Genomic DNA, 144,179 nt, shown 5'->3' on the forward strand with positions numbered 1-144,179 from the left:
ACATGCTGTGCCCCGGCCGCGCAGCCCCTCGGCGGGGCCGGGGCACGCAGCCTCCCCTCCCGCCGGAGGCGGCCCCGCGCCGCCCCCGCTGACCCGCGCCTGCGGCGGGAGGGGACAGCCTGCGCTCCGTCGCGGCGCAGCCCGGCCGCGGGCACCGAGCTCCGGGGCCATGCAGCGCCGCGGCCCCGGCGCATCACCGTTCCGGCCGGGCGGGGAGGAGGCAGGGCCGGCAGTGGGGGATTCCTGGCCCCCCAAAGGAGGTGGGGGAGGCGGGGGAGGGGAGGCGCGGGGGAGGGGAGGCTGAGCTCTCGGAGAAGGAGACGATCGCTCGCACAAAATCCTGCGTCTTCAAGCCGGCCCCGGCGGGCAGGGTACGTATTTGGGAGGCCCACCGGTCCCGCTGCCTCCGCAGGGATGGGGGTCGGGGCTGGGGTCTGGGCGGCTGCCCCGGCGGGAGAATCGCGCGCTGGGCCCGTTCCCGATGCGGGATCGGTGGAAGGCGGTGCGGTTCGACCGCCTTCCCCGGCTGGGGACCGAGGAGACGGGGTGGATGGGTCCGCCTGTGTTGCCGTGCGAGGGTCTGAAACCCACCTCAGCCGCACCCCCCACCTACCCACCCCCAAGAGCGTCAGGGTTTTGCTTCTCCCAACCATGGTTCCTCTTGGCTTCTTAAAAAAAAATAATTAAAAAAAACACACACACAGACACACACACACACACATATATATATATATATATATATATATATATATACACATAATATCTATGCCCCAAAGCTAGAGAGAGTGAGGCGGGCCCGGGGGGGGGGGGGGAGCGAGGGGGGGGGAAGGGCTTTTCTGAGGATCGGGAGAGAGGCGGAGGGAGAGGCGCCGGGAGCCTCGCAGCATCCCGTGCCCTGGCCCCGCGGCGCTGCTGCCGCCGGCCGTGCGGAGCGGGCTACGGAGCAAGGTAAGGGCTGGCACCGCGCTCCGGGGAGCCTCCCTGCCCCTCGGGGGCTGCTCTCCCCGGCCGTGCGAGCGCTCGCTGGAGAGGGCAGAGCGGCCGCTGCCTCGCCGTGCCCCGCCGCCGCCCAGCCGCGAAGTTACTTTGTTCGCAGAGTTGCCGCGGAGGCCGGGCTGGTACCCCCGGGCGCCCCGGCCGCTCGTCTCTCGCATTCCCCCCGCCGTGCTCAGCGTCACCGGCCAACACCGCGAAGGAAGCCCCCGTGGAAAAGCTGTGCGCGCCTTCCTCGATAGCTTCCCCTCGCACAGCCGGGGGAAGGGGTGATAGAAGAGGAAGAACTTCCCTTTGTCGTAGGAGAGGACTGAGTGACCTCCAAAGTTTTGTTCCGGGAGGAAACTGCTCGAATAAGTTTGGTAGGATTCATGCCGATTTGCATGTGATTTATTGCGCTGTTATTTGGTATCCAGCACGCTCAAAGCAGCATAGCAGACCAAAAAAAAAAAAAAACCAAAAAACAAAACAAAACAAAACAAAACAAAAAAAACCCACCAAAAACAAACCAGAAAAACTAAAAACTCCCCAAAAACCCCAAACAAACAAAAAAAGTCCACAAAAAAGAGGACGTTCAGATAGATATTTCAGTTCTTTTCATTTCTTTCTTGGGATTAGTGGTTTCTGTCTCGCACTTTCAGATCGGTAGTGTGGAATACATTGTTAAATGGGTGTGCTTGTCCGTGGGTAGCAAAGAGGGTATGGATGGGAAATGTGAAGAAACTGGGCAGATTTTAAACGTTCCATTCTTGTTGGCAGAAGATCAATAGCTCAAGATTCTTGCTTGCACAGTCTGTACCTTGACAATATTATCATTAAGAGATCTGCTGATAATATCCATATATTATCAGCAGATCTTTGATATATTGATAGCCATTTCAGCCTCAGTTTAATGAATTTTGTGGTTAGTTTAGACTAGTGTAAAGGAACTCCGGATATTCTGGATAAATTGATAACTAATGATTACTAAACTTTGCGATTAGCTTGTGATGAACTCTCAGTTTTTCTTAGGTAGATATTTAAAATGCAAGGCTACATTTTAAAAGTGTATGTCTGAAATTTGACTACCAAAAAATCATGCATCTTTTGAGAAGACCAGTTATGGAGTAATTGTAAAATGGCAATCTGTGTTGCACCTCTTCATAATAAACAGTTTTGTGATGCCAGACACTGTAAATTGTCTGGTAGTGTACTACAAAAATAAGGGGAGGACTGATTTCTATTTGTATATAGATTTTTTTGAAATGATTAAATGTAGTAGTTTTCCTGTGAATGATATGTATATGAACTGATTAATATCAGTTCCTACCCATAAAATTTCAATGGCACGTTTAAACAGTCTTAGCTTGGCTCTCGGGGTTTGTTTCATTGTCTCAAGCTATCCGAGACATAACAAATCTTTAAAATTTCTTGCTTGTACATTATCCTGTCTATCTCCTTTCTTCTCTTCCTGATCTCCTGTGGTATAATTCAAAGCAGAGTAGCTGCAGAGAATACCTGTGTATGTTCGTGTGAAATAAAACACCCATTTTAAAGATATACAAATGTTCTTGGTGGACAGTAGCCATGCCCTCATGCCCTGTATGAAAACCTTCTGGGCTGCTATTAACAAGAGACTTGCTGTGGTATTAGTTTGTGATGCCAAACAACAAACATTAGAGAATGCAAAGATAAAGCTGGTGCTCTGATCTTTGTTTAAACAGGTCATGGTTTTTATTTAATGCTGCATGCTCATTATGGGAACTGTCAGCAGGAATGTAAAGCAGACAGGAGTTCTGATCTGGCATATATTCATAGATGAATCTGACATTGATGTTTCTGCTTCTTCAGTTAATGGTTCATAGAATATACTGTAGTTTGTGATCATATTTATTTAATTGAATGTACTATATGAAATCAGAAAAAAAAACCTCTAGATTAATGTCCTGTTAAGAACCAAACATGTTCAGATCTGCTGCCTCAGGTGCAGTCCTCTTGACCTGAAGAGTTACACGGAAGTGGACTTTCCTATTTAATAGAACGAGTAGAAGTGTATAAAGGGATCATTGGTTTTTAAGTCATCTAGAGTTCTGACACTGAATTACAAAGAAAGAGACTCAAATCCCCTGAAACCAGGTAACTGCTCAGTCAATTACCCAGTCAGTTTCTTTTTTTCAGACATATGGAAACAATATCAAATAGTAATTAGAAAGTGCATTCATAATTGAGAATTTTAAAGCTTTTCATCCATGAGAACAGTTTTCATCTCAGTTGGTTAATAAACATAATAAAAATAATTCAGTGCAGTCCATTTGATCCTTGCTGAATCTTGTTTTGAAGAATTCATATGGGATGTGCAAAGTAAGCTGAAGGAAGAGCCTTTTCACATGTTCAGTTTCATGAAGGAATATTAGAATATTGCAACACACAGTAGGAGCTTTCAAAATAAGACTCAGTATAGCACTGGAAACTTTAATTTGGGTGTTCTGGATCATACATCGGTTTGGGTTCTGTGATCATTTTCCATAGGTCAATTTCATCTGTCTGAGAGCAAAGCTTCTAATTATTATTTCTAACTTAAATCCTTTGTTTTAAATCCTGGCTATTCTAGGTTATGTTTCAAAATATAAGCAAAATTGGTAATGTAAGAGAGTTCTTTAAGGTCGCTGGATTGTTATCCTTTAACTTCGTATTAGAAAATAATCTTTTCAGTCAATGTAATTACAAATAAAATAACGTGAGAATGTGATGCTCAGGCAAGGTTGCAGAGTGACAGTCCCTGATGAGATCCATTGCAAAAAGTGGCAGAGCTGTTGCAGTAGTGGTTGTTGCCCTGCTTCTGCAGCAACCACCTCTGGAGGTAAAACATTTAATTCTGGGGTGCTGCTCGTTGCTTGACCTCGCTGTTGAAACTGTCAGCAAGTGTGGCAGTTTTGCCATGTTTTGACAAGGCAGTGGGAATTGTATTAGGATCAACAATTAGCCATCATGGTATATATGAGACAACTTGCAGTCATAACTGATTTGAGATTCATTATAGTAACCTAAACACAAAATGCTTAGCATCTTCCATTCAGTCACAATTTAAAATACTATGATTTACTACAGGAGTAAAGGTTGAATTCATCATATTATTTAAATATGCTGTATTCTGTGTCAGACTAATGTCAATGTAGTAAGGGCTCAGCTTTACTGATTGAGAGGTGCAATGCAGAAATACATTTCAACTGCAAGCATTAGCCCTCACTTGTTACATGTGTCTAATTTGTACATTTCTGCTAAACCAGGAGTGTATCACTTTTCTTTGCAAGCTTACTGTTTATGTGGTGTGTCCTTTTCATCTTTTAAATTGAATTCCTCTGCCATGCAGTCAGCCTAGCTTCCCTTATGGCATCAAGGGTCTTGTCACTGAACCAAAGACTGAAGCCAGCAGGGCAGCTGCAAAAGTGGCATATGAAGGAGGCTGATGGTGACTGATATTTTGGATTGTTTTTCCCATGTTTTCCTAATTGGCTGTTTTGCACAAGCCTCCTTTTTTGCCTGCTCTCGGAATTGCATTGCTGCACTTGATGCGCTGTGGAACTCCAGCACCCCGCATGCCCATTGATTCCTTATCACCTTTTCCCTCCTCTCACCGACTCTTATCAGATCCCATCTTCTTCCCACTTCTGTCTTTTGTGATGCTAATCTTGCATTATTTTTTCCTTCTCCGTAAAAGAAAATGGGAGGAACACAGTGTGCTGCCTTTGCACTGATAATTCCTGTGCTAAATTGTTTTCCTCCTATATCCATTGTTGAGTTTCTGGAGGCTGTAACCTGGGGCAGAGACTGCTTTACTGTAGGGCTGTGCAATGTCCAGCATAATTTGCTGCTGGATTTCACCTGGTCTGTGGACACTCATAATGTATAATAATAAAAGGATTATTTTGGCTTTGTGAGATAGCCTTTCTTCTGGTTCTTTGGTAGAAAAGCAAAAAAATTCTACTTGGAGGTTTTCTCTGCTGTATTGCTGTTCTGAGTTTTGTCCCTCAACAGTGTTGAGAGGATTTTGGTAAAAGTTCAAGACACCTTGCCTAATGTAGTGGGGACGGGGTAGATTAGATTATATTAGATTAGATAGATTTAGCTACTGACAGAGGTTAACTGTCTTGTACCTTCAACAAGAACAACAATAAATGTCAATTTCAACACAAATTAATGGAAACCTCAGGTTTGTCAACATCAAAAAAATGCTCAGATTTCACCGTGTTGATCAAATAAAACAGAAAGGAAAACAAACAAACAAAAAAAATGTTCAGTGAGTTTGTTTCAGAACTTGGTTATTTTCCTCCCAGATATTCTTACATTTTGATCTCTGTTTACTTTCCACCTCTAAACTGTGTATTTTTATTTTAGCTTTTTTTTTTTTTTTGTGTCCCATGAAAATCTTTTCACCAGTGCAAATAAAATTTTTCAAGTGAGTATTTCAAGCAGCAAGTGAATCAGCTGATGGACAGTGCACAGTTCAGGGGCAACCTTTATTTATCTCACATGGACTATGTAGGGGGGCTCTTTGTGGACATAACTTCAGGGTAGGAGGAGTGGCTGTTGACTGTTTTTTCCTTACATCCTGGAGGCAATACCTGGAAAAATAAAGGTAACAAACCCAGTGACTCCCTCCCTGGACATGAATCAGATGACAGGAAGGGTTTCAATGGGATAGATGCAGCTAAATGAGGGAGAAGTGGAAACAGCAGAAGTAATATGACAGCATAGTTAATTTTCAAAGTTATGTGTGTGAGAGAAAAAAATGTAGCTGTGAAGGATTTGCTTGTTTAATTTTATAATTTATCTCCAGACCTTAGTAGAAAAAGAGACACTGATGTCAGAAGCAGTATCACTATACATATATTTACATGTGAGCTGTGTTCAACATCCCACCTTTGACATATGTGCTGGTACTTTGGCATTTCATTCATCTTGAACTACAGGGATGGATAAGCCACTTCTCTTTTGTGCTCTTGTCCTTTCAAGAGTTGTTAGCATCAGATTTCTTTCTGAAATCAGATGAGAATATTGGCAGTAGAAATGAATCCACAGCCGAGCAGTGCTGCTGCACAAAAAGGGAAGACCCTGTCAATTTATTACACACAAATTCCACTGAAATCAATTAGGACAAAGTGAGTGTCACAGGCAAGTGGCTTACACCCAGCAGGACTTGTACTAGGCTAGGAAATGAGGATGTGGCCAGTTGTCACAAAAGAGTAAAGAAAAAGAACATTCTTCAATTTAAAATTAAACCAAACTGTGTCTTAAGTATGTTTCAGTAGTTACATAGTCTTCTTCTCAGTAAGTAATATTTTGAAAGATTCAGGAGTTTAACCAGATGACATGCCCAAATTGCAAACTGAAATGTAGATTCAAACCCCCTCAACCCTAATTTATTCCTGTTGGAATGTCAATTTTTTTAATTTCCCCACATAACTTGTATTTTTGGCTATTTTCCTTTAGAATGAGTATTCTCATTTGGGGACTTCTAATTTTCCCTATATGAACATATACACATGGTTTACAGTAACATAGCAGATTATGTATTACTGCCAGAGACTAAGGCAAATTTTTTAGAGTGAGGAATGATTTTTGTGGCTCTTAGATTTTATTCCTTCCCTAGAGGTAATTACTTACATAGATTAGCTACCTCTGCAGGTATTTTTAGATAACTAAAGGTAGGTAGTATTGAGTGAAAATAGTATATTTTTCAGGAAAAAGATTTGGTTTTACTTAAAAAAAGTATCAATTTAAATATTTCATTGAAATATTACAATGTTTTTATATATTCAGGCACTATTGTATGTAGGATTACAATAATATGTTTAGCCTTGACAAATATTCAGTCTATTTGTAAATCTTAGAGCACTCCAGTATCTAAAATATACTGGATATATGGTAAAGCAGAATTTTAAGGTTGAAACAAAGCAATATTATTAGGTTTTGTTGATTTTTCAAATTGAATAAATGAACAGTTTATTTGTACAGATGAGAAATTAATTCAGAAAATGATACTGCTAAAGAGCCAAAATAAAACTAAATTTTTATAAATAGAATATTCATTTACTGTAAAGTTTTGGGAACCAAGGAAGGAAATGAGAAAAAGTAATTTGAAAATCATACAATCATTCAAAATAAGACCAAACAAGAAGATTTCTAAGTTGTAGCTGCTTTAAATAAATACAGAATTGGATTTCTTAGGTAAATATGCCATTTTTGTATTTTCTGAACTCAGTCTGTATCCTTTCCTGGATGCCTTGTCAGAACTTTGGTGTGCCATAGGTACAGTATATTTTTGGATGAAACTTCATAGAAGGGGATGTTACCACATAGTCCCAAAACCCAGATAATTTATCTCATTTCCTACTTGCTGTGTCCATATAATCTTTTTTTTTTTTTTTCAGTTAAAGGTCGCAAGTATGTTAGTGTTCTTTATAAAGAAAATAATGATAGAAATGTGCAATATTTATGTTTGAAAGCAAAGGAAGTAAGTAATTTGAAGGAAAAAAAATTCAGTCAGGAATTTTTTCATACTGTCTGTGACAGGTCATTATAACCTGCAATAGAGAGCAATGATGTCTGTTTTAGAATGGTGAGAAATAACTTGGGGGATTTTGTTGCCTTTTTTTATTTTCCTAATGTAGGTTAAGGTGATTTGAATTACAGAGAAATAAGAGGTTTTATTTAAGGCACTGGGTTTTTTTTTTTTCCATGTTAGAAACCAGATTGCTCAGTGCCCCACAGATCTGCAGTTAACAAATATGTGAGATATATGATGAGGCACTGAAGTATTAATTGATATGTGAAATACGAGATTCTAAAGAGAAGAGGACAAAAAGAGTAGGGTTTTGAGGCTTACAGGTAATTCAGAATTATATTCCATGGTTTTGCTTATATGGGTGGAAATAGCTATGACTTCCAGGGAAAAGATACACTCACAGAACTGAGTATTATTTGACTGATAACAGTTATCAAATTTAGATTTGCTGGCACAGAAAACCACCTCAGATATTTTCTAAAAAGGCTTAGAAGTGCATATTCAGTTTTATTTTTTTAAATGCAATGGGAAATGTTTCAATCTCTGACAAATCCTATTAATTTAGGAAGCCTAATGATTCCATCAGAAGTGTGCATGATCAAACTTAAAATCCTCAAGTGTCTCCATGACATTTGACTGTGCTGCCTTCCCTTTAAAGCCCTCATTTGTCAGGTGAGCACATGAGGCTCCCAAGAGGAGGCTTGGTGGTTTTGCTTTCCCAGGACCTGCATTCTTTTTCAGAAGGTGAAGAGGAGGAAGAGGAGAGTGTATCTGTCTGGAAAGATTTTAACAGCAGTGTGATGATTTCCCTGGCTTATCCTTTCCCACAGAATAATTCCCTCTTAGGATTATTTCAATATTCATTTTCTGGTGGCAGAACTGAAGATATCAGACTGATTCCATTGATTGGCCTCTATCTGAACTGTCTGAAATGGGTATTTTAGCAAAAACCCTTAATATTTTCAGCCTATTTCTCAGAGTAAGTGGTTGCTTTTCTAGTCTCAGCAAGTTCACTTACTGGTGATCAGTTTGTAACAGGCATTTTTCAGGAGGTTAAAGTAAAAGCAGGAATTTGTGGTAGTGAAGGTGGTGGTTGTAAAAATGTTACTGGGACGATTTGGACCATTGATGCAGAGTACTCTGTAGTGATTTTTGGGGGTTTAAATAAAAGGTCTACTTCCCCATGTAAGGGATGATCTGACAGTTTATGAGGGGCACTGTAGTCTAGGGAAGACCTGTGCCCTTGTAGAAGCTCTTGAAAGAGTTTCTGGTTAGCAGTGTCCAAGAGTTGCATGAGAAACAAGTATGTCACTGTGTAGTCTATCAAAAACTCTCATGCTCCTCTTTAAAGTGCTTTACAGCTTTGATGTTTTATAGCTGCATGGAAATGTCTTTTTTGTTGTTGTTTTTGTTTTTTTGTTTGTTTGTTTGTTTTTTTGTTTTTTGGGGGGTTTTTTTGGGGGTTTTTTTTTGATACTGCATTTTGTTCTTTCATTGCCTCCCCAAACCTCAGCTTGTCAGGCTGGCTGAGCAAAATGAACATGTTTTCTGTAGCTGCCTCTTTGCCCCTGACCTTGGTACTGCCTAGAGTCCCACAATTCTCTTCTTTCTTTGTCTCAGTGGTGGTGGAAAATCTGGCAACTACCCCTGTTCAGCTTCTTGCTGTGATGTGCTACAGTCACATTGTGCTTCCTGACCTTCAGATGTTTGCAACTCAGCAGAGTTCATTCCTCAACAGAGGACATCTTTATAGTTTTCTCCCAATTACTGACTTCTTAAAATTATTATTATAATTATCAGCATCAATATTTTATCTTGCTTTCTAATTATTATTTCAGTGACATCTGCATGAGCCATGTTGCTTCAAGTCTGGATTCATATTGTGTGCTGCTGGAATTATTTTCAAGAAGTGTCAGTGGTGTTTTTAGATTTGAGACAAAGGGTGGATGACGGAGACAACAGTGGGGTCAGTGGAGTGAGATGGGGGAGAGATGGTGGACATGAGAGTGAACCTAGAATAAAGCAAAATCTGTGAGTGGAGAAGTGGGATCAAAATAAAACATTGGCTTGAAATGAAAAAAAGAAAGATAAATAGGATGCATAAAAAGGCTGGGAAGTTTAAGTAGATGGGGAAATATTTATGCTGGTGAGATATAACACCAAAATTTCAGGCTGAAAAAGTAAAAAAAAACCCAAAAACCCCAAAAAACCAAACTTAATACAAAGATTTATTTGAGGACCTCAAAAAGTACTTAAATCTATCTGGGTACTCCTACCTGCCTAGTCCAGTAATTCTTTAGGAGAGGTGTTTCAGTCCTCACAGTTTATGGTCTCATGTGAAGCCTTCTGAAGGCTGGAGCAGTGTCCATTGCACACAGTGGAATTTGGGGCCCATTTGAACACATGCTGGAGAAAACAGCAGGAAATTAATGTACAGAGAACATTCCTGCCTTCTGTGAGAAGATGGCTTAGTTGATTTAATAGCTTTTTCTCAGTCTGTGATTCCAACAGCCAGGTTTGTGATATTTATTTTAGTATTCATGTTCTTGCAGTCCTTTTTACATTTCTCTGTTTTTCCCTGGCAGACATCCCGCAGCTCCATAAGCCTGGGGGAAGAGGATGGTTAGCATGTTGTTGCTGTGGGGATTTGAGTCTTAACTCTCTGTGTTGGTAATGCTGGGCATATAATTTTAAAACTTGCATGCTGCAGAAACAGATCATTATTTCCCTGCTGCATTTTATACTGTGGTTTGGGAAAGCAATATCTCCATTCCAGAATTCCAGAATATTAAAAGAAACATTCCAGAATATTAAAAGAAACGAAAAGTTACGATTTGGGGAACTATTGGAAATAGAAACAGAAAGAGGGGAGTAATGGGTGTCAGTCTGGTTATCAGTCAAGCTGGAAGGAGACAGCTTGTTCTGTCAAACACCAAGAATGTCAGTAGTCAGCCAATCACTTATGCAGGATGAAAACCATAGACTGAAAGGTAAGGTTCAAAGACATCTGTTTATGTTTCTGAAATGAGCTTGAAATCAGCTTGCTATTGACTTATGCTTACTGATCCTGTGTGTTACATATATTTCTGTTTAGCACAGCACATTTCTATGACTGCTGTTTTTTGTGGATTTTTTTTTGGTTTTTTTTTTTTTTTTTTGGCAGGATCTGTCTTCCCTTCCCTTCCCTTCCCTTCCCTTCCCTTCCCTTCCCTTCCCTTCCCTTCCCTTCCCTTCCCTTCCCTTCCCTTCCCTTCCCTTCCCTTCCCTTCCCTTCCCTTCCCTTCCCTTCCCTTCCCTTCCCTTCCCTTCCCTTCCCTTCCCTTCCCTTCCCTTCCCTTCCCTTCCCTTCCCTTCCCTTCCCTTCCCTTCCCTTCCCTTCCCTTCCCTTCCCTTCCCTTCCCTTCCCTTCCCTTCCCTTCCCTTCCCTTCCCTTCCCTTCCCTTCCCTTCCCTTCCCTTCCCTTCCCTTCCCTTCCCTTCCCTTCCCTTTATGGTTTTTATGTGTCCAGGGTTGGCAGTGAGTGACTGTCACTGAGCAGAAGGCTCAATATGCTGTTGCATATTTTTTCCCCTTCCTTTTTTTTTTTTTAACATCAAAGGAAATAGGTTGTCTTTTCATTTTTCACCTGTATATAGGGTGAACTTTTTGCTGGGTGTTTTCTGGCATTCTCTCAGGCTGCCTAATGGTGTGGTTCACTCACTTTCCCGAGTGCAAGGGTTGCTTCCCTGCCTGAAAGAGCTCTTCAGCACTAAAGGGTGTGTCAAGTGGTGTACTGGATGTATTTCTGTTCCTAAACAAGTTTGTCTTTTGAGTTAGATTGTGTTGGTAAGTGCTATTCCACTAACACAGAAAGAGGAAGAGAGCCAAAGGGTGGATATTGGGGTACATGCACATTTATTTGCTGTTTCTGAAGCAGATTTGACATCTGATTTGTGATAAGTTGTAAAGGACAGAACCCAAAGAGGAGACTGACAGAAGCTGTTTCCTCGGCTACTGTGAGCTCCTAAGAGCTTCCCAAGGCTAAAGAGAGATTCTAGTCCCTAAGGCAGTGCCTTTACTCCTTTGAAATCCCAGTTCAGTTGTGTGTAAAGTGGGCACAATCCCCAAATTGTAAAAAAAGGCCGTTTTTCAGGTAGTTTGAAGTCCTTATGTAGAGGTGTGGAATCATAAATTATTTATCTTACTAGAGAATATTTCTAGAGGTCACCAGTTCTAATAGTTTCTTTCAAACAGAAGTAGGTTCACTTAGAACAGTTTGCCCCTTATAAAATCTCTGACCTTGACTATTCAGACTTCTTTACAAATGCATCATTTATTAGAGGAAGCTCCTTAGGGAAGGTTCTTCACATCTGCTGTCATAATTTCTTATTTCTTAAATGCAGCAATTTATACTTGATTATTCTTACAAGGATTGTGTCTCCCTTCCCTCCCCCTGCTCTGGCACATTCCTTTGTGCTGCTGCTACTTCTGTAGCCTGAACTCAGCATCTAAGAGTGTTTGAAATCCCAAATTTTCTTTGTTGTTATTCTAGCATTTCCTTACCACTCCTTTCTAGGGGAGGGCATGTAGGAATCTGCTCCTTTATTCCGAGGCTGTTTTGCTGTGGCTTGTTAGTGACAGCAAGTTGTCATCATCTCACAGCCATTCAGCCAGTGACAAAAACCAAGCTGAGTCTTTCATTTCAGCTTCCTGAGATCAAGATTTCCCCAAACAAAAATACTCTGCCACTTCTTGGAGCGCTTAACAACTGTGGTAGTTAAGCAGAGGGCTGCAGCCCAGATTTTTAAAGATGCTTAAGTGCTTGACTGCCACTAAACTGAATTGGACCAAAGTACTTGTAAATAGCTTAAAAATCTGAGTGGCTGGAAAGTCTCCCTCATCCATCACTCTCAGTAGTGGTCCCTTCAGAATGGCAGAAGGGCACATCAGCAGGGTCACAGAAAATACTTCTAGTCCTGCTGTCCAAAACTCTGCATATTAAGTGAATTGTTGCATTCTAGCATGGGTTTTTATGAAATACATCTTTGAATCAGATTGCTTGTATTCCCTAGAAGAGCCCCTGCTTGCATGAAAGTCAATATTTAAGTCAGACAACTTTTAAAAAGGATGCAAAGTTATACTGTAAAATTATCCACCTTTATATCTTATAATCCATTTTTTTATTAAAACTGGGAAATAAGAGTAAAATTCACATTTAAATTACTTTCTGCTGTTTCTAGGGGATGCTCTTTGCATTCCAGTTGGTCTCATGTTCTTCCCCTACCCATTTTCGGTACTGCATAACCTTCGGGGAAAAATTTATTCCCAAACATAAAACCTGTATGGATTTTACATTTTTTTAATATTTAGTAACATTTAACTGTGTTGCCTTGGAATCCGTCTGTTTTCCTGTGAACCCAGAATGCTGGGGTAGTACTGACTGAAAAGTGTTTGAAGTGGGGAGCCCTTCATATTTATGTCCTTCACTCAAAGAATTGTGAGTTCCTTCAGTGATTCTGTAGAACCAGGATCGAGTGCACGGAAAGCCATTCACTCCTCTGCTGATGTAAGGAACAGGCACTTGCAATACTGCTCCATAGTAAAATTCACAGAGTTTGGGAAAATTTAGTTAAATTAGTTCTTGTTCAATTAACTTGCATTTAAGTTGTGCATAGTAATGTATTCCATTACAGGTTTGGTGGGGGTTTTCTGAGGGAGGATGGGGAATAAAACTTCATCAGTTCTATGAAAAAAAAAAAAAAAAGAAAGTAAATGATTGTGCTGGAAAAACATTGTGATTTTATGTGGCTTTCTGAGTGACGGTCTTGTCTTTTGGGTTTGGATTGAAAGTCTGAAGTACTTGAGCTATGTTCTGTAGCAAGTTTACTTTCACTCTGTGCTTCCCACCCCTAATTAAAGCATGTTCATCACGTTGCTGAGCTGAAAAAGTTCATGTACTTTGAGCAGTCTGTTTTCATCCCTCTGCCTTCACCTCACGTTCCATAAAGCAAATTGTGAGCCGAGGAGGTGTCCGAGAGTCACGCTGCGTGTCTCCCCTGTGCTGCAGGTGTTTGGAAGGGGAGCGTGCTGGCCAGGCCGGGGGCTGTCATGGTGCTGGCCCCCGCAGCAGGGAGATAGCAGAGATGGTGGCCTGAGGGCGCTGGCCTCACACGCAGACATGGCCTTCGCCCAGTCCCACATCATGGCAGCCAGGAGGCACCAGCACAGCCGGCTCATCATCGAGGTGGATGAGTACAGCTCCAACCCCACACAGGCTTTCACGTTCTACAACATTAACCAGGGACGCTTCCAGCCCCCACATGTGCAAATGTAAGTATTACAGTGCTGTTATTGCTCCGGCACAGCCTTTGGAATAGTTATTGCCTTGTCAATGTGGTATTTGATGGATCAGTCAAAAAGAATTCAAGGAACACTATTCTGCTGCCTTTCTAATAATATTTACTATAATGACAAGAAATCAGTCCATTTGAAAAGTACTTTGTTAAAAGATGGGAGATAGATTCCCTCATTGATGTAAGGGTAATACATAGTACTTAGGTATTAAAAAGAGAAATAAAAAACAAGTGGTGGCAATAAAACACGAGATGCTACAAGGATGATACTTTCTGCAATCTTAATAACATTTGTTTGCTTTTTGCTCTTGCATATTGATGTACATGGCTTCTGAAAATACCAAGCCGGGATGTGTGTAGCACACATTCTGTTTGGTTGGTTATATTACAGCTGCATACAAGGGAAAAATCTTATCAATGCATAAAATACTGTGGGCACCCACCCGAAAACTTACTTTCCAAAAGTGCCAAGTGCTTAAAGAGTAATTAAAATAATGTGTTTGTTTCTGACTTTTTATATAACAACAACATCAGTAAAATTGACTGCTCTAGATGATTTACTTGTAACGTAAACTGGAGAATTATAATTACGAAATTAAACCTTAAAGTTTAACCATAAAGTTTAAAGCCAGAAGGAAGAGCAAAACAGTAAAGCTATTACAAATAAATTAAGTATAAAATTCTACTGTAAAATATTTTTATAGGGAATAAAAATGTCTGCACCATTTTATTGTGTTTATTAAAGAGAGAAGCAGCCTTATCTTTAGATCAGATGGCTGGTTTTCATTGTTTAAAGAGAACCCTTTTCCTTTAGGAAGACTGAACAAATAGTCACTTAGTTTACATTTTTGGTATTTAATATGATTTGATAACTTAAAAACATAGGTCATTATTTCTGCAGTTAAAAACCTCAGCACTTGTGACTGGTTGAATGCTGTGTATCTATTTAGTGAATGCTTCTTTGGCATAAATCAGATTATATTAAAAAATCTGATGACTAACGTGTATATCAAGATGGTGAGCAAATACTCGGTTTTTGGGGGCAGTATATTATGGTCTGTGTTGGGGTTTTTTAGATCCTACTGAAATGCAAACAGTAAAGTGAGTTGAGTGTTAGTACTGGGAAACATCTTTTGTTTATAGAGCTGGTAAATGGTAGAAAAAATACAAAAAAACAAATGTGGGTTCAGAAATACTTTTACAAATGAAAATGCCAAATGCAGGTTGCCTGATTTGTTGAGGCTTAGCTATTCTTTCTGAATTTTCAGACAGCTCCTGGGCACTCAGGAATTTGTTTCCTGATCTTAAAAACTAAATGTTTTTACTGGGCTGAAAATAAGTTATTTAGTAGTATTTACTTGGTTCTCAACAATATACTGCTTAAACTTCTAACCAGTAAGAAATTGTAGTACTGGAATCTTAGGCAGTCAACTACATGATTGAAACCCAGCACCCAAGCAAGGAGTTGAAAATAAGATATCCTTAGAAAACAGTTCCTCAGAAGAGTTCAGTAATCTCTCATGAATGATTAATACTATTGAAGAAGCTTGTGCATATAGAAAAAACAGGCCAAATCAATTGAAACATATACCACAATCTGACCTATGCTTTTTCTTTGTACAGAAATAGTAAATAATGTTTCTGAATACCAGTAGGATTGCTTTTTCTTCCTACCAGTGAATAGAATAGTAACAAAGAAGGGAGAAGTAGACATTAAAAGGGTGACAAAAGCACCTTTTATTCACATGATTGTTGTGGGTGAAATCCTAGCCCTGCTTCTGTGCATGTAAGTTTTGTCCTTAACTCCAGGCTTTGTGCATGGTTCAAAATACCTCCATTAGTGATGTTGCAGGCAATCATAAACATTTCACACAGTCCTGTTAACATCTGAACTCTCAGTAAACTACTTTCACCACAGGGTAGGAGGAGGGTTGTATGCTCCTTTTCTTCTGGATTCAGTCTTGTTGCAGCTCTTCCTTGGTCCTCTGTGCAGGTTTGGATTACTTATTTGATGTTTTAGCTCCCAGAACATGCTGACAGCCCTTTCTAGACCTGTCGTAGTCTGGCATCCCTGTGCTTGTGAGATGACTGGGTCGCCTCTGACAAGGAGGATGGTAAATTTTGCCTGTGTTTTCAAGTCCATCAGTCATTTCTGGAAAGTGCCTGTCTCACTCCTTCCTAAAGTAGTACTGAAATCTAGTGTATAAACTAACCTCTGGAAGTTTTTGCTCTGAGATGTTCCAACTTCGCTTTTCAGTTTCTCTGCAAGTTTTCCTACTGATGTAAAGAAAAACAAAAGCATTTGCACAGAAATAATCAACAGATTTGTATTCCTCTGCTCATGCTGCAAGATGTGTATTGGGTGTTGGTGTGACAGCTGCTGTGGGAACGCATTACACAAGAATATGGGGATTGAGCCTTCAGAAATTATTTCCAGTAATACAACTTAGATGAGCTTGTGAAACCTGACATATGCTTTTATCTATATATGGTCTCAGTGCGTGCATATCACTTCAACATGAGAAATCTGCATCTCATTTATTTGGGTGGGTTTTTTGTATTGATGCCTTTTTCCCATGAAAATTCTCTGGCTTATTGCAGAGAATTTAAAAGTTACACATACCTCAGCAACCAGGAAAATGCTGTCCCCATCCCCATCCAAAGCTTGTGCATTATGTGCTGCATGGGGTTGCCATGGTAAGTCTGCTGTTCTTTCCACACAGCTTCCTATGTGAAACGTACACTGCTCCCTAACACCCACCTCACTGCTTTGCTGGGCTTTAAAAGACTTCTGAAGGAGAAGCTGTACCTGCTTTAAAGGCTACCCTACCTTGAAAAGTCAAAAAGTGGTGTTTTAGACAAGTCCATATTCTTAGGTTTGCCAAGGCATTATCCATGATTTAAAGCTGGCTCAGTAATGCCATCTGTAACTAGCTTTGGGAAGTGTTGGGCAGGGAGAGCAATAATTCAGTTTACTGGACTGATGTTTAATTCTTTTAGCTTGAACAGCTACAGTGATAGCTAAGGTCAGCCCCTCATCATTTTTATCCAACCATCCCAGTTCATTTTGTGAAATGACTGCATCTTCCTTCATACGGCTCCCACCTGGGGGCAAATCCTTACCCCCCCAGTCTGAGCCCCACCATTCACCACCCACATTCCTCTGCACCCCTGCTGCCTACCCTGGATCTTGCCCTGTGTAGCTTTCTCCTCCTCCAAAACAGAGGCATTTTTAGCATCTCAATCCTTCTCCTTCATCTGCCCTTCCCCACATGTCCTACACGAGCTGTTTCCAGCTGCTTGGAGTCCAAGCACTGCACTCTTTGCCACCCAAATTTTGGAGTTCCCACTACATCCCTGCTTACATATGCCCCTGGCATGTAGTTCATCAGGTAGGATTTGATCACAGCTGGGTTTACCCCTCAGCTCATATTTAGCTACTTTCTGCTCAAAACCTGGAACTTCAGAAAGACAACCCTAAGGTGTTTGTATTAAAAGGCTGCTCCTCCAGTTTTGCTGTAAAAAACCCAATATTTCTTCTTTCGATATGGCAAAGATGGATACAAAATAATTGGTTCATACTCTGGTTTTGTAGTTACATTGTAGAAATTGCTAAGACCTTTTTCTTTATTTAACAATATTTCAATGTTTTAGATTTGTTCCTCACCCTCTCACTAATCCTGTAAAGTTGTCAAAACCACCTCAGTTATCTGCCTATAAATTTCATATAATTTTTTTGACACAGAGAAAAGGTTGAGTGATTAAAGATTATTATCTTATGCCTTTTAAGCAGTAAAATGCTTTTTGAAAATATACCTAGTAAACAGAAGTAGTATTATTAAAAGCAAAGATCTTTATGATTTTTTTTTCCCCTGAGTTTGTCTATGTACAAGTAAGCTCCGGAATTGAAGCACAACCAGCAAAGGATAGAAATATGTACTGTATACTGCAACAGTGAGCAAAACAAATTTTATTTGCCCTTTCAAAAGAAATGTTGAAAAAGTAAAATAGTTCATAACAATTCTGTATATCTCTCTGGTTTCTAGTGACACTAACATAACTCTTGCATCTCATGCTTTTTGATTTTTTTCCATGAGAATTCTCTAACTGGAGTAGCAGATACAGTATAGCTGCATATACATAGATTTGCTTCTATGTATTCAAACAAAATATGAATTGAGGTTAAAAAGATTGATTTGAAAACAAGTATTCCTTCCATAGCAGAGACGTGTTCTCTGATTTCCTCTTGTAAATTATAAGTGAGTCTAATCAAACTGGGTCAGATCTTTTTGTTTCTTCAGTTTTGAATGTAGAGATTGTCTTCTGAACAATGCAGCCTCACCCCTCACAGCATCTGATTTCATTTAGTGTAATTAGTCCCAGAAAGTCATCACTTTGTCCTGACAACAGTCAGGCTTTAACATATATTTACAGCTGTTAGGAGAGTTTTAATGTTGCTTTGCATTAACACACTGAAATGTATCTCCAGAACGCGTCAATTAAATTTGCTCAGATTGAGTAACTTGCAGAAAAGAAGTTATAATTAGAAATAAAAAAAGCATCTAAATGTATTTATATATCTAAAATAAATCTTTTCCCTGTGTACAGTGTAATCATATTTAAACAATGGAATGAGATAGTACTTTTCCTTTGAAAATGGGAATGCCTTTGATTTATTTGTAAGTATTTGTGTCAGAGTTAGTGCCATAGTCCAATCTCTTTTCCTTAATCTCTTTAAATTAATCTATCTACCCAACAAATACTGAAAATGTTGTGATGTGAACATCAAGAATTTTTACACCTCCCATTAGTGTTAGGTTTGTTTTAATAAATCCTTCCATCAGGCAGATTTAGAAGTCTGTGCAATCTTTTGTAAAGGTAAAATAGTAGTGCCAGAATTGCAAAGCAGACACTAAGGAGTACGTAAATACTTTATAACCTTGTTATGATGCATTTCCTCCAGGGTTGATCCGGTGCCCCATGATGCTCCGAAGCCTCCAGGATATACAAGATTTGTCTGTATTTCTGATACTCACTCAAGAACTGATCCCATCCAAATGCCATATGGAGATGTGTTAATACATGCTGGTGATTTTACTGAGCTGGGACTTCCTAGTGAAGTAAAAAAATTCAACGAGTGGCTAGGTAGGTATTGAATTCTGTGTGGATTCGACAGTAAATTTGTTTACTTGTTGTATCTGCCCCTTCTGCCTCCCAGTTAAAAACCATCATGCACTCAAAAATAATGAATATTAATTTGACTTTTAAGTTTGAATGGCAGTGAGTGGGAATCAGATTTTTTTTTTTTCCTTAGATTCGACAAATATTTTTGCATTTTTCCAGCTGAGCAAATAGGATTTGTGAGACTATTCATCTGTTCTGCCTTCACACTCTCAAGTGTACATTAAGTAACTTCTTGGTGTTAGCAACAATTGAAGTCAGGAGGACTTTAATGATTTACATAAAACCTCTTGTATACATTGTTACAGCTTTGCTGCCTCCCTCAAAAGGTTGTTGTGACTGAAAACATTTTTCTGTTTAACCCCAGAGGGCTCATAGGTGTGGGGTTTTTTTATATCTGAGGCTCAGCTGCGCCACAGAGATGAATTCTGAACAAAGCAAACCCTGTGTGCATGTGGTTGCTGCCTTGGATGTAGCAGACCAGATGTAGATAGATGCCTTCTGCAGGCAACTTTTGGCATTGCTAACTGAAATTCTGTTCCACTGGGCAAGAGTGTGATGATTTACATGTGCTTCTGCAATGTTTTGTATATGCTAAAAAAAAAAAAGACAGTGAAAATTGGAAAGCATGCACTGTATCCAGTCAAAAACCCTCATCAGTGCTGTTCTTGCAGCATTGCAGATACCTTAATTTAGAATAAAAGTGGCTTCTGGATTCTGAGACTTCATTAATTAAAAAAAGGTGAGAGGGAATGAAGGAGTTGGGGAGAGAAAGGACCCAGTTTAAGGGTAACGGATTTCAAGGTTTTGTGTTAATTTTCTTTCTTGTAGTTAATATATTTGCATTTTTTTGCTGTGGTTTTTTTTTTTTTTTTTGGAATTTAGAAAGGAAAGTCAGGACTTCACAATTTAAACAAATATTTACTAGAAAATAATTATCAGCAAGGGTGATAAATATTTATTTGAGCTCAGGAACCCAGTAATATGCCCCACACAGAACAATTGTTTTTTTTCTGTGACTATGAAGGTAGGAACAGCATGTGGAATAATTGATATAGAGCCATCAACTCTCTGCACCCAAATGGAACAGGTTGGTTATAAAACAGCAAGTTTTAACCCTATTCTGTAGGTCTCTACCAAGTATTATAGTAATGTGCTGAAAATAGCATTTACAAATTATTCAAACCATATGGTTATCCCTTCTAAGTAATCCTGATTTTATTTATCTGCTGGTGTGGGAAGGGAAGTGCTTTGGGATATTGCTGGTGAGCAAGGATGGGGCTGTGCACATTGCTTGCTGCACAGCTTTTGTCTCCAGTTCTCCATCTGCCTCCCTGCTGGTCACAGCTGTACGGTGTTCTGAAGATGTCTGTAAGCTGAAATCCTCTCAAAATGGTAGGGAGATTTCCAAAGGCATTTCTGTGATGTTCTCTTCACCATTTTTATTCCAAAAAACAGGCTTAATTTTCTGACTTTTCAGGCATGCTTCCAATTTCATGGTAGTGTGCGCATGGGAAAAGGTGATCTTGCTGGTTGGAGTTCTATTTTTGCAAGAGCAAAAGATTTGAGATACAGGAAGTTAGCAAGTTAAAAGGATTTTGTTTAGTTTCGTGGCAATTTAAAATAAAGATTTAAATTTTTAATAAAGTTTTTATTTGGTTGTTTTAAATGAGCAGTTTAATTCAACTCTTGAATATACTGAGCGTTCACAAAATCTGCAATAAATGGCAGAGTGGTTAAAAGCATCCCCATTGAGAAGGAATTTCAGAAGGTTTTGCTGGTTGTCCATTTTTTTGTGAAGGCATCAGTCTCCAACAGCTTTGATTTTTCTAGATAGCTGCTTCCAGTACCTTCCATAATTTTGCAGCTCCACAGCCAACCCAACCTTCTCCTTCCTTAATATTTTACTGGTTTCTTGAGAAAGTAACTGACAGACTCTGGCACCAACTTTTCCTCCACTGACATTCTTCCTTGCTGCTGCCAGATCTCCCTGTTTATTCCTCATGCACAGGGCTCACTTTCCCACTTATTTTGTTCTTTGTCTAATCCATGTCTCCTGCTGTCCTTAGATTATGACTTTGTTTTGCCTTGTAATAAACACTAGGTTTGGTACACCTTCCCTTGATCTCAGCTTCCCCTCAAGCACAAGATACAAACCCTCCTCCTGCTCTTGCTCCAAGTCTTTATGTGCAGCATTGATTCCCACCTTTCATTTTTCAGTTTTGCCATGCCCTCTTGGGTCTGTGCCACTCTGGTCTCTGTTTCATCTTTCCAGATGAACTCACCCTTCAGCAATTTCAGATTTTATCTTTGCACTTTACACAAAACTCCTGCGCCTGTCTGATGGAAAATTTATTTTACATTACCATCATTAACTTCCATGGGCCTTATGGTTCTTTCAAGCACATGCTCAAGTGTTGTGCTAATAGAGGCACATCGGCTGGATGAGTCATCCCCTAAAATCTGTTCTCTTTTTATGTCTTTCCCTGGTACCCCGGAGGGCCACCAGCTCGGCTAATGGCACTTACGATCCCAGTATGGTCCCTAGCTGGGGCTGGTAGCTCAGGTGCTCTGTTTTGGCTGCCCTTTAGTCACCAAGTTTTATACTTCTGACCCCTAAAGCCCTCTAGTTCATTTCAGTTTGTTCTTTCTGGTGATTAATTGCTTTCTGTCATGTGTCTTTTTCTCTAAGCCCTTTCTCAGGGAGAGAGTTGAGGTTTCGCTAGGGCTGGCTTGGTGTCTAACTCTGTGGAAGAAATAAAATGTTGGTGATCACTGGATATGCTTATTTTCTTAGCCTTCTATGGTAGGCAGTCCAGCATTACTTTTAATTTAATATATAGATTTTTCTTCTCTGAGTTTTTAAATTGCCTTTTGGATCTATGCAAAGTTTGAGCACAGACACAGTTTTGCAACAGAGTTCCATAATATGACAGGAATGGTGAGATGAACTGTGCTTATTCTGAACCTGTCACCTACTAGCTTCATTTGGTAATTCCTAATACTGGAAGAGGCCAATGAAAAATTTATCACTTTTTATTCTGCTTAAGAATTTTTAGGCTCTTTCTGTATCTGCCCTTAAGATATTTTTCTGGCTAAAGATTGTTCAGAAGTCTTTAAATGCCTTTGATCATCTGTGTCACTCTTTGTACCTCTTTGTTCCACATCCTTCTAAAAAGAGTGAGAACAGTTCTGAGAACATGTTCTGAGAACACTACAGATTTATTCCCTGGCACAATGAAATTTCCTCGTTCTCTTTTCCTTTCTGGTGTTGTGGATTATTCTGTTTTTAATAGAACAATGAGATGGCATTGTCATAAAATTTCCTAATACAATTCCATGAAGTCTTTCCTGAATGGTAATAGCTAGTTCAGAACCCATCACTGCATCTATAGTTTGTGTATTTTTGTCCAAATTTTTAAAATTATTCTGCATAAATTTATGTTCAGTTTCATCTGTCGTCTTATTGCCCAGTCATGAAATATCATGATGCACTTTTGCAAGTGAGATTACTATTTTGCTGATGTTTTTCAGGGTAACTTAGAAAATGAAGGAATGAATAGTCAGTTTACAAAGCATACAAACAGTGCCAACCTGCTCACTGCCCTCCCTTCTTTTTTTTTTCTGAACTGACCCTTCTCCTGTTATCATATCTCAATGTTTTCCTTTTTTCATCTGTGTTTGTTCTCTGTGTTTGTTTCATCTAGTTTGTTCTCTTACTGTATTTTTCTTCCAAATTAAAAAATTCAGTTTTGAAGAATCAGAAGAAGATTAAGTACACAAGGTATGTTTTATGGTAGGACTGAACAGAAGGCAAAAAATCCAGGGAAACTTTCTGATAATTTATAAGAATGCATGGCATGACTTCAAACGTGTGCTAATTTTCCAGTATGATGAGGAGATTTTAATGATAACACTTCAAACAGACAAAAATAATCTGCAGCTATTTCATTATTTTGGATTTTGTTATTCATTCCCTTCTTCCCTACCTGCATGTCAATCAAATGTGTTGTAGGACAAATACAAAGATATATGTCCTGCCTTAGTACACTCATCAAATACTGACTCCAAAACCTCTATTTTTTATCTCCCATATTGTTGGCACTGGAAATTGCCTGCTTGGCTCAGTTGCTCATGTAATTCCCTTTGCTCAAGCCTGTAATATCATTTCCAAATTGTGTATGCTCCAAGACCTGCTGTCACTTTGAGCTTGTGGGTTACTTTCCTGGAAATTTAACTAAATAGATGATCTGTGGTATAAGCTGTAAAACATCCATCTTTTCTCTGAGAATTCTCTTCTGTGCATGGATTGGGAAGATTACTTAAACTAACACATTTTGTAATATATATTGTTTCATTGTGTTTCCTTGAGATTTTCCAGTTTCTAAGACAGACTTTCTACTTGAAATTCAAGTTCAAGGTAAATTGCAAATAAAAAAATAGAAGGTGGCTTGGAGTTATGGAAAACAATAATTAGCTCTTCAGAATATTTTCCTGAAAATACTATTACAAGCATGTTGTACACACACAAACACAAACAAAAAAAGTATTACATTATTTGACATGTATTTCAGAAGTTGACCTAGGCAAATTCAGCACAAAGGATAAGATTTTTATTTCAGACTAAAAAGTATTTTAGAGGGAAGATGTCTACAAACTGTAGTAACTAGCACTACTAGAAATACCTGTTTCTAGAATTAGATTGTATTTTATCTAATCCTGTAATATTAGATTCTGTAGACAGACTCAGAGATTTTTTCAATGGACATCATCTCTACTTTTTCAAGTTCTTGATAAAAGATCTTCAGAAAAACTTGTGGTCACTAGGCTTAGCTTTACTTTTGCTTTACTGGTCAGCTTTGCAAAATGATAGTAATTATTTTTCTTCCTCTCTTAACAGGTATATTTTTAAGTTCAGTAATACTCACATTTACACCAGATTAAAATCATGTTGAAGATGAAAAAAAACAGCTTCAGAGCAGCAAAAGGAATTAGAATTTATATATTGTAGCCATGCCATTTTGACCATCAGTAATTACACTACTTTTATGTTCATGTAGAAACCCCTTGAAAGAAGTATTTAAGCATTAATTATCTATTTACAAAAGAGTGGCTTTGGAAATGCAGTGAAAAACATTGAGCTGTGTAGGGATTTAGAACAGATGTCAATTTTAAATGACTGGGCATACTAAAAAAAGTGTTGTTTTTTACTGCTGTTCTTAAATGTATGGTGGCTTGATGCATTTATACATCCAAGGCTCAGACACAGAAAATTGCACTGCAACACACTCTCCCAGTATTTCTCCAGTTCTCGGGAATTAGGATGTCCTAGGAACTTCAGAATATTTAACTGGCTTCTGTGAGGAATTTTTAAGTTGCATCCCTGTATTGAGAAGATGATCCAAAGTAACTATTTCCCAGGTACACCTCCTGTGCCAGTGGTGAGAAGCTGTAGAGGTGATGGATGCTAAAGTGTTGTTCCTTCATTTCCTTCTTCCAAACCCATGAGCTTCTGGGGGATTTCTTGAACTTTGTACTAATTCTGTGCTTGCCTCTTTCCACTAATGCATTGCAAAGTAGCCAAACTCCAGGATTCTGAGTCAGAGGTTTCATAAATACTGAGATCCCTGACCCTTCAAAGGAGCAAGTGAATAAAAATACCCAGTCTTATTCCAGACTAGCAGACAATGGTAGCTTTAGGAAGGCAGTGTGGCCCAGAAGTGAAGAGAACAACCACAGAACTGGAAAGGTGTGGGATGTGAGTCTGTGAACTGTCATTGCCTCTGGCAGAGATATTTGAAAGAGCCTGAGGAAGACAGGCAACCAAATTCTAGTTAGTCATCTTCAGATTTGACAGCCTCTTTATTGTTCCCTCTTGTGAAATTGTGAAAATGATGCTTGATCCACCTACCACATGAATGTGTTGGAGGACTAATTATTCTCAGTACAGCACTTTGAACACCTATTGTACAGCACTGTACACAAACATTAAACATGGTTATTAGTGCTGTGCACCTTGTACGCTGACATGACACACGGCTCTTTGCAGTCTTCTCTTCCAGAAGGTGACAAGTGGGAGATGCTGAAAGCACCTCCGTGGTGCTTAGCCGTGGGATCTGAAGATCTGAATACAAATCTGTATCAGTGTGCACAGAGATCCATGTAGGAAGTGTAAGATGTTTTTTAATTGTTACTTTTTAACTCAGTTTTCCCAGCTCTTTTCCTTTTGTGGTCCCCAGATACAAATTGTAACCAAAACTAGAATATTTCTGGGGGCAGAAAAGACGTGGTAGGAATTATAACATCTCTTACAGACCACAGGTGAACAGAAGGTGCAGATCCATGTAACCTTTTGTCTTGATTCAGTGCAGCTACTCTAATGGCCTAGTTATGCATTGGGCTAGTTCTGCATAATTGCAGGGTAATTAAATAAACGGGGCTAAAAGGAAGCCACTTTTCCCTTAGAAGTAATTTTGACCAATTATTATATGTATGTGGGTGGGTATAAAGCACAGTATATCAAAGAGCCTAAGTTGGATTATTATCAGGTGTTTTTTTAGTTTGATTTGCCTTCGTCTATTTTAAGGAATCCTGTTTTATCAATGTGAGCAGTGTTTTATGTGTTTGCTGTTTTAGTGTTTGCTATAATTACTGGCTTTTTCAATGCAAGAATGGCTAGAGCTGGAAGGTTACAGATGACTTGGGAGGGAGTGTTAATTTACAGTATTATTCCAGATTACACACCATACAAAAAGTATGTTAATGTGAATTTCCCAGACATCAGCCCCAGTGTTTAAACACAGAACTGTCAAAAAGCAATGCTAAAATGCTAAAAAGCAATCTGAGACAGTTATGCAGTCTTTCCACTGTATCACTCACTGCTGTATTCTAAAAGGTTGAAATGAGAGGGAAGACACACTTAGTGGGCACTTACACTAAGTCTGCTTTTAATGAATATTAAAATTTCTGCTCAGTACAAAATACCAGGAAAGAAGCAAAACACATCTGCCTGTCCAGGTTTGCATTTAGCTTGGCAAAGTTGGGAGCTGATAACAACTGTGAGCTTCAGAGGAGGTCCAAAGTTGATAAAGATGCCTCACTTGGTACAAGGGGAGCCTGAAGTATGGACACCATGAGTTTGCACTTGGATTATTTGCAGTGTTGATCTGGTTTACTGGGTTGCTGATAGAACAGGATGAACCCTTAAACACACAGAATTCTGCTTTGAACAAGCTCAGCTGCAGAGAAATAGCAAACAGTGTTTCTCAGCAGGCTGCATTATGCAGCCTGTAGTCCAAATAATGGCTCCCCAGCAGTTCAAGTTATTTTGTATAAATTATGTTTGCCATAAAAAGAACCTACTGGAGTTTGGAAGTTAAAAATTACTCCAATAATTCTGTAATTGGTGCATAAACATGCAAAAATTAGACGTTTGGTTGATTTTCTTAATTAGTAATCTGCAGTAATGAAAGGAATAAACAAAGATAATCCTAGCTAAAAAAATATATATGTTCCTATACATATTCTATTACCAGAACTGCTGTCACATTCTTATCCTGAACAAATGAAAAAGCTAAGAAACTTTCTGAGGAAGGTTTGCTGTAAACTGGCAAAAACTCCATGGATGAAGTGAAGAAGTCTGTAAGACGATAACACAGCTGACTATATATGAGTTAAATATAATAACCTGAGCTTGCTGATAGTAAAATAATCTCAAATTATAAGAAATTATATCAATGGAGGAAATTTAGGGCCTATTTTTTGTGTGATGAGTTGGTCTGGGAGCAGAGCCACTGCTGCCTGACTTCTTGGATCCTGTCTTGTAGATCCGCTGTGGGTTCCAAGTTACCTCATTCCTTTGAAACCTCTCCTTCAGACTGGGAATTATTTACCTTAGACATTTTCAGGAAATTCAAGGGAACATAATTACCTCTGAGGTCTTTATATAGTAAATGGCTTTTCAAACTGCTGGGCAGTTTCAGACAGATATGGAGTGACAAGCAGACAGACATCTAAAGCATTGTACTTCTACAAGTTCTTTGTTTTCCCTAAGAAAAAAGGTATCTTTTGCTAAAAGTGCTAAATTAAGGACAAGATAATGTGTCTCCATCGTTTTACTGCATATAAGGGGCGATTACAAAATGGAAAGGGGAAAATATGGCAGGAGAGATAAAGAGTCATGTGGCTGAGAAGAAGGAAAAGGATGGGAGAAATCTCTTATCCCACATTAAGACAGAGGCTGACAGAGTGGATGGTGGCTTGGACCCCCATTCCAAATTGGCAGAAGGCAAAAGTTGAATGTGGCCTGAAAGAGAAAGCTCAGAAGCCCAGGGCTGAATCTGAGCCAGTGTGCTTCTGATAGGATTTTGATTTGTAAATGTTTCGTTCCAAATCCAAATAGGATGAAGTGGATAGAGGTTGATTTTGGAGGAAAATAATTTTAGTTTCTTGCAAATTAAACATGAGAGGAGAAAAACCCAGCACTTACTTTAGGAAAAAAAAAAAAATTGCCTATAAATGAAATTTTTATTCACCCCAAAATATTTTAAATGGACATTTTGCTTCATTTTTTTTTTCCTTGGTAATGTCAAAAAGACTATGTGAATTTCCAAATATAACCCATTCCATCCAAGTGGCATTTTAATACAGAAAAATATTTAGGTAAATTTTTTCCATCCAATTTTAGTTGCAGTTTATGTCCAGATTAGAGGCATATTTTAGCAGAATCTTCTCAGGTGCCAAGAACAGAAGGATCCCTGGACTTTGGACAAAAACACTTGGCTTGTTTTGGCTGCTCAAAAGAAGAGATCAGACAAAAAAAATGTAACTTCCCCCAAATTCATAATTTTTCTTCTTTTTTTTCTTTGTTTGAAATTACATCTTTGACTCCCATAGCATATGTTCTTGTATGTGTTTCTTGGCACTCCTGAAGGGCAGATCTGTTTCTTACATGCTTCCTGCATTACTTTTTTTCTGGGGAATTAATTTTGTCCTGGATATGTGTGCAGAATTCCTGTGATAGCCATAATTTTTCTTTAATATCATTGTATACACAGAGCTTCTGTATTAATACTGAGTTTGCTACCTGCCCACCAGCAAAGCCATATACTAGAATCAAATGTTAATTGGTTATCAGTTGGGGATTTAGTCCTACTTATCTGCTAGATGGATAGTATTAGAAACTTCCACCAGAGTCAATGGAACATACTCTCCAGTCCTGTTAAATTGCCTGTCTACCATAGATTTGTTCCATTACAATCACAACACAAAATGAGGTTTGGATTTGTTTTAGCATTGCAGGCTCTTCAAAATTCTGGTTTGTTTTCCAGTGTGGATTGACAGGAATCTAGAGAATCATGGAGGATGGAGGGGACCTCTGGAAGACATTGAGTCCAGCCTCCTCCTCAAAGTAGGTGTGGTTAGAGACAGGACCTTGGCCCACTGAACTCTGAGTGCCTTTGAGGGAGATTTCCCAGTTGCTCAGGGCACCTGTTTCACTTTTTTACCATCCTCATGGTAAAATTCTTTCCTTGTAGCATGTTCTTGCTTGTGCCTGTTGCTGCTTGTTGTGCACCTCTGAGAAGGACTTGCTCTTGCGTTTTCCTGGGCTCAGGTGGTGGCAGACCAGCAGCAGGGTCTGCCTTTCATCTTCTCTGGTTCTGAACAGCCTCAGATCTCAGTCTCTCCCCTCATCCCAACCATCTTGGCAGCTCTCTGATGGACGTGCCTCAGTTTCTTAGAAGTTTTAATGCCACTGAAGAGCCCAGGATGGGACCCCACACTCCAGAGGAGGTCTCACAAGTGCTACATGGAGAAGATCACTTTCTTTGTTCAGCTGGTTTCGCTGGTGATTAACACAGCCAGGGTGCCATGGCCACAAAGACTCCCTGCAGAGTCTTTTTGAATGAAGTTACTCCATCCTGGGTGCAGCTCTGGGAATAACTAATGAATCTGGAAGCGTTTTAATTATCTGTGATCAAGAGCTGTTGGGATAAAAAATGGGAAGGTGTTTGTTCTAGGGCTGTGCATAGGAACATAGCCATACAACAGTTCCTAGATTATGTACCCTTGGGGATGTCCTGTTCCTAACCAAGGAAGCTGGGGCTACAAATTGTACAGGAATCTCTTCCTTACACATAACTTCACAACAGCAGTGCCTAGTAGGGAACAACATTTCAAAGATTTATACCTAAGTCTGTATTTCAAGAGCACTCAGAGTAAAAAGCAAAGCATGTTCTAAAGTCTTCCAAGGAACAAAGTTTGAACAAAATATTGCTAAATCTATGAACAAGCAGTAGAAAATACCCTGTTAGTAAAAAAAATTAAGATTTAAAGGGTAAAAAGTATAGTTAAAGAGACAAAGAAAAGGAAATAGTTTTATCAAAGCCTGGTGTGGAACGAAAGAATAAAACAAACAACTGAGATGCATACTCATGAAAAACACAGTTGTTAATTGAAAAGCTGACAGACCTGTAACTACAGCAGTGCCTCTGGCCGCCACTATAATAAATGTAACTGTGCATTTAGAGTAATTTGCTAATTTGCCTAAGTAACACCCACAGACAGCGACATGACATAAATACATTAGTGGAAGCAACAACTATAACCAGCTCATACAGTTTCTTGGCTGCTAGATGGATGGATCAGATGAGCTGGAAAAGATTTACCAAACAGAACAGAAATGGAGCTGGTAACAACATTGTGGGATACAGGATTTCTTTACTCCTTTAAGCTTTCTTTATTCCTAATGCCCATACATACTGCAGCATGTAAATAACATTTTTAACTTGTGTGTGTATGTGTGCACACACCTGGAAAACTTGTACAGGTGGAGTACGCATCTGCTAAATGCTAAGTGTTTCAGAAGCAAAAAGGAGAAGCCTTTCAGGTAAATTATTGACTCTTGAACATTTAACATGTAATTACAAATATCTGAAAAGAGTTTTTGTTAAATATTCTAAAGGTACATATGTATTTGGTCCATAGGAAAGACTGGAACCTGTACCATCAGATTTCCTAATACAGGTGTTCCAAGTGTCTGAAATTTGTACTTCAGAATCACCTACATCTTCATTTGGCAAAGTTCACCCCTGTGTCACCTCTTAGGCTAGCACTGTTCTGTCTTTTGTTTCCATAACTCTGAATCACACTGTTGCATTTCATTCTGAAGTCCTACTCATGCCAACTTTTGCCATTGCATATTAACTGGTTTTTTATATTCTCTAAATAGCCTGCCTCCAGGTAAAGGTTGGGCCATCGCTATGGATTTTTATGTTATCAACAGTGCATTTCTAAAATTAAACCCCACAAAATTGCTGTTATGCAAGGTGGGTTTAATTTTCAATAAAATATTTCTTTCTGGTCCCAATCCCCTCTTCTGACAGTCTTCATCCTGATACAAATTAACAGTGCAGAAACAAAGCTAACGAATGCAGCTTTGCACAGTTTCCATCTTTGTTTCCTCCCAGATGTGCTTAGGAGGTTTGTGCTGAGCTGTTTGAGACAGGCATTGCCAGCTCTCAGGAGCTGAATCCAGTGAATAACCAAATATGGAGAGTCAGGTGAAAAGTTTCTGTTTCAGTGCTGCTCTCAGGAAGAGCCCATGTGTGTGGGCATATATATTCTTGCCTTCATCAGGAGGTTGTTCTAAGGTTTTTCACTAAATACGGGTTGTAAAATATTCTTGAACATGAGCCACTTTAAATTATAGTCCACGGAGCTAAGGGAGTCACTGAGAAAATGGAGCAGGAAAAAAAAACCATGGGATAGAGGCAAAGAGTGAGATTTCACTGTGGGATGTGGATTTTTGACAGCCTAACTGAATCCATGCCTTGCTTGAAGGCTTCATATTAATGTCAGGGCAAAGACCCCTCTGGCTGACCCAAGTTCTGAGTGTCAGTACAGGCTGACAAAGACCTCAGCTCTGGGAGAAGAGAGCTGACATGATTTTATGAAGCATTACAGCTGATCTTCTTTGAACCCTAATTTCTGTCAAAGAGTTATCATCACTGTCACAGTAAATGATACTTGCAGCACAAATGGCAATTAACTAGAAGTAAATAGTAGAGCAGAAGTCTGCAGACTGGTTTTTAAGGTTGATGAGTTGAAAGTAATTTCAACACATTAATGCTAAGCATGCTAAATCATAGTGTGTCATGAAAAAGACAGTAATGTCATTTACCTGAAATCAGCAGGAGTTACAACAACATGTATTAGGGGTAGGCTTGATTGTTTCAAATATGTGAGCATAATACAGGAACCAATAACACTTTGTCTATCTGTTTGCTTTTATCAGATTTTTCATGAAACAAGTAATTTGTTTGTTTTTTACTGTTTTAGGTAGCCTGCCCTATGAATACAAGATTGTGATAGCAGGAAATCATGAATTGACCTTTGACCAGGAATTCATGGCTGACTTAATCAAGCAGGACTTTTACTATTTCCCCTCTGTTTCTAAGCTGAAGCCAGAGAGCTATGAAAATGTACAGTCTCTTCTAACAAACTGCATCTATCTTCAAGACTCTGAAGTGACAGTGAGGGGATTCAGAATATATGGCTCCCCTTGGTAAGCAGGTTTTTAAGCATACATAAAAAAAATATTGTTGATTGCTATCACATCAGCCATTTTGTCTGCATCAGCTGTATTTGGATTGCTGTGCTAGGAAGAAAAGTAACACTCACTTTGATAAAGTTTTTATATTTTCTTGCAATGAATCATTCCTGTGACAAAATAATGTACTGTACTGTGGGTATGGTTAACCAAATAATGATGGGGAAAAAGATGGCATGCTCTTCAAACTCTCAGCCAGGAGCAGTTGCTTAACAGTCCATGCAGGGGACTTTTGTGTCATAAAATATGTTTTCTATCCTTGGTGAGTTTATTTATTTACAGGTTAATCTTATTGCAAGGGTACATTCTTTTGAGAATTTCCATCCTGCAGATAATATTGGAAGTTCATTAGTGTATACAGTAGTCATTTAACTCAGTGAGCTTATTTCAGCAACTCTGAGGGTCTTTTATTGCATATCCCTCAGAATCTTACTTTCTTTTTTAAAGTAATAGCTTTCCTCAAGGTCTAGCTGAGCTTCTAAAGTCAACAACTCAGTGGCAGCTTAATATTTGAAGAATTTTGTTCTACTGCATAGTGAACACTTAGAATCCTTGACAGTATCGGGGCAGATGGACTTTAGTTCCCAACTTCCTTGTATGTGCTGCTTCTGTGTCTCTTACTTATGTCCCATTGCTGTTTATTATTTCTGCTGATACGCCTGTAAATTGGATCTTTTGTGAGCATTTGGTACATGTTTAAAAAAAGAAAAAATGTATTTTAAAAGGCAGGGTTTTAAGGGAATATATTATTCTTCCTTTTAACATCACATCTGGCTGAAATGTAGCAAACAAGTTGTCAAACCTGATGCATATACCCAGACGTGAATTTTCAGTGTGAATAAACTGTGAAATCTCTTGGATTTTTTTCTTTTTTAATGAAAATTGGCTTTTTCCCATTTGGTTACTTGAGATGGTTGTTAATTTTGTCTAAGCTTATTATTCTACATTTGTCTAGATTAGTTTTTCCCTCTTAAATGCACCCTTCTCTTTCTCCCTCTCAGACTTCCAGATCTTTCTGGGTTTTTTTCAACCTACCAACATGCTGTGTTGTAGTTCATCTTCCTCTTGTGTGTACAATATATGCAGTCAATGTGCAGTTTACTTAATTTTCCAAATTATTTGGGAAGATGTTAGATGGCATCAGTCCCAATATTAACTTCTGAGAAATGCCACTTGGCATCTTTTCCATTTTGATGTTCAACTGTAAATACTGTAATTATGTTCTGTTTACAATATGTCTGGCAACCTCATATCTTCATTGCCATGTTCATAACCAGGCACCATATTTCCAGTGTCAGTAATAATTTTCCAGGCAGTGAAGTACCAAAAGTCTCATGGAAGTCTAGAGAAATTAAATTAAACAAAACACTATCTATAAAGTAGCACTATGTACAGGCCAAAGAGAACCACTTGAACTTCCTGTGTGTGATTAGATCTGCAAAAACCTGTTGAGAAAACCTTTTGTCTAGCCACTAACCCATAAATAATGTTTCTGTAAAATCAGCTCTACCACATTCCCTTTGTTCACAAATCATGTCACTCTGTACAAGTTGCCTGAGCTATCTGCCATGATCTATCCTTCAAGTAAAAAGAATGTTTTCCATCTTTTCTGCAACTCCAGGTCACAGCTACACTTCCACACTCCATCTTTTACAATGCTGCTAAATCATCTCCCACCCCATTATGGTCCAGGAAGTTGAGTGTTGCGAGGTTTCCTGAAGATATTTGCTTTCTCCATCTGGGAGAGAGTCTTGATGAGAGTCTTCCAGCCAAACTGAGTTTTTTTGCTCGCTATTCAGCAATGCTGAATGAAGTTTCCATGCCAATTGATGACATGTCCAGTGGAAACATCAACAGTAGCACTTAGAGCCCTTCATCAATCTATCAGGGCAGCAGATGCAGAGTCCCATCAGCCAGGCCACCAGTCAGAAAGCTTGGGAAGACAAACAGCTCTTGTGTGGGGGTATGACTAGCTGCTGCTGGATTTCAGGCTGTGGTACACTCCTGTGCCTAATGAGCACCACTCCTCTTTGATATTTCTGCTGCTATACTTTGTTTGCCCTAAAAGGACAGGTTTGTCGTAGCCTCTCTGGGAAATCAATCTCAGTTTCTTTCTTCATCATAGTAATGTAATCTCTAAAAAGATACAGAAATTTGTTGAACTTTACATGGTGAATATTTTTTTTGACCTAGCATTAAAAAGCTAGTCCACTAGAAAATATTTATGAACATAGTCAAGACTTCAAAATTTAAAGTTCTTTAAGGTCTCAGAACTCCATAAGAAACTCAAATTTCATGCAGTTGCTTGTCTAATATCCTAAAATAATTTTCTTTTTCTGTTTTGAAAATATGCACTTAAACTTGCCATTTCTAATTGCAGCGCTGACCTTCTGACTTACATCACCTTTTGTAGAAATAATTAGAAGCTAGAAAGATCCCTCATTCATAAAATGTGTTGATCAGTAGTTGCAAAGTGCTTTGAGAACACTGGAGTAAGGTCTGAGGGAAAGCCAAGCGGCATTAACTTAGTGTCTTTTACCTGTAGCCATCTGCATTTTTATATGTAACCTGCACACATTGGATTTTACTTATATTTGAAATGTTTTAGTTGCAAATTAAACCATGAGAGCTTGATTAGTGTGTATAACATGCCAGCCTCTAAGGTCTTTTAAATATATACCACTTGTGTGTGGGTAAATACTTTTAATAGCACTTGGTATTTTGTCCTCTATTATTATCTAAAACCAAGTGGTTATTTTTAATCACACAGAAGAAATGGGACAGTGTTTTGTCTCAGAAACCAATGCTCTAACTCTCCTGGGCTCCAAGGGCAAGAATTCAAGTGCCAGATCGAGCCTCTACTCACTAACGAAAATTTAACTGTCTTAATTGTTAATTACACAAGTATTATCATTGAGCAGGGAGCAGCCATTTTGAAATGCCACTTGCAATGCACAAAAGCAGCTACTTAGGAATTAGTACTTGCAAAAGCCATATCTTGGACCATGGATTATCAGGATAGATGATAAGGAGAAGTGTGAAAACATTAGAAGTTTCATGAGAAACTCAAGAATACCAAGATTTTAAATGTGTCCAGAGCAATGCTGAATGCAATGGGTAGCTGTTAGGCCTAGGGGCATGATGCTTTTCACAGTGCATATGGGGCTGGCTGCCAGATCTGGATGAGCAGGGCACCAGTAGGAATGCAATGTGCTTCACAGAATCCCAGGATAGCTCAGGCTGGAAGGGACCACAGTGGGGCAGCTGGTCTCACCTCCCTGCTCCAGCAGGGCCATCCCAGAGCACAGAGCACAGGACTGTGCCCAGATGGTTCTGGAATATCTCCAGTGAGGAGACCCCACACCCACTCTGGACAATCTGTTCAGTGCTTGGTCACTGCCCAGGGAAGAAGTTCTGTCTCCTGCCCAGGTGGAACCTCCTGGGATCAGTCCCTGCCTGTTCCTCTGGTGCCATTGCTGGGCCCCCAGGGCAGAGCCTGGGCCCTACTTGGAGCCCTCTCTGCAGACAGGGACACTCAGGGATGCGGGCCCCTCTCAGCTGAGGCTCCTCTTGAGGCTGGACAGCCCCAGCTCCCTCAGCCTTTCCCTGCCAGAGATGATCCAGGCCCTAAATCGTCTCTGTATCCTCTGCTGGCCCCAGTCCAGGAGCTCCCTGTCCCTCCTGTGCTGAGGAGCCCAGAGCTGGACACAGCTCTGCAGATGCGCCTCACAGGGCTGGGCAGAGGGGCAGGATCACTATCTGACCTGTTGGCACTGCTCTTAATGCACTTCCTTCAGTACAGCCCAGATGCTGGGAAGTGTTGGGTCTTCTTCAGCATAAAGGCTGGACACCCTGATATTTTTTTTTTTTTGCAAAAACTAGTCACAGGAAAATGCACTCTGGTTTCATCCCAGCAAAAACCAGGGCATGGTTTATGCCATGGGCATGGCCAGAACATATTCACAGACTTGGGAACAATCTTGTGCAGACAGCAGCCGTAGTTGCTGTGAATGTAAAAGAGAAGACTTTAGTTCCTCAATAACATTTACTGTAAAATGGAAAGCTTCTAGTTGAAAAGTACTTTTAAACTCCCCTTTTGTTCTGAACTGTTAGGAAGCTAGACAAACTGTCAGATAGAATAACTCAAATGATTCTGTGTAATAATTCCATATAATGTACTTGGGACTGCTAAGAATTCCCAAGGATGAAGCCATTTTCTAGAGGGTTTTAATTTATTTTTCAGTAACAAAAAAAAAAATCATGTAATAGAAGAAAAAATATAGTAAGCGGGAACACCAGCTAGGTGGCAGAGAAAACACCCTTAGGTGTTTCCAAGACTTGGCTAGACAGTCATGGCTGACCAGATCTAGTGGTAGTGAGAGGTAGTGAGTGGTAGGTTGGACAGGAGATCTCCAGAAGTCCTTTTTGAGCCATCTTTTTTTGATTCTGTCAGTCCCACTATGGAGCTAGAACTGTGTGTGAGCAGACACCTGAAATGGGCAGGTATCAACAAAGGCCTTGCAACAGGGAGTTTGCTGTTGTTATCACACTCACTACAAGCAGTAGATGGTCCCAACAGGTGGTTCAGAAGTCAGGAAACTGAGATAACAAAGGAAGTTTGAATTTGGATTTGAAGCAGAAAGTCTTTGTCATCAGACAGTATTCTGTGTTATCAGACAAGGTATTAACTCTATGATGACATCATTCATGGAAAAATACTAATAATTTATTAGTATTTGAGTTACAGATTTTCAGCTTTCTGTTGTAGTTCGTCACCCCCCCCCAGTACTATTTTGCAGGTAAGAGTTTTAGTACTAGCCACAGCTTGAAGATAAACTATACCATCCACTCTTGTTTCTGTAATTGCCAAAGATTTTAATTGCACAATTGCACGCTGTATTTGCACAAAAAGACCTGATGCATTCAGTGCTGTGCTTGCTGAATGAGTCCACTGTATATTAATCCTTTTGCAGTTGTTATTCAGAAATGCCCTGGAAAAACAAATGCCTATAAATTTGCTTGTGAATTTATGTATCGACATGAGAACAGGTCTCTGAGGTTTGTAGAAAAGATGTGCATCTGCTAAAGGACAAGTATTCTGTGTGTATACTCTGATCTGGTGGAAAATAACAAGTGGCCTTTCTATTAATAAGTGGATGATTGTGCATTAGTGACAGGATACGAGTACGCATTTTATTTGATAGTGCAAAAGAAATTCAAGTAGCAGAAGGAGATCTTTTTCCTAGCTTTCCATAATAGTTGTAAGCAGATGCACACAGCTGCAGGAGAAACTTTGGTCCTCCTGCTTTCAAACAGGCATGGAAGGTGGCGGAGAGCATTTTATCTCTTTCAGCACTTTTTTCCATTTTCCACCATGTGGGAAAGGAAGGGACAATCACAACTCTCTTGCAAACATATGACAGTTTCATTATTCTAAATGACATATTGGTCTGGATAACTTAAAGAAGCCCTTTTGGATGAGATTGCCTCCAGACTCATTATCTAGAGTGGATTTTTACTTGGCTTCAATTTTCTGGAGGCATCTATTCCTGTGAAACAGAACCTCATTTTTCTTTTTGCAGAAGTAAATATTTTTTCTGGTGTCTATGTATTCTCATTTCCTCCTTCATTCTTTCTTAAAGGCCTTCTGAACTCCAGAAACTCTTAATTTCCCAGTCAGAGAAGATGTGAGAGCAAATATTAATGTCAGTCTAGAAAGGTATTTGTGATAGAAAGGTATTTGTGACCATTTGTCCTGCAGTGACAGATGCCTGGGCTGGACTCCTGGGGTTTTTTAGCTTCCCTCCAATGGAGCATTGATTAGATTTGGCCTGGCATGTTTACACATGGACCAACAGCTTTGGTGCCACAATATTTTTCCAAAATTGGGAACTGAGGGAAGAAAGTTAAAGTATGTGGGGAGCAGTTTCTTTCTGTTCAAACCTTGTTTTTATTGAGTTTAGCAAACTGGGTGAGGCCCATCCTGTGAGCTCTGGCTTCGTCAGAGAAGACGGATGAATTCCTTCCAGTCTAAAGGACATCAACATGTAGGTTGCATTAGTGAGTATCAGTCCAAAGCAGCCTCGACAGGGGCCTTATTCTCCAAATCATCATTCCCCTTTGGCTGGAGAGCTGGAAATTGGTGCCAACCTGTTGTCCCTTTCTTGGTCCACTGCAGTTGTCTGGACTATTCCAGCCAAGTGTCTTTACTTAAGTTGTGCATCCAGTGTGGTCATGCTTAGCCATAGGTGTGTAACTCTTGTCTCAGTTGTTATCTTCTTGTCTGATTTGTGTTTTACCACAGAGTAGGTGACTTTGTTATTTGACTCCTTGTCAAATGTTCTCTTCCTTCTGTGTGTGTGTGCACGTATGCATGTGCACTTTGCATAGAAAGGCTGGTAACTTCCATGTGTAATCAAAACTGTTTCAAAAAGCATTCAAAGAGCCAAACTGAGGCAACCTTATTTTGGTTCCATGCAGACTCCAGGCCTAGGTCTCCATTTCAGTGCCTTCTTCCTCCATCTTTTCAAGAACAGCTCTTTCATTCCTCACTGAACTCAGTTTCCATCAGCGAAGATTTATAGATTCATTTCATGAGAGGTACACACTTTCATTTTGCCAGTGATGAATCACCTAATGTTTACTTTCTGGGACCTTGTACAAATTTTTAGTCATTGAGGTGAATATCAATTAAAATGAAACTGTATTAAAATAAAATATTGACTTCATTTAACATAATAAACCTCCCAAGCTGGGAGTGTGGCTTCCATATAGAACAGCAGCAGCAGCTCAAGGTGTTGCACTGTGGGTTTCACGCCCCAGAATTCACAGAGAGTAAGAACTTCTGCCTCAAAGTGACCATTCCAATTCTTAGTTCTTATGTCCCCTTTCAAATCAAAAAACCTATTTAGCATCCTCCACATTACAAAAATATATAGGGAATAAAATTTCTTATTACTGGACAAAACCATACTAGATGTTTTTCTTAGTAAAATACCTGATCCTTTTATGTTCTTTTCATGCTGCACCCTCACTTGGTCAAAAGATGAAAATACACATAACTGAAATGCACTTGCTTCTGTACTGTTTCTTGAGGAAAATTCCCTCTGAAACTCTTCCAAACTTCAGATTAAGTAGATTTCTGAGCAGGTGGCTTGTTTGCATGTCTGTGCTACAGTTTTGTTTGGACAGATGCAGAAATCCTGGATGTGGATGAATTATAGACTGCTGGGTTTTGCCTGCTCAGAAATATGTTTTAGAAGTGGTAGATGTTTCCTGATTGTTAAAATTGGGAACTATTTGGAGTTGTTTTAGTGACTTTGAGGCAGGCAACAGAAGTGAGTAATTTAGGTAAACCTGACGTGGTTCTTGAAAAAAATGAATGTAGTCAGTGGGAATAGTAGACTCTACTCACTATTTAGAAATGAGGCATCTCAGGTTTCAGAAATTTTTGAGAGAAGTTTGGCATCTAAGCCTACCTGATGTGGCTGTTTTACTGTGGTGAGATTGCTGAAGATATTTTATTTCAGGCATTCAGTATAAGCTAGGTAAGACATGACAGATGTGTAAGAAATAGCAACATGTTCAGAAGAGAGAAAGAAAAGTTCATCATCCTGTTAAAATATATTATCAATCTGAGACACATAGATATAGGTTTAATTGTATTTTAACAGAATGCTGGAGGGATATATTTTTTTCCTCTTTCATACTTACAAGAAGCCATTTTTCATTTTGGAAGTGGTGCTTCTAAAACTACTTAAAGCCACAATGCATTTGTAGTTTAGTCTGCAGCATATGGAAGATCATAAGCATGGTTTTTCCTGAAAAAATATTTTGATCTGTTAAGCTCAGCTGTTCAGGGAAGGTGGTGTGGAGAACTGAACGATACTGAACTTCTGGAGTGTGAAAGGTCTTCCAGTGGCAGAAAGTGAGATTTAACATTCTGGCTGTTTTAGCATCAGGAATGAATCACTAGATTATTTTTCTCCTTATTTTTCCTTTTGTTAAAAAAAAAAAAAAAAAAAAAAAAGCACTTAAATTGGTGCATTTGATGTGATAAATTTGTCTTGGAAAGCATATCATTTTCTGCATGACTTGAAAATATAGGAGATGTGAATGTCATTCAGCAGGCTCTGAGTGTACAAGTGCTATTGCTTGTGTGAGCAATCATACTGAATTCAGGAGAGGTCTTTTTAATGAATGCTTCCATATAAATTAAGTGACTGAAATGAATTAGCAAGAATTGTTAACATTTCTCAAAAAAGTGCATGGAAGAAAATTAAAATTTGCTAACTCCAAGTGAATTTTCTATATCATGTTGAACGAGCATAGTTGTTATTAACTATATAAACTCTGCAATAGGTATGTGAACAAATGAAAATGTAGACTGAACTACACTTATTGTAGTCCATTAATACCATCACAGTCAAACCAATGCAATAAATTTTAGTTATTAGGTATTCCTGAGTCACAGCAGTTAAGAATATAGCTTTTTTTTTTTTATTTTCTTGTTGATGAACATTCCAGAAAATATTTTCTCTCAAATAAAATTTCTTCTCAGCATTGCCTGGGGCTGAGGAGTCTGGAACAGTTCAATCCCAGAGCATCACAACAGAGGAAAATCAGTACTTTAGACACCTCTTGCATGTTGTGTATTAGGGATATGGATCAGTTCCTTAACAAATTTCACTGTGACCTCTTGCAGGGGGAGTTTAAGCAGTTAATGAAGCCAAAAGTGCTTTGCATGCACTTTGCAGTAGAGCTCTTCCACCTTGTCTGTACAAGTGTGCAGGACACACACGTGCATATATGCTGAATATAGACCAGAAATTGTGTTGATTTCAACATAACAATATTGGGCAAATCCTATTTCTTGTAATGTCTGAATACTTTGTGTGGCTTTGGATTTCTTCATGTGAGTGGAGATTTGCACTTGCATTTCGATGTTCCTCACTTTAGTTAAATTTGAGAGCAGTTGAAAAATATATTGCTTTAGTTTAATTAGCTTGGTAGGAAAAAGTCCTTTCTTGGGCAGTAATTATTAGTTGTATATTATTAAAAGGAAGTAATTCACATTCAGTTACTTAGCAGAAATAATTGAATCTTCTGATCCAGTAAACTAGCTCACTTTGGATTCAGCTGGTTTTTAATTTAAGACCTGTAGATGAGGAGACCTGTAATCTCACTGTGGGGAATTGGCTTCACTTTCCCGCAGTTCATAAACCACAAGACTGAAATTGCTATCCCCTACAGCAGTTTTCTCTTTATTTTTCACATTTGCTTGAAAGTTTAATTTTATGAGACGGAGCTGATTTTAAAGTGCCTTTTTTGGTGGTTGTTTTGCTGCTTCCCCCCCCCCCCCCCCCTTTTTTTTTTTCTCCTTGAACAAAAGGACTACCAGCTCTATCTGTAGTCTGAGCTGTAGTCCCAGACAGCAGCAATTTCAGGATGTTTCAAAGATGTAAACACAGTTGGGCACTGTGATGAGGCCTTTGGCAATATTCCAAGAGAAACACAAATAGCCAGCTAGTTTGGAGTGGGTCTGTGTGGAGCTGATTCTCAGCTGGAGTAGCTGGCAGTGCTCCACCAGCTTTTGAGCCATTTACACCTGGTGAGAATCAGCCTCCCTACTCTGTTGTAGCTGGTATGTGTGCATTTTTGCCAGGTTTTGACACAGTAAAGGTGTTACTACTTCAAGAAGGGAATGGTGGCTCTACATGAAGAACTGTAAATAGAGCCACTGGCACAGGAATGAATTGTAAACAAAGCTGTCTGAGTTCTTTCTTTTTTCCCTGACAGAATTTTAAGGGGAAAAGTAATTTACCACTTGTGAAATTGCTTTAACATCAGAACACTTCCTTTGGAATTGCTGTTCATAAATTATTTCATTTAATAAATTAGCATTGTTCAAAATGAATTAAAATGAGGATTGTTCTTCACCTCTAAGAAAGTAGAGAAAATTGGAAGCAATCATAGAATTGTTGAGGTTGGGAAAGGCCTCTAAGATCAAGTCCAAACATAAAACAAGCACTGCCAGGGCCAACACTAAACACTGTCCCTAAGATCCCAGAAGATCTCATCTTCTGACCCTCCAGGGCTGGTGACTCAACCACCTCCCTAGGCAGCCCCTCTCCAATGCCTGAGCACCCTTTCCATGACAAAATTCCTCCTGATGTCCAACCTGACCCTCCCCTGGCACAGCTTAAGTCCATTTCCTCTTGTCCTGTCCCTGTTCCCTGGGGGCAGAGCCCAACCCCCCCCCCCCCCCCCCCCCAACTGTCCTGTCCCCTTCTGTCAGGAAGTTGTGCAGAGACAGAAGATCCCCCGTGAGCCTCCTTTTCTCAAGGCTGAGCCCCCCCCCCCAGCTCCCTCAGCCCCTCCTGGTGCTCCAGCCCCTTCCCCAGCTCCATTCCCTTCTCTGGACACGCTCCAGCCCCTACATGTCTTTCTTGTCCTGAGGTTCCCAGAAGTGCCCCAGGATCTGAGGTGTGGCCCCAGCAGTGCCAGCACAGGGGACAGTCACTGCCCTGGTCCTGCTGCCACATCATGGCTGGCACAGCCCAGGTGCCATTGGCCTCCTGCCCTGCTGGGCACACCTGGCTCCTGTCCAGCTGCTGTCCCCAGCGCCCCCAGGGCCTTTCCCAGCTTTCCAGCCCCTCTGCCCAGCCTGGAGCTGCAGGGGGTTGGTGTGAGCTAAGGCAGGACTGGGCCCTAGGCCATGTTGACCCTCAGAGCGCTGGCCTGGGCCCATGGATCCAGCCTGTCCAGATCCCTCTGCAGAGCCTTCCTGCCCTCCAGCAGATCCACAGTCCCACCCGCTGGGTGCTGTCCATGAACTGACTGGGTGTGCCCTCAATCCCCTTGTCCAGATCATCAATAAAGACATGAAACAGGACTGGCCCCAGTGCTCAGCCCTGGTGACCCCACTGATGCCGGCCCCACCTGGCTGTGGCTCCATTCCCCAGCAGCCCAGTTTTACAGCCAGTGAAGCAGGGCCCACCCAGGTTGTCAGCAGCTGGTGTCCCCAGAAGAAGTGTGGGACACAGTGTCAAAGGCTTTCTAAAGACCAGGGAAACACATCCACGGTCTTTCCTTCACCGGCTGAGGGGGCCACCCTGTCACAGATGGAGCTCGAGTGGGGCAAGCAGGAGCTGCCTGCCTCAAACCTGCCTTGGCTGGGGCTGGTTGTCCTGCATGTGAAGACACTCAGCTCTTGGGTGGATCCCATCCATCCCTGCTGACTTGGGTGTGTCTCAGTGCTGAAGCAGTCACTGACTCTTTCCCCCTGGATTATGGGGTTCCATTCTGCTCCCTGTCCCTGTCTTCCAGCTCAGGGGCTCGGTACAATGGGAACAACCAGTCTGGCTGTTAAAGAGTGAGGCAGAGAAAGTACTGAGTACCTCAGGCTTTTCCTCAATTCTTGTCACCATGTTTCCCCCTGCATCCAATAAAAGATGGAGATTCTCCTTGGCCATCCTTTTGTTGCTGATTTTTTTTTTGTTTGTTTGTTTTGTTTTTTTTTTTTTTTTTTTTACTGTCTTTTACATCAATAGGCATATTAGGCTCTATCTGGGAATTGGCCTTTCTCTTTTTTCCCTGCATAACCCACAACATCCTTGTAGTCCTCTTGAGTTTCTTGTCCTTCTTCAGGAGGTCCTAAATTCCTTTTTTTTTTTTCCCTGAGTTCAGACAAATCTCTCTGAATATTACAACACAGGGTTGCACCTGTGCATGTCAAATATTTCTAATTGTGTAAGCTACATCAGATAAGTACATTTTAAGGTGTCTCAGATTCCTAGATAGCTGAAGGATAGCTGTTAAACATGTTCATTTTGGTATAGAAAGCTATATTGCAGCAGTTTGTTTCTACCACTGCACTGTGGAGTGAATTTAGGACTGTGGAAAAATGTAAACATGCAATTTAGGATTGCTTGGATTTTATTTACTTCAAGTAGACACATGGCATATGAAGTATGAGTATGTGCTTTTTTAAACAAGAAGTAAGTTCATCTGTTGCTAGATTGGAAACATTAATAATAATGCACTTCATGCATATATGCACACGTTGCATTAATTTATTCGTTTTGGAAGAGTTTTCATGCTTGTTTAAATCAAAATTTGAATTTTCTAAGTAAAAGAAGATAAAAAAAATAAAAAGGGAGGGAAATCAGAGAAGAACTGGCAGATAGTCCATATGGCGTGATCACTCCTGGTGTTTTGAGACAAGAATGTAAACGTGGTGAATTACTAAATGGAGTAACTCTTGGGCCCAACTGTAACTGGGGGGCTCAGCAATTCAGTGGCTACTGTGAGAGCCTTTTTTATTGTTTCTCAAGGCACCTATTACATATCCTACATATTTTACTCATGTTTCATCTGGGAGAGCCCCTAAAAGGGGCATTCCCTCTCCTCAGGTGGCCAACACCTGCAGTGTCTTAGGGGACTACAACAAACACCAGCTAGCTGGAAGTGTGGAAGAACATTATTTTTCTTAACTGTATGGGCATCTGACAGTGAATAACCATAAAGATGTCATGCATAGATGGGCCTCAAATTTTTTTTCCTTCTGGGCTGGCCCCTTCTTGGTAGATTTTACATTTAAATGAGATGGTGACTGTACTAATAACAGAGGGGCTGCTGACTCCTCTCCTAACCCTTCTTTCTGTTACTGCCAGCTATCAGTATCTCAAATATGGGCTGGATAACCTGGCTGTATCTGTAGCTTTACATCCTGAGAATTCAAGAGACTGGAGGAACAGGCTCTGAGACATCAGGAATTCAAGAACTTATCTCTGCATTAAATCCCTAAGACTGTTCTGAAAATCTGTAGAGTTCTACATCTGCACTTTCAGCATTGAATCTTTTGACTATTCCGAATTAGCTTCTACCTTTGTTTGCTTTATTATTTTTAAAAAATATCAGATGGCGTATAATTATTTGCCTTCCAGAAGAATGAGATAAACTATCTGCATTTGGTACTGGCATATTTTAAATTCAGTCTTTCATTAATTTCCCTCCTTACCTGTTACCTTCTTGTTTTCTTATTATGAAGATAAAGTAGATTTAATTTTATTTTTCAATGTTTTATAACAGATTAATATTTAGAAATGATCAGTTCCTATTAGTCATAGCTCATTCTTTTTTGCAGTCAGAGCTGTATGAAATCCTTTACTAAACAAAAGATGAATGATTTCATGTGTAACTCGAATTGCAAGAGAAATAATTACTGACAAAGGACCATACTCAGATTTTTATCCTTCTTTCCTTTTGTGAAAACAATAATTTAATTTGATTCAGAGTTTCAAGAATGACAACCTTGGATGCAAAGCAAGTAAGGCAAACTTCCCCATGGAAGCAGAGTTGTGTGTTATGGCCAGTAGAAGATCTGAGTTGCATCATTTCCATTTATTAGTTATAAGTACTAGGCCTTACCTTTCATTAAAAAATATCTGGCTTCAATATTAAGAATGAAAAAAATTAAATTTCTTTTTTGCATAGTTTAATTCTTTTTGCACACTGCTGTTCTCTAAAAATCACACCACCCTTGCATCTCTTACATGGAAGTTACTCATAATATAAATCTTCTCATGCTCCTGAAGATTTCTGAAACATGTTTTTCCTTAGATCTCAGTTATGTTTGGCTCAGATGCCCAGGTGCTGAATGAAATTTCAAAGCCTATAAACAAACAGTGCCCTGCCAGTCATTCTTAGCACCAATGACCTGATAGCTGCTTTTGTCCTTTCCCTTCCTGCTTTGGATGGCCCTTTTGCATGCAAGGAAGAAAAGATAAAAAGGTCTGTGTTATTTCATAACTACTTTAGACGAAATGGCCAATACCAAAAAAACCCAAAAATAAGAACTTTTGCGAATGCTTACTTGGAGAGAAAGTAGAGTTAAAAATAATATAAATGCTCAGTAACATAGTTAATTACTTACTGAGGAAAGGCTAAAAAGACAAATGCAGTGATTGGTTAAATTCAGCTTATGCAGTGGTGGGGAATGTAAAAATATTAACACCTGAAGAACTTGCATACCAGGTAAGGTAAGCAGTGTGTATAGTGCTGTACACCCATGTTCACAGGACTGTAGCTAGTTATGATAGTAAGAGGATATCAAGACCAGGAAAAATTAGACTTAAATGTCCAACAGGGAGTTTTCTTGGGCTGGGAATCAGGATGTGTTGATGTTTTGCTTGTGTTTGCCACTGTGGAATCTGCTTTTCATACTCCGTGGCCTTTAACCAGTCACTTGTGCCAATATGGCTTTCAGTCCAGTCTTAGAAATATGGAATATTTGCTTCTTTCAGGAAGAGGAGCAGGATTGAGAAAGGTGATTTGGTCCATTCTTTTCCCACTGAGCTTCTTGACAGTCACCAACCAATATCTGTTTATTTTCCTGTAGGAGAAAAATGACAACTGTTGTGGAGAAAAGACTGGAGCAAGTTGCATGTGTTTGTGAACCTTTGAAATTTATTTGGTAAGCAAAGGAATTCTAGTGAGAGAACTTGCCTTTCAGCTGCAGAAAAATAAAATATTTTTATAGGAAAAAATAGAAATTAGGAGGTACAACGTGTTTCAGTTCTGCACTTTTTGCTACCACGGTGTTTGCAAGATGCTGCCACCAATCCCATTGAAACACCACTGCTGTTCAGTCAAACCACCCATAGCTCCCTGTGGCTCCTGGGCTTTCCCATTGAAGTCAAAGAGGGTAATTGGTGCCTACTGGTGGCAAGATTTGTGTTACTCAGCTGGGCAGCCTAAAGGCAGCTGCTGCAGTAAATCTTGCAGCTCTTGTGCTAAGCTGACACCTCCCAGCCCTGCAGGCAGTGCCAAGGGGGGGATGTTTCTGAGAGTGCCACTGGTTTCCTGCCCTGTTTATTTGCAGGGTTGTCCAGGTACTGTGAGGAGTCCCCTTGAGCTGGAAAGGAAGGAAGCCATTCTTTGAGTTAAAAGGTTTAAATTGAATCAAGGAAAAGAAGAATCAAATTTCAGTCTTTCATTGCTTGTAATAGAAAAATCCATGTGCATTGATAGTTCTCCCCAGTCAAGTGTCCCTTGTTTGTAGGGCTGCCTGTCAGATTCAGATGGTCACTACTGGTTTGAAAATGAAAAACCTTTAGTTTTCACATAAAGGGCAGGTCAGATATGTGTGGTGCGTCCCCACCTTTTGCAGTAGATCACATGTAAAACTAAGTAAAGCTCCATTTAAATGACAAAAGAATTCTTGGACTGCATGTTAGTGCTTTCCCGTAGTAGCAGAATAAAAGAAAAAAAAACCTAATAAATAATTAGGGTGGTAATATGTTTGACCATTATTTTTTTAGTATGACTTTTTTCTGTTACTATTATAACAGAAATGATCCTTTCAAAGACAACTAAAGTGCTAATGATAACTAAGAAGGTCATTTCTAGGAGGTTAAACTGGTTTAATTAGAATTTATGAGAAGGTTACTATGGGAGTGCAGAAAGATGTTAAGGGGTTAACCTATAAGAGATTACATTGTAGTCAGTGTTCTGTTAAAGTTTGAATTAATTTTTCCCATGGGTTTTTCACATTCTAATTTTCAACTAAATGAGACATCTGTTTCAGAAAAGGAAAATTTGCTATGGTTGTCATAGCAACTATCATTCTGTAAGAAAATTATTCCAATGGTTACTTTAGAACAGAAAGACAGAAATTCAGTACATGAAGCAACATCCGATTCTAGCACAAACTCTGATAATTCAGCCCTTTTTGTGTGGCAGATTATTTGGCCTGCAAAACTTGTTCAAATGTTTTAAACATAAGGTTAATTTTGCTGTAAACAAATTCATCTCTGATATATTTTCCCCCTTGAATCTTACATGTAGACAATCATTATTCTTATCAAAATAATAAACCAGTTGAATTTCAGTAGAGTGCTGGAGACAGTCAAACTGTTCGCTTGGAAAAGGTAAGACCTAAATCAAAGTACATTTCTACAGATGAGTGCTTCACTTCAAAGGTGAAATACATTAATGATGTATGTCTTTAATTGCCAAATAAATTTTTCTTGGGTTGGTTTCTTTTTTTTTCTGGTGATAGTAGATTTTTCTCTTGTAGAACATACATGACAATATCTTCCTTGTCAAATGTAATATTATTGAAAAATACATTATAAAAATAATTACACTTTTCCTGAGTAAGCACTAACTGGGAATACAGAAACTCAGTACTCGATATAAAGGATTTAACTTTGTTTTCAGGTTCTATCATAAATGCAAATTTTAGACAAATTTGCCTTTGCATGATATCCAGGTCTTGTTAGTGAGTGTTAGAGAAGTAGGCTTTTTTCCTACTCAGAAACTTTGATAGCTGTTTTGTAAAAAATTTTCAGAAGAAGGGGCTTGGGGATTTATAAAATCCCTATATGCTTATAAAGATAGTTTTTGCTTTGGGGGTGGGGGGACTGAAGTGTGTGATTTGTCTTTCTTCTCTCCAATGAAAAGCATGCCAACATTCTCTGCTGAATCCTTTCTTGGACCTAGGATATTTTTTTCTTTTTTTTTTTTTTTTTTTTTTTTTCCAGAAATATTCCAGACATTTCCTTCCATCTCAGGATTGTCAAAAAAGACAGCATAATGGCAAATCACACAAGTTCTAACATCTCCCCTTCACAAAAGAACAGCTCCAGCATGCATAACTTACCAGCCTTGCTACAGTCACCACAAAGGGAGCGAGGGAGGGAGGGAGGAAGGAGGGACGGGGGAAAGTGCTTCTTGTCTTAATAAGCAGGTCATGCCTATTCATAAGGGGAAATGGGATATTTTAGAAAGTGGCCATGTGTAGTCCAGCCCTGGTAGAGGCAGGCAGAGGCTCTCACAGCTGCCTATGTGGTTTGTGGCTGTCTGGATTTCAGCAGGATTGAGCTGACTTCTGGTGAGACCTATGGCAGTCGTGATTATTTCTCTTGAAAAATGCTTCATTATAGTCTTGAAATAATTATTCTGTGAGTTTTTGACCTGTGCTTTTTGGGCAAACACTGGTCTTCCCCCTTAGTTTCTTTTCTGTGTCTGGCACACCTGTGGGATGGTGCCTCCCCTCGCTTCCCATCAGGGACCCGGGCACAGTCTTGTCCCTGTCTACCCCAGGCATATCCATTGAAACTGTCAGTGACTTAAAACACATAAGTTACTGTGGTGACACTTCTTTGCCACCTATTTGCCCTTGCAAATATTTTGACAGTGAGATCTTGCTTCTGGAAAATGTGCCCTGGGCTTATGGACAATTTGCCCAACAATTGTATATTTTCATCTTGGTGAAGAATAATACGTGGCATGTTAAGTGTGGAAGGCAATCCCAAGGCAGGAAAGGATGAAGAGTTTAGAAAAAGCCAACCACTGTATATTTTTATGAAGCCTCCTACTTTTGTAATATCCAAGCACCTCACAAACTTCAGGTTTTTTATTTTTGAGGTATTCCTGTGTGGTAAAAATAATTTCCTTATCTCAGTGGTGAGCTGAATGTAAGGAGGGGTAGATCCAGCTCCACAGAATTTGTGTGGTTGCTGTGTGGCAATGTCACATGGTAACATTGCTGGTACCTTGCTGCACAATGAGCCAGTCAGGAGAATCCCATAATTGTTTAGGAAAAGACCTCTGAGATGATCGAGTCCAGCCATGAACCTGATGCCATTAATCCATGTCTGCAAGTGCCACATCATCTTTTAAATGCTTCCAGACATGGTGACTTAGACACTTGACCTATCAGTGAAGAATTTTTCCCAATATCGAATCTAAACCTCCCCTGGTGCAACTTTAGGCCATTTCCTCTTCTTCTATTTATTATTACCTGAGAGAAGAGACCAAATCACCACCTTTCTAAAACCTCCTCTCTGGATTCTTTGGACAGATAAGGTCTCCCCTGAGCTTCCTTCTAGACCCTGGCAGGAGGAAGGTGAGAAAAGGCTGCTTGGAATGCCGAACATGTAACCAGAAAAGTGTGTTTGTGGCCTGATGTAGGGATGTGTCTTTTTCTTAGCCAGCTGCCTTGGCCTGAGCAATGTTACTCAGAATAAGATTTGTGCTTCACTGCTTGTACTGTTGGCATCTCTCCTTCACACACCTTCTTCACCTCCCTCATCACAGCTTCTGGAGGCTGGGATATATATTTCTGGTCCCAAAAGCAGATGTTCAAAGTTTCACCTTTTTTTTCCCCTGGGTCACCTGTTTCTCAAGACCCTGGTTATCCAGGGCATGTGATGAAGAGGCAGGGGATGAGAAAGAAAGCCTTTCAGTCATCAGTAGTTGAGCCTCTTGTTGTCTGTGCAAGAAAAACCTTTTTGTTCATTGCTCTTCAAATATGGGTATGGCCACAGGATGTCAGTCAAGAAATTATTGAAACTTCCAGCCTCAATTTTATGACCTAGAATTGGAGCCTAGTCAGCAAAACATAATTTAACACTGTGATATAACTGCTGTGAAATATAGTTTTTTAATCAATGCGATAGCAAGATACAGATAAATTATGTTCTGACTGGCAGTGTTACAGTCCCGCTGCTCCATGATGAGCTGCTCCATGAATACGTTTTAAAAAATGTAAATGCCTGTCTGATAAGGAATCCTGAATATGGAAAGTCTTACTTAAAAGCAAGTCAACACACCAGAGGACAGAAGAAATTTGTGTGTAAGAGAAGCAGCAGCATTCTTGTTCTGATGGGATGTATCCAATTAGGGAAATACAGCAGCAGAGATGAATTCTCTGACTTTGGAGCAGGATCTGTCATGGTGCCAGGGTCTGTCCTTGCCCAGCTGGTCATAGGCTAAGGGCCAAACGTGCTGGGAGCCAATGTGAAATATAAATCACGTGGAGGTGTCTGGGACAGCTGTTCTAAATGTTGTGAGAGTCCACACATGGAGATCTTGGTATCCAGGGCTTGCAAATAGTTGCAGCAATACTGTGAATATTTTACTCTATGCTGTCTACTGAAAGCGGGGAGGACTGCTCGTGTTTGCCATACAAGTTAAACTGCACTGCTTGTATGGAAAGAGGGGATTACTGTGCACACAAAGAAGAAAATGAATGCTATTTGTGTCTTCAAATTCCATGGTAGTAAAGAGTCAACCTCAGTATTTTAATTAGATGACCAGTACATGGAAGTAGCACTGAAGACATTCTTCTCCTCTCTTGGCAGGCAACCTTGGTTTTATGGCTGGGGCTTTAATCTTCCACGAGGCCAAGCACTACTAGAGAAATGGAACCTTATTCCAGATGGCATAGATATTCTTATAACACATGGACCACCTCTCGGTAAGAAAATAATAGTGCTCTTCGCTGTGTATTTCAGTTGATTATATGGTAACTGATGGCTTTCCTTAGAAAAAGAGTGCAGTCCTGACTTGCAAAAGTCAAAAGCAACATGCATACTGATTTCAGCAGCATCAGGACTTCAGCTCATGATTACTTATGATATCTCTGCTCAATGGCAGGGAATTAAATAATGGCTTTAAAAATAAAATGTTAACACATAAAGCCATAATGAGCTTTACAAATAAGCAGAGTCTAGTTTTCCTATGCACATCTCCAATCTGCCATTGGTGAAATTACTAGATTGAAAGCATGGAGCCTATTTGAAGAGAAATGCAGGATTAGGATTTTATTTTTTATCACTTTCTACCTGACTTGCTGCTGCATTCTCCTACCAACAAGTACCCAGAATCTCTTTTCCCCCTCATCATGTTGACTTGGTGTGCCTTCTGCCTCACAACCCAGATGCTCCCCATTGTTTGCCTGTTCTTTGGACAGGATGGTTGAATTGCTTATCTTTAATACAATTTGGCAACATGAACAGATCAAAAAGAAACAGTTTCACATGTGCATTTTCCAATTATTATTAATATAGGCGATATAAAAGCTATCTATCTATAAGAGATTTCTCATATTCCTAGAAAATTTTGACATTACCTTTGCTACAGAAATAATACAATCACACAAACTTGCCCAGATTCAGTAAAAGCTTAAGGCTTTTAAGCTTTTTTTCAATGCATTTAACATATAGGAGTCTGTATTTAATGTGACTGTGTGTTTGACTCTCACTAATTTAATAAATGGACATGAACGAGAAGCATTTCACTCAAGTGCTCTGCTGAGCGTTACTGTGCTTTGCGTGAAATGAAGGCAGTTGGTTTCTTTAAACCTTTAGATTCCCCAATTTCCTGAAGCTAAGCCCCTCATCTTCCACCCTTTCTTCTCTTTCAGAGGTTGGAGGAGAAAATATCTAAAGGGTTTGTGTTTTGTTTTCTTTAGAAAGACATGTTTGCATTCCACTGCTCACTAATCCTGGGGGAAAGTAGTTCTTTGTGAGCAGAGTTTCTCACAGTTAGGGGTGTGTGTTTTGATTCTTCACCTAAGTGGAGTCTCATGCCATGCCATGGACTGATTTTAATATGAGCCTGTATTGTAAAAGTGGATGTCAGAAATTAAGTGTTTCAGCCCCAAGATATCTGTTCCAAGCCATTGGTATGGGGGTAATCCCTGCTAGGGTCCAAGGCACAATGCTGTGTCTTTCATGTAGTTTTATTTATAAGTCATATTTAAAACTTTTTCAGAAGCTTTTCCAGCACTTTGAACACCCCTTTTAAAGCCAGCTGGCCAGCTGTTAAACAATCCAACCTTCAGCTGACTGAAGATTCACTTGAAATCTAATGTTGGAAAGTGGAGAGATTGAACCACCTTGCTGCTTTAGCCACCAGGCCTCTCCAGTAGCCCCAGGCATCAGCAGAGGGAGGAGGACCCCTAAAAAGCACTGCAGAGCTGGCACTCAACAGACAGACTTTAGTAATAAATTTAATAGCTAATTTAATAATTGAAAAGTAAATTAATAATTGCAGTAATTCTGAGGAAGGGCCACCCATCTCCAGTGATTGTAATGGAGTAATGTGAATTCCCCCCATCTCCATGGCTCAGTATGTGTTCTTTTTTTTTCTTTTAATTCTTTATCTTCAATCATCCCCCAAGATTTTTTTTTTTCAGAAGTTCCCGTTTCTTTGTCTCTCTCTTATTGATGCATTAATAGATAGCTCAAGCACAGAACCCTCTGCCTGAGGGCAGGAGCTGTTGGTCTCCCTGACACCCATGGCAACAAATATATGACGTTTCGAAGAACGTAACACCCTGCTTAACTTACAGAACCACCTCATTGTGCAGCTCTGTCCACAGACCCTTTGGGAGACAAGATACTTCTTGAGCCTCCCAGCCAATTATTTTAACCAGAAAGCTGATTCCTGTTGTTCTGATCTTGGAACTCACAACCTCACTAGAGTTGTTTCTGATGATCACAAATAGCAATCAGTCCTCTTTCAAATTCTGGGTTTTTTTCTCCAGCATGGCTGCCTAAATTCTGCCCATCATCCATTTTCTGTGCTACTCTCTGATTCCCTCACTTCAAGAGTGTGCATCCTCCTGAACTAATTAATACTAAATTATTACATAGATTTGAAATGGTCTGATTTAGATGCAGAAGCACCATTAAGAGTCAATGAACTTTGTTTTTCATTTAGCCATGTAACAAAAATCCAAGTAATTTTTCTTTTCTGTTTTACAGTAGTGCTTTGGGATGAAATCAGGGCAGAGATAGATGGGAGGTTCACACAGGATGGGAAAAAAAAAAGGTTAAAATGGCTATTTCTGACCATTTTATTAGTAACCTGTTTATTGTTATTAACAGAGATATGCCACGTCTTTCATAGCTTATGAAATATAGAATTTGTGATTATGACATCAGTGTTAATGCTCATTTCCATATCAGCATATTTTTCTTTCCTAAAGATCTCCATTTATGATTCTTTTATTTCTCTTCCAAAAGTTCACTTTCTTTTCTTTGATTTTAATTTTAATTTCACCTTTAAGTCTTCATTTGCAGGTGTCTGCTTGATAGTCTGTGACAAAGATTTATACTTTCCTGACAGCTGCAGAACCCTGTTTCAAGTAATCAAACATTAAAAAATCCCTAAGATGAACTCTAATTGTTAGCTAGGTGTAATTAATTATTCTTAGTCTGTGTAGTCAGGTGTACATAATAAGCTGCAAACATATGGAAAGGCTTCAGAAGGGTGATAATGCATGTAAACAAAAACATTTTCAACATAAATAATGCTTAATTTAATGGAGAAGTTAATTTTATGGATTTTTGTTTGTGAAGTTTTTGAAGTGGAAATACTTTTGGCTTTATGTTCACTGCAGACATTTTGACAATTAACTGTTTCAAATCATTGGAGTAATAAAACCTATGGCTATAATATGTTTATTCTGAAAAAAAAAAAAAAACCCACAAAAAAACCCCACATGACTTTATTCCAGAGGAATTGCTGGCTTCACTTTGACATCATAAATAATGTTTTTCTCTGGTGAATTTTGACCTCCCTTCGATGGCGCATGTGAATTCAGCAGGAGTGAGCATTTCTCAGCCTGGCTGTAGATCAGCAGGGGTTTCGACATTCCCTGACAGGTGCCAAACAGCACCTTCAGGTCTTTGACCATGATCAGAACTTCCTCTTTTTGGCATTTAGGATGCCCCATTCCCAGCCTTTTTTTTTTCTGAAAATTGAACTTAGCTCTCTGAGTAGCTATGAAACAAGTGCAAACTTTTGGCATTTTGGTAAAACTTCACAGTTTACCAAGCCCAGTTTTCAAGCACTGGCAGCTAAAGAGGTACTTCTCAATGTGTGAACCTACCCTGAAGCTCTAGCAAATCAGAGCTTTTCCAAGAGCTTGAATACCACACTTCTGGTCTTTTAAATCAGTTGGTTGGCTGCTTAGTCATGCTTGAGTGGACATCAAAAGTAAATGTATGAAAACCAGGTCCAGGATCTGTACCTCTGGCTAAAAGCACAATATATTCACACTACTGCAGAAAATCCAAGAGATGCAAAGCTATGACAGGCATACAGGGAAAATGTCAGAACAACAAAATAAAACCAGGAAGATTTTATCTTCTAGGTTTCCAAATCTGAGCCTGATGAAAATGAGACTGAACAATAGAGAGAAAACAGATTGATTGTTGCAAACACTCCAATACAACATCCTCCTTATACTACTACTTGGAAAGAAACATGGACTTCAGTTGGCAGTAAACTTCCCCCTGCAGTATTTTTAGACAAAGAGGCAAGTTGATGTAACATTTCTGTCTATTTTCATAAGAAATACATTTTTACACAATTTTTGTGCAAGTAAATGCAGCACTTAAATATATTTTTTGCAAAAGGCCTGAGTTTCTCATCCCATCTGAGATCCATCAGTTTAGGGAAGTGGGGCTTGCTGTGCCATGAACTGGTTTAACTCGAGGATGTAACTTTTTGGGCATGTAGTGGATTCCTCACCTGAGCTCCACTACTGTAGTAGTGATAACAATAGTGATAACAATATAGTTGTAGTATTGGCAGCACAGATTCCATTACATTGGTTCAAGTGTCCAATCTAAAAAAAGTGGGTCCCAGGACTGATTTTAAATTGTTAAATGTTAAATGTTCTTTTAAATTCCTGAGAGGCTCCCTTTGGATTTCCTGCACTTTACACCTCATTCTCTTCAGGAAGAAAAAGGGGTAAAGCATTTAGTTATCCCAGTAATAACAGTGCAAAAAATGCTTTGATTGCTGTGATTATTTTTCTTCTTTGAAAAAAACTGGAAAGAGTTATCATAGTCCTTTTTATCCAGATGAGCTTTTATGGTTTTCAGCCAGTATTTTTCCTTCCTTCCTCTTCTGCATACTAAGGCAGACACAGTTTTTGCCATTTCAATTCTTCTGTGGCTGTTTGTAAAAAGCCATGAGACATGAAATCTCAAAAATGCTGTATAACAGCACAGCTTTGTGGATTACCTGTCTTCTCTTAAAGCTTTCCTTTCTTTTCCCAAGGTTTTCTAGACTGGGTTCCTAAGAAAATGCAACGGGTAGGATGTGTTGAGCTGCTGAACACAGTCCAGCGACGAATACAGCCAAGGCTTCATGTTTTTGGACATATCCATGAAGGTCAGAGCATATGTCTTTTTATATATATGTATTTAGAAATGGCAAACAGAGAAGGCTTAACCAGCATTTTCAAACTTGAATGTCTGAACTGAAGCATTTCTGGAATTCAGATACATATTTAGCTGTATATATAGAGGTGAAATTGGCCGATATCCACATTTTCATACTTGTACTTGAGCTTATCTTTCATTTTCTGCATCTATAAAACAGGTTGATGTTTGCTTCACAGGGATGAGTACTGTGAATTTAAAATAAGAACACAAGTCCAGCAGTTACAGAAAGTGACTAAATATTAGGATGGAGGGATTTATTTTCCTCAGCAGAATCTGTGCTTCACAATAATTCATGTAAGATCTCTGTGTGTCAGCTTCTGTGCTTGTAAAAGGGGTAGGAATGTTTTGAGGGGTGCTTCTAAGGCTTGATCAATAACTGTTGTCTCTCCCCATCAGAGTGTATATGAAGTTGAAATAAAGAGGGATATCACCACTGACTGGTGTAGAAGTTCCAAGATATTTATGGAATGCATTTAGTTGCTTTAACAGGGCAAACATTTTGTGCTCAGACAAAACAAGTGGTTCTATTGACTTTTTGATATTTAACTGGGAAAAAAAATTAGTTCCCTTTGCGCAAGCCAGTAAATGGTGGCAGATATGCTGTGCTGAAGTCAGTGACAGCAGGAGTTCATCTCCAGGCAAAGGGAAAGGTAGATGCTGTCTGTCCTGTTCACAAAGCAAGCCAGCAAGGCTTCAAGCAGCGCCCCCACCCCAAGCAGAAAGCAGTGGGCTGTACAGGAGTGATCCATTGGCGTGTATGTGTGTATCAGCTGCTCCATCTTTGGCAGTGTTAACTTACTGGCAGGAAAATATACTCCACAACTGCCAGTTTTCTGCTTCTGGGTCTGCTCCAGCCTTTGCTATAGGATCTCTGTGGGTCTCAGCAGTGTAGAGATGGAAAAACTGGAGGAGCTGGCATTAATTACTTCTGGTTTTGTGAAGAACCCTTCCCAAGATATCCCTCTCTGACTTGCTGCTGGGGGCTTTCACCACAGCACATTAGAAGTGACATGGCTGGTGGTGTAAAATTAATGGATAAGATGTTCAGATCATTATTTCATAGCTCAAGGATTAGGTCCATTCTCCTCGTGTGTCTCATCTGCGGTGACCTGTTAATGCCTGGTTAATGTCCAAAGTGCTGTTAAATCACAGAATAAACAAATAATGCTGCTAGAGCAGTCTTTGATATTCCAACCAAGAGAGCTGGTGAATATAGTTCAAACTGATTGTCATTTCAGAAATTATAAGCCAAGAGAGTTGCAGGGGATATAAGCAAAGAGCAAGCCATGAAGCTTCAAGCAGGTAAACAAAATCACATCTGCTAAAACCAAGTCCAACTTTGCTCTTGAGGGAACAGAATGGCACCTCCATAGAATAGTAAATCCTGTGAATTAATGTAGTTGGCACAGTAGGTATCAAAACACAGAAACAAGGTACTCTTCTTGTTAACTATCATAATTTAGAGAAAACAAATGGGGAACTGCAGAGCCTGTTTTTCAGTGGGATGCTAAATCTCTGCAGAGGAGAATTCCCATTGCAGGAAGCCTGTGCAAATGAAGCTGCACTTTGTAGAGAGAATGCATGATTTGAACAGATGAGTTCTTCCTCAGAGTGAGCATAGCTACATATGCAGCAGTCATTTACTGAACATCTAGGGGGAAGAGATGCTTCTAAAAAATGTTTCTTCCCTATTCCCTCTCTGCACTATCATGTCTGCCAGAAAATACCTCTGCACATGGGCTTGCTGCTGATCCACCCATGGAAGGGACAAGCAGCATGGCAGGGGCTCTGGCTAAAATTCTGGTTTTCCCAGTATAGCCAGTACTCCACTGAGGTCATGGCCTAGGAAACTCTGCTGGCAGTGGGACAGGAGTGAAAGCTGCAGCATTAGGAATCTTCCAGCAAAAGGAGAGTGTCTGCTCTCTCCAAATGTGTAGCTGAGGAGACAGAAAATCCCAGCCACGGTGCTGACTGTCCTGCATGCATTTTGTGTTTTCCTCAGAACAGTCGTTCTGTGGCAAACAGAAAGGGATTTAAAGAAATGCCTGTGACAGGAACCTGACAGAGTTTTCTTCCCTCCCTGGGCCCTAATTATAGTGTGTTTTTTTTCATGGGAGGTGCAGAAGGCCCTGCATTATTCAGGGTGTTTTAAGAAACCAAAGAGGAAGGGGTTTGGCTACTGTTTTTTGTTTGCAATTTATGCAATTTTCAGTGCTCTGAAAGACAAAAAATTGCATTCAGAAAACACATAGGGTCCTAAGTACCTAGGGTTTGAATAGCAATGAATACATTTCACTATTAACTTTATGAAAGGCAAGATTGAATCTTAGTACAAATGCTTTCTGCCAGGTGATTTCCCCAAAATCACGTATTTCTGATGATGAATGCAGTTCTTCATATTGATCATAATATTTCAGTGAAAGTTTCCAACATTAAGCTTTTAGCCTTCATATAATCAAGCTTATGATTCTCCTAGTGATTCACTTAAAGATTTTTGATAACAGAGAGTGTGTCTTCTCTTTCATAACACCAAGGCTGTCAAAGGGCTTCTTCTTCACTTTTGGAAACAGCATTTCACTGTACTTCTACAGGAATTAGAGCTGAAAGTTTGGTTTTCTGCAGATTTAACTCTGGAATTGTTTGCCTTGGATGTCTAGCCAGACATGAGATGTAGCTGAAGCTTTTTCATTGCTGGTGTGACACACAGATGTGTGTGTTCTCCTGTGGAAATGTTCTGGTTTTAGGGTGTGAATTCACCTTGTCTGTTAGACAATGCATTCAATAATAAAGCCATTTTTTCTCAGCCTCCACAGGCATTTTAGTGCCTTTCCATCAAGTTTGGCCAACATGTTCAAAGACATAGCAAGAAGAGGTTCCTACTAGGCAAATCCTGCCCAGATGCACATGCACACGTACTTGCCTCCGTCAAGCAATGCTTTTTCTTCATTGGTTGCTTAAACAATGTTCAACACAGGGCAGGAAAAAAAAGATGGGAAGATTAAAATTGGCGAAAGTTTGCTGCACTGATGACAGCAAGACTAAACGATCAGAAGCATCCTTTCCAAAACTAAAAAGGTTTTAAGAGAAAAATCTTTGCAGAGAAAAGTATCTCTCTAAGGAGGTTTAGTGTGCTGGCTGCCAGAGATAATAGCCACCAGCTACTGAGGGCCCATTTTGCTTTTCTTATCCAATTTTAAAAGTTCTTCTGTAGGACAAAGATGGTATTGATTCAGGGAACATTTATGTTTTGCACAAAGATAATTTTTAAATTTCTTCTGAGTAATAAAAAATGTGGCACTTATTATTGTATGATAAAGGTAATTAAAAATGAAAGAAGACATTAAGGAATAATGAGAGTAACCGGAATTTTTCTTCCTTTTTAGGTTATGGTGTCATGGCAGATGGAACCACCACCTATGTGAATGCATCTGTGTGCACTGTGAATTACCAGCCACTTAATCCGCCTATAGTTATTGACTTACCTACTCCAAGGAACACATGATTATAATGAGGATTTAAAGTTGTACCCAACACATAAGCAACTTTATAATGCTGGCTGAAAATCCCAATAGGGAACCATTCAACAAAAAAAGCAAAATCCTTCTTTTTTTCCCTGCTAGTTCTTCACAGATAAATTTAGAGTAACAAAAGTGGACAAGGAACAAAGACATTTTGGTGCCAGAAACAGATTAAATACTAACATTTCACCATTAAAATGTTTGTGAACGCAGAAAAGTGAGTGCATTCTACATATCTATATCTATATCTAGATCTAGATCTAGATCTAGATCTATATATATATATATATATGTATATGTATATATATATCTAGTAGGGGCTTTTGTACATACCGTATACTGGACTTATTAAAAGAACGATGTCTTTCAAGGGAGTGTTTCTTTAAGAAAGTTTGCAGTTTAAACGTAAGTGTTTAGACTAGGACTTCTGCATTTCAGATGTTTTTCAGTGAGCTCTTGGTAAAATAAAAATGATGGTAAAGATGTTTTCCCTTAATCAACATGGCAAATATAAAAGATGGTGCACAAATGACAGTCACAGGAGGAAAGCTATTTCTCCAAGTCCTCCAGGTCTAAGTCTTTGCATCTATTCAAAACCAATGCAATACAGGCCCTAATTCACTGTACTGAAACGAAGTTTTACTACATCTGGCATTACAGATGGCAAAGGAAATGGTGCATATTGCCAGCATGCTGTAAACAGCTCAACACTCAAGAAGGGAGACTGTAAAGTGCAGTATAAACTCAGGAATTTGTAACCTAGCCTTGCCTGTGAAAAAAAAAAAAAAAAAAGAAAAAGGATGACATTTCCCTTAAAAAAAAAAAAGAAGAAAAATATAACTGTGTTTTCATGTGGTAAAGCGGTATGTTATTGTATTTAAGGAAAAAAGAAAGAGAAAGAACCTGCAAAGAGCCCACCCAATGATTAGTAATGGCATTTTAAATAAAACCCACTGGGACCATTGGTTTAAAAACTGCTAATGGGACATGCAGCCAATGATGAGATTACTGGTTTGAATTTGGCCCTGGCAGGAGTGGTTAAATGTTATTGTGATCATTTTGTCCTTGGGAAACATGGATGTCAAGGGGAAGGCATCAACCCAAGGTGTAGTTCAGGCACTCGCTCTTGGGTGGCTGTGAGTGATGGGTACACACCAAAGTGTGCAGAGCAGAGGTCACCTCAGGGGACCTGGTACTGCTGTTTGTCCACTCATGGACACTGCTGAGAGAGGCCCAGCACAAACCCAGTAGTGTTGCTTTTGGCACCAGACAAAGCAGGGGATGTGTCAGGAGCTGGTTGAGATGGTCCACAGCCACAGTACTGCCTGTGCAGCTCTCCTGCAGTGCTAGCAGAGGTATTGAAGCTGCTGGAATTTTAGTCCTGTCCTCGGCAGAAGCTTAAGAATTGGTTACAAAGCCACCAAAAAAACCCCAGGGCTTCAGACATGTCCTGCAAGAAATAGATTTCTGCCTTGAACTAACAAACATGTCCTTCTGACTTGATGGAGATAATTTAACTGCTGTATTCTGAATGTGGGCATCCTGAATTTGGGGCTGACAGCATCTAGACATTAATCTTGTTCACATACATTGGGCACACCACAGCACTGCCAGCTCAGAGCTGGTTGCAGGTCTGTGCATAGCCCACACCTGCACACAGGCATTGGAGAATTGTGTGTGTTACATGGATGTAAATGTAAGTTTTATGTAGCAGCTGCATGTACATTACACAAATAAACAATTTAAAATACCTGTGTTGCAAAACCAGGCCATGTGAGCTTCGACTCTGAGCAAGGTGGGCAGTCTGCCATTAATTCAGATGGGGCCACTTTTGCCAGAGCTACTGGTGCAGAAATTTCAGGATCAGCTCCTAAATAGTAAGAGCTGCAATTCATAGTTGAATGTGAACTCCTGTCATCATTGGGAAGATGAACAATAGCATGTAGTTAGAATAAAAGTGGCTTGTCTAGTCACAATTCAAGTGGTTTGCAACAAATGTGGCAGGAAATTGGCTGTATGTTAAAGTCTGAAATATTTACATTCACTCACAGCACTTAAATGTTAAAGTGAAGGGAAGAGGTCCTTTTATTAGCCTCAGCAAAATTTCTATGTCAACCATAAAATATTCTCTTAAAAATAATTTTTCTTAAGGTATCTTCCAAATACTGTGTATTTTTATGTGGAAAGGATATGAAAGCAACTGTTACTTCAGAATATCATTTAAAGTACTTGAGGTATGAAAGCTTAAAGATTATTTAATCATTTTGGTATAACTTGAGTGTTGTAATTTTTGGTCAAGCATGTTAGATGAATAAAGTCTTAAAAGAACAAAACAACACACAACAAAAAATAAGGTCTCTTTATGTGAAGCTCATGTGATCAGCTCCATGTTGGAATGACTGCCCTCTTCTCCAGGGGTAGAAGGCAGGCTGTGGGACATTAAAGTTGTTATGGAGGGCAGTCAGCAGAGGGTGCCCTGCTTTGTCCCCCAGCTTCCAGCCACCACATCTCCTGCAGAGGGTAATGGGCTCAAGGTTGGTGTTGCAAAGAGAGGTGAAAACAGGAATCACTGCCTGTAATAGATGTATTTTGGTGGGAGAGTATACCAGATGTGCCTGGGAGGCAGGGAAAAGCTACTGTGGGAGTGCTGCAGCACAGCTCTGGAGAGGTCGGGAACTAGGATGCCAACTTTTGGGAGTGGGCAGCGTTTGAGGGAAGGAGAGTTCCTGCTCTGAGTTTGGTATCAGGACACATCTTCACTGAGAGGGAGGTTAAGGCCAGGTGAATAATTTTGTGGGCACAGAAAGACCTGAGTTTCTGATCTACCTCAGATAAGGGAGGCCATGAAAAGGACAATTTCCACAAATCCAGCTGTGCAGTTTTCAGCTCTATTTAAATTTGGGATGACCTCTTGAGTAATTTCCTGCCCCACCTCCCCTTTGCTGACCTTCTCTGATATTTATCCAGGTAGCAGCGCTCCTGAAGGAAGGTGTGCTGGTGTGTATCACTAATATGTGCACTCCCATCACCAGGCAGAATTGTTGGCTGAGAGTAATTCTGGTTCATTTCAGCAATGAATAGGGGAGATATCACTGCATGTCAATGGAAAAAAAAAAATATGACAAGATTATTTTTACCTCTCTCAGTCACATATGGCTGAGGATGTGAAATGTTCCTTGACTAGAAGGAAGGAGAAGGCTGGAACTCAGCACCCACCCAAGCAGCTGCTTTTGGTGCCCCAGGAAGGATCAAAAACCTTGTCTCAGGGTCATGCTGGGGACACAGCAGGTGGGAAGGTGCTCTGGTCTTGCTGCAGGAGGGAGCAGAGGAGATAAGAAGTGGTTTGTCTTTTCCAGTCACTGACTGCTGCCTACAGCGAAGGCAAATACTTCAGAGGAAGGAGGAATGAGACATCCCTTAGAAGGCAATTTTTGGAATAATCTGCCCAGGGGATCTTTGCCTCCATCCCATTTATTGCTGTTTGTGTGAAAATTTCTCTCTTAAAAGCTATATTATTGCTTTCTGCTCCAGTAACTCACACAGAGCAAATATAACTGCAAATGGTCTTTCCTTTCAGGTACATTCCTGTCCCCTTCTTGCAAGTCTCTCTGCATCTGCAATTTTAGTGATATTTTGGAACAGGGAGCACCCTGGATGATTATGCACAGTGCATTAGAACAACAGTATTTTGCTTATCCTTGTACGTGTGCTGCTGCTGCTTGGGTTTATTGACTGTCCCTTTATGTGAAAAGCGAAAGTAGGAGTACTTATATGCACCTCATTTGTGCCATTTGTTATTTTGTATATTGACCATTATGTTGCTTTTTACTCACTTCATCTAGAAATTAAAATTATTTCAATTCTGGCTAGACTCTGTTTCTAACTTGCTTTCTTTCCTATCTCAGAAATGCTCCCTTCCTCTCTTTTTGATGTGTCATTTGGGAGTTGGTGAGAGGCAGCAGTGCCAGGAGAGGACCTCCTCTTCCTTCCTATCTGACCATTTAGACACAGTTCTCTGCAACTTTCTCCCCTGAGTTTTATCCAATATCTTCATTATTTTTAGGAGTTTTTGGGATAGTAGCATATATTTGTAATCCCCAATGGACCACTGCAGTGAGCTGCCCATGGCCCTAGCTCGGTTTTCTCTTCAAGAGGTGAGAACTGATTTGGACTTACCACAACCACCATCCCTTCCTCTCAGGGAGCCTTACCCAGGCTGTGTCTTTGGTGGGGATCTTCCCCCTCTCTGGCCTGTTCCCCTGGCTTTGGTGATGCCCTTGGAAGTCCTCATCATCCCTGACTGGGCTTTGCTGCTCAAGGGTACCTCATCCACCACATGTGGGGAGCTGAGGGTACTGCTGTCTGGGATAAGGAGCTGTGTGACTTTTGTGCAGCCTTCATCCTGCTTGTGGGGTTTTTGTTTCTTAGCTGCTCCCCAAACCATGACCTTTCTTTGCCTCCCATGAATAGCTCTTCCACAAAGGTCTTTATCAAAATCTTCACAATTGCCTACACCAATTATATCAGCGATAGCTCTTCTGGCCAGGACTTTGATGTACAAAAGCTTTCAAATAGATTAAAGGAACAGGCTTTTCTTCTGCACAAATCAGTCAGCATTCTTTCCCCTCGCCCAGTGAAGTGTATTCCCTCTCCAGAGCACAGTGGACTAAAACTGAGCAGAGCAATTAACCTCACCACATGTCACTGGGTCTGTGCACACCATGTCCTTGTGCTCTTTGCTCTCACCCAGGCCATGGGGGCCTGGTTAGAAGACAGATACTTCCTGCCGTGGGAGAAGAGCCCATTCTCTCCCTCAGAGCTCTGGTCTTGCCTCTGCATGGCCTTGGGGACAGGGGGACAGCCATGGGAAACAACTATGCAGACAGGTTGGCTGTTTCCAGCAGTCTCATTACATTTATCCCATCAATCTTTCTGTGTTCTGAATGGGGTGAGCAACTTGAGCAGGGCCAGATGGGAAAATGCTGCTTGCTATAAACATGTTGCAGTGGCTTGTGGTAGAATGAAGTTTCAAAATCAGAGTAAGGAAAAAGCTTTGCCCAACCACATGAGCTGCCCAACACCCAGGAAAGGCTGGGTGATGTCAAAGGTACACCCTCCTCCCAGTGCAGTCCCAAGTGCCCCTTCCCCGCTGCAGTTAGAGCCTGGCTGTGGGGCTAGGGCTAGCCCTGCTCACTGACAAGTGCAAATTGGGAATACTGGAAGATATCAAGATTGGTGGTATAAACCATTCCACAGAGGAAAGGTGAGAAGGGGTCTCAAAGGGTGCTGAGGTGCCCTCTCACAACGAATGCCCCCTTGTCCACAAAGGAATGGCTGCATGTGTCCTGGTGGGGATGCTGCCTGGGGCAAGTGGGGCTGAAGCTGATAGAGGGGACTAGGGGACTCCATCTGTACCCCTGCAGGGCACAGAGCCAGGTGGCCACGGTGCTGTGTGCTGTGAACTTCAGAGAGGCTTGTCCTGGGTTTCTCTTTCAGCCTGGTGCTGCTGCCGTGCTGAAACACAAGGGACAGGAAGCAACAAGGTCAGGTCCTGCGTGGCCCTGCACCTCCAGTGTGCTGAGAAGGCCTTTGTGCAGACAGACATTCTGTCTGTCCTCTGTGCTGTTTAGTAACCCACAGTGGCAAATTTCAGGGTCTCCTGCCAACTTTACCTCCCACCATGATCACCTGGGCCAAATTTTCTAGAAATCATAAAATTATGCAGGATAAATCAGTTCAATACAGGCAATTAAACCTGTATTTCTATTTTTTTTTTCTACTCTTTTCTAAGGCTGTTTAATGGCACAGCCATTCTGGTTGCATCTGTTATGTGGTATTTTAAAGTGCTGCTTCACTGTGTCAGCTGCTGATTATGTTGCCTTTGTCACCAGCTCCTGTGCTTCCCATGGTCACTCCTGGTGGTCCCTGCCATTTCACAACACTCACATTGGGGTTCCCTGACAAGCATCTTGCCATGGACACCCCCACGCTGGATATCTCTTTGGGGGTTCCCAAGGGTGAGGGTCAACCCATCCTGGCCTTATTTTTGAGCCCACAGACAAAACTCAACACCTTCCCCAGCAGCATTAGCTCCAAAGACCTGCAACAAGCCAGGAGTGGTGTAGGAAAAGGAGACAGGTCCTTCTGCTTGGGATGAGCCTGGGGACAGCTCCTGGCATCACACCAAGCCTCTCTAAGTGAGCCAGTAGCTGCATATGGGGTAGGTTCCCTCCATGGGGAAGGAAGAGCCCTTTTCTGGGAGGAATGAGTTCCAATACCAGACAGAGCAAAGGACAGCAAGGTAAAGAATGGCAGGGCAGGGCAAGTCTCCAGAGAAGTGGCCCAGCGGGGTTCAAGGCATCAGAGCTTGTTCCATCAGTTTGTGAAATAGTACAAACATCTGGCACCCCAATAACCTGGTGGCCTGCCTGTGTGCTTCCCACCCCTCATTCCCACACCATGGGTTGCAGCACCTCTGCCCTTGCTTGCAGTCCTCTGTAGTGACACACACAGGAAAGGGAAAGCTGCCATGGAGCCACCAAGGAGTCCTGAGAAGGAACTGCTTCCAACCTGCTTCCCCATCACCTCAGCCTGTGCTCTCTGGATGCCCATCTCTGAGCAGCGATGGTTTACCCCCAAGCCTTCAAAAGCATCTTCTTTCCCCACCTGTTCCAGCAGTGTAAACATAATTATGTTTATTGCTTGTTCAGAAAGAAAGAAAAGCTCTGAAGAGTTACCTATCCAGTTCATTTCTGCAGACACCCTTAACAATAATTAATCATGTGTATTAACATGGGGTCAAGAGACTTGTCAAAACTGCAGCTCTCAAGTGGTAAACAGAGCTCATGCAATTAGCAGTCCCCACTCTGAAAATGCTTGGATTGATTCATTGTTCTTTCTAACACCTAAGAAAGTCAGGGAAGCAATAAATCATGAAAATATAGATAAAGCACTCAGCAAACTATGATGAAGACACTTCATCAGCTGGCTGCAGCTCTGTATCAGTGTGTTTGCACTGCAGTCAACACTGAGCTGGTTGCATGACAGCTGAAGCCACCAAGCACTCACAAACACTGCAACAAACTCCAAAATTTTGTGCCCTCTTCCGAGTTAAAAGTAGGGGATTTCTTAACTGCTTTTAAACCAACTGCTACCAAGGTTATGCCATCCCTTAAAATAAAGGTACAAGAGCTTCTGGTGCACAGATTTTAATCAGAATAGTGGGACTTTCTCTGCCATCCACAAGGCTGTGTGCATTTGCTGGTCAGGACAGGGTCCTTCCCTCTCTCCATGGACTCAGGATGCCACAGCGCAAGACACTTGTCTCTCTTGGATCCTGGATGTGCTTTGTTAAAGCAGTCCCTTTTAACTTGCAAAAAAAAAAAAAAAAAAAAAAAATCAACATTTTCTAAAGGAATAAAGGAAAAAAAGGACAACACTGGCAGAAAAAGAACAGTTCCTCTAAACTTTGAAGCTGGTGTTATCTATTAGAAACAACAAAAGGAACTCAAAGCTGGGAGATAGAAAGCAACAAAATGTATGAAAGCAAATTACTTGAATGGGGCTCTCAGAAGTGATGGTGATGTTTTGTACTCCCTATTGGCTTTGTTTCTGTTTCTGAGTGAAAAAGGAGAGCTTTAAAGAACAGCCTTGTATTAGTTGTCTCTGCTTGGCATTAATAACAGTGGTTATGTTCTGCAGTTGTGATGTTGGTCTAAAAATCATCAGGAACTCACAGCTCACACGTAGAGTTGAAATAGGAGGGTGGTATGTGGTTTTTAATTTTTTTTTTTAATAAAGAGAAAATAAAGACTTTTTATTCTTTAAAAGGTCCTTGTAGTTGTAAGAGGCAGTTACTTCTCCTGACTCCTTGATGATTTCAGAGGCTTTTCCTTTCCGGTGTACATGACTTCAGAGAGCTGCAAAGCTGTTCCCACAAGAAGAGGGTGCTGGTACCAGTGGAAGTGGCCCTGTCAGAAGCCCAGGGCCCATTGAATCTGGGGAGCAGCTGTGAGGTGCTAAATGACCCAAGTCTCTTTTCCAAGTTGCTCAGGTCAGAGCGCCTCTGGAAATACCCTGTCTAACCTCTTGCTTTCAGCAGTGTCAGCTGCTCAGCGCTACTCCAGCTAAGCTTTGATGATTTGCAAAGGTGCAGATCTGGGCATCCGTGCTGGCGTTTGACCCCCCTCAGGTGTAAAATGCTCTGTCCTGTGGAATGGGAAGCTCAAGCCCTGCATTCCTGAGGGAAGCCACCTGCCCTGCTCCCCAGCCCATGTGGCGACACAGTGGCATCCTTCAGGGTGATGTCCAGAGTGGTGGCCAATGCCAGGCAGCCACTACATCCATCTGGCTACCCCAGCCACTTAATGCACAAGGAGAGCCACAGCAAAACCCTGGCGTCTGCCAGTTCTATTCCTGCTGCTCTGATGTCTTCAGTGCAATAGCTTGATTTGCTTTGGTTGTTTTAGGAGAGCAAAAAGAAAACCCACTCTGAAGAAGCAGGTGCTGGTCTTGGTCCCTCTCAATTCAGCAGAAGAATGAGCACTGAGCTCAGCAAAATGAGTATCTAAATAAGTATAAGTAAAAAAAAACAAACCAAAAAACAACAACAACAACAAAAAAAAACCCCTAAGGTTTATGAAACTTTTCAACATGTTTTCAAGAGAAGCCATGTTCATCTTTGCACTGTGCTCTTTTCTGGCTGAGCTGAAGAAGCCAAGAGTGACACCCACTGTGCTGAACCTTGAACCTTTCCTTTGCTGGGCTGCTTGAGAGCAGCCTCCTTTCCCTGGGGAAGCTTTAGCTGGGATATGAGACTTCAAATGCAGGAACTGGACATATGGCAAGCAAAAAGATCCATTCACTGGGGAAGGGTTTTGCTTTAGAAGTTGTTCAATTGATGATTGATAAGTAAATATGGTGCACAGCCTTCTCGCTATTTCCCCAAGTGAAGTATAAGGAATTTTGTGTACTGGGACAGTGAAAGGCAGATAGCATCCCCTCAGTGGGTACCTGGAAGAAGCAGGAAAAGACAAAACCAGGGAGGAAGATCAGCTCCTGTTGCTTGGAGAATAGGAGGGAAAATATCCAACAAAGGACAGGCTGGCACCAAAATGATGAACTGACAGTGGAACCACAGCACAAAGGACAATACCTCCTGAAAACAGAAGACATTGCTGCACTGATTCATGATCTAACTGTATAAAATTTACACTCTGAATGGGACTGAGGGAGAGGGATGTCTGCTTGGAGGAAAATGAAGGAAATGAGAAGATGCAAGGACCTGACAGTGAAAATGCTGCTTAACTGGGAGGTATAAGTCAAGTAATTTTTGCTTTTTAGGGCACAAGAAAAACTGTATGGCTTGGAAGAGCTCCACTTCTGCAGAAGATAGGGCTGTCTGGAAATGCAAGGGGAGGTTTCAATTAACAGAAATGTCTGAAAAGAAGGGACCACCAAACCCTCAGACTGTTCAAACTCTCGGTGTTGGCAGCATATAATAGAGACAGACTGTGCTGTTCAGAAACTCCTAAATTGATTATGTATCAAGATTAAAAGCCCAGGTAATAAATGCAAGGAATAGAAATTGCCTGTTTAGAACCATGCATTAGAAACTAGCTGACATTAATGAAACCTAATAGGATGATACATGACAGGAATGTTGATTAAGTTGTTTATAATCTCTTTAGAAAAGATCAACTGGGCAAAAGGGAAATGAAACTGGTTCACACTATAAAATGTTGATGCTGGCAACTATGAAGTTAGTCAGCTGGAATATTTATTCCACCTACAAAGCAAAGCTTGTGGTGTCCCTCCAGGTGATACACACTTCACACCATTACACTCAATTGAATCATAGAATATCCTGGGTTGGAAGGGACTTGCAGGGATCATCAAAGTCCAACTCCTGGCCCTGCACAGGACAAAGACAACCCCAAGAATCCCACCATGTGTGTGAGATGTTGTCCAAATATTTCAACTCTGGCAGATTTGTTGCTGTGACCACTGCCCTGGGGAGCCTGTACTAGAGCCCAGCCACCCTCTAGGGAAGAACCTTTTCCAAATATCCAGCCTAACCCTCCCCTGACACAGCCTCATGTCATTCTCTCAGGTACTGTCACTGGTCACCAGTAAGAAGAGATCAACTCCTGATCCCCTGCTTCCCTCGTGAGGAAGCTGCAGACTGCGAGGAGTCTCCCCTCAGTCTCTTCTCCAGCTGAACAGACCAAGTGCCCTCAGCCACTCCTCATAAGGCTGCCTTCCAGACCCTGCCTCATCCTTGTGGCCTCCTTTGGACACTCTCCAAAAGCTTTATGTGTTTTTTATGATTTTTATGTTGTGGCACCCAAACTGCCCCCCAGGACTGGAGGTGAGGCTGCCCCAACCCAGAGCGGAGTGAGAGACAATCCCCTCCCTGGCCCGGCTGGCCATGCTGGACCCAGTGCCCCAGGACAGGGCTCTCCCTCCTGGCTCCAGGTCACTGCTGGCCCATGTCCAGCTGGACACAGCCTGGAGCCCCCAGGTCCCTTCCTGCAGCTGCTCTGCAGCCTCTCTTTCCCAGTCTGTCTATGCAGCCAGGGGTGCCCCATCTCAGGGTCAGAATCCCCTATGGAATCCCACAGGGTGGGGACTGCCCAACCCCATCATTTGTCCAGAGCCTCTCCAGAGCCCTCTGCAGGGCCTCTCTGCCCTCGAGGGAGTCAACAACTCCTCCCAGTTTGGTGTCATTGGCAAAATTACTTAATATTCCTTCAAGTCATTAATGAGTATATTGAACAGCACAGGGCCGAGGATGGAGCCCTGTGGGACCCCACCAGTGACTGCTGCCAGCTCAGTGTCACCCCAGGCACTGTCACCCTGTGTGCCAGACCCCTGAGCCAGCTGCTCACCCATCACAGGATGTGTTTATTCAGCTGTGGGCTGGAAAGCTTGTCCAGAAGGATCCTAGGAGAGGCAGTACTGAAAGCTTTGCTGAGGTCCAAAAAAGTTACATCAACCAGTTTCACTTGATCAACCAGGTGGGTTACCTTGGCATAAAAAGAAATTAAATTGATCTTTTATCCCTATAGAGGAAGACCACTACTTAACCACCTATCAAAATTGTTTGCAGCATACCCCGCACTTGTCATTGTGAGGCAGCTTGTTCTGAACAGTAAAAAGTGGAAATTTCAGTCCGCCAGAATTTCTGAAGTCCCCAGATGGCAATTTTCTGACAGAAAGGCTACTTCCAGCAGGGACATCTACATCACGTCTCATCTTGGAGGACAAGGAGAACTTGTTCACAGAATGACGGTGCTGAAGCAGCTTGAGGTATCAGCAGCACGACTTTGGTCACATCCACTGTGTGAACATAAAATAAGGAGATAAACCATGTCAGATAAACTCTTTATCTTTCAAAAGGGAAATTTCACAAAGCCAAATGTTAACACACCAGTGAGGAGATGTCCTGGTTCAAGGTAAATTTGGGAGAGAATCTCCAAAGGGGTTCCTCTAGAAGGCAGATTCAATTGGCCCCTCCCCCACAACCAGTTCGGGGAAAAATACTTCCCTGGAGAAAAGTGGAAAAAACTGTTTATTAAACAAGAAAACCTAAACAATATTAAACAATGAAATTTCTTGCCACTTTAAAATAGAGACAAACTCAGAAAAATCCCCCCCTGCCCGGGTCGCAGCTCGGCTCACTCAGTCTCTTATCAGTCCCTCTGGTGCTGGAAATGCCACAGCCCAGGCCCGGCCCGCTGGGCCACAGGTGCGAGCTGCCGGTGCTCTTCTTGGTGTTCAGTCCACAGCAGGTTTGAGCAGGTCCAAAGAAAAGGAAAAAACCACAGTCCAGGGAACTTCTTTGCCTCAGCTAGCTGAAACTAACTAAAAAGCAAAGGAGAACTCTGTCTCGCTGTCTGTCCGTCTGCAGACAACACAGTCCAGGAGAAGGAATGTGGAGGAGTGAGTGCAGTTTCTGAAAACAAACTCCGCGCTTCTTCTCCCTCCCTTCACTCCCGGAACAAGTCTTAAAGGTGCAAAACTTATTATTCAGCATAAACAGAACAGACGATTGGGGATAAAAGCATCATACAGTCAACCTAGGACAGGAGGAAAAACATTTAAGCAGGAAAATAGAGATGGTATTTGCAAACTGTTTAATCAAGTTTGCCAAAGAACAGTCCCAGAATAAAAAGAGACTGAAATTAGTTTCAAAAAAAACCCACCCTGCTTGGGAGGGTAAATAAAAGCAGACTCGGAAAAAAGATATATGATGGGAGGAATTTTTGTTAAAAAGGAACAAGTAAAGCAAACACACAAAGGGGCTATCAATAGCTTGAACCAGTAATAATAAGAATACAAAAGCAAATGGAAATGGGAGGTATTATTAAAATGGTGGCATTGGAAGTATCGCTATTGCAGACAAAATGGACTGTGGTGCTGGTGGGACATTGCAAACAGTTACTTCTAAGCCTAGCAGTCCTGAAAGAGCGTGTTAAATGGCAATTGCCAAATGTCTCCATTCAGAATTGTATCTGAGAAGGTAGGTTTTTTAAGCTGCTAATAATGAATGAATGTTCAGACACACTAGGACATGAGAGAAGTCTCAGCAATGCAGAGAAGGCTGAAATTGTGCCAGTATCTTTAAAAGGGAGAGAGAATAGCCAAAGCAAGAGAGCATTACCCAGACTTTGATCTCTGGGAAAAAAAGCAGTGATAGGATTGATTGTGCAAGGCTTTAGCAATAAAGAATTAAAAGAGACTAATAAAATTAAATGCTAATCAAGGTGGGTTTAAGGTAGATGGATCTTCTCAAACTAATTTGATATCTTTTTATGAGATTACAAGGTTGGATGGCAAATGAATTAGTGTTAAGGTAATAGACTTGGTAATAGACTTCTGTAAAGTACATGACTTGGCACCTCTGTTTGGTATTTTAAGAAGGAGAGAAGAATGATATAATTTAGACATGGCACACAATAAATGAATTATTTAATAATAAATGAATAAATGAATTACACCCCAAAGGATGTAATTAAATAAGGAATAATCTTGAAGATGATTCCTTATTTTTTGCAGGGTCTTCCAGGTACGGGTTCCTGCCCTGACATGAATTACGTGCTACATCTTGATCAGGAAACCTGCCTCCCCCACCCCAAAAGGTGTCAATGAAGCTTTCAAAATGAACTAAGTGTTGGACTGCAGGAAATACTGAATGGGATGTCTCACAGAGACACTTTAGCTCAGAGTGTTTTAGAAAATCAGGTACAGCAAATTGGTTCTACATTTCAGCATGGACGTGTATAAACCTGAATCCCTCATCACAAGGACATGGAGTGACTTGCCTCGGGGAGAAGAGCTCTAAAAAAAGAGGCCTTTGTTGTGTGTCTGGCTGGTATAAAGTGTGCCCAGAAGAGCAAATGCAGCAGTTGACTGGGCAAAGCTGGCAGAGGGAGGCTGCACGTCCTCTGCCTTTGGTATCCCCATAGCTGAGATTTGAAAATGCCCAGTTCAGACATCCCTGACTTCAGCATGAATTTGAGGAGCTGAAATTGACTCCAGGAAAGCCTGTGAAAATGGGGAAAGAGACAGAAAATTTATCCTAAGAGGTAAAAATCACTCTGTCTTGCTGAAAACAGAAGAGGTTTAAGTTGATTTTGCTGTGACCTTTATGTAACTGCAGGGTGCACCAGCTGGAAGCTGCACAGAGGCAAATTCATATCTGAGACAAGGACACCATCTTAAAAACTTATGTATTCATATGTATGGATATGGCACTTTCTTTACAAAGTTTAGCCACCAAATCAACCTTTAAATGATTGCACTGAATCTTTGCAACTGGCAATTTTAAAATCAAGGTCCGATGTGTATCTTCAGACAGAAAATAGTTATGGGAGTCCCATTCATTAAAATTAAACAAGCAAACAAACATCCATGTGAATCCTTTCAACTAAAGTGATTTTGATTTGGATCAGGCCCTGCCTTAGCTGTGATAAATGTTGCAAAATGACCAGTGGCCAGAGTGCTTCAGCCTCACTGGGCCTTTGCACACCCCTGCAAAGAAGGAAAATGTTCCTTTACCTAGGCATGTCATTTCACACCCCAACAGGCAATTAAAATGCAAATTAAAAATGTTAATTAGAACTGTTTCAACATCTATTCTAATGCACGAGATGGGAATTCTGTACAGTGTACCAAGAAAGATGCATTGTTCCTTAGGCAAAACCCTCCTGCCACTCTTGCTCTGGAGTGAGCAGAAAGAGCTGCTATTTTTTTTTTTTTAACCTGCAGGAAAAAAAAAAAAAAAAAAGAAAATGGAGTGCTGAGATCTGATCCTGATTTCAAATACTGGCATAAATCTACCAAAGCCAGAGGAGTGGTTGTTGATTTAAGGAGATCAGGAGTCCTGTGAAATTACTTACACTGGTGAAAAAAAAGTATCTACCCCACAATGAAACATCTGTGTAAGAACTCGTTTTTCTGTTTTCCTCCTCTCCTTTTTATAAAACACAGCCAATTTAGGTTTAGTGTCCAAAACAGGCTCCAGCTAACCTGAGGCACTGGAGGCCACCTTGTTTCAATGAGGATTTGGGAGGGAAGGAGGAGGCTGCACTCAGCCTCCATGTCTCTGCCTGCACAGCACTACAAATCTGTTTTTACACTGACAACCATCAGGTCTCCTTTCCACATTAAATATGTAGTTGCTCATCTCATTAAGGCTCATCCCAATACACCCTGATGCTTAAGACAACTTTCTTCCCTTTCCTACTTAAAATCTACCTACATCAAAGATGAAATCTGGATTCTCCCAGAGCTGTGATGAGGTTGCTTTTACAGCTATTTCAGCAGCATGTTATACCTGCTTATTTGAAGATGATGATATTTGTATTGTTGCTAAGAATTCATGCCAAGCATAATTTTGGGGTGTTGTGAAGGTATCATATTTGCATATTTTAAGTATTGATATAATACAAAATTCTCTTTATGACTCTTTTCACAGCATAATAATGCTCTTTCCACTGCATGACAGCCTTAAGCTTAGAAAAATTCAAAAATAGAAGGAAATTATTTTCTGGAAAATGGATCTTTTTTAAAAAATCTGATTTTCATTTTCCCGTGTTTGGAGCATCCCTTACTGCTCATGACCTGCTGCACATCATTCTGATAAAAACAGTAATTGCACAAAGATACAAGCACTTCACATAGTAATGTCTCAATCAAACAAATGACTGCATTTGAAGGAAGTTTGATCTTTTTTCCTGAAGCACACTCTATTTTTAGCCTTGCAGACCCCATGCCAGTTGTCCATGCAGAAGATGGCTCACATGAATCTCAGGATGGAAGCACAGGGGTTCTCTCCAGCCCCTCCTGGCTGCATGGCTGACCCTTGGAAAACAGGAGCAGCTGCCAAAAAATCCCCAACACCTCTTGTATTACAGAACTTATCCATCCAGCAGTTTGCAATTTTAATATGAAAAATTGCCTTGGTTGTCTCAAAATGCTGGCAATTGAAATTCAGTTTGCTGGGGTTTTGTTGGGGTTTATTTCTTCGAGGTTGTATAAACAGTTGGTAAGTGACATCTCTGCCTTTAAGAACTCAGTAAGAGAACCCAGCATGATTTGATTTGTTTTTACAGTGAAAAGATTGTTCTTTAATCCCTTTGGAATTGTTGGATTTGATACTCCTGCCAGTCGAACTAATGAAAAATCCTCTGGCAGAGTGTGTGTGGAAGCTCAGAGCCATCCATCCCCTTGCTGCATTGCCTGTCCTGAAGATGGTGGAAAACTGCAGAGCAAGGGACAAAACTCCTGCATCCCTCCAAGTAGCTGCACTCCATGTCAGAAACCACTGCAGGGATGGAAATCTTACTGTATTTGATACAAAATTAAAACCAGTTATCAAACAGGAACTACAGGAGATTTGGGGAAGACAAAAAGCAAACAAAGAAAAGGCACACCCAAGCAATTATACCCAATAACCTTGAGTAGTTAATTTTTTCTCCTTGGTTATATGCACTATTGTAAAAATAATTAATGCGGTATTTGTGTTAATCTTGGGTATCAAAGTAGCAATTCATTGTTTAATTAATATGAATGATAAATTCACTATATATACTGCATGGAGTAATAACAGAAACTATTTTTTTATTAATGGAACTAATGAAATTTTTTGTAATGATCTGTTGTGGGAGAACATCCCTAAATAACGTCAGTTTCAGTTTCCTCTGGTAATCAGCTATCTAAGCAGCAATTTCAGGGATGTACAGATAGACATCAATTTTGGGAAAAAAAGTCTAGCAAGCAATTTTTAATGTTTATTTTCCAAATACTTCCAATTCCAAATGTATATATTTTGTAGTAGAGTACTAATTACACAAATTTTAGAAGCTAAAAGAGGAAGAATAGAAAACACCCAACCATAGGCCTTCTTGAAGCTTTTTATTTAAAATCTTCACAGTATTTCCTGAAAAGTTCCAAATGCAAATAAACATTTTCCCAGAAAATAAACCCCTATGTGTAACATTGTTCTGCACTGACAATCTTTCAGATTCATGCAATAGTTCATACAGTCACTAGAAATAATAAGAAAAACAAGATTATATTCCTCTACCCTTCCCCATTCCAAAGACTTTCTTTGAGATATAAATATATATTTTTATGTGTGTTTGTACACCCACAACTTGCTCCATTTTCCCTCCTCATGATATCTGTTGACTTCTCTTTGTGTTGTACCTGGAAGAAAGAAAGATACCAAATCAGCACAGCTGACAAGGGCCCTTTGGTGCTCTGATGAAAACTGATTTAGGAACCAGACAGTAAAATATTTATCAAGTAATTCTTCAGAGTGGGTGTTTAATTGTTGATGATCATGTTAGCCTTTAATTATCACAAGAGTTCAATGGTCAAACAATTATCTTTTCCTTGCCAAGATCGAAGTACCTTATGAGGTATTCAAAGAGGATTTCTTTCTAGAACTGGTAATCTAACCAGAGGTTTTTGTCTGCAATTCAATTTACTGTTTATTGTGTAAATACATATATGTGTGTGTATGTCTATTTATATATTCAATAGACTGTGGTGGGTACATCCCTACCCTGTTCTCCTCCCTTCCCCATCCTTGGACCTGCTTTGTGATCTCAGAAGATCCTGATAAGCCTTGACCAAACTGGTGAATGATGCCTTGAGGAAACCAACAGGGCCATGAGGCATTCACTGATTGTACCAGGAGCTCCTGAATGGCAGAGGTTGGCCCATCAGCTGCCCACCCAAAGTGGGAAACAAAGGATAAGCAACTTTTTTTTCCTACCTGAATTGTGTCCTGAATGAAATAGCACCACTGGGAGTTACAGCCTGAATGAAATGTTACAATTGATGCTGCACTTTGGGCAGGAGAAGTGCAATAGTTACTAGCCTGGGTTACTACCAGGATGGAAACTTAGTGGTGACCAAAGTCATCATCTGGAGACCCTATAAACAGCATTCAGTCCTGAGTGAGGCCCTCTGAGATCTCCTGGATTGCAGTGGCTGTGCCAGCACCTCCCTCTGAGTGGGACCCTTTGTGCGGCTCCAAACCCTCAAGCTTGTGATGCACAAAGGATTGCTAGTGACAACAAGAATATCCCCCCAGCCCACACCTCCACAGGCCTTGAGGTGTAACCCTTCCCTTTGGGAAACTCTGGGGATTTGATGTGAGTATTTCACCCATCCCAGGGGGAACTTTGGGAAGGTGCCTTTGCATACACAGGTTTTACCTGTGTGTGTGTGTGAGCTGATCCTGATATGAATGTTACTGCCTCAAATCCATAGCTAAGGCACTGTTATAATTCTTGTGAATCTTACTGAATTGCTTTGCAAATGTTGAAGTGATTAAATGCTGCTAAAACCTTTTATACCCTTATCTTTGCATCCGTATCCTTTGTGCCCTGACACTATCTTGCATTCCCAGCTTCCTTGTAATTCATTCCAAATTGCTTCTAATTTGATCTTCCTGTGGATGTTTTAATCTGTACAGCAAGTAATGGAGTGGACCTTGCCACTGAGTTTTGTAAAGTCACATTTCCACCAATTCATATTAAACCTTGCTTTTGCCAATACCTTTGATGATGTCTTAAAGCAGCCAGACCACTCATTTGCAACATAGAGAAAGGTGTGGTGTCCACACACAGCTGGCATCTGCCCAGATTTCAGTGCTTGTTCCATATAAACATGTACTTAGGAATACACATATGGCACTGCAAGCAGGGGAAAAAGATGCAGTGAGAAATAGGATCCTTTTTTTTTTTAATAATGAAGGCAAATATATTAGAAGTAGTACAATTGGAAAATGGCAAATGAGAAAATTCAATAGTATGTCTTGTAAACATTTTTTAGTGAAGTTGTGTGTCAGTAATAAAATGCATAAAATTTAAAAATAATTTCCTCAAATTAATTGCTTTTGGAAATGTCTTAGGAAGCATTATTTTGACAATGTTAATTGTTGTCTTTTTCTTTTTTGATAAATGGATTATGCAAAATTAATTCCCTCGCTGTGTAGATTGAATCCACAATACAGGACCACTGTAAGAATTTAAAACTATTTTGAGTTTTCTTATGAATAGATACAAAAAAACCCGTACTCAATTAATTTATTAGTTTGAAATTATAAATCAGTCACTGTCTTTATCTAGAGTTTCCTGCATTTGGCCAAATCCTACTATACAAATGCCCAGAGAAAATAATTATAGGATATTTTTGAAGTTCTATCATAGTATTCTATTAATTGGGTGACTCCCCTTCTATTATATCAGTTCTTTGCTCATGAAGAACCTACAAAACACAGAGACAACTTAAAAACTTATTCCAGTGCTTTAAGTGAGAAAGAAGTAAAACCATTAGTTTACTTCACTAAAATTTCTTTTAAAAAATAACTTGATGATCTAGGTTCACTCTTAATTTTCCCAGACTATTAGAGAATCAAACCTTCCTTTATTATCTCTTACTCTTGCCGTGCTAATACTGTCTCCCTGAATGGACATAAGAACACCAGGATATGGAGGGGTTTTGTCCACTTTCCACTGGGAGTGGGCAGCACCCTGTGCAGAGAAGCTAATTTACAAAAATGAAATATTTAGAGGGCTTTCATTATTGTCTGGATATGAGGTGATGAAAAGGTGAATTATCTTCCTCTCTATCCTCCTTGGGTGATCTGCATTCAGAGAACAGAAAAAATAATCCAATCACCCAAACTGTGCAAAGCCCCAGATACATATCACAGTGTCCATGATGCAATTTTAATTTTAATTTTAGCATTTTTCATGGGAAAAAATGCTCAGCCTTCCTAAGTGAGAACCCAGCTGGAACAGGGTTCACCTGGTTCACCTGATGCTAAAACACGGGTGCATGTGCCTGACATCTTTCAGGTATTTCACCTGGTACATCTTTCAGCACTTCAGCAGTTTTATATATTCTCAGTGCCCTCACATGAAAGAATATATTGCATTAATTTCTGAGGGTTACTTCTGGGTTACACTGAGGAATTTAAACCAGGCAATTGGCCAGCAACCCGATGTGTCCTTGTGTACCTATGCTGGTTGTATTTAGTTTCCTGGTAAACTCAGATTAGTCTGCCCCTTTCCCTGTTCAAACTCAGCATCAGAAATCACTGATTACCTTCTGCAGATAGAACAGCCATAAACAGCAGTGTTAGTAGAAGAAGTTAGTAGAAAGCTAATTTCCCTGATTCAGTAAATTAAGTTACCTAGGAGATAAAGGGATCTCTACAGCCCCAAATCACTTGCTTTTTGTCAAACAGCAGGTTCATACCTGTCTGGTAGGATTTTAGAATCAGAGATTGCTTGTTGATCTAGATCCATGAAGATTTAGTGTTGATTTTGGTTTTTTGGATTTTTTTTTTCTCCCTAGCTTATGTCATGTTAGAGAGCTTGGCTTGAAAGCTGTTGGCATTGCTTTAACCACAAATGGTAATCCTCACGTCCTGGAGGTGTCCTAGCATGCACAGCATTAAATAGCTTCAGGACCCCACTTGATTTCTTTTTCTTGCAATTGAATAGCAAATATTCAGAATTATTCCTAAACAGATAGTGATTATTATTATTAGTTTATTAAAATTGTGGAATTAATAAAGTTAAGTGAAAATCAAAGGTCTCATGGATCTAGATGGAGAATCACTGATAATCAGAATATGTGTATATGTAATTGTTGTTTGAGGAGATATAAGGTACCTGAATATTTGCAGAGGAGACAGTACCCTTACCTAGTAGAAAATAATGAAAATTTTCCATCAGGAAGCTTAGATTAGACAGCTATAATTTTTAGGCTATTATTTATAAATGCAACTGACTTGTCTGAAATCTTCAATATTTAACATTTCATACAACTTTATCATAGAATTTAAAAAAATTCTTCATTGGTGTCCATCAGTGCAGCATTTGGGTCTGAATTGGCTTGTGGTCCAGGACTTTGTGGGCCAACAAAGATGGATGAAAATGACTGGCATTTACTGACAGCATCATGAACACAACTGGGCAGAACTGCAATGCAGAATGAAAAGATGCTGGCTTGTAATAATGCCTTAGTCTGTGACTGGCTGCTGAATACTTGTTTACAAATTATTGCAAGATTCTGTTTACACAAGATTATTTTAACCTATAACATTTTGATATTCTTGGGAAGTGCAGATGGTATATTTACTTAATCACTGTCAAAGCCCTAACTTTTTATTATTTTAAACTGATTCTGAAGTCAGTGTTACTTCTGCTCAGTGTTTTCACATGTGTTACGCTTGCCTTGTTTCAACTCTTTTTTCAGTCATTTTTAATTCTCATCAGTGTTCATTTTTCAGAGTGAAGTTTTGCTTTAAAGTGACTGAATGCATAAGCCAACAGTGGGAGTGGTAAGGCATTTAAAAAAAAAACCCACCCCTTCCTACACTTCTTCCTGTGTTAGCAGTTTTGGAACTTTTCCACTGCTGGGGTTATTTTCCCTTGGGACATGTTGTAACCTGTTGTTTTAATCTGGCTCAACTTGTTACATTGCTTTACCCTGAACTGCAAAATTAATTCCACAACCTTAACACCGGAGTGATGAGTAAGGGGCTTTTCCCAAAGCAAGCTCCGGTCCTCTGGCAGGCTATGGATCTCATCTATCACCTGTTTCTTTCTTTAAAAAATACATCTCCATCTCAGCTTCTCCCATTCTCCTGGTATTTATTGTTGTAATTGGGTGCCAGCTGTACATGTCAGTGGAGCTGTCACAGGCAAAGGAATGAGCAGGTACACAAATAATGCAGTTTCCAGCCCAAAGTACTGAGTACCCCTGCAGACTGAACGGAGGGAGAAAGCAATTTATGGTGACTGCAGCTTGGGATATTTTCATTGCTCAGAGTCTGGATGCTTCCATGAAGCCTTAGGCTGTTTATTCTCTCAGGCTTTTGAGAAAGAGAAGGAATTGTGCATGCCACCAAAAGAAGAGGGCTTTATTTGGGCAATTTTGAGGAAATTTAACTCAGAATATTACCTTATATAAAGGTGCTCAGACATGGATTGAGACCTTCATTATTTTTTTCTGAATAGAATAAATTTTTTAAAATATTGAAACATCTGCATAGGGATTTAAATATTATTGCTTTATCCTCTCCAGAATATTGGGATGGATATTCACAGAGTTTGTGTATAAAGGAAACCTTATGTAAGATAATGAGGTACTTTGAGGCAAAACTTAATGGCTTTACCTTACTCTCCCTACTGGTAGTGAATACTTGATAATTCCTAATGATGCTTTCTTCATACCTTCGTAGCAATATGTTCATTCTACATGTAAAAACAGTTCAGTAATGTAATTTCTCTATAAAATGCTGCTACTAACCGTATCTAAACTAATTAGGCACAGTCAGAAACAGCCTAAAAATGTAGCATGCTCGCTGAATGAGCAGATTTGGAACTTGGCACTGTTCCCACTACAGAACTCGATTGGGATGCTATTACTGACGCCTTCCTTTCTGGGCCACAAGAGCCAGATTTCTGTGTCTCTTCTGATCTCCTGCACCCTGGGGCAGCACTGTGGGCAGAGGGGAACAGCTTGTGTGGGGCTGCTGTGCTGGGGCTCCTCTGCCTCTTCATCACAGCTTGGGGAGCACAACTGTGGGGCATTTCTGGGCACAGTGTGATCTGACCGGTCCTGGCTGCTGGCTTTTAGAGGCCACCAGCAGCGGTGCAAGTGAGAGCCTCCTCTGGGCTTTCCTAACACTGCAGCAGAGGCAAAACTTGCTGAAAGTTGAAGCCATCCTAATATACCCCTCGTGCACTTTTTATTTCTAGCTTGCTTTTTATTTTAACAAAAACTCTTAAACCATTAGCCCTGTGTTTTCCCAAATTTTAGCAAATGTGGCAAATTTACCATGTGACTTTGATTCACAGAGCATGATCCCAAGTAGTTAAATGCTCCAGATGGAGGATTTACCAAATAAATACTAAATCATTAGTATCATGGGACTAAAAAAATAGGAAGGAAAATCCTTGCATAAAGTGACAATAGAATTAGGTCATGAAATATCCTGTTAGTAGAGCAAAAACTTATTCTCCTGTGTGTCCAACTCAGAGTACATAAGCCATTGTAAGCCCTTTTAGAATTCTTGTTAAGTGAGTTGATTGGGACCTTACAACCACTTGAGTCACTTCTAGGTCTGATTTGCATTTGGTCTGCAAAACTCTAAGTAAAAAAAAGTGTATTGTATATTCTTAGTATATTCACAATGACAGTATTCATTTAATGGGCCATGAGCATTTTTATTATTTTGGCTTAATCTGTAAATCATCACAGTTTCCCCGAGCTCTTTGTTATTAAGCAACAGATACCGTGTTCACAAACAGCACTGAAGCCATCTCAGACCAAACACAAACCTGTGCAAAGTCACTGAGTTATGAGATGACTGGTTTGTCACTGGGAGGGCTCAGGGGTTCTGCAGTGATCCTGTGCAGAGCCACAGGAGGAATAGCTTGGGAGGATCCTGATACTCCGTGTCTTACATTGCTGGCTCAGCAGGACCAGGGGAGAGGTAGGAGCAAAACCTCGGCCCAGAACACTACAATATATGCACACATGTTATGTTGGCTTCTAGATCCAATACATAACCTCTATTTTTTAGTGAGATTTCCCAGTGCTGCCTGGAGGGTTTCACTGGTGCAGGCTTGCTGAGGCCTCACAGACATTTCCATGGAATGAATGCTGCAGGAGCATTCATCATGATCAACGTTCAGGCTGGCTGGGATCTTTCCAACAGCTCCAAGTTTCTGGGACACTTAAGTTCTCTTCCTATTGTCTCACACTGCCCGGTCTATATTTCCATTTACAAATAGTAACAAGGAGTTTTCTGTTGCTTTCTCTGAAAGTTGGATCAAATCACAAAGGACACATGCAGCTGATTGTCTGGGCTTCTCTAAGAAAGAACCTACAGTTAATGCAATAATTGAGCTCACAATGGGCCAATGTTTAGATTTACCAGCCCTGGCAATTTGTTTGCATCTTTAATTTGCTCAATCTGTTATTTCTTTTTCAGTAACTAAGCATTTCCATGTAGAAGTAGTCAGAAAACTCAAGCATGTTCCAGGCAATGAAAAATTCTAAATATTTTTTTGTTGTTGTTGCAAGTTTGGTTGGGCTAAAGAACATGGGTGCAACTCTGCAAGGGGGATGTTTCATTTTTCTTCCTGGAATGATTTTCCTACTTTTCTGTGAAGCCTACCACTGGGCTGAGGCCAGCATGGCAGTGGAGAGGACCAAAATGCATTTTTGAAAGGATCTATAAGTGCTCATGCCAAAATGAAATGAAACTACTACTTTCCTAATCCTCTTACCTCTCTCAGATCACTGGTTCTCATGGCAGATCTATCGCTTAGACTCTCAGGCACCAACAGCTGTAGTTTGGCATCCACCAGAAAGTGGGAAAATCCAGCAGCATGTTTTAGGACAGGCCACCAAAAACACCTACTGGAAAACCTCATCTGTCAGCTCTGCCTAGCTTTTTTAGATGACCACAGATAAGCTGCCTGTATTTTTTTTTTTTTTTTATGCTGCTTTTGCAGCTATTAGGTCTTTTTAATTTGGGGTTGTTTTTTTGTTCTCAGAAACCTGATTATGCTTGAACACACAAATTTTGTGTCCAAAGGATATGAAAAAATATATCAAAAAGAAAGGGAGAGGATGCTTTGGAATAGAAAAAAATCTAGGGTCCATCTTATTAAAAAAAAAAAAATACAGTTTATCTGTAGAAGCTTGCACAAAACTGGGAGAACAAGGAAAAAAAGAAAATCCAGAACATTTTTAATTGAATTGAGCCCTTAGTGTGCTGTTTAAACTTCTAAACCTCGTGATTAGACATAGTGATTGAGCTGCAGTATAGAAGAATAATGTTTCAACATGAGATGTAAATAAAATATATGCTGCACTTACATCCTGGCTAAGTACCATTGAGGGGAATTTCTCATGCTGTGGGGTGCACCTGAGTGATGCCACCATCTCAGAAGGCCATTAAAGTTCCTCAGTTATTGTTTTTGCTCCAACAAATTATTTCACCCTGAGGGAAAAAAAAAAAAAGAAAATAAAAGAAAAAAGGAACATAGAAAATCTTCACAGCCTTTAGGATCATGTATATTGTATATGCCAAACAACACTATCTCTACAGAAGAGCTGGCATTCTTGCTCCTGCTGGCCTGGCACTTTCTGAGCCATGTATGGAATTGTAAGGCTGAGGCTGAGCTGATTTTCCACTGAGCAGTGCTTTATTCCACAAGTACGGAGTAAAATGGGTCTCATGACTTAAGCTACTAATCAAAGCAAAGATTACCACAGCCTGCCCTTAAATGAGCTCTTCTCAATTCGTGACTGTTTCGAGAGTTATCAGTATTGCTTTTTAGGGTCTTCATTATTGATTTTTAATATAGAGCTAATTGGGAACCTCAGATTGCTTTTGATTTGATCTTTTTTGGCAGAGATTTAAACCCTAAAGGAAACTAGTCACCTCTTTGATGCATGTGCCAAGCTGTCGTCAGACTTCAAAGGACAAAGGATACATTTTGAATTTCTTTTCAACTTTCCCCCATTGGCCTGGCTGCTACCACATTATGAATTATAAACAATTCTATTTTGTGCTTGTCATTGCACTTCACACGAGGATCTCAAAGTGTATTACAAACTTCAATTAAATAGAGCAATACCCCAATGAACTGGGTTAGCTACAGTTGGAAACTATTCCAACACTCAATGAAGTTTAGCCATTTGAGGGATTGCAGATCGTACAAGCAAGTCAAGGGAGCTGAAGTAGAGAGAAGAAGACTGCCTGTGGTAAAAAAAGGATGTCATTAGGTGAGATATTAATCAACACCTCACTTGCAGTGTGTTTACCATCCTTACCATCCTTAGCTTCACAGTATCAAATTCAGAAGACCAAGAAGCCAAATTCAGAAAGAGATTCTTCATCTACTACTTGAGACAGACTCCAGCTGAGCCTTGCTAATGGCAAACAGTAAGTGGCCATCATCCAGGAAAGGATAAAAGAAGACATTTTCTGTGAAGTCACCCTGACTATGACTGTCAGCAATGCTTCTGTAAAAGCTCTGAGCCATGAGAACAGTCAGAATGGCAGGGGTTTGGATTAGCTGTGGCAAAACCTCTACCCAGATTGGAAGGCTCTCCTGGGGCATCTTCATATAGATCTATGTAGGCATATCTTTGAGGGGCCTGTCAAAATCAAAATATCTCTGGAAATACAGGGCTTGAATCTCACTCACACAGAGGCTGGTGCTTATATAAATGAAGCTCCTCAGGCCTGCCTCTAGTTACTATTATGGATGACAGTTTCTATCAAGATTTTTTTCTTCACTTGACTGAAGTTCTTTTTAGTATAAAATAGCTCCTGTGTCCTTTTGCTTCTTCTTGAGTGTAAAGTAGACAAGATCTAGCCTGGAGGACTCTTCAGCTGCCTCACTGCTTCCAAAAGGGAAAGCACCAAAGAGATCTTCCACAGCTCAGGAAGGCAGTTGTTCTCCTGCCTCAGCCAAGGTCAGCCTTAGGCCCACCCTGGCATTTCTGCCTGGTATTTCAGAGTGAGGAGCAAAGAGCAGGACCACGCTGCCACTTTTGTTTCACCTGACCTTGAGGCTTCAGGTTCTGTTCAGCACTTGCACTTGGGAGCTCACCAGAAGTGTGGCTATTGGGACGAGAGCACACAGGCTGTTTTAGGGGGGTTTTATGCTATTTTCAAGGGGGAAAAGGAAAATATTTTTAGTTTGTTTTCAGTGCTTCCATCTGCAATTTTGCACTTCCATAGCAGTGTCTGATAACATGGCAGACTCTGCAACCACACTGCTGTAATTACAAAGCAGGCCCTTACTGCCTGCCATTTATAGTCCAAAATGTTGGAACAAGAGCTCAGAGGGTGTATCTGCAATAAGCAAAGTACCAGAGCAGTGGTTTGTAGTCGTGTACAAGCCTGAAGGCTCTGTGTCCTGTCCTTCAGTTTGCTTCCCAATGGCAATGATGAATTCATGGGCAGGAAGGTGAGAGTGATTTTAAATAAAACCTGAAATCTTTCAGTCAAGGTTCCCTCTGCTTCACCTTAGTGAAAGGAAAAAAAAAATCACATTGAACCAACAGTGGCAAAGATAAACAAACATCTTTTTTCATTTTAAGCTCAGGAGAAGCAGACCCTTAGGACAAACCGGCCTCTCAAGGTTCTCCTGAGATAAGCACTGGGCTAATCACATGGTTTGTGCTGCCCTGACTTCAGCAACTCATGGTAATCTTAAGGTTCTGGGAACTATTAATGCTAATCTGGTGGAATCTTTAAGCAGGAAAAGTAACTGAGAGGTGGCCAGGAAGTGTCAAATGCTTGCCCCTTTCTTTGTCCAAGGAGGGCAGGACAAAATAGCTATTGGGAAAAACAAATTTGCATTAGCTCCCATGGAAATACTTTTTATCCCAGGCTTTTTTTCCTCCATCAACTGGAAGTGAATTAATTTAAATTGAGAAAAGGAAACTTTTAAGATAGAAAATACACAGATAAAGAGCTAGAGAAAGAGAACTACTGTGCTTTAAATTCACACTTTCAGTATTAGCAATAGCATCTCCATGACTTTGCTTCAGAAACCCTGTGATTATTATACTTCATAATAATACTCAGAGATAAGGAAAAAAGTAATGTCGCACAAATGCAGCAACAAATGTTCATGGAATGATAGTCTGAAAACATTTTAATTTCATCCAATTTTTTAAACTGCTTGCCTATACACAGGAGTATGCAAACACATGTCTCTAGCCACAGCCAATTTACCCAGTTGTACACTTAAATGAACAAGAAGAAATAATATAGTTTTCTTACTTGTCCTTCAGTCATCCACTGGAAATGTCAGTTACATGCATATGTACTCCTCTTTTTGATACTGTATTATCTTTTGAAGAGTAAATATCTTGAAACTCTTGTGCAACTGTGTTAAAACCAGCAGTGAGTACTTCTGGTATCTGTGAGGGGATGGCTCTCCCTGACAGCTCCCAAGCAGATTTAGGCAGAATGACTTTTTGCCCTTCCTCAGTCTAGACAAGAAACATACACAGAAAATCACTAATGGATCCACTGAATAAATTATAAATCGTTGGTGTGGCATTTAGCCAGTTGAAGAGGGAAATATCCATGGAGGAGGTGGCCTCTGAGATCCTGCAGTAAAATCTGCTTCCACGAATTCTGGCTTGCACCATAAAAGAGAAAAGGGGCTATGCAAGCAGTTAAGGGAAAAAATAGACTATAAGTCTGGTGACAGGCCAACAAAAGCACAGGATTCCAAGACTGACCTAAACTAAAAAAATTGGTCTAAAAAATTTGGTGATCTTACAAAGAGGGTTATTCTGTTAATGCAGAAAAAAAAGGGCAGTGAGTGCTAACTATCCTAAAAAATCCCAAACGTATTCCTCTCATCTGAATAGTCTTTAGCAAGCAGTGGAAATCTCTTTCATTGAAAAGGCACTTCAGTCCTGAGATGAAAGAGAGGGCAATTATGTCCCTTTCCTTTCTAAGGTCAGGATATTTAGGGCAGTACTTTTTCATCTGGTCATCCTCATTAGGGTTAGTGCAGCGAAATGATGCAGCTGAGGGCTGCAAAGGTAGAGAATGTGTGAGAGGGGTGGAGGAAAGTGTGTTAATGTCAGCACAGGATACACACAATTCTCTGTTTTTCAAATCTAACACTGGTGTGTGGCTTTTAAAACCTGCCCCTGGAGCTTATTACTGACTAAACTCCCATTATGCATTCTGCAGGGTGGAAATGCACACTTTGGGTAAATACAGGAGAAGGTCATATGGCAGGCAAAAATAAATAAGACAAAAGGCAATTGGTTGTAACAAACTGCAGAGTAAAGCACTGCTAGGCTGTGACATGAACACACCTGAAAAAGCCAAAAATCTAACTGCGTGCAAAATGTAGCCACATTTTGTAAAGCTAAAAATCAATGAAATCTGTTCAACATTTGCATTCAACCTCCAGAATTAGCAACTTCATTTTTTTTTAAATTAAACCAAGTGTTACTTGTAAAATAAGTCTCAGGAATGGCACAATATTGAAGAATAAGAATAATAACAATTTAAAAAACACTATCAGAATTCTGAAGAAGAAGCTGCTTATTTTTGGGAATGAAAGCTGACTTTCCACCCACTGTGCTGTCTAAACGAAATATGTAAAATATCTTGAAAGCAAAGTTTTCACAAACACAAGTAGCAGCCAGTTTTACTATAGTTGTGGTAAGAGGTCCTGGTAAAAACAACAACAAGAAAAAAAAAAGGCTTTTTGGTTCAAAGTTATTTCTTTACAGCATGTTAAATATTACGATTAAATTTTATACCCCCATGCTGAAGCATAGAATCTTTGCCACCTTCTTTCTCCATGCAATATGAAACACCAAAAAAGAAACAGATGGCTTTTGGTCCTGAACTCCTGTTTCCTTGTCACATCTCACATGATCATTATAGCTTGTTGGAGAAGAAAATGTGTTTCTTACAGAACTGCAAAAAACCTGCTTCCTAATCAGAAAAAAAATCCTCTATCTTGAGATACAAGTACCACTTTTCAGTATTACTGAAAAAAAATCACTATTTCAGTATTATTTTAGAGAAAACATGCATGAGGGACAGGCATTACTTTTGGATTGTGAAGAGAAGAAATAGGAGAAGGGGAATTGTCCATGCAGATGTGAAACTGGACTGTGCACCTTCAACCTGCCTGGCATTGCTGCAACTAAAAAGCACTGTACTGCTGCTTTTAATTCTTTTAATGAAGTCTTGGGGAAAGTGTTACTTCTGTAATGTTTTAAAGAAACATATATTGTAAGTGCAGTCTTTCCTAATTTATTTACTCTCAAGAATTTTTCAGGAGACCCTAGTGCAATTTGATCTTAAAATAGTTGGAGAGCCAATAAAAAAATAAATCACTTGTTCTTGCAAACCATAGATTGAAAATTCCTGTACATTCAGAGTATATCCCTGACTCCATCATCCATGAGCTAAAATAATCACTTTTAGCTGAAATAACAGAGTTGGAGATGAAAATCTCAGACTCTTGACAGGGCACCGGGATATATAAGTGGCATTTCTGCATTTGAAACTAACCTTGTTGTGTGGGTTTTTCTGTCTCTCAGCACATGCATGAAAGGGAGCAGCAGGAATGAGCTTCTTCAAAGCTGTGCAGTGTTTGCCCCAGCAGTGTTTACAGGACATATATAGTGGAATTTCCACAGGATAGAAAAGGGGCTATTCTGTTTCTAGTGATTTTTGGCTATTCACTGCCATGTGCCCAGTTTACCCATCAAGCTCTGTGTTGGTGTCACTTCAAAATCCAGGGCCATGGATTTCCTTATGGGGCACCTTAGGGAGCTTGCTTGTTGTTTCAAGCAGGGCTGTATTTTTCGTCTTTAGAAAGTTCCTTGCACAGCCTCATGTCCTTTTCTATAAATGGCATAACTGTGCTGATTAGTAATAAAAGAAGGTTCTACCACCCACACCTGCTCAGTGAAGTTCCAGTCTTGTAGCTCCTTCCTGTTTCTGGAAGGTTTTCTGTTAAGATGAATTCTTAATTAGTTAGTAAATCTACATCGAGATTTATTAGAATTTTTCTGGACCTGTCCAGAATTGCATTCATTGCCCTGTTACAGGTCTGACCTTCCCTTTCTGGAAAAGCTCAGAAAGCAAAGACCTTGGGAAACAGCTTACATAAAAGGCCCTTGTATCTTCCCCTGAAATAAAATGCATTTTCCTCTTCGTACATGAGAATGACCTTGGCCAGAAGGAATAACCCTTTTGACAGCTCACACAGATTTAGAGGTTTCTGAGCTCAGCCCATGGATCCTCCTTGAACCTCACAGCACAAATCTTCAAGTTATTTTATATAAATGCTCTTCCCTGAAGATGTGTGGAAGCAGTAGGCTTAGTTGCCTGTGCATTGATTGGGGTGGAAATGCATTTTCTTCTCATGTTCATACAACAAGGAATTCACCAGCCAGCCTGTTGCAGCTCTCAGAGTCTCAGCACTGTAGAGAAGCTTGTGTTTTATCCCTGGTTTACACCTGGAGCTGTACCCTCACCTGGCAGTGATCAGTCTGGCTCCATTAACCTGATTGCTGATTTACACCTGTTGAGGATTTGATAGCTGCTGTGCAACAGGAGCTTGCAATAATAAACCCACCTACAAGAAAAAGATGAAAACTCCATTGAGGGTCATTCTGTAATGGACCATTTTCCTTTTGACCAAGTCTTTGCAACACACAGATTGATGTTTTGAGGTCACACTTGTAGGATAAGATATTCTTGGGAGTGTTTGGAATATGCAAAATATATGATGGTTTGACAAAATGATTTGACACAATGAGTCAAAAGTAGCTCACATACCTCTGTCTTGCCTGGGAAAAAAACCCATATTCTTCTAAATGCAATTAAAATAACTTTTGTATTGAATAATACATATAGAAGGGGGTAAAGGAATGGAAGCTACACTGAGGCTCTTTATGTATTCCTGTTGCAATTTCACAGTAGAACAGGTCAGAAAAATCAAATTCATGTCCCCACATCTGAAAGAAGGGCTGGGATAGGATAGTAACCCGAATTTAGGAAGTAAGGTTGTGGAAACACAGATAATGCCTTGTGAAGGCTGACCTAGAACAGAGACTAGACAGAGCTAAAGAACAAAGTAGGTATTTATTAGAAGGCCTCAACTGATACACCTTGGGCAGCACAGGAGCCCAGCCAGGCCCACACCCAAGATGAACCCAAAATGATCACAAAATGGATGACTGGTCACGGGTCTCTCATAAGTTCTGGTCCATTAGCATATTGGAGTTAATTGTACAATTATAGCCTTAGCTTATGAAGTCCCATCCTTCTTGTTTTTCTCCCTTCAGTCCATGTTGTTTATGCTCTTGGGCCTGAAATTTGGATTATTTGTCCTTGGTCCCCAGCTAGAGAAGGAATTGTTTTGTCTCCCTACTCTGTGAAGAGAGCTTACTATCTCCTAATATAAAGCTCAGAACTACACACTAAAGCAGCACAGAATCTGAAAAATATCAAAGCCCAAAGCTGAGGCATCACTGAGGATGTCACTTCTCCCTTGCATGGGGGTTTTGAGTGCTCCAGATTCAGTGTAGAGTTGCACTCTGTGCATTTCATCGCTTGCAGGTGAACGGGTGTTTGGGCAGTCACAGCACAGCCACTCTCCATTCGTGGAGCTGGTGTGTCTGCACTGTTCTCTGTGCTGATTTAGGAATAGTAGGAACTTCAGTCCTTGGACCTGGTACAGTTCTCACAGTGCCAGACTTGAAGAAGAGATGCAAACTTAAGGTACAGGAGGAATCCTCTCACAGGTACGGGTCCAAGGAGAAGCAGGAAGAGCATTATGGATGAACAGACAAGCCTGCAGTTTTGCAGGCAGGTTGATTTGATGGCACTGGCTGAAAACAAAAGGCACTCAGCTGCTGAAGAAGGCACTTGGCAGCATGAGATAGACTGCAAAGAAACTCAGAACAGGAAGGTAAACATGAACAAAAATAGAGAATTTAATGTGGAAATGGGAAGTTCAGGATGAAGCTAAGCCAAATGCCTGATTTGATATTGAAATATTCTGCAAATTTTTCTGCAAAGTCTTGGATTTCAGTCTGATTTCCAAATGTCATTTTAGATGAAAAGACTTTAAAAAAAACCCCCAAAAATATTGCTTAACTGTTTCCATTCATTCCTGTAATTCCCTTTGTAAGCTGAAAGACACAAGTGTCAACAAACCCCTGGTTAGCTCAGTTCCTGCCCTTGAACAGGCAGGAGTGGTTATCTGTCACTTCTGCCTGTCATCTCAACCAGACCTGCCCTCTCTCTCCTCACTGCTGGACTCAACAGTGGCAGGTTTGCTCTGCTTCCAGCAAATCATTCAGCAGCCTCAGCTCCAGGAAGACCAAATACTAAGTTATCTGGCCTTGATCATAATCCATCCTTTCCCCATGCATTCCCCTCTCCAGGCAGCTGTGCTGATCCTGGATGAACACCTGGCTGTTCTAGGCCTGACCAGCATGCCCTGAACTAGTGCTTTTAACACTTTACTTCTTCTGCTTCCACCTCTGGAACAGCTCACACTGGGGAAGGACATTCTGTTCCAGGGGAAGCCTGAATCCTGACTGCAGCTGTCATTAGTTCTGACAGCATTGGCCACTTGTGCCAAAACAGAAGATCTCCACTCAGGCCTTACTAATCCCAAGACTGGCAGACCAGCCAAGAAAAGTGTGTGTTCATAGCTCCAGGGGCTGAGTTCTTACAAATATTCTTAGAGAATCCACCGGTGGTTCCTGGAATCCCACCTAAGCCAGTGCACTGTCTGTCTCCTCCCTCAAGCTCCTCTGCAGTTAGCTGGCAACATCCAAGCCAAATGCCATTGACCATGATTCTTTCCTACTGGAATATTGAGCTGCAGTCACACTACTTAAAAAGTTTTACATTTATTTAATTCTATTTTTGTACAGCACAGCCTTACAGCTCTATACGGATGTATTTCAGTGGGCACCCTGCTCGTATACAGATGCTGTAACATCTATTCTAGAGAGTTAATCATAATGTAAAGCTCATCAACATATGTCAAAGCCATCAGAAGATCCACGTGACACATGAAACATTTAGAAATAATTTCCACAAGATTTTTTTTCATCTCTCCTTATTCAGCTGTTTTCTAGGGAAAAAAAATCCCGCAACTTAAATCTGTATGGCTTTTGGGTTTGTGAATGTTTTCCTTTGTGGTTATGGGTTTTATTTATGAGGTGCCATGTGAGACAAAAGTCATCCCAAGCTCATACTTTACTAGTTCAGTAAATTTTCCATACTTTAATGGTCAAGCTGCATACTTTACTTGTTACTTTTTAATATACTTCAGTGATCAAATTGTATAGCATAATGATCAGTTTTCCTAATGTGCCTGAATGAGTTGCATACCTCATTAATTTACATACATACTTTACAGGCTAAAATTGTAGAGTGTTTGGATGAAGTGAATAATTTAACAAGCAGCCTTTTCTTGCAACCTGCACAGGAGCCCAGGATATGTGTGAACCAGGGTGGGATGAAATTATAGAGGTATGGGTGGGAAATGTTGGTTTGAACTCAAAATGAAAACAAAAGATTTCAGAGCACCTGGAAAGCTGAACCAGCACTGCAAACCTGGTTTGTATTTGCTTTGTCTTTTCAAAAATATTCCCTTATGGACTAATTTTGGATTTTAATGATGGATTATCCGTTCTACCACTACCACAGCACAACAAGCTGTTCAAGGTGAATGCTCAGTATTTTAAAAAGCAGTTCAAGCTCCAGCCCTGTCATGGACCAAGTACCTCTTAAAAGATGTGGAGGCACTTTGTTTTATTGCTTAGTTGAGGTGCAAAGTATTGGGGGACTGTTAAAAGAGACTTCATGTAAAAACACACAGTCCTGTAGAGTTTGACCTCATGGATTATGCAGTTTGAAGAGTTGTTAAGGATGCTTAACACCTCCTTGGAGGAGGAGAAGACATCACAGCCAACCCTGCCCTAACAAAAGCAGCTGCCTGTTCTAAAGGTAGCCCAAGAGCTTGCTGCTGGGTCAATATTACAGGACAAAAATACATTATTTCAATAATTATACAGATACGTTATAGTTTATACCAGTGGTCTTTCTGTTGATATAATTCAGTTGAAACTTTCTTGAATTTATTCCAACATAAAAGCAAGAAAGGGAAATGTGGCATTTGCAACCTTTAGAAGGTATCCTGCTATTTCATACATCAGAACCATATAATCTATTTGTTAAGACTACATTTTAATTTCAATAAGCTGAAAGCATAAATATTTTTAAGTCCCCAGCTATTTTTTAAATAACTATTATTATGGACAAAGTAACAGTTGCACTACTATAAATATTAATGCTGAATTTGCAGAGAATAAAATACATTTAAGCAACCTTATAAAATTTTTAATAAAGCTACACTTACAATAAGCACTTTGGTAAAACTGCCTATTGCCAACTGACACAAAGTCTCTAACCAGCTACAAATGCCTGTAAAACACTACAAACATTTAGAAACACACTACAGACTTTTTGAGCTGTTTATGGATTTTCCTTCATTTGAAACCTGTGGTTCTTCCTCTTCCTTCTCTTGTGCATCACTCAAGCCCTGTAATTTTGATGGACTTTGACTCAGGATTTGGAGAGGCTGAGACAGGTCTCACTGGTTTTCCAGCATCTTCTTTATGACAGAAGGTTTAATCTCTGTATAGCTCTGTTTAGCACAACAATCCAGTATTGCCATAGCAATAGAAATGTACAGCTTGCCATTGGATGATGATGATTATTATTTTTTTCTCATTTTACTTGTGCTTTGAGCATGTACTTTCAAAAATGAAACCTGGTTCCTTTCTTAGGACATAAGATGCAAGCTAATACTCTTTTCTAGTAACCAATTTTCACATCCTTAGCCAGGTTCAGAAATGAGCTGTAAGGAAATATCATTTGGACTCCTGAACTCAGATCTACTCACACCTGCTTCCTCCTGGATGAAGCAGACTGAGAGGGAAGAAGACAGAAGAAAGGACTGTGAAAATTAACAGCACAGAGACTTCTTTGGTTTACACTTTTGATAATGATCCTGTTATTTGTAAACATGGTAAGGATGGCTGCACTGATAACAGGATGTGATTACGAACTACGGTATCTGCTCCTGCAATCTGCACCAAGTGAGACACTCTTGGCACTGACCTCTGCACAGAGGTACAGCAAATCTGGTCTAATCTGTGTTGTTGCAACTCTCATATTCCAAACATCAGAAGATCCTGTCCATGACTGCAGCCAAGATTTTCTCTGTACTTGATTAATCTCTGTATTTGACCTTCCTCCTACACCTGCTCTGCTATTCTAGTTTGGCACCAAGAACCTGGTGAGATTCCCACTCCACTCATTTTTCTGTATGCCCCTGCCAGTCCATCAGGGATCATTTGGCATATTTGGATAGCCCATGTCCTGCATCACCCATGTGGGGCAATCTGGCTGCATCCATGGCCATGCTTCCAGCTTGCTGCATGTCCAAACCAAAATCTGAGTGAGTGTACAACTTAACTTATTAGAGTAGCTTGAAAGAAGGTAAGGGCTTTGTGGATTTAAATAGAAGTCAACAGAAATATATGTGACTTTTTGAAAATATGTGAATATATGTGAATCACATGTTTACTCAGTCATTGCTAACACATCCAATCCTATCTTTTAAAGAAATGTGTTATAGCTTGTTGGCTCTTCTGATGTCTGAAGTAGTTTATATTTCCCAGAACACTTTCCAGTGTACTGTGAAATACTTACAAAAGCTGGGGTTCTTGAGAAGGTGCCTGATCTGTTTGTCTCATCATTTAAAGGGGAAATGGCCAAGTACTTAACGAAATTCCAGTGCTTACTCCCTCCACTGTCATCTTTCCAACAGAGAAAATTCCTGAGAAGCAAGAATTAAAATTATTTAAGCAAACCTAGACATTCCAAAAGAGCAGTCTTTTTTAGCAGTTCACATGGAAACACCTGAGATCAATATGCCTTTTAATTGCAGGTGTTTTTTGCATGAAGAAACAAAACACATTTCTCAGAACCACATTTAACTTGAAGTGTGCTTTTATTTTAAAAATAAGTTGTAATTGTTGAAATGAGCCAAAAATAGTTTGCAGTTCTGTGACGTGTAAATGTAAGTATGGAACTAAACAACAACCTGCGGTAAAGGCTAAAAGGCATCATAGCAAATATCCAGACATTCCAAAGAAGGTAGTAGTTAAGACAAGAGATGAAGCAAACAAAAATATTAGAGGGCTGCCTTTAATAATTTACATAAAAATATTTTTTAATTAAACTCACTTGAGCATATTCTATTTGCCTTCCCCCCCCCCCCCGACTGTTGGTGAGGCAAGTCCATTTTCTGCTCTATAAAGGACTCAGTAGCCTTTCATCCTCATTAACTTCAGCTCATCCTGAAGGCTTACTTTCTTCTCATCCTCTCTTGCACAAAATTCCCAGGCTATTCCTTATGGGAGTTTTCCAGAGGTTTCCCTGGGGAAACAGTTTAGGGAAGAAATTTGGAGACAGCAGTTCAAGAGAGTGGCAGAAATACCAAAGTCTAGAAAAGTCAGTTTGTTGTGGATCAAAGTTGTGGCAATGTGACCCCAATAAATTCGGAATGAACACTCCAGGAGTCTCTGGATAGTGTGAAAAGAAATTTCTGTAAAGCAGCAGCATCTCTTTGGAACTCTTTTCTTTGGGTTCTACTTCCAGGGACATGACTAGCAGTGTGTTTGTTGAAAGTTGTGTTATCCCTGACTGCACAGACTGAGGTTCAGAAATGAAGCCATTGATAATCCATCAATTGATGACAGGGAGTTTCTATCCCCATTGTCCTCCCAGGGACTGTTCCCTTCCCCTCCCCTGTGCAGGCAGCAGGTCTCCCGTGGCCACACACAGCTGGTCAGGCTTTTACAACGTTGATGTTCCTTGCCCCAGGTGACAGCGCCAGGAGAAAATTCTGGTTTTGACCAAGGCAGAAGGCAGGACCACATTGCTGGAGATACAGGGTCTGCCTCTAAAAACATGAGCTGAAACTGGGCCTGAAACTGCAGGTGCAGATGACACGCTCTAGAGTTCTTTGTGATGGCAATGTTTTCTTCAAGGCTTTTCTGATTATTCTTTCCCATGCTTGATAACAATCTTGCTGTGGCTGGAAGAGCTATTTCCTCTAGAGGCTGCTGCATTTCAGTAGGCTGAGACACAATGGTCTAAGACTACTTAGCATACAGCTTTTTTTTTTTTTTTTTTCATTCAGAGCTTTCCAAATTCTAGGGAGAAGTGGTTATTTTTATTGTTCTCATTTTACAGGTGGGGAAACCAGGAAACATGCTGCTTGACAGCTAATGCACCTTATCTGTCTGTGTCAGAATCAGAAGTTGCCCAGAGCATAAATGCAGACACACTTGCAGAGCCCCAGGTGACAGGTGATAACTTCTGCAACCACTATAATGTGCTCACATCTGATCAGATGTCTTTATTCTCAGTTGCTACATGCTTTTTTTGCCTGATAAAACCATAATGCCTGCCTGCAGTAGCACATTATATCTAGTTATAACAAATCTCAGCTTAGAAAAATCAACAGAGTTATTTAGGAGATGTGATATTTACAGGCTTGAGACACAATTTAAAGACAGCTGGAGGAGGAAAGGGTTTTTTTGGGGGGAAGGGAGAGAGGAAGGCCCTGATAATTTGCTATTTGCTTTTTCCTTTCCAAATCTTACTGTCACAAAACCTCTAGGCTTGATTTGATATGTTTGCTTTGTGGAATTGCCAGAATACATTCAATTAAGAAGCCTGCAGTTGTCAGGAGATGGTATTTCTACAAAGGCCAGGATTGTTGGTAGACACTCAATAGTAGAAAAGTTTTGAAGCCTTTGGGGTAGTACACAGCTAGGCAGAAAAAAATAGACATTAAGTAAGATGAAACTTACCTTATACAACAAATCCTAAGATGATGTAACTGTTTCCTTTATCTTTATTAAGGTTTGCTCTACGCTGAGCTCTGCAAAGCTTGCAGGTGGTGCAGCCTGCTTTTGTTTCTGCTGGTATTCAGATGCTCTGCCATCCTCAATTGCTCTCAGGAAATCAAAATAAGAGAGCTTGCTGTCATGAATGCTGATTCCTAAGCTAAGGGAAAAACACAGAATGAGATATCAATTATTTAAAGTCATTATCTCATGTTATCTGAACTGATTAATTATTATGATGCATTATTTGTACTCCAGCAGCACTTAAGGGTATGCTTGTGGTGTCAGTGTATAAATCTTGTTAGTTCCAGCCCAAGCTTTTTATCAGGTCTAAGATACCCATCCTGTCATTTAAATTCAATCACAGTCTCAGATGCAGATCCAGGCCAATCTCCAGATGTTCAGGAGGAGACCTGCTTTAGCCTGGGCCCAAGAGCAAAACCTTCCTGTCCATCAGCAATAACTCCTTGCTTTTTAAACACAGCACAGTGTTTGCATCCCCATTTACTGATGGGCTCACCATCCCTGTTGTGGCTGGAGGCCATGCAGTCTCCCAGCTTTGTCTGTGGAATTCTCTTTCACATCACAGTGCAAAAACAATCTAACAGACTCTGTTGAGGAATGGATGTTCTTGGTGCTAAGTGCTGCTACAGGCCCTTGCCTCTCAGCTTTACAAAAACACCTGTGACTCACAGGTGCTCAAGTGCTGCTTAACCCTCCTAAATATTGTGATCATTCTGAGAGGAAGCAGCAGAACCACAGGCAGCCTTGGAAGCTGCTGCCAGACCTGCACTACAATATCCAGCACCTTTCTGTGGTTGGTTTTCTGGATGTAGCAACACAGATCTATCCTCATGATTTCTCTACCACATGGGAAGTAACCAAACTTTATTCCATACAACACTTCTGCCTATGGTTATGACAAAGGGCTTAACTTCTTTTTCAACCTGCACTTCACTTAGCATGGCCACTAGAGAATTTAACACATTCTTGGCAGGGCTCAGCCTCACTTCTCAGGCACAGGCCCTGCCCTCTTTGGAGTGCCCAGTGAGCTGCACAGAGGGCTGGTGCATTTGGCCCTGCCGCTGGTGCCTTGTGGTGGGAAGTGTCCAGCAAGGGTTTTCTCCCGTTCACTTGTGGTCAGCCCAGAACTGGGAGCCCATCCTGTACCTGGGAGCCTATCCTATACCTGGGAGCCCATCCCATACCTGGGAGCCCATCCCATACCTGGGAGCACATCTTGTACCTGGGAGCCTTTCCTATACCTGGGAACCCATCCCATGGGCACTGCAGGCTGCACTCAGGGCTTCCCAAATTTCTGTCTGTCACATGGAACATCTGCTGGATCAGAGGCACTGGAGAATTCCAGGTTCTGTCACACTGGAAATGGAGTAGGACACAGAGCTGACTGCAGATAGCTCCAGGAAACAACACTGAATATATTTTTGCATCAGATAATCAGCAAGGGGAATCATATGATTTGGGGAATAGGATTTCTTTTTTTTTTTTTTAGAGGACTTTGTTACCAAACTCAATTAATTTTTATTTGCATATTTTACTATAGAAGGACTGGAATTCAGGCAAGTTTCACTTATACATAAAATATGTGACTATAAAAGTTATTTAGCATGAAAAACTAAGACAAGATGAATAGCACTGACCACTGGATGAAAAGCTACTTTCAATGTCCCGTGACTTGTGGTTTCTTAATGAAAAGGCACCTGATATATTTTAAACAAGGACTCCAAACAAGCCCAGTGAGCTTGTAGAGCCCATCACCACAATGGGTACAGGAGCAGGGGCTTGTTCTGCCCTCATTTTCCCTGTATTAAGCCAGTGCAGCCAGACTCTGGAATTTCCTGCTCTTAAAGATTACCAGAATGTCTCCAGAATACCATTTACACCAGGCGTGTTTGATACAGATCCATTGGCTGCCATGGAACTATTCCTTATTCCAGACTGACATTAGAGTTACCATCTTTGGAGAGGTTTATAAAAGACTTTAATAATTTTATAGCCAATTATCAGAACTATGGGTTTTTCAGACACATGTGTATGCTGCAGGGGAAAGCCTGCACTCTTTTTTTTTTTTCAGTTTTGCATTCAGCTTTTTTTTTAGAATTATGGTCATGGCAAGTCCTAGAGAGTCAAGATTTGTCAGAGGAGATGGCCCCACCACACAACCCCGATTTTCTTGTTTAAAAATGAATTACTGTAACACACTTTTATCATCTGTTTCCACAGTAAATCACCAGGGACCAATGCCTCAGCTACTAATCACCAGAATATCCAGTTACAAGAATGTCTAATTAATAGGGAGAGCCAGTAAAACAAAGAGGAAGCTTTATAAAACAAGCTAGAAAAGAAATTAACTATAGACCCCATATCTGCTAGTAAGAAAAAAAAAAAAAAACAAACCATTCAAGAGCCCTGATTTTGCATCTTGCAGCTGCACAGCACTCACACATACTACCCGTGTCAAGCTGGCTCCAATATTGGGGACAGTGTGTGGAAAAGGAAATAATCAACACCATTTCAGTGGAGAAATAAATTGCCAAGTAGGCATTAAAATTTTAGTAATACAACTAAATGCATATGCTAATCTACTCTGTATTATTTAGAAAAGACTATTTTGGATCAAGAAAGGAATAATCTGAACAAAATTACAATGAATGGAGGTGTTTATCATCAAGAGGTCTTTGAGAAAGAAACAAGCAGCAGATTCCTATTAAGGTTTCAATTCATAAAAAGTTGATCACCCAATTAAAGGTGAACTGTGAAAAGACTTTGTTAATTTTATTTCAAAAATTAGTCTGGTGTGGCAGGCACTGGAGAACAAAACCCAGTGCTGCCAGGCATATGACCTCTGGGGGCTGGCTTGGTGCAGAGAACTGCAGTACTCAATGTTGGAGCAAGTCCTTTGTGTTCTTCAGCTTCTACAATAGAGATTTTTCTTCTTTCTCATATTAATACAGAGAATGAAAAGCATAGCTTGTCATGGCAGCAGCCCTTGATCATTTGAAAGCTAATGTTATCTTGTAGCCTGATTTAATTGTGTTTCCAGTTTGAACAAGATGTTGCACACCCTTGCTCAGTTAAACTGAAATAAAGCAAGTGAAACAACCTAGCAAACAAATGCACATACTCAAAGAATACTTTAAAAAAAAAAAGAAAAAGAAAAAAAAAGAAAAAAAAAGTAAGAAGCCATTTAACTTTTTTTTGCCTGCAAAATCAATTCATTATGCAAAAATATTTTTCACACATCTGCAGCTTTAAACCTGTGGGTATTTCCATTAGCTTTGACAGAGTTTTTCCATTTACTGAACACTCAGTAGAAGCTTACGGGCTTTGATGGGTGTGAACAAAGAGGTCCTAAGGAGATAATCATACAAATCTGTTTAGAAAACTGCTGAAATCATCATCATCAAGATGAGGCTTGAATTCTTATAATGTCTTGTGCAGGCCACATGCTTTTACACAGCCATCTCTATTTTTATCCTTTATGAAAGGCTTTATACAAATCTTGAAAGAAATCCCTGAATTTATCCCTGAAAGACAGCAAAAGTTTATTTTCGCTCCTTTATCAAATGGGCTAAAAAGATACAAATACACAAAACAAGGGTGGAGGGGCAGGGGAAGATTTTGAGCTTTTTTATCTGGGTGTGGTAAGTTCATAAAATTTATTCAAAGACTGCCAAATTGTTCAGAAATAAACTTTAAATCCAATATGCCCTCCATTTAATTTGTACATGGAATTGTATGGCTCAGGCCTCTTGTTATAAAGAAATGTTACTTGGGAAATGAACTGGTTCCTCTCTCCATTCAGAACTGCAGATACAATACATAGTTCTCTCTTTTAAAACCTGTCCTGATCAGAGTTACAAAATGTTTATTATTACTACAGCTATTAAAATTACAAGGGTTTGGCACCATAACTGTCTGCAATTCTTGAGGCTCCTGAAACTCTGACGCAGCAAAACAACTTCAACAAAACCTGTGGACCTGACCAAAACCTGTAGCAGAACAAGGCCTGGTCCATGTCCATGTGCTGGACTTCAGATCAGAACCTTCAGACCTCTCTGAGATATCACTTCTTGCACATGATTGAATTCCAGCCTCAAAGTCTTGACTTCTTCTCCCCCTTCATTTTGTCACTTACATTTCACTGACATCAAGGATTTGGATCAAATTTGGAAACTCAAGTAATGTGATTCTCTGCATCTTGACTCAATCAAAAGCCTCTCTGCAATTTGTTCTCAGCTGTTTTCCTCTCAGCTTTGCAGAATCCTTGGTTTTCTATTTGTTTTCAAGAAGCTGTAAGTTCAGTCTAGCCTTTACAAGGACAATATCTTTTCCTTGCCTAGTTTTTCTCCTAAGAATCCGAACTTTTGTAGTTTGCACTTCACAGGAACAAAGAGCAATTTCCCCATAGCCCTCAGGGTCCAGGAAACACCACTGTGTAAGCAATCACCCACCTTTAAAAAGTCTGAATTATAATATGACTTAGGTGAGTTGTTAACACTTTATATATTATGTGCTTCAGATCCACTGTACCTTTCACTGTTATGTGGACTAACTCTCTCCTTAACCAAGTTTCACTGGCAAGAAACCATTTTTCAACATTTTTCTCAAGTTCAGCTGAAAAGTATGGATTACTTCTCAGCTTCACAGCTTGCTTGAACTGTATTTTAACAGCTTTGGCTCAGCTCAGCATTGTATTCAAAATATCTGGAGACTCCTTGAATGCTCTTTAAAGTGTCTTTGATGAGTAGTAGGTATTTCTCCAACCTTATTATCAGGCTGAATAGTTTTACCTAAAAAAAAAAAAAACCAAACCACCAGAAGTCACACTATTTTTACATTCTGGAAGCTGGTCTTTCCTTTGCCTGCAGAGTGGTTTGTCTCAGCTCTGACCATACAGGTGGATTAGCAAATATGTGACATTCCTTACAACCAGAGAGCAGAGCCAGAGTACTGCTGATTATAGAAATATTCCATATTAGTGAGAGCCAGAGCTTTGCTCTCAGTCTGGGCCCCAGTCAGGTGTCCTATAAACACAAGAACACAAGTGACACATTTCCTTTTTTTTTTTTTTTTTTTTTTTAACAATACTGCCTGTAAGCCATCTTTTGAAGACTTCAAGTGTCTTCTGGTACCACTATATGTAAGGCCAGGGGTTGTCTCTGTTAATGCTTTTAATGCTCAGTAAGTCCATTTTGTGTCCTAAACCAAAAGCTACTTGCACAGATTTCCTGTGAAATGAACTCTCACGTAACTTTCCTGTGCAAAGTGGCCACTGGAGACCTTTGTTATCCATGTGGGTGGCATTGATGTAATGGCTTGGGCTTGTATTGTAGACAGTTCATCTTTTATGATATTTCTCCTCCCTTACATTTGCATTCTTTGTCTAATCACATTCTCAGGCCTTCAGATGGTTGTTTCAGATTCCTTAATGGCTTTCTCACTACTCAACATCTCCAGTTTAAGCAGGACAGTTTCTTCAAGTGATTGGCTCTCCCTGTGAAAACTCAAGAATGAACTTTAAGCCCAAAGGAAGTCTTTGAAAGCAAAACCTCTTGTCCAGTGGTCTAAAAATGCAAGGTGTTAAACACCTTGGCAGACACAAGGAAGTTTGCTTAGATCCAGCAGAACAATCTGGATTTTAAATTTTTGTAAAAAAATTACTGATATTTATAAAAAGGTATGCAGCCCTTTTACCTGAAAACATCCTTTACAGGACAGTGGCTGTCCTGAAGCAGATACTTGGTCCCAAGAACAATCTCAGTCACTTCTCTTTTCATCTTGCTGCTGCTCACTAGCTCATTTTCAAACTTCCCACTATTACTCCTAAAGAATGCAGTGCCTTTATGAGCTTCTCTCTCACAACCAGAGGGATGCCCCTAGCAGCACACACTGTTGTGAAAATACAGCTCTGCAATTTGTGTCTCCTTTTTATAGATCTTTCCTCAACTCAATGCTTTAACCAGGGATAGGCATATTTAAAAAATCAAACACTACTCTTTCTGCTTATAAATTTAAATTGCTCTGTTTACTTTTTCAAATTAAGATCATTCAGTCCTTTGATACAAGTCAGATTCTTGCTAGACATCCTCAGTTTCAATAGTCTTTCCTCTACATTGAGAGATTCCTGGGTCAGATATTTTGCAGTGTGTTTGGAGGTAGCAGTGACTGAGCACCAGTTTTAAATTTAAAGGTTGTTTATATTCTTAGTCTGCTGCCTACTTTTGAAGCTTTTGCACAGTATTTCTTTGTGATATTTTGTTGCATTGCATGACATAGATCTGGGGATATGGGGATATTCTCTTTTGCCTCTGCTTTTTCAGTGGCAAGATCCTGCAAAATAACTGTATTTCCTAACTGTATTTCCTATAGCTGCTGCAGAGTTTTTAAACTCCTGAACATCATGTGAATCTATAAATTTTCACATATATCACTTTGGCTATTTGCAAATAGCTCTAAGAGTCTTTAAAATTTTCTTGTTTCCTTTTCTGACAGACAGTATGTCCTTCTCCCCTTCTCCTTTTTTCCATATTGTCCCTTACAACTGTCCTAGCTTGACTAAATACATTTTTCTAGCATACTTTTTTTTTTATCCTACTTTTCTAGGATCTTTTCTGTATCTTTGGATCTTTGATTTGATCCTTTAAAATGGAATCTCTGAAATGTCATAGGTACTTGACTGATCTGTTATTTTAAGATCAGCCAAAAATTCCTCAAAGGATTCCTCCCTCTGAATTCTTATATGAAATCTGTGTCTTTCAAAAGTTCAAGTTTCCTTGTGAGTGCAATATTCCTTCAACTTACTTTCTGTAACTGCATGGATTGCCCTCTCACCCTGGCTTAGTTTTATGCCATTAAAAACTTTGATAGCTCCTACTCCTGCAATATTCCAGAAAATAGTTGTGAGGTTCATTATGATTAATCTGGGCACTGGATATAAGTTCCAAGGCATGATGTGAGGCTTTTCAAGGAAACTGCAATAATGCCCATGTGATTTAGAGGCTCTAAAAGCCCCTAAAGAGCTCTCACTTTTTCTCCCACTTTCAAATCTCTCTTTTTCTATGTAATTCCTTCCTCTCTTTCACATCCTGCTCCTGATACTGTGTGGCACTGGGCTTACACTCACAGCAAGACTCGTGTTGGGAAGAGTATGGAAGAGCTCTGCAATCAAGGTGCATTTGCAATGCATTCCTGCTGGCTTTGCCCTCCCCAATCTCCATGTTCCTAATTACTGACTAACCAGCTCTAACTCAGCCTCCTCATAGATACCCGACCCTAGAGATCCAACATCTGCTAATTACATCTCTACATTTCAAATTTTATTATGTTCAGAAGCCTGCAGACTTTCCAGCAGAGAAACAAATCTAAAATCTCCTGTCAGAGGAGGGTTTGCTTTTTTAGAGCTGACGTGCTGCTGCTTAAATCCCACAGCTTTACAGCAATGGGGCAGTGGTAGAGGAAGATGGGGACTGAGGCCCAGCAAGAGACCAGGAGAGCCACACCAAGGAAGCAGGGCATAATCCTAAAAACCATAGCCAGGACAATTTGTGATTTCGGCCAAACACTGATCTCTGCCAGCCCCAAAGTCTGTTCAGCACAGCCCCTTCCATCTTGTAGGGGTGGGTTTTGAAAGGTTGATACGTTGGGTCCACGTTGGACCCTCATTGCAGGAAAATTCAGCAACCCCTTTTCAACTATATTTACTTTCAGAGCCACTCTTCATCGCTGCTGTCATCTTCCACTTAAATCTTCACAGAATAGTCCCAATGAAAGTAGAGGCTGAGATTTTGAGATTTGAGATTTTGAGATTTTCATATTTATGGAAAATTGAAGCATTCAACATTTTTTGGTCTAATAAAAGATTTCCAGGTGGTAATTATTCCACTCACAGCAATAAATATCTACATGGGGAAAATGAGGATTAAAACCATAGATCAAGCTGCAATGCCAAAAAAATAATATTTTCTTGCAAATGTTTCATATTTTTTCTTGAAGAGCTGCAGAGCCACTGCACACTGTTCAATGTCAGTTTCTAATTTGGGCAATTTGTTCCAAAAGCAAAAGAAAAAAAAAAGTGCAAGGCAGTATGTTTTGAATTGTAAGATGCCCAGAGCTTTTGTCTGCCTCACAGTGTGCAATCACAAGGCCCTGAAACTGCTCCAAAGTTGGGAGGGTGAGGTACACAGCCCTTGCAGGAAGACAGGAGAAGAACACAGGCTGGAGGCAGTCACTGGCAGGGAAAAACACCAGGGCTTGGGCAAGGAAGGGGGAGTGGGTGCTGTTCCCAGTGCTGCTGAAGTAGGTCCTGCAAACAGCAAATCCACACTGCAGGCAAAGATCTCCTCCTAGTCCAAATGGGGAAGGTGAAAGGGATCAGCTTCCCAGCACACTGAGAAGGAAGTGTGGGCTGAGGCCCATGTGCAGCACCCTGGCTGGGTTTTGCAGCCCCTTCATCGCTTTTGCTGACCAAGAGCCAATCTCCTTACACCCACCTTAGAGCCAGAGGGGTGGTCCCCACCTCTGCTTCTCACAGCTCAACTTTCTGAGGGGCTTCTGGAGCAGGAGGCTGACACACACATGGATGTTTTCATCCACTTACAATTACTCCAGCTCTAGAGTAATTTATGGCGTTCCACAGCCTTACATGAAATCTGAGAAGTTCAGAGGTCTGGATTCCACTTCTCTTGCAATTCAGATATCCAGGAAAGAAAACCAGACAGGCACTGCTAGCACAGGACTGCTGCCAGTATCCAGGAGGTGGGTGAGGAATGTGGGAGGCAAAAAGGGAATATTCAGCAAAACTGAAAGGTGGTGATAATCAATAACAAGACTTACTTTTGCAGACCATGAGTGATTAAGCAGTGAACTCATTCCCAGACAAAGCTGCAGATGACACATTTCAAAATATTAAAATCAGAACTGGGTATCCTATATATAAAAATCAAGAAAATCAGAATCTAATAAATAATTAGAATGCAATTTTGGAAAGGGTTATGAAAGTCCCTTCTGCAAACTGTCAGCACTCAGGACGAGGGAGTCTCCAGTGCAGGGATCAGAATATTCCACGTCCATCTATTAGAACGCTGCTCAACCTCAGCCAGGAGCATCTGGCTCCAGCTGCTAATACATAACTGCATCCAGGTCTATGTGCCCCAGTCTCCAATTTCTGTTTCTCCAAATAAAGGCTAAGCAATGTGGATCTGTGAATATTGTTGCAGTTCTGACCATGGTTGTTGCTACAATAGGTTGACAACAGTAAATAACTCTGAAGGATGCAGACCTGCCAACATCACACATCACGACTATTTCATTTTTACCTGGCGTGTCTTCTCCACTGATTTAATGACTCTCCAGCTGCTTCAAAAGGAGTATTTGCCTCTTGGAGCCACACTGTATAATTTCTGCTTGCAGCACACAGAATCTTCCTGACTTGCAGAGCTGAATCTTATTTATAGCAATGCAGGCAGGGCTGCCTTGTACTTGGCATTGCACTAACAGGAAAGAAATAGAAGGTTCCTGACCAGAAGAGCTCTTCATCCAAGTCAGACTAGAGATAACAGGCTGGTACAAAAAAATGGAGTGGAAAAGCCCAGTACGAGGCAGTTTCACATCAAACACAATAATAAACAATGCCTGCAACACAGCAGCTGCCTCACCATCTCTGCTTTATATTATACAATTCTTTATAGGTGGAACTCTTGTTGATACGTGCGGGTGTCATAAGTGCAGTTTATGCCAGAGAGCTGCAATGCAGGTGGGAGAGACATGATGCTGGAAAAAAAAAGGGGCAGTTTTGCTCTTATTCTTTCAGACAATCTGGGATACTGAAAAACAGAATTTTAAAAAGAAGGAAAAAAGGCTTACAGGTTTCTGTCTCAGCTTACAGGTTTCTGTCTTTCTTTTGTGGGGCAGTTGTGAGCTGATTTCCCAAGCTAGCTCTTCATCTGCAAGACAAGGATGCTCTTCTCTGTTTATGAGTGCATCAACTTTACCAACAATGTCATTGGGAGTTATCATTCTTATAAACAATAATTTATTAGTTTCTAGAACTTCCAGACCTTTTCCAAGCACAAAAGAAAAAAAATCTATGCTCCTGGGGATATATTTTTACATGGATTTTGCTCCTGAGGGTTTATACTCCTAAATAATAAATAAAAAATATAATACATTTCAGGAGAAGAGTGAAAGCACAAGCAAGAAACATGAAAAGCATCCAGGTGGTGTTTGTTCACAGAAAGATGAAATTTTTACAGCACTGTCGTGGGGCAGAGGATTCTCCTGCTGCTTCAATCTGCTGGCAGGTGCAGGGATCTTATAGGAGTAGGAGCAGCAGGCTGATCACTGCTGACTCACTGGGGCAAGCACTCCACTGCACGTGGGATATCATTTTGTCATTTGTCTGTCAAATGCTCTTCAGGAGCAGTGACCTCTTAACAGTGAACTGTGAGTGTTGATTTTGTTTCAGACAGAGACTCAGACACAAGGTGCTTGTTCCTGTCACATGGAGCCAGGGTCCATCCTTGTCAAGCCTGGTTCTGCTGCACTCCAGAGCCATTTCCTAGCAGTTTAAGGAGCTGCTAGAGGTACATGAAGCTGAGTGTGATTGTCACCCATCCCTCATCCAAGGGACAGGAAGTGAGATGGGACCACAGCATCCTACACAGCCACCCAGTCCAGCTGCAAGGAAAGCCCCTGGTGAGCATAAGCAGGTCCAACCCAAGGTTGTCTGAAGCAGTCTGGTGGGGAGAGACCTGCTCTTGCTCTTCTCCTTCAGTCTGAGCTGATAGCAGTATTGGGACTAGAACCACGAGCTGATACCAATCAACAGGCCAGAGAGTTGCCCAGGCACAGGGGACACCTGGCACATCTCTGCCAGTGAATCTTCTCAGCCACCCAAAGAGAGCAGCTGCCTCCAAACTGCCCAGGAGAAGCTGTTCTTGAGGCATTCTTGCTCCCAAGCAGTGCTGGGAGGGAGCACGGGGAACATTAGCTCTCACAAGTGAGAGGTGTGGCAGTCCAGCAGCAGTCTGGGAATGTCTCTGGACGTTCTGCTTTGCCAGTAGAGATGCTGCCATGAGATGAAGTCTGTGTGGTAAAATATACAGCCCATGGAGAGTATCTGTGAAAGAACAGTGCACACAAACTAGGCTCATCTCCAGCAAATCAAGGGAATAACACTACAGCTAAAATTGGTCCAGCACCTTCCAAGACTCTCTTTCAGAGCCTTTTTTTTTTAGTAACATTGTGTTTGTGTTGCTCACCGTGTCATCTTGACAAACTAAACACAAACACTGAGAGTTAAATGCTAAGTTAGTCTGACTTAAATCAGTCTTACTTAGTCTGATTTGTAATTTCTTTTACATGCTGAGTATGTATCTTTTTTTTATAGAAAAAAAAGAGCAGCTGGTCCTGCTGCTCTTTCAGTTTTAAATGCTTCTTTTGTTTATTATTCTAATAATAAACAAAATTAATGCTTGTAAATGTGCATGGCTGTCATCTGTGATGTGTCAGTGGATGGAAACTCTATCCCCATTTTATTAAAAAATCTTAGTGAGTTAGTTATCCTTTTTCATCTGTATCATACCTTGAAAAAGAAATGCTCTTTTTAAATATTCATGTGTTCCCCATAGAAAGGCATTACAGATGTCCTTAACTGACTTAACAGCTTAGCTCTCACAGAGGTGCCATACCACACTGAAAATGAATGAGTGTCTTTACATGAGGCTCAAAAGATGGGGCTTATGCATTGTAATCACAGAGTCACTTCTAAAAATACTACCCTGAGGAGCAAATTGCTGGGAGTATTCTCCAGCTCTCAGTGCTGCAGTCTTTCAGAGTCTGGTTTGAGATGCAGATCTCTAAGAAATCCATTCTCAAGTGTCTCAAAGTGGCCACACAAGATGGTCAGAGTTGTAATCGTCCGTCAGAAACATCAGGTTAGCTTTATAAACACTTTTCATATTTTCTTAGGTATAAATCCTTCCATAGGCTGTTTCCTCTGGAGTTTCTCTCTCTGTCAGTGCTCTGATGCATGGCAATGCCTAATTTAGCTTCAGCTTCACTCTAATTCCTTTATTCAAGTTACAAACATATCAGGCATGCAAGAGATTTTAGCTGTTCTCTAAAAGGAGTGGCTAACGGGAGTGAAGCTATGCAGCAGATAACTGCATGAAAAGGACACTCTTCAATGTGCCATAGGAATAAGGAATAATAATGGGAAGTAAAATATAATGGAGTAGAAAATAATTCATAAATGAATCAATGCTAAGAAAAATTGATAGAGTTAATGCAGTTTGTAACCAAACTAATACACTGAGATTCTATATATTAGAGTGATTACTTTTCAAAATAGACCTGTAATGAAGGTAGCTTTTTATATAATGTCACATACAGCTGACATCTGTCCCACTATAAACATAGTTTATAGAGCAACTCCTCTTTGTTCAGGGCAGACAAGCTCTCCCCCACTTCGCAACAAATTACTTTATAAAAACATTTCACGATATTTCTTGAAATCTTTACACAGCATGAACCTGCCTTACTTTCTTTTGTTAAGTATTTGGTAAGTGGCATTTTTCTTTTGACTGTGTTGGTTTTATTTAGATTGAAAGTATTGCAAGTAAATGTACTGCTCTGAAAAGAAGACTTTGTGCCTTCATCCAGGTGTGCAATGTGGACTGTCCCCAGAACTCCTGGATGGAAGCTGTGTTTGCACTTCCCACCTGACCTGAGATATCTGGAATTGACTTCAACCCAGAACACCCTGAGCTGGGCATTTGTGTGTATAAGAAAAACTGCTGGAAAATAAGTTAATTTAACGAGTGACCTATAGTCCCATCTCAGAAGAAAATGCATGTTCAATTAAAGGGATCAAAAATACTGAAGCCAAGAGGAAGTTCTTTCTTTGAATTCATTGGAAACTGATGGATCTAACTGAACTTAGTATGATAAGACATAGCCTCCTGTAACAAAGTGTTGTGTACTGAGGTCACAATTGTAGCAAAATAAAGATTTCTTGTGCAGAGTAATCTATTGTCATTCACTGCACTACCAAAGGCTCTGTAATCCTATAAAAGATGCATTATTGCAAGACCTAATCATTGAGAGTAGTTATACCTTGCCCAAAGCTGCTTCAATCCTTCCAGGGTGATGGGAATGCCAAATGGGAACAAGAACTTCTTCAAGTCCCTTGGCTGTATAATGCCATTTCCTTCACTGTCAAACCTTTTAAAATTCTGGAATGCAAAAGAAATCATCACTAACAAGAACCAACAAGTTTGGCAAAAGGTCTGATCTCTCTACGAGCTGAATAAATAATGGGAATTGAGAAAGAAACAGAAAATAATAGAATAATAGAATACTTTGGGTTGGAAGGGACTTTCAAAAGCCATCTAGTCCAATCCCCTGCAATGAGCAGGGATACCTTTGACTAGATCAGGTAATGGGCTGAAAAATGACAGACCTGCAGATTTTCTCTCCAACTCATTCTATATCTAATACTAATTAGATTTTGCTCTAGGTTTGAGGTGGTTGCTTGAGTTTGTTGGTGGTTTTACCAGTCAATTTGTAAACTTAGTTTATCAATACTACTGTTTAATGTACACAGTTAGTGAAAAAATCATATTCATTTTTTTCTTCTGCTGACCAAATATTTCAACTATTGAAATATATTTCTTGTTGACCAAATATTTCAACTATTTGAGAAGTTTAAAAAGATGGGAATATTTTTATAGGATAGATTTATGAGTCTTTTTTGCATGGTGTAAGCATGACTCTCAATGGCTCTCTGTGTTGGGAAGCACTGAGTGTCAGCAGAGCAGAAAGCTGTGTTTGTGTACAGCCTCAGTAGTCAGGCCTCAGGTGTAGCCCATTACCCTTCTTTACAGCAGAAACAATAAATAAAATTAACAGTAGAACATGAAGAAAGTTTTAGAAATAACCATAATAGCATCTACTACGTAATGGATGTTGCAAAAATTGCATATTATTCAGACAGTGGATTTCTTTTTAATTACAGAGTAAGTTTTTATCATTAATGAGCTATTTTTCACAGGTCTCTTTGAATATTTATAGAATCTGAAGATCATCATTGCATGATGTTCTGAAATCTATTAGTGCTGCTTATTTATTTAAAGAAAACATTCTTCTTATCCTTACCAGGTCATACCATCTGGTTCTTGCTTTGATAACAAGATAGTAATGAGCGTGATCACAAGCTAGCTCTGCATCCGTTATCATCTGTTTTTTTCACAGAGAAGAAAAAAAAATAAAATAACAACTAAGTATGTTTTACATTAGTGGGAGCTTTAATCCCCACAAGTTTCCTTCCCTTTTGTTTTTCTCTATGTTGTTAGTGGTTTTGTTTTCTAATTTCTAAGATACACATTAAAGACTGTTACTTCACATCTGTGTAAATTTAATTCTTTAAGTATTGCCTTATTTCCCTGGCGGCAGGTTAGCAAAGATGTTTTAAATTTTGTAATTCCCTATTTATTTTCAAATCAATGCTGTTCAATTCTCCCTCAAACTCAAGAGCCAGCATGGATCATTTATACACATAGAAGGAAATGTTAATTATCTCAGAAACAATTATATCCTGGAGTGACTCCAGGAAAATTTTCCTTGATTTACATCAATTATGTAGACCAAAACTATCTCTGTGAGTCACCAAGACATGGCTAGAAATGGGGAGAAAAGCAAAAAACATTTGCAAATTCAGCCATCATTGCAAGTGCCTAAATTTTTGGAGCTGGCAGTTCTGATTGAATCCAAGCACACAGAGGAATACAGGAGACTCAGGTTGTGACACTGCACAGAAATCTGACTAAATCCATGTGCTGCACAAGGACTGCCACACCTGGGAAGCAATTCTTGAGAGGAGGGTCCATAAACATAAATAATTGACCAATAAAATAGCCTGAAAACTTAACTGTGAAAATGCAAGTGCTCTTCAGGCTTCCCATTACTGTGTACTCTTTGTTAAACTTCTGAATCAGCAAGAATATTTGAAATGGGGAAGTTCTGGAGCTAAAGTAAAAATATTTCAATTTCTAGCTAAGTATAAACTGAAACAGAAATAAGAGCACAACAGTAATTAGTAATCTTAGATTCCAACTGGTAGGAAGATTCAATTATCATTTGGGAGGTACAAGTGGGATAACAGGAAAAATTTCTTCACTGAAAGGGTAGTTGAGCATTGGAACAGGCTTCCCAAGGAAGTGGCGGACTCCCTGTCCCTTGAAATGTTCAAAAAATGAGCAAATGTAGTAGCACTGTGATATGGTTTAGTTGCCATGGTGGTGTTGGGTCAGAGGGTAGATTCAATGATTTTGGAAGTTTTTTCCCAGCTTTAATGATTCTGTGGACATCAGTTTCCTTTCTTACTTTAGACTGATGTCTTTGATTCACTCAGTTGTCCAATTCAGCAAAAAATAAAAACAAACCAAGCAGATAAATATTACTACCATTAGAGCCAACAGTAAAGCAGTAAGAGACAAATAAAAACTGGGAAATAAGCCTCATCATCACTGCTACAGTGGAGATGAGTTGCTGATCAGGAGCTTTCCAGTCCTGTTGTATCTTGTCATTATTTTTATGAATTTGTCTCTCTTTTCATATCTAAACAGAGTTTAACACTGAGCTTTTAGGATGATTTTTTAGTAAAAAAATTTACATTTTGTTTATCACAGAATTTAAGCTCAAACTTTAAAATTCCAGACATTTTAAGCAGTATTGTTTCTCACAGGAAAGGAAGATGTGACTCTCACTATCCTCCACCCACTCCATGGGGCCTCTGCACATCTCTCCTCATCTTGTCTGCTCCTGGTGCTCTGCTGGCTTAAAACTCTGGAGCACGAGGCTCCACTGTTGTGCAATACTCTGGCAGCAATATTTGTGCCAGAACTCACAGACAGGTAATACCCTGCCTGCACTTCCCTCCAAAAGGACAGCTGATTCCCAAACCATGTTCCCAGCCCCAAGATGCAACAAAGTTGTCCAGTTTGGAGGCTCACTCAGGTCTAAGGCTTCAGCTCAGGCGCCAATTTATATGTACGACCTCACAGATTGAAACAGCCACCAGGGGTAGTTCTGCCATTTTAATCCAGACTCAAAGGACTCAATGACTAATCAAATGGAGCCATAAATCACTGAGAACTTGGTAGAGGTCCCCACTTAAGCTTGATAAAGATGTATTTTAATACCACATCTTTATACCCACTACGAGTGTTCACACTGTATATTCATTTCTGTAAACACAGCAGGTTACTGTAGGTGCTGTGCAACTTTTTCTTGCTTGTGAGATGGCAAGAGCCAAGGAAGTACTTCCTTAGCTGCTTGGGTGTGAAACAGTCGACAGAATTCTTGCTAATGTAACGTGGAGGTCAGGTTCCTTCCCAACAAACCCAGTGGGTACAGGAATTCCTCAAGGCAAGCAAAAAGCTGTTTAGGACTTGCTAATACTGTCACCATTGTTGTCTGCTTCACAGAAGGCAGAATAGGTGTCCTAACAAGGAATATTTAACTAAATATATTAAACTAAATATATTTAACTGGTCTACTGCATATTTATTAAACATAAATAGCAAAGGTTTGCTCTCGACTTGTACTGGCAACCGGCAAGTGTTTTAATGCAGTTTAAGAATGCAAAGCATTTGTAGCTTTGCCCTACAGAAAATAACAACCAAATGTAGAAAAGCTGGAAAATCAAGTCTTGATTAAGATCGCCATCTTGCAAACTTTGGGGGCTAAGAACACCTTCTTGAAGGACCATTCTCATGAATAGATGGGCTGTTCCATGAATGAGTAGTGCAGAGATACTCTTTTCTAATTGCAGAATACTTAATAGCTATGCTCACAAAAGGATGGGAAAAAATAACCCAGAATGTATTTTCCTGGCAGAGACTGCAGAGAAAACAATTAGGAATAAAAAAAAAGGTTTTGCATTGAAAACTGAATGTATTTGAACTGGAAGTTTCTGAGAACACTGAAGCCTTGAAATCCAACATAATTTTTAGAGCCACTTTCCCAACAGCTCCTCCAAACCAAGTTTTAAAACAAATGTTTGGCTCAAAATAGCTACCAGCTTCACTGACAAAAGCGAGCCAAAGCTCAATGTATTTACCCCACAGACATCCATCAGCATATCATTAAGGTGGTTGAAATATTCCTCAGCAGTCATGCAGTGATATTTAGTATCATTTGCTCTGTGGTTTGGGCTGTTACATAATGTAGCTCCTGGCCCATTCAACCTCCCATCTGCAAGAATGAAATTGAAGCGTAGCAAATATTGAAAGTATATTACAGATAAATAGCACAGTAATAAAGCATAAACAAACCAAGCAATTCTGCAACTGAATTCTTTACAGCACAGCTTGACAAAGTCCAGCAGCTTCCTGCAGCATTAGTGGTGTCCACCCAATTTGCTGTAATGGCTTCAGCTGCTGTAATTTCCCCAGCACAAGATGAAGAAGGAAATCTCAAGCTGAAGAAATCCCTGCTGCAGTCCTAACCAATGTGAGCTGTATCAGGGAATTTGCCCTCAAAACCCCTTGGCTTAACAGAGCATCACCCCTGAAACTCTCCTGCCTGATGTTTTGGCAAGGATCAGTCCCACACAAACAGCTTTGCATTGTCACAAGTTTATTATCCCACAGCCACTTTCCCAGCAGGGCACTCATGTACTTCCAGTCCTAAAGGACTAAGGTTCTTTTTTGGCCATAGAAAATCTATTTTGGTGACTGACTGAGATCTGATCCCTTCTGCTCATTGTGTAGTGGTACTCTAGGAGCCTGTTTTGCCTTGCTTCTGTGGGGAAAAAGAGAAAAGGCATCTTGTGTAACCTCTTGAGCATTTTAGGAGTCTTCTGCAATATATGAGTCACAAAGGGGAGTGAAGAAATTCATGACAGATTTTAAACTGGGAAAAACTTGCAAAGAAAAATATACACACTGACATTTCACTACACCCAACTCTTGATTGTGATAAAAAAACCCACTAAGATAATGGTCTTTCATAAAGAAATGTTTCATTTCTTTTTAAAAGATTTCCATACGCTGGCATACAGAGCCTGTACAACTGCTCAAAAAAAAAAAAAAATAAAAAAAAAATCACTAAATAGTTTTCACTGCATCATTTTAACTTCTCCTAATTTTACCCTTTAAACCCTGTTCTCCCCTATAGACTTGACTATCCTTTCTTTTTTTTTTTTTTTTTTTAATTTGAGTTTCTGTTGAAATATAGTCAAGAACATTTGCACTTATGTTATCTTCCTACTAGAGATTATAAGAAGAAGATCAGGTCTCCTTTTCTGTAACTACAGACCACCCTCTACCCCAGTGAATCACAAATCATAAAAAAAGAAAAAAGTTAGGAGCGTTTTTTCCTTTGCCTTCTGGTTTCTGAGACTTACTTTATATTAAACGTGGGTCACACTTCCTTTTACAACTATGTGATATAGTAACATATGGAAAGAAAAGCTGTGATTCTCATAATTGGCAAAAGCTTTAAATACAGACAAAACACTGTTGATCCTTGATTTAAATCGAAGAGCTGGCACACTCATTTTCCCTGAGGTCAACCTGTTTCAAAAATCTTTTATTGTGCTCCTGGATGTAAAGGTGCACATGGTTTGGTAGATACCTGATTAGCTGGCTGCATTCACAAACTATATTCACAAACTTCTAAACTTCCAGATCTGAATAAGGAAAAACCTGAATATTATGTCAGCCACCCACAAGTCAGCTCTTTCTCTTGCCTTACTCCTAAAAGAGAAATAATGACAGCAGAATGTAGTAGAAACAGCATGAAAAAAGTAAATGCAGAGAAAAAATTACAGAGGGACAATACAGAAGCTAAAACAGGCCTTGAAACCAATGACAAAAGTGTCTTCAGTGGCACCAGAATTTCACCCACAAAATTAAACCTGAAACATAAATTAAAAAAAAAAAAAAAAAGAGGAATGGATAATTACTTACTAACTCTAGTCTACACTGAGGCTTCCACTCCTAACAATTGGCTGAGACTCCATGAATTTCGTCTTTAAGGGCTGAAAATGAAAGCCCTTGACTGCAGTGCCTTGAAAACATTGAAATGACTGATGGGGTAAGGCAAGCAGCTGAGATTTTAAAAAATGTGCTCCCAAACTATGAATATACTCTTATTCACTCTTTAGCAACTGTAAATCAATGAAGACCACATCCTCATTATATGGGTGGACAACACATCTGTACCTATACCAACAGCAAACCTTGCCTTCTTACTGGGATTCTTGATACACTAATAAAACCATCAATTGCATTATAGGCAACAGCATTTCAGCTTTCTCTAGTAGCAACATTCCTTAACAGCTTAAACACCCAAAAGCAGTATTTTAAATTAAACCCAGGCCACACCACAGAGTTCTCACTGTATGTACTACCCATAGAACTGGGCATAAATGTCTTTCTTTCCTTGAAGGACTGGTTACTGTCTTCTGGCCTTTTACACAGAGTAGAAAAAGCTGTTGAACATCACTACTATAAACCATGGAGTATAATTTAGGATATAATATAATTCCATGGCTGTGAGTAAGAGTTTCAAAATGCTGAGGACGAAGATCTTCTGAAGGCAGAGCAATCAGTCATTTACTTTTTGCAATCTGTTAGTGGTGACAACTTCTTAGCAACTACCTGTGGATCTTCATTCCCATCCCACAGGTTTCAGCCTCCCTCTTGGCCTGATCAGCAGCTTAGCTGGATCAGGAGCCAAAGCATACAAGCAGTGTGCTAAAAATCATATCACTGATCTCTTCCTAATTTCACCAATAACCTTCACTTGAAATAGAAAACTTCTATATCTCTCAGGAAAGGTTTTTTTCATGCTTTATTGCTGTTAACTTTTTTTTTAAACTTCCAGTATTGCCACAAAATCCAGATAACTCAGCCCTCCATCTGGTAACCCTAACTTCAATCAACTAACAGTAATTTAAATTGACTGTCATCCATTGGCATGCCATGATCTTCCAACACATGTTAGATGAGAAATTAAGTAATTCCTATAACTACTCTATTTTCTTCTAAATATGCTGGTTTTGAGTAATAAATATCTATGTGTTTTATACTATGGCTCCATTTTAAATTACACTGAAAATTATCTCTCTTCCTTGCATCGACAGTAAGGTATTTAAATAGAGTTCTATTGTGTATAACTTCAAATCTGTCCAGGAAGAGCCAGAGAGCAAAATTTGGCTATATTTCTGAGACTTTCAGCAAAAGCACTGAGCGACAGGCTAAGATAAAACTTCACCTGGAAAGCAACAAGTGCCAGAAGAAATCACATTAATTCATTTAGCAAACTTGAGGAAAAGTGTCATTTGTAGAATTTGCTGCTGTCCCTGTTCCTCATGAGCCATAATTAATAATTAATTGGACAAGAAATGCTGCAGAATGGATTCAGATCCCAGAACCACACAGAACTGCAGGGAGGTGGGAAGCATGATTCCTTCAAAGTAGACTTAGGGATCCATTTGAGGTAACTGTTTTGGCAAGGAACGTTCTCATCTTCCTTCCATGTGCCCTTCTCTTTCTTTTCTCTGTCTTTCTGCACCTAAGAGGAGCGGCAGTCTTGAGTGGTAGCAGTCTCCCATTGTGCCCCTCTTAGTGTTACCTATCCCTGTTTTTCTTGCACTTCTCTCACCTCCTGTTTCCCCAAAATGTTGTAGTTGCAGCCCCTCCTGCTGCTGAGGGTTTTCTCCATAATTCTTTGTTGCCTTCAGCTGCTTTGGACCTCCTGATTTGGATGTATTTTTTATAACTATCCTGCACAGCTCTGTCCTAACTTCCCAAGTGTTCCTACAGTGATTATTCTTGCCATTATATTTCACTTAATTATACAGATTAAAAGAAAAAAAAATCACTAAATAACTGAACAGCATAAGGAATGCTAAAAATTTGAGAATAATTAGCAAATTATCATTCCTTTCTATGAATGTAAAGCTTCTGGATAAGCAAGCACATTTTATGTTCAGTTGAACAAGTATTTACCATCAGATCAAATGCTTAATAGCAGTGATAAAGAAATCTGGCTGCACAAATCCAATCAAAGCTGGAGAGAATCAGCCACAATAGTAATGTGACAACAGTCACAACTATGAGCACTTTCATCTGGAGAAAAAAAAACCTGATAAAACTCTGCTGAAATTGCATGCACAATTAATTCATATTAAACTGTGTGACTAGGTCATTGTTCTGTGCTCACAAAAGGCAAAGTGTCTGTTTATTTAAAAGAAAGGGATTGAGGATGACCTTACAGGGAGGAGGTACTGGAAACCTTTACCGGAATGAAGTCACACATAGAAATGGTGATGTTATCTCAGGGTCCTTAACACAGCTGCAGTTACCATCTTTCTGATTTTGAACTGCATTAAAAGTCAGATAAGTCCAAGGGTGCAAAGGTAAGGTCTGCACCTACTTGCCCAGTTCCTAGAAAAGCCAGGTCAGCCAAGCCAGAGATACTAAGGTGCTCTTTGGAAAAGGAGCTGAGCTTGGCATCCTCCTTCACCAACATGCCTCACACAGAATCCCAGAATGGCTCAGGCTGGGAGGGATCTCAGTGCTTCCCCTGCTCCAGCCCTCTTGTTCCAGCAGGATAGGGCTGTCTGTGCAGGACTGCCCTCTCAGGGCAGTCTGTTCCAGTGCTCAGGAAAGAATTGCTTCCTCGTGTTCAAGTGGAACTTCCTGGGCATCAGTTCCTGTCTGTTCCTCTTGTGCCATTGCTAGACCCCATGGAGCAGAGCCTGGGCCCTTCTTGGATGCCCTCCATTAAAAAACAAACAAACAAACAAACAAACAAACAAAAAACCACAAAAAAAAAAAAAAAAAACAACCCAGGAAGAACCAAGAGTATAACCCTGCAAAGCCTAACTGGTGATGTTATGTCTGCATTTCTGGGTTGTTCAGGCATGCCAAGATAATTACCCCTCAGAGGGTGCATTCTGACCACTCCTGCAATGCCACTGTAGCATAATGTTATTCAGATAAACAAAGCTTACCCAGTTCCATGCTGGGAACAGCTTTTGCCCACTTCTGTGGCTTGGTCTGGAATAATAAATCAGAAAACAGGTATGGTATTATGTTTCCCACTGTCACACCAGGCTACTGCTGTTGGAGTGACCTGTGTCACCTCTGAGGAAAAGCAGCTCTGCCCAGCCATGCAGCAGCTGCCTGGCTGCTCCAAATGAAGCTTTGGGTGAGAGCAGCAGTGGCAAACATACCACCAAGGTGGGCAATGGCCTTGGCTCACCTGCTCAGCTACAGAGCCAGGATGAAAAGCAGCTGTGCTGCCAGGGCAGGGATTGATGAACCTCTTGTTGGAAGTGTCAGGGAAATCAAAGCAGGAAGAATGTAAAAACTCCCAGGTGGAATACTACCTAGACTACGAAGTGCAAGCCCTCTTTCTTTTACCAAAGTTGCAGAGATCCTTAAAGACCACAAGTGATGGAGAATCAGTTTCAGACTGCATTTCCTCTGAAAACATACATGCCCAGGCAGTTACCAGAGACATAAGGTAGTCTGCCACTTCAGTTCTGACAAGGAAACTTATTTAACCACTTTATTCACACAGAGCTCCCATCCCTATTCATTCCAGGTTTATTTCACTCAGCACAAGCAGGGCAGAACATGACTGTTGCAGGGAAGCACATCCCATTTGAATGATCATAAACAGCAGCAGGAAGACAGTTTCTGGGCAGTCTTAGAATCATAGAATCATAGAATGATTTGGTTTGGAAAGAGCTTTAAAGATCAGCACATTCCAACCCATTTGGCACAGGCAGGGACACCTTCCACTAGACCACAGTATTCAGAGCCCTATCCAACCTGGCCTGGAACACTGCCAGGGATGGGGCAGCCATAGCTGTTCTGGGCAACCTGTGCCAGAGCCTCACCACCCTCACAGGGAAGAATTTTCTCCCAGTATCCAATCTAAACCTGTCAGTGTGAAGCCTGCTCTCTGTCAGAGAATGAAGCCATTCCCCCTTGTCCTGTCACCCCAGGCCTATGTCAAGAGTCTCTCTCCCTCTTTCCTGTGGACTCCCTTCAGGCACTGCAAGGCCACAGTGAGATCACCCCGAAGCCTTCTCCTCTCCAGCCTGAACAATCCCAGTTCCCTCAGCCTTTCCTCCCAGCAGAGCTGCTCCATCCCTCTGATCCCCTTGGTGTCCCTGCTCTAGCCTGGCTCCAGCAGCTCCCTGTCCTTCCTGTGCTGGGCCCAGGGCTGGATGCAGCCCTGCAGGGGGGTCTCAGCAGAGCGGGGCAGAGGGGCAGAATCCCCCCTGCCCTGCTGCCCTGGGGCTCTGGGTGCAGCCCAGCTCAGGGGGTTCTGGCTTGGGGCAGGGCCAGCTCTCACCCACAGCAACCCCAAGTCCTTCTGCCAGGGCTGCTTAGTCTGCTCATCCCCAGCCTGGATTGATCCCAGGGGTTGCCCTGACATTGTTCTTACCAAACCTTATGAGTTTTCCATGGAATTGGACTCTGCTGAGCTCGCACAATCCAAGAACGTCACAAAATAGTGATGTATATCCCTGGCTGCATGTACATGGTGACGTTTTATCCTTTATGCATTGCCAAAACTTGAGAAATGCATCATCCCCAGTGTAATAAAAGAACAAATAGATCACAAATATTCACTGTTCAGTGGCTTCTGGTGCTACTGTCTTTAATAGTTGCTGCCTGTTGTATCTCTCTGTCCTTCAGCCTTTTAATTACTTCAACAGTTGTATCCTGGGCATATTTGTTGGTTTGGTCTTCAACCTGTTTGATTACAAAATTGAAAGATCATGCATGATCGTCACTTATTTTGTAGTTTCAAACATTTGATTCAGCAATAATGAGCAAGAACTTCTCTAATGGCAAACAAGACATAGCCATGGAAGAAACCTGGATGCAAAACAAAATTATAGGTTCATCAAGTTAGAACACACATTGATCCCAAGGCCTGTGTTGTGCAAACATTTCTTTTACAGAGAAAAAAATTAAAGAATGACTAATAGTGTTCTGAATGATTTCCTTTGCTAACGGAGATACTCGACCCCCAAATCACAGGCTTAGTTTCTAATGAGCCCAAGTTTCCCCATCAGCTAAGGAGCCATCTTGATCCTTTAATACCTCCTCAGTTAGCATGAGATGGCTAAGCTAACATGAAAGAAGTTAATGAAAGTGTTTCCATTGAATTTAAAAGGAAAAAAAAATATCTTTTGACATTTTCTGTCCTTTGGGATTCCAAGTAAATCACTTCCACGCTTTTTCCCTCTGAAGGAATGTTCATAATACTTTTCCTTCTTGGGCCCTATAAGAAAGTGCATAGATATGGACTATATACCGTTCTTGCTGAAATACCACAAGCTGCATCACTGAGCCATTAAAATATATAACAATTAAATATTTAATGAATGAAATTAAATTAAAGTGTATGCAATGTGTCCCACTTGTATCTATTTTACATCCATTGTGGATTTACTATAACCCATGAAAAGGAAAGTTAGAACAATTATTTTTGTTACATTTTAGAGCATGTATTTCCATATAAGCAAAATGCAGAAATATTCAGCAGTCTCATTTTATAGATTTATTAAGTGTGTTTTATAGTATTCCCTAAATTAGAAGATAATCTTAACATTTTAACACTTATTCTAAAAATATGCTAATGAGAAGAGTCTTGCTTTCATCTGAGTAGCGCACAGCAGATTAAGCCTCCAAAACTGGGATCAGAAGATGACAGTGACTGGTGACTCCCTCACGAGGATCTCAGATGAACTCATGTGCTGGAGGCCCCTGGTCTTCTGACATATCTGCTACCCTGACTGACTGGGAGAGGTGGCCAAAACATCACCAGCTGTTCTATGATGCTTCTGCCTGTTAATATGGGCCTTGCCATGGATATCCCTGAGCAAAATGAACAGGTAATTAAAGGACAGGTGATGAAGACAAACTCAAATGTCCTTTATACCCCTTCTCCCTGCTGAAGTTCAAGCCCGAGCCTTGTGTTCTGGAAGTGAGTGAGTGACACTCAGGGTGTCACCTAAAATCCACCTTCCCTGTCAGGATCTTGTTCACAGAAGAGCTCTCTTCGTCCATCAGCTTTATAACCTAGGAGGCAAGCCTTAGACCAGACTGAGGAAAGGAGCTGCCAGAAAAGCTCGCAAGAAGGGATTAATCACAGCCACTTAGCTGAGGACCTAAAATTAATTGGACTTGGATTATGTATCACAGGGGCATAGAGGAGACAAAACAAGACAGAACAGATCAAGCATGCTGGTTTTCAGCACATGAATATAAGAAATGTGGCATAAGGAGCAGGATCTGGAAGTCTTTATGGTTCTTGGTAGATCCTGGAATCATACAGTTAAGCCTTATTTAGAGTTCTATGGATAAAAACCTATGAGAATATCAGTGCTACAGTGGTGGGATGACTACTGCACATTAGCCACAGGGACAATAGCATTTCGATTTGAAGCTCTTGGAGATTTGGAGATATTTTTCCCCTAAGGGTAAAAGAGCTGTTTGTAGTTGGTTGAGTAATGATTACAGCAGAACAGGGGTTGTCCAAAAGATCCTTAGAATGTGGCAGTTGACATCCTGTTGATCCACAAAATCCAGCGAAGGGTAAGTCTTTCTATATTTTAGCCTAGTTAACGCAGAGAAACTATTTGAAATGGTGAAATACAGCTTAGGCAGGAATGATGATGGAATGAAAATGTTATGACATTTACAAATGGAAGGCAGAAGGAGACGGGGGAAAAATTTAGATTTCTACCTTCTCAAGGAACTGTAGTCTCATGGGATATGAGTCTAAAAAAAAAAATAACTTGAGGATACCTGGAGGTGCAGCAGTGAAGCATACCAGCACAGTATATATGGACAGAATATGAAAGCCCAGAACACAATGTGAGATTCAATTAAAAAAAAAAAAAAAAAAAAGGAATAATAAGAATTCTTATTAGTGAAGCATTTGTAAAATAAGAGGGATCAGGAAAATTTTGGCTTTCTAGCCAACAAAGAAAGTACACTACCAACAGATTGCATTAAGGGTATGAAACACTTAGAGCCTCTTTTGTATCCAATTTTAATAAAAGTCAAATATCAGCAGGTTTCTTGAACAATGAATATCAATAACAAATAGGGAAAGAACAAATTACAGAATATTGCTATGTATTCATATTAGCTCTTAAAGAACTAGCAAAAATTGTCTCCTATATCTATGCAGAAATGCAAAGGCACTACCTACCTTTAAAAAGAGGGAAGAAGAAGAACTGGAAAGTTACTGACATATTTCTAGGAAATTTATTCCTGCTTTCAGGCAGTAATTACAGAGTCACAAAAAGTTCAAAGCTTGTTAAGAAACTCAAGAGTCACTGGGGATCCTTGAGATCTATCCTGAGTTCGGGCAAGCTTATATTTTAAATTATATTCCCCTCCAACATGCACCACTTTCCCCCTACCTTCCTAGGAAAACAAGAACAACACAATCAGCTTTTTCATTCACATCTGTCAGCCTTTCCCCTGAATTTGGTGCCCATTTAGCAATTTCAGTCAAACTGGAGAGTGCTAGGGGCCTTCAGACACAGTTATTACAAGTCCTGTGAAATTGACAGTCACAAAAGGAAGAGAAACTCTTCATGCTTCTAGCTGGGAAAGCAGATCCATTATTTTTTCCATGCATTAGCATCTAGCCAAGCAACCAGCATATGTGCTCCTCTGGGCTAGCCACAGACTGTGTCTTGCCCAGCTGCTTGAAGTGTGCAGTGAGAGGAATGTTGCTTTTCCACCTTGAAGTAATAAGCCACAAGCACATTTCCCAGCTGTGTCAGGCACCAGACTGCCTCCTTGCACATTCCCATCTCACTGAGGCTGGCTCACAGAGTTCTTCTCTCAGGCCTAAGCAACCCAGCCTAACCCTCTGCTCTGACACACCAGTTCTGGGTGCCAGGAAGCTTGTTGAAGGTGTGGATAAAGCTCCAGGTGGTGGCTCAGGAGAAGTTGGGGATGGAGCTGTTTATTAGTGAGGTCAGTGATTTATGTTGAATTTAGTGTACTGGGTCCTAGTGGCAGCTATATTCCATCTTGGTGAGTCATCTGCATTTTTTGTATCTTGCCAGCTCTCTGCTTTGACAGGCTTTCAGTAAGGATGGTGTTGGACCTCAGTTAAAAATAACTTTGAGGAATTTCTCAAAGATCTTTTGACCTCAGGAACAGAAAGGACAAACTCAGCTCACTGAAAAAAAAAAAAAAAAAAGTTTGATTTCTTGACTAAAGTACAGCTCATATTGGAGGCAATCTTGGAAGGCATCTGCAGGAACACTCAGTGCCCAAAAATACCAAAAATATTACATAGAAGGAGCCAACCATAAGGTCTTAGATATATCCTAGTTTCTTGCAAACTTAGAAAGCATTTCAGAGACAGAGGCAGCCTGCTAGAAGTTTTGAGGATTAATGAGGGTCATGTGGAACAGGATTTTTAAGCACTCCAACCTGTTAAAGAACTTACAGGTGGAAAAATGTGGAAATATCAAGATTCCACCCATCACAGACCATTGGTCCAAAATCACCACTGTAGTAGCAGAGGCCAGATCTGCCTTTCTAGAGACTTCATGTAATGTTAATTTCCATTACTGGTCACAAATTCTCACTCAAGAGAGGAGCTGGAGGACTAAAGAAACACAAAAAGATCACATAATTGAAGAGGAAATTAGGAAGAATGAGGAGAATCTGGGGCAAGACAGGGTATACTCCTGTCTTGAAAGCTGTTGACAGAAAAGTGAGCATTGCATAGGGTTCTGTTTTATGGAATTCCATATGTTTTATAGAATTCTGTTTATGGAATACCAAAAACCAAGGGAAGATAGAGAGTGCCTTCAAGGACATATCAGAGTAAAGCATTAGGTCAGGGGAAAGGAAAGGCCTGTGTCCTGGCTCTAACCCCACATGGAGGTTAGCATGCAACTACAAGAATAAATACTTTTAGGAGAAGGTCACCCTATAACAAGGGACAATTTGTTGGTGTCTGCTGTGTCATTGTTCCCCATTCCCCCATGATTAGGCAGGCATTTTAAATTTAGGCATATTTAAATTTAAAAGAGAGGCAAATCAATAGGTGGTACCTATGTGTAGCCTGGGCACCAGTATTGGTGCCACAGGTGCCATGGGGGTGTGGCTGTGGCTTGCAGCAGTCACAGCCATCAGATGTGTCACAGCTCCTGATCCTCTGAGAACATTCAAATCCATGTCCTGAACCATGAGCTGTGCTGATTCTGCTGAAGACCACAAGCTTTCTCTTCAGCTGTCATCATTGGCAAAACCCCAATTTTTGAGTGAGGCACTGAGATATAATCCTTGTGGGCCCTGTAAAGTGAGCTCAACATTTGTACCTGAATCCCAGAGTCTTTGGTGAATGATATATGTATTTTCTCTCCTGCTGCAATGCTTTGAGAGTTGTAAAATTTTGAATACATCTCTGTGAAATGAGAGATCAGCCCAGGACAGTACTTACCATTAGAAAAACAACATGTATCCTCAGTCTACCTGAAAGTCTCATTTCTACACATATTTTTTCCTTATATTAAGCAGAAAATTGTCTATAATAACAGTAACTTTTAAAAGCTATGTTTGCCTTTTTTCTTCTCTTTGGTGCATTTATTTTGATATATGTGAGCTGCTACCACTTAAAGTCACCAGGAAGAACAGCAATTTTTAAGTTATCCAAAAGCATCTTATAAAAGATTCTACAAGAAGAGTTATCCTTCTATTTATTATATAACATGGAAAAATAGGAAGATAAAATAATTTGGGAAGTTGAGAACAATATATAATACAAATGTCTTAAGGCAAAGATGATCAAAGCAATAAATTTCCTTTCAATACACAGTGAAGGGCATTACTAAGAAAGCCATCCTTGGAAACTTGCCTTTCCAGGCTCCTTCTGTTAACTACAGAGATAACAGGAACCTAATTTAAGCACTGTATCATTACCTGAAAGAGCTCTATTGCCTCTAGTAGGGGCCTAAGGATACAAACCTTTGCGAATACCCTGTATAATTAAAGCTTAAATTGTGTGGTGGATACTGGGAAGAAGCTTCGCTCACCTGACACTGAACTGTCAAATCAGCTGCATTGGTGGCAGAGGGAGCTAAGATCACAGGCACTGCACAAATAAATCAGTTGGAAATAATGAATGAAAGCCCTTGTTTGCCTTCATTCAATGCCTGGTGTATGAATATAAACTGAAATCCCTGGCAGGCTAAGTCAGTGCTCCTGGCTTTAACCAGGCACGCTGTTTGCTCAGCCCCTCATGTTATCCTGAGGGGAGCTTCCAATGGAGAGTTGGAGCTGATATTCCCTGTTAAATGACCCTCTGAAATCACTCCTGTGTAAATTAGCAGTGCTCAAGGATCAGAGCCCTGGTTATCACTGTGCCACTGCTTTCCTGAGCTGTTTAACCTTCCAGGATTTCATTCACGTTCATGAAGCTTTGGAGCAGTCTTGGATGAAAGCAGAAGGCTCCTGTGGACACATGCCATTCTCAACATTTCACTTACTCAATTTCTATTTAGAAGACACTAAAAAAATACCTGTGGTAAAAGATCCCACTTGTAACTGAACATGTCAAGTGCCTCCTTCCTATGCATTCCTTCAGGGGAAAAATAAGAAGATAAAAGAAATCAAAGCTTTCATTTCTTTTCAGAAATCAAATCCACACCATATATACTGCAGGAGAGGAAGTGTCAGGAGGGTGACAAGGAGGGGAAAGAATCACCATTTTCCAGCAGTGAAAGCTGTAAGTGTGAAGTGTGAAGCTCTGTTTAGCTAAAACAAGTGTAGCCTTCACACAGAAAATGGCTGTGAACACTACACAGCAACATCTGCTTTGTGATTCTAATCCATAAAAGGCTTCCAAACGCCCTTAAAAATTGTTCCCTCTTTTCCCCAGTCTGAATGCCATCTCCCAGGAAGCCATCTGGGACAAGCATGCCAGTTATTCTGCTGTAGCGATGGCAGCATTGTCCTCAAGTGCCTCCGGATGAGTCACATCAATGCAAAAGTCCAATTATAGCAGGAGCCCCCCAAAGCAGAAGTATAATTTCAAATAAATAAGACTGATGTAGCTGAACCACTGGAATTCAGAATGTAATTCAGTCACTGCATCACCTTTTGCTCAAAACCCCTGCATCCCTTAAAGCACCCGTGCTAAATCCCCAATCTGGTTACAGCATTCCCAGCACAAATGTGATAGTCTTAAGCCAGTGTGTATGCATTTAGAGGAGTCAATTACTTTTCTTTTTTTTCTTTCTCCTTATTATTTTAAAATACAGCCTTTTTAAATCTGGTATTTCTTACCACATTAGAGTAGCGAATGAACAGTGCCATCCACTGTTTCTCTACATAATCCACAACATTTTCCTAGGATGTCTTAAATAAGATTTAACATAAAAATTAATGCCACACTTGGAACTAAGATTGATAAAAAGGTATGAGGCAAAATGCATGTTTAAGAGGTCAGGCTAAATATAGAGTGAGAAGTCTAAAAGGAGATTAAACAAAGGGGATTTTATGAAATATCTCCTCACCCATGGGTGAGCCATTCTAACCTAATTAGCTATACCAAATACTACTCCAATCAAGTAGATAATTTTTATCTTGCTGAGTGTGAATTCTCTCTTCATCTTATTCTAAGAACCACATCTCTTCTCCAGAGCAGTCATCAGCTGCCTAGACCATGACCCTGATGAACAATATTGCTATGAGCGGGTGCCTTAAGAGATGTTTACTACAGAAGAATTAATGATATGGTGTGAAGGAGACCCTGTTTTCTAAACATGGCCAGTAGAAGACTGTATGTCCCTGAATGCCCCTGGCAACAGAGCACAAGCCCTGTCTTTCAGATGTGTAATTCAGAGGCTGTTCCTATAGGAGGATTCCAAACTCATCCCATCTACGACGCTGCGCATGGGAGAATACCTGCACTTTTCAGCAATGCCACTACTTAATAATGCAAATATGCAAATGTGCTCCATGTTCACCCCAACAGAATCTTGATCATCTTGAATCTTGTCATACCCACACCTCCCTGCAGTTTGCTGGAGCAGTCTCCATGCCCAGCGTTTTCCTAGAAGGATCTCATAAGGCTTCTGGTTCATCCTGTTAAAACAAAAGCAGAACAGCCATTGACCACAGTGATGAATGAATTAAACCACAACAGTTTGCCTCTTAGTTCCTTACTGTATATTATTTTCTTAGAGGTAATGTTTTGAATTTCAAGGAAGGGCTGCTTTCCGATTCAAAGTGGCTACAATTCCTGACTTTTCTTACAGTACAGATCTCTCATTGACACAAATAATGGTAGAAACATTATTTAGAAAATTGTATAACTGTCGAATCTCAGGTAATTCAAAGGATAATTACTTGTTCATGATCAATGACTAATTATATACTACACAACACAGAGCTATAAAACTGACAAATGGTGAAAGCACATAGTTATTGCACACTGTGCTGGGAACATGATTTTCATGAACCTGGTGCATTACACCCTAAGTTTTCTCTTAAGATATTTATACAATGGAAAATGTGTGTGGTAGAATTGGTTGCACTGATCACGCTCAGGCTCATTCATATTTCAGGATAAAAGATTGTTTTCCAAAAACCATTTCCTATTGATGCTGTTGTGTTTGGTCCTCACTCAGAATGATCAGCAGGACACCAGGCTGTAAGAGTCACACTGGAAATTATTTCTTTGATTTTTCTACTATGTTTTCAAAGGTAAGAGAGAGCTCTACATCCTTTTGAAAGTCACTGGCTGTAAGAAGGGAAAATCAGAGCTCCTGAGAGAGTAGATTAGACCTGATTATAAACTGACCTGATCATGTAACTGAAATATGTGGACGGAAGGGTGGAGAGAAGCGGAGATGCCTTTGTCCCCCCACCAGAGGGAAAGAGACAGAGAGCCTGGCGGCACCTGGAGATTTGCCAGCAGAGGAGAAGGAGAAAGGGGGGGGGATGATGCCCAGTGTGGGAGTTGGGAATGCTGAGCAGAGATTTCAGCCATCCAGGGAATCTGAACTTTTAACCCTTTCTGGGAAATGAGGGCTTTGTAAAATATTACTCCTCCTCGATTTGTAGTGGAAGAGAGACAGTCCAGGACCTGAGATGTTAGAAGAAGAAATATTTAGGTGGGAGGAGATGATGAAGTAGCTTTTGGCTGGACTTTTCTTGTTAGCCATAGACTGAACCAAATTCTCCTGCAATAGAAACTGCATTTTAGGGGGATGCAGTGGTGACCCAAGGAGACCTGCTTCAGCAACTAACAGCACAGGAATGGCAAGAACAGAGGAAAGCTGAGGAGGGAATGGTGATGCCCTCTGTCTTCAGAAAGAAGATGATCTCTGTTCCTGGACCCTTGGCCGCAGGGGAAAATGGGGGGGACTGTAGTCCCAAGATGAGAAGCTGAACTGTTGTCTCTTTGGGTCCGTGGCAAAGCATCCTTAAAGGAGCCCTATGAGCAGTCTGTCCATGCACGGTGGTGAGAGCACTGTGACATGGAAAGGAGAGTGTCACACTGGCAGATTTTCTCCGGGCAGTTGCCATGTGTGACATGGAAACACAGGAGGTGGCAACTGTGTTTCCTGGGGGGTCTGTGGTGCAAGAGAGACTTCTGCCTCCCTTGATAGATTGCGTATTGATTATCTGAAGGGTGGTAATTTGATCAGGAATCCCGGGTGATGTTTCACAGTGGGTGTTTTGGAAATTGGGAGGAGGAGGTGTGTTTTAAAAGGTCTTCATCCTGGATTTAGTCCGTGTGTCTTTTGTAGTAGTAGTTTAATAAAGTTTTTTTTCCTTTGTTATTAAGCTTGGGCTTGCTCTGCTCTATTCCTGATAACATCTCACAGCATTTATTTGGGAAGGTGTATTTTCATGGGGGCGCTGGCATTGCGCCAGTGTCAAACCATGATAACTCCTCACTTTGAGAACCCTGTTTATATTGAAAATTACATTTTATGTTGAGAATATTAAATTTCAAATCCTTGTTCTTTACAACAACAGTCTACTGAAGAAAGACTATTTAATTTTGATTTCTTTGTGTTTGTTAATGCTAAATAATATTTGATAATGTCATGGATCTGCAGCATGGATTTCCTTTGTTGAGAATAGGCTTGTCTCACCTCTGAAATGCTGAAATAATGTCAAACTCACAAGTTTCCAACATTCAAAGACTAAATAATTCACAAGCTGATCACATGAGGAATGGGGAGTCTCTTCCACCAATCTTCTCTTCCTGATATGCCTAAGGCAAACCAAAAGACTCAATACCTTCAGCTATACCTGCCATATTAAAAGACAGGAAGAAAGTTATGGTAAAAAAGAACTTACCTTAAGCCTGTTACAACTCACACACCATCAACTTGCCTCCCAAATTGTTGATCTGGCAAAGAGGGACAACACAGCTGTAGGACTTTGTTCATCGTGCCAGTACACTCAGGATCACAGGACTGCAAAACCTTCTGAAAATCTTTCCAGTTTTCCACAAACTCATCTGAAAGGATCTCCTCCACCTAAAAGACAACTTGTAATGCTGGTAAGGAAAAAAAAAAAAAAGTGTTCCTGTAGTTTTGATAGCATTACCACATGGAAAAATAAACTAAAATGACAAATTTTACACTTAAAATGACCTGGGGTTTTGCTTACAGTATTACAAGAAAGGCAGGTTTCTTTAGTTCATATGTTCCATTAAGATATTTGTAAATCATCTAAGTTAAAACAAAATTATGTTCCCCCTTGTCGTAGTTTGACATGAAAGTAAATTTTTTCAAGAAGTTGAGTCAAACCAATCAGTAGTCAAGTTTAGATTTTAGCGCCTAGAGTGACCACTGAAATTATAAACATGCCTCTGAGAACACAGGGGGTTAAAAGCAAGAACTCCCAAGAAAACTATCTCTTTAGTTCCAGTCGTCAAAGAGTGCAAACTCTCCCCTGCCCAGCCACGGGCTGGGTGGGGGAGGGGAAGCCATGCGGCCTGAGGGAGGTAGGCCGAGGGGGCTGGAGAACTGGAGCTGGGCCAGCTCCTACAGACAGAAAAGTAGAGAGAAGCAGAGATGCCTTTGTTCCCCCCCTGCCCTCCCCAGAGGGAAAGAGACAGAGAGCTTGACAACACCTAAAGATTTGCCAGCAGAAGAGAAAAAAAAGGGGGGGGAAGATGCCCGGTAGGGAAGTTAGAGTTCTAGGCAGAGATTTCAGAGATTTCCATCCAGAGAGACTAAACTTTTAACCCTATCCTAGAAAATGAATACTATAAAATATTACTCCTCCTCAATTTATAGTAGAAGAGAGACAGTTCGGGACCTGAGATGTTAGAAGAAAAAATTTTAGGTAGGAAGAGATGATAGAGTAGCTTTTAGCTAGACTTTTCTTGTTAACCATAAACTGAACCAAATTCTCCTGCAATAGAAACTGCATTTTAGCGGGATGCAGTAGTGAACCAAAGAGACCTGCTTCAACAACCACCAGCACAAGAATAGCAAGAACAGGGAAAAGCTGAAAAAAGAATAGTGATGCCCTCTGTCTTCAGGAAAAAGATGATCTCTGTTCTTAAACCCTTGGCCCCAGGGGGGGAAATGGAGAAGGACTGTAGTCCCAAGATGAGAAGTTGAACTGTCTCTTTTAGTCCATAGCAAAGCATCCTTAAAAGAGCCCTAGAAACAGTCTGTCTGTGCATAGTAGTGAGAGCACTGTGACATAGAAAAGAAAGTGTCCCACTAGCAGATTTTCTCCGGTTGGTTGCCATGTGTGACATAAAAACACAAGAAATAGCAACTGTGTTTCCTGCGGGGATCTATGGTGCAAGAGAGACTCCTCTCTCCCTTAATAGACTGAGTGTTAATTATCTAAAAAGTATCAACTTAATCAAGAATCCCAGGTAATGTTTCATAGTAGTTGTTTTAGAAATTGGGTGGGAGGAAGAGTGTTTTAGAAAGTCTTCATCCTAGATTTAGTGTGTGTGTCTTTTATAGTAGTAGTAGTTTAATAAAGTTTTTTTTTCCTTTGTTATTAAACTTAAGCCTGCTCTACTCTATTCCTGATACCAGCTCACAGCATTTATATTAAGAAAGTATATTTTCATAGGGGTGCTGGCATTACACCAATATCAAACCATAACATCCCCAAAAAAAATTAGCGTACTAATTTCAAAGCATCATGCAACATCAGGCCCAAAAGTCACCCATGAAAATACTTGTTCTGAAAACAGACTGGAAAGGCTGCAGGAAATCATCCCCTCATCTCCCTTCATAGATGTGCTTCTGTAAGTGACTGAAGAGGCAGGTCTGTGACTGCTGAGGACACTGAGCTTTTGCTGTCTGCTCCTCCTCTCATCTCTGTAAAACAAAACCCACTAGGACTGAGCGCATTGCAAGTGGCACTCAAGTTACTCAGGGCATAATTTGAAGACAATGGCTTTGCTCAAGGGAAAATTATGATGAAATTTGGCTTAGTGAACCTGCTTTAGAATCTGTCTGTAGCAATAGCACTTGGTTTAAAAGTGTTTTTTCATGCGTAAATTGGGTGTGTTAAAAACAGAAGGTTCTGAGAAGAAACAAAACCAGGATCCTGTTTGGATTTAAAAAGTCTCAGCATAATTATAGATCTGACCAAACATTGTACTATGCAAAATTTCAGGTGACCTTGAAGGAGGTCAAGAAACCCCTTGGGTTGTCTTAGCTGGCTGGGGACCTAGATTGGTTCCAGGTTCTGATTCTACCAAAAACCAGCTGGAATGGACTTGAGCAGCTGCATCAAATGTTGCTGTTATTGGAGCCACCAGAGTAGAAAACTAGCCTGTTTCAGCTCCTAATATCTAAATATTTCAAAGCAAAGCACACTATTCAGGGCTGCTCAATGGAACCTTCTTTTTGTGCGTTTAGTATCTCTCTTGACACCTGTGTACTCCTTTGGTGTCTCTGTTATCTCTCTTGACAATGGTATCTCTCAACAACACTCTCCAGAGTACCTAAGACAAAGCTAAATATGAAGTCTGTTCGCACACTAATGCAAACCTATAAGAGAGTTGATATTCAAAATTATGAAGAGCTTCTTTACACTGGGTAGTAGATTTGCAAACTGCAGCTTAGGTTAATTCTTGGAATAGTTCATTGAGAAAAAGAGTATTTATTTCTTTCAGGGAAACCAGACTAAGTGTTGCCTGTGGGTTTCAGCAAATAACCTCTCTGTACCTTGGATGAACGGTTCCAAAGGAAAGCATGTAAGGCAGCTGGAAATTCAGAGGTGTCAAAGCTGTGCCCAGGGAAATATGCAATGTCTGTGTAGTGCACAGAATATATTTTCATGGAATCACAGAATATCATGAGCTGGAAGGGACTCACAAGGACCATCAGCTCCTGGTGCTGCCCAGGCACCCAAACAATCCCATCCTGTGCATCCCTGAGAGTGCTGTCCAAGTGCTCTTAGAGCTCTGGCAGTCTTGGGGCCATGACCATTCCCTGGGGAGCCTGTTCTCTGCCCCAGCACCCTCTGGGGGAAGAACCTTTTCCTGATATCCACCCTAACCCTCCCCTGACACAGCTCCATGATGTTCTCTCGGATCCATTTGAATCTATGTACATTATAAAGAATAATAGATATAATAAGAAACAGCAAAATATCAGAAAAACAGATCTGACAACAAAAAGCTAAGAAATGCTACTACTGTTCCTCTGCTGCATTCACATGAATGAGCTAGAGATTCTGCTGGAGTTTTCAAAAACTTCTAGCAACCATGAGATTGCTTTGCAGTTGATGCTTCACAAATAGTCTAGAAGCAATGATTAGGACTTTTGATTGCTAGAATTAATGTGAACCTACTACCTTAGCTAAAAACTGTACACAGAGCATAACATTTTACAAAAACACAGTCCAGCATTTTGCCACAGTCATTATAAAAGAGGCTATGATTACAGAATTAAAAAAAAAAAACAAAACAATTACTACTTGTTCTTCTTCTTCAAACAAGTCTTTAAATTTATGATAGTCAAGCTACTCAGTCTGCTTTGGATCAATTAATTAAGTCGTGGAAGGCTCTATTTTTAATTTCAAATACCAGGTTCTGTAAAAGCTGATGAAAGTAACTACTTGTGGTCTTTTCCCCACAAGCATAAAAAAGGAATAAACACTTACCAAAGCAATGCTGATTCCAGCATGTCACTCCACACTGCCAGATCATCCTGACCTACAATAACTGAGAGGGTGCACATGTTTCAGTAGCCTGCATATTTTTTCAGATTGATTTTTTAATTTTCTTTAAAGAACCTGAGGAGACATAACAGGCGGAAAGAAGAAAGAGTGGAATAAAGGCTTTGGAACAATAACAGAAAAATTAGGAGTAAATAGTTCCTTCAGTGATTCGTTTTTTTTGGCTAAGCACTAGACAAATATCTTTCTGTTCATAAAATTCACCCTAAGAAAATTCTGTTTCCCTTTAGTCCTCCACAGAGATCCAAGGTGGCAGTAATAATATAGAGGATGAGCAATTATTTACTTCATCAGTTGGTCTGGGAAATACTTTAAAGTTTGGCAATCAAAAGATAATGGTCTTGTGAAACTGCTATCGGGTATTTGAATTTTCTTTAGAGACTCTTGTCACTGCATTAAATCATATGGAAGCAAAACCTGATAATGCACCTACCTCCCCCAGTAAATAACTTGGGGAATCTGGTACTGAAGCTACAAAGACAGCTTGTACTTCAAAAGAAACAATTGTACAGACTGGCTAGATCTTACCCATGAAAGTGAAATATCTATTATGATAAAAAGAAATTGCATTTTGTTCAAAACTCACATAATATGGGAATGTTAAGACATACTACTTCAGGATTTATTAAACATTTGCTTAGTTGGCCACCTTGCAAGCTCAACTCTATGTAGTCAAAAGGATTTAATTGTTGCCCAGATCATTATCTAAGTCAGTCCAGCATCAGTGATGTGACTGGAGATGTACTGATCTATTCCAACAAAAAAAAAAAAAATCATAATGTTATGTGTAAATATAAACTATTTTACTTGTACTTCTTTCACAGTGGGAACCTCCAGATGCTGGGGATTAAATAGCTCTTTCTTCTGCCTGTCTTTCCACCATCTCCAATACCTCTGCCTTTGTTAAGAACTGCATTCAGTAATGCTCCTGTTCAGTAAATGAATAAAAATCATAGTAGTAAAGTGCTTTACTGAATCATTGCCTGAATGTTGTAAGCATTATTATTATTATCTACTGCAATGTATGAAACTGATTTTCTTTTCCTATAAATTCCTAAATGAATTCTTTCCCTCTGAGGTCACACATGCATATGTATATGGATGAAATACTGCAGAGCTAAAGTGAACAGTTTTTATGTAATTATATTAGAAAGGAATTGTGATATATCATCTGTATAAAACCATCTAATAAAAATGCCAAGAGTACTTCTGAAGATATGCCCAGTGCTTCCTTTGCTTGTGTCAACCAGACTGAGAGCTTTAATTTTTTCAGACTATTATTTGCTCACTCAATTTAGAAATACAGAGCCTACAAGTTAAGGAGTGCAATACGTAGCAAATCAAAGTAATAAAAAAATACAGCTTGTCCACCAAAGGGATGATCACCCAAGCCAGTGTGGGACACACATATCATGGCACTCCATCAGCACAGACAGAAAAGCATCCCAGCACAGCTCTGTGCAGTGTGAGGGCTATGGAACTGGCAAAGACAGGCAGTTCTTATCAGAGCTCATCTTCCAGAACTAAACACAAAAAGGAATCCAGAGTCTAGGAATGCCAGATGAAGGTACTCATGAAAATGGAGGGAGCTGTGGGACAGCAGGTTTGGCACTGCAAGTGTCACACACAGTGTTACAGTCCAGCTGTCAGATGGGAAACTGCAAACACAAACCTTTTACAAACATGAGAGAGAGCACTTTGTTTACAGTATTCCATAATATTATCTTACAATAATTACTACACGGTTCTGACTCTCATTAACTTTGTCTGCCACGCTCATTTATCTCTTCATCTGAAGAGCTTTGCATGTCTGTGGTACCTCCCCTGTGCTTGGGGACCAAGGGGGTGTACATCCATTGCTGAGTGCCAATCTGGGTGTACACACCCATGACACCTGCCCTGCTTCTCCAAAATGCTCTTTCTCAGGTCAAGGTGTAGCTTTATCCTGCACATTTTAATGCCTGCCTTTAACTGCAATGTCAATCACAACCCATTGGTCTCCTTCAGCACGTGACTTTAATAGGTGTTCACACTCTGTAGTTTTAAGAGATAATATTAAACCCACTGTGCTCCTTGAAACATTTTAGAACTCTCTGAACACTAAAGTTTACCTCATGCCATGTTTCAGAACTGGAGACAAACCAGATTTGTTCCTCTGGTGAACCTGATGCATTTAAGGGCAAGAACAAGGCGATTTTCCAATACCACCTGAATTCCTTGCCCTGAGATGAACAATCTCCTCTTAGAAGAAACTGAGAGGGAAAAAAAAAATCAGGTGAAAGGTTACAGCTTTATACTGCAATTCCAAATTCCAAAATTTTCAGGAGTTGCAACAATATGACTCTGAAAGTAATTTAAAAAATGATGTCTCATCTCCAAATGACACAAGTGCCAATATTTTGGGTGACTGAGAAACCATATATTAACAACACAAGGAATACAAAATAATTCACTTCATATAATGCAATATATAAAAATAATAGATACAGCAAGAATATTTTTAGTTTAAAAAAGCACAACTGATTTATACTCAAAAATATTGCCCACTCAAATTATTTTCATACCTTTTGGTTTCTGTGTCTCCATAAACATGAGAAACTCTCTGAAAATAGGAGGCTAGAGAAGTTGTTTATTGCTGCTTCTTTGGTGTTGAAACACTTGTATCACAATTATTTTCTAGGATCTGAGATTTTAAGTAAATCACAAAATATTACAAGACTCACAATAGAATATCAAAGGGTGCTTCACTCATCCTTTTATAAAACATCAATCTCATTCAACATTTTAAATTCAAATTTGTAGTACAGCTAGAGGGAATATTATATTTCTAGCTTCCACATTAGAAAGTCACAATACTAGGCTGGTGTTTTGCTTTCAGGATATGGATTGAAAAGGTTGGGACCAGTGGCAATTTAGACTCCAACACACTGAGGACAATTTGGAAAGAACATCAGCTGGAAGAAAAGGGAGCAGGCCATTACTTGTGGGTTGGGCAGTGATGTGATGGAAAATTAGAAGGTTGCTGCATGAGCCTTTTAAAATCTTTTAGGTAAGAACATGAATGGATGTAAGTCCTGGAACAGAAGACATTCAAGTTCAAATCTACTTCTATCTCCTGGAAAAAAAAAAAAAAAAAAAAAAAAAAAAAAAAAAAAAAAAAAAAAAAAGAAGAGCAAGAAGCTTCCTTTTGTTGTCTCTAAGACAGGAAGAAATATCTTTATTTTTTCACAATAGCTGAAAACTTACATTAACATAAATTTTTAAGAATAATACAGCAGCTGAGCAGGAGAACAGTATCTGTTAAATGTTACTGTGCAGATCTTAGTGTGAACAGAAAATGTGATGTCCAAGAGGACTTTTCTTGTGTTGATCATGTGTGTCTGAATATTTTTCATAGAACTCCTTCTCCATTAAGTGTCAAAGCCAGTAGATACTGCATTTCCTTTCACCTACAAGAGAGTCAGCTTTTCTGGGAGCTACCACACTTCATGGTACAGCACAGATAATAATGGTGGAGTCAACAAAGAGACGTCAACAGCTGTAAATTTACACATCTGGATCCCTCTTTTGGCAGTAGCAGATACCAAAGTGTTGGTGAGTAACAGAACCAGATAAGAGAAACCATCAAATAGATTTGTGGACAATAACCCATTCTCAGCTAGGTCTGTTTCTAATGAGGTTTTGCAGGGGCTGATTTTTAGCCCTGTCCTATCCATACATTTTCTGCACACATGTCCATGTATATGTGTGTCTGTGTGTGTGAGGGTGTATAAACAGAGTAAACACATCCCTCTCCATAGATATCTATATAAATATATACATACACACATCCACAAATAACCTGAAAAAAAAACCCTCTCCAAAACTTTGAAAGACTGGTTGACCACAGATAACTGAAAAATTAGTGGAATGGTAAAACAATAAAGAGAAAATTTCACTAACACAGCACAAGTGGGAAGAATAAGGAAAGAACAAGCTTTCTAATGAAGTCCTGCAATGAGGAACAGAGAAAATATACCAGAATGGAAAGGGAAGCTTGATTACAAGCTTTATTAAGAGATTTACAGTTAATAACATATAATCAAAGCATAAATAAATTGCCAGTATGATGCTAGGCACAAGGGACTCAGGCAGCCCTTGGCTGTAGAAACAGAGGAATACACAGCAGTACCTGAGAAGTTATATTATTTATTTTTCTCATACCAATGTAACTTCTGTGAAAGCACCAACTCTCATTTCTGGCATAACATTTCATGAAATGTACAGAAAAACTAGCAGGAGTTCAAAGGCAGCCACAGGGAGGATTAAAGTACTGGCCAACATAACTTGAAGAGAAATTGTAGGAGGTCAAAAATTTTTGGTCATCAGGGAAGTTGTTACAGATTATTTAGTCCCCAGCTGCACATATCTATGCTAAAGAAACTTGAAAAACAGACTATGGGTGTTGCTCTAACAGGAAACAAACACTGGCAACCACCAGATGACTTTGAAGAAGATATGAGACAAACGCTTAGCTGTAATAGTAATTAACAGAGGCAGCACCTAAAAATAATTGCTCCTACCTCATCGAGCATAAAGGAAACCTGCTTTAAAGAGGGATAAACATCTTGGATGTATCTGCACAGCTTCTGAAGAACAGTGTCACTAGAGAAATGTTCATCTCCTTTAGCTGGATCTATTTTGCTAGAGGAAAAAAGAGTGCAATGCTTTCATGTCTCACCCTCTTTCACTCACTGTATTCTTCTCAGAGCAGGAAAAATAAATGACCTAATTAAGACTTTAGGTTTGATAGGATTTGAAATAAGAATGCACAGAGGAAGCATTGCCAAGAGATTTTTTAACTGAATTTAATCAAGGGTGATCTCTGTGTAGATACAGGTCTCTTTTTCAATAAATATGTAGCCACAGGTGACTCACATAACAAATAGGAACTTTCAGCTTACTTATGCTTGCTTTTTCTCAAAGAAATGGTCTGCTTTTCAAAGGTGCTCCCAGGACCCTGGAGTTTTTATCAAAATTGTTGCCACACAATTTTACCTGTGGCTTTCAGTCCAAATCTGTTTTTTAAAAAAAGAAAAGTGCTTTCTAGAGACTTTCTTATAAAAGTACCCCATGTTCCAATAAAAATTTTGAACTAAAACATCACATCATCACTATGATGCCAATGTGTGCAACTCTCATCATTAGAGTAAGCTTGCATAGCTTTTCTTTGTTGCTAAATATGTAAACTGAGCCAACTTATTTTCTCCATTCCAAGTGCCTGACTGTGGAATTCATCTAACCAAATGTACATGCCTGCACCTGAGCGAGCCACTCTCAGGTCCCTTTATGGTCATTGGGGAGGAACAGACCCTTTCTGGGCAGGATTCATCTCATCCTAAAGCAGACATCTCTCACCGATTAGATGAATCCCGCCTATTGTTCCTCTCCAGTGACTATAAAACAGAGTCCAGGAGGGGCATTTCAGGCATAGACATTCACAATAGAGATGTCTACAATGAGATAGTATTTAATGCATCTCTTCTCATTATTTACACATAACAGTAGAGAAACTAACTAGGGGGAATAGGATATTGCTCTGTTTTTAACGTTATGATGTACATTGTACCCAAATTTGAAAACATCAAAAGTACTGGAAACATTAAACAATGTTAAAAATTCTGGGAACTTAACTAGTATAATATTTCATGGGTAATTATTTTAAAATCAGTAAGGACCTGTCCACGCAATCCCTCAAACCATTGGCATATCTCCTATTCAGTTTCAATGGTTCTGCAGAAAGATCCAATGGCTAAATGCACCCCTGCTTCAGATGGTTTTTGTAGGCAGCTACATAGCTCAGGTATTATCAGAAACGTGCTGACTTCCTACTACAGTCATCTCAGAAAAGCTTTTAAAACTCCTAATGCTCCTTAAAATGGTGGCAGATGGTATTAAGAGCATTTGCTAATCCAGGATGCAAAGGACAAAACTAAAAAGCTACCAGAGGTATACAAAGCTTCCAGGATCTTTTACAAGAAACCTCCTGCTTTTCGACTGCCCAGCAGTTTGCTAAGCTCAGCCTAAACAGCCAACAAAGCTTTAACACAAGTTAGAAAAATCACAGCATTCAGGCTCCGGTCAACTGCAACCTGACAGCACAGGGTGTGGAGGGAACCTGACTTTTTCCAGGGGTGATGCCTGTGAGCAGAGACACCCCACGGCTCAGGGGCTGAGCATCTTCCACTGCCCAGAGCCCAAAACAGGGGCTGGGAAGGGCCAAGAAACAAAGACTCAAGATAAATGAAGACAGAGGCAGTGCTGGCATTCAGATTTCACTAGGGGACTCATTTCATTCCCTGCAGGGAAGAGCTTTCCCAGCAATGCTGTTGAGGAATGGGTTATTTGAAAAAAAAAAAAAAAAAAAAAAAAAACCAAAACTGTGGGAAGGATAGATATTTCATGTCTGATTATTGTCTTGGATAAATGAATATGAAACAAACAGTATGAAATAACAGATTATTTTTAAAATTAAGGCCAAGATAACAACAGTTATTTTGAGCCCCCAGCTGAGATTTCTTCACACTCAAAAGTCTATGGGCTCCTAAATCCCCCAAATCACACTGTAGAGAGCAATTCTACACTGAAAATGAACAACCAGGCAAAGCTGTGTCAGTCAGAGCAGCAGACCGCTCCACTTCCACCTCCTTGCTCAGTAATCCCACAGTTGCCTCTCAGATTCAGCAGTGACAGCTGCCAAAATCCTGGGAGAGGTGCAGGGAACTCAGGAGGGAACACCAGTGAGGAGGTGTGAAGCTCTGGCATTCCTCACTCCAATTTGTGGTGCCATTGATCAGTCCACAAGGTGCAGTGGTTTTGCCACATATTGCAGATTGAGGAGTGGATTGTGGAGCTCTTTCAGGGCTGCCTGGGTCTGGCCAACAGAGCACATTTCTCTTGCAGATTTTATCACAGAAAGGGATGAATTTGGTCCTTCCAGGAGCCGGGGTGGGGAGCTCAGGGAGGAACTCACCAGCGTTAAGCTTTGGTTTTAGATAAAGCTGAATCAGTTGGAATAAAAACTGAGAAGGGACTTCAGAGCATTTGTATTTTTATTTTCAAAACATTTCCTCTTTATAGTTATACAACTGGCCTTCAGATTTCAGGCTGTGCTAGAAAGGCAATAAGTACAATACTTAGATGCCATAGGTAGAAATACTGAGAAATAGAAATATTGCTCCACTGTAGGGCCAGATAAAAATGTGCATTCTTTTTGAGGGATAATCCAGCATTTTATCTACTGTAGGAGGCCAGCTAAATTACAAAACTAATAAGAATAATTCTGCATGGTATGGCTTTTTGGAAGCATGCTTATGGATATGTCCGAGTTCAGAAGAATATATCTCCAAGAGAATTGAGTGATTAGAGCCATAACAGCATGGATAGCTGGCAAAACCATGTGATATATAATCCCATACTGGTCCTTGACAAAATACTAGGAATTTAGGCATTTTTAATCATCAGTGCCTTAGCATCTGATACTTTTATACAAATCATAAATCAAAGAAATGAAGCATGAAGGTAACACAAAAACTACTTCGGCTGCTGAAAACTGTTTTTTTAACTGATATTATGTTCATCAGAGTCCTGACCAACTGAGAATAATGATTTACCTCCTATCACAAATAAGAGTCACCAATTAAAAATTCTGGCAGCCATGAGAAAAGAGTCTTAGAAGTCTGCTGGCAAAGCCTTCACATTGGCCATGTATGATTTGCTCCCAGCCACTGTCAAGAGCACCCTTCACTCACACCTCTCACTCATCAAGGGGCAAAATCCACAGCAAAGCTCAAAGACACAACCTCAATGTTTCCCACATGGGAATGCTGAAAGATTTTGTGGAATTAATTCCTTCAGTTTATGCAGCCCTTTACAGAGTCTCAAGTGATAATGTTGTGTTTCTAAATGAAGGAAATTTGGAGAGTAAAAGTGATGGAATTCAGGACTCAGATTAGTGATGTTCTCTGAGGGAAGAACACCTCACTGGTGCCTTGGATGTGCTTGATTATGCTGCAGAGGGAACATACACAGAGAAAAATGTGTGGGTGATCTGGTCCTAAACCAGGCAAGCATAAAATTGTAAGCTGAAGTCTCCAGGCAAAATTGAATCCACTTCAACTGGCCCTGAATTTTATATCAGGAGCCCATGAGATGTAAATACCTCAAACAACTATCAAACACTGTCATGTATTATTTCTTACAAACAGGTCCCTGGCACAACAAATGTCATATTATATAAATAAAATTTAAAAACCTTGAAATCATGTCCCTAGCCCATTAATTCCTTTTATATTTATTATCAAGTACTATTAATTAGTACTATAAAATTAGATGATGAGGAAAAGCTTTTGCTGATGTTCCATTCACCTGGTGGAGCTTTTGAATTGTATTGTCTGAGAAATATCACCTAAGAGATACAGTATGCATAGGCTCAAACATTTCTGTTTACAGCATCATTGAAATGTCACTATATTTTTCAATGCTAGAATAAAGCTCCAGTGGAAGGATACATGCAGAAATCTTTCCATTATGCAACTGCACTTAAGAGTAAGATTTACTTGAAGATTTAAACAAGTGACATTAATTGAAAAAAAAAAAAACAAACCTGCATAATAGCAATTTTTTGACAAAGTAATAGTCGATCATTGTTATACCCCACTGTGAATGATTAGAAGCAAATCAGATTTATCTGCTGAATGCACAAAGCAATATGGTTACTGCAGATGACACTCTCATACAGCACCTGCTGTTGCAAAATGTATATCTGCACTGAGCTCTGTGCAGCTAACTAGTGTATAGACAGAAAAAATTAAAATTCCCAACTTGTTACGTACATGGACAATTCCATTCTTTTAACAGGTTAAATGGATAAACTCTGAGTTGTGGAATCATTATCCAGTCATTCCTGGTTACTGACCTCCTCACACTGTTTGATTTGGGTGCCTGGGTATGCCTAAAGCAATATTTTGGAGTTAAAATGCTGTGTAAGAGTTAAGTTGTTCTCCCTTTCTCCTTGACTGGCCATATGCCCTCGGCACTGTTGCCAACAAGTATAAAGTCTATTCTGTCAGTTTTCTTCTCACAGCTTTTGGTTTCTGAGTACAAGAGATTAATAATGAGAGATACTGGACTAGATTTAACCAAAAGCCACAAAAATTTCATTCCTATGGTATTTTGGCTTTGAAAAAGAGAATATGAATTTAGGAAGCTAGTCAGTGTATGACAGTGATTCTATTCAAGAAATCACATTTTGGAAAATGTGTTGTGGCCTAAAATCTGTCTTGTGAGATCCTTGAATCTGGGCTGTAAAGTGTTTTCTCTCTGTTTATATTCTGTACATTATTCTGCCCATAAGGTGATTTGGGTTTTGCTCACAGTACTACAAAAATGCCTGGTTGAAGTAAAATAGTACATTGACTTGAATTCAGTAGTTAGCATGATTTCTCAGTCTTCAAATAAGCCTCAATTAAAATATTTACAATTTCAGAACCTAAGTTCAAAAGAGTTTTGCCTCTTTTTGGCTTATTCCCAGGTATGAAGTTCTTTGTTATGCAGCACAGAAGTGCCCCTT

At 40.2% G+C, this 144,179-nt stretch overlaps 1 protein-coding gene across 6 annotated transcripts; it reads left to right on the forward strand.

Annotated features, from left to right (window-relative positions):
- The first annotated feature begins 306 nt into the window (after window positions 1-306).
- Window positions 307-61,549, forward strand: MPPED1 (metallophosphoesterase domain containing 1). 6 transcript variants are annotated; one of them, XM_053978224.1, is made up of 9 exons: window positions 317-371; window positions 1,097-1,355; window positions 13,584-13,846; window positions 18,833-19,014; window positions 31,390-31,615; window positions 50,812-50,927; window positions 55,529-55,642; window positions 56,934-56,997; window positions 59,079-61,549. In XM_053978224.1, exons 3-9 carry the CDS (start codon window positions 13,695-13,697, stop codon window positions 59,152-59,154), a joined length of 930 nt encoding a protein of 309 aa, XP_053834199.1. In that variant the 5' UTR covers window positions 317-371; window positions 1,097-1,355; window positions 13,584-13,694; the 3' UTR covers window positions 59,155-61,549. The 6 variants fall into 6 exon arrangements, with proteins under 6 accessions (XP_053834200.1, XP_053834199.1, XP_053834202.1 ...); XM_053978225.1 differs by lacking the exon at window positions 1,097-1,355 and having other exon boundaries at window positions 307-371; XM_053978227.1 differs by lacking the exon at window positions 56,934-56,997.
- The last annotated feature ends 82,630 nt before the right edge of the window (window positions 61,550-144,179 follow it).

This window comes from Vidua macroura, chromosome 5, assembly GCF_024509145.1.
Source record: "Vidua macroura isolate BioBank_ID:100142 chromosome 5, ASM2450914v1, whole genome shotgun sequence".
In the NCBI taxonomy this organism is placed as follows: Eukaryota; Metazoa; Chordata; class Aves; order Passeriformes; family Viduidae; genus Vidua; species Vidua macroura.

Bases quoted from the DNA above. Each gene is read 5' to 3' on its own strand.
- MPPED1 (XM_053978225.1), top strand. From the start codon at position 13,695: ATGGCCTTCGCCCAGTCCCACATCATGGCAGCCAGGAGGCACCAGCAC. The intron at 31,616-50,811 runs GTAAGCAGGTTT...CTCTCTTGGCAG, and splicing joins AGAATATATGGCTCCCCTTG to GCAACCTTGGTTTTATGGCT. The intron at 56,998-59,078 runs GTAAACAAAATC...CTTCCTTTTTAG, and splicing joins AGCCATGAAGCTTCAAGCAG to GTTATGGTGTCATGGCAGAT.